The sequence below is a fragment of the Chlamydotis macqueenii genome, chromosome Z, assembly GCF_036417535.1.
Source record: "Chlamydotis macqueenii isolate bChlMac1 chromosome Z, bChlMac1.mat, whole genome shotgun sequence".
In the NCBI taxonomy this organism is placed as follows: Eukaryota; Metazoa; Chordata; class Aves; order Otidiformes; family Otididae; genus Chlamydotis; species Chlamydotis macqueenii.
In genome coordinates, this window is record NC_141593.1 from 78128210 (window position 1) to 78272388 (window position 144179).

Sequence of the window (144179 nt, forward strand, 5' to 3'; positions counted from 1 at the left end):
CATCTGTCCCCTCCGTGTCGGGTGACACCCACTCAGTATCTCCATCAACTGCCTCTGTGTCTGATTTTCTTGGGTACGAGGCTCCCTTTTGCCACTGTAAATGACATCCCTGCCAGCACTGTGGTTACCTGAGATACTTTCCTTCACCATCTTTCTGTCCATTTCTTTGTCCTTTTGCTCTGTGGCTTCTCTTGTGTCAGAAATACATTGAACTGCTGAGCTAGCTTTCCACATTTTTACAAGGTTTCAGTATTTCTACTAGCCTTTTCTCTTAAGCTGCTGCCTTTTTAAAACAAAGTAAGGCAGTCAGCAGCAGTTAACATCAGTGCTTTCCAAGATCTGGACATGAAGGTGTTAGTCTGCAATATTAAATTTCCATAGCGATACAGGCTTAGGAGAGTCTTAGTACAACTTTTGCCTTCCCAGAACCTCTTCTAGGTTGTTTAAGTTTTTTTCTGTTTGCTTGTTTGGTTGTTTTTTTTCTTTAAATATTGGAGGTACATCTTCGTATTAAATTTTGCATTAAAAATAATTAGAGTGTGGCATAGAGTTAAGGGTATTTTTTGTTTTGAGGCTGGTTTCACGACACAGCTGAGCAACTCTCTCTCCAGGCATGGGTCTACCTCAGCCCTTCATAGGAACTGCTGTCCCCAACAGAATGCTGACATTCTGGGTTGCTGGAAGGCATACTTACATATTTAGGAAAGGGAGATGGAGATAGGCAGTTCCTACAGCTCTAATATGGCATTTTGTGCAACCGAAATACAACTTCTTGCACGTTGTGGGTGCCTTAAAGTTTGTTTTATCGTGATTGCTGCTTTTCAATGAGTTTCACCAATTTAGGAGCTTAAGCGGTTGGTATCTATTCCATGTGACACCACATCAATATGAAGTTTTCATGTTGCTGCAGTATTTTTTAGTAAGCTGAAGAAACACAGATGGGAACTTCTGTTGATTAAAATAGCCTAAATTTGATGCTAATAAAAAGTAACTTACCGAGATTTTACTGATTGATAAGATTTTTGTATAAGACAGAGCAATTAATTGAAGCAACTCCTTCCATGATTAAAATATGTATGTATGTACCACATAAGCAAATAATAGTATCTACAGCATTCAATAAACATAATTTCTAAAGTACCTTTTTTAGCCACGCTTTCTAAGAATATATGATCGTGCTGCATGTATATGTGAACATGTCTGCCTCCTCCACCAGCCCCTGAACCTAATGGCCCAATGTTGACCCAGTCAACAAAGACTCAGAAGTAATTACTTTTCCACAAGTTTTAGAAAAATTAAGGTAGGGTGAAAAGACTCCCAAAAGCTTCTTCTTCTCCCCCTGCCACAAGAAAAAGGGCTCAAGTCTGCACGTGGGTATCACTCAAATAGTCCACAAGTGGTTCAGAACCAGCTACATCTTACACTTTCTGCTCCTCAGACAGAATTTAGAGAAGAAAAGAAGATGTGGTGATGATGTGGGAAGATGCAGGAGGCATAGATGCATAGAAATGCACAGCACAGATTTGTAAGAAATCGCTGCTTATGGAATACCTTGGTTGTTTTTAACTTTCTTGCCAGCACCCTCCTTTTGCTACGGCGCTGCATGGCAGCTCATCTGAGACCTCGCTTCCCTGCAGTCACAGTACTACTCTCAAATATGCCATGTTTTCTGTATCTGATAGGTAGGATTCGGTTTAATTTCTTCCTGTGATACTATCCATGACTGTAGCTTCGGTGAAGAGGTATGGTAAAGGTTTAACTAAAATAGTGTATTCTCTGGCTATGCTGATACCAAAACTGTGGGACAGAAAAAGGCAGAATATGGCCAAATCTTGGCATTCAGACAAGGAGGTCATGTCAGGCATTCACGTTGTCAGGTATTCCATTCCCTGGGAATAGGTGGATTGTCTGGTTAGGACAGTAAAGTGGTTGGAAGGGTGAGAAAGCAGAGCAGGAAGGCAAATGTAGAATTGCTAGAAAGTTTGGCACTGATGCAACTAAACCAATTTATGTCAATGCAAATTACTTTTCATTCCCACAAGAATAAATTCTCCAGAGGAAATTCGAGTTACAGAAATGTGAGTTACACTTAAGTTGTAGACTGGAACGGTATCATGTGCACTGCTGTAAATATCTTGCATGCACAAGCCCACCAGCCCCTAAATTTTTCAATTATCATCTGCTTTAACTTTAGGCATGGAGCTGTCAACATTTAAAGGCGAGACAGTTAAGGGTAGGAGGTAACCGTAGGAGGTGATCTGTCAGTTCACAATTCCCCTACTCATACACAAAAACTGAGAAGCACAAATGTTAAGAAGCACCTTTTGTCAGTGAGAAGGAACACTGTTTTCTTGAGCTAATCCGTCACTAAACAGAGATTTCTTCCCATAGGGGAAAAACAGATTTTAAATGTTGTAGCAGTAAGCTCAAAATCCTACACAGATATGCAGCAGTGAAGACCTGCTCTCACTGCCAGCTCTAATTCCATTAAAAAGATAACTTTAGCCTTGTCTAAAACCTGTCAATCTGACTATTGCTCAGGGAATTGATGACCATCATCTTACATGAGTTTAGCCAAGACCCTTTGTCTCCTGGAGAGAAAATAGTTTCTGGTTTTCTGCAGCTCCGTTGAAAATAAGACTGCAGTTTGTCTCACAAGCCTCAGAGGAAAACCTCCAGTCCATAACCTCTCGTAACAGACAGACAACGAGCATCCACCGCACGCTTTTCTGACCCGCCACTAACCACCAAATGCAGAGGTACCTTCAGCTCACAGTACTCTTCTGGTTGCAGGCTGCTTTTTTTTTTTTTTTTTTTTTTTTTTTTTCAGAAAACGAAGCCTCTCAGAAAAACAACCGGCCTATATCACGATCATCTGCTTCCTCTTCTTTCCGAAGCACTATTAAACGGTTTCTTTCTTAGTGTTATTGACAGCGGAACGTTCCATCACATCTAAATCTCTATCCTCTCCCAGGGCAGACTGGACATGCTTATTCTTTGGGTACGTCAAGGCAGCTCCTTGCTTCAGAAACTCCTTCTAACCACGTACGCTCCAACTTCTCATTGGCTAGAAGGATATTAGTATTTAGCCTTCCTGAATTCTCCATTCGCTGTGCTAGACCCTGCTCCTGTTACAAATTCCATGCATATACTGCTGTTTACCGGTAAAGTTTTCAGAACGGAGCCAAAGCTTTGTGTATTCTTATTGTACACTCTGTGATTGTACAGATAGATAGATAGATAGAGATACACTTCCCTAAATAGTTGCACCCTTGACTGTTCTACACACACACAAATAGAAAAATCAACGTGCAATTGCTGATGATGAGGAAATGGGTATCCTTGCAAATTGTGCTGTACCAATGAAGATTGCAAAGACATTCACAGGAGCCGCAAAAGCAGCAAATGACCTAACTGTATAATAGCATATCTTGGAAAATCTTAGATTAAATATAAAGTGTGTATAACTTATCATTTAAATGTCAAGTGTAATTAATATTATTTAGAACTAACTGCTGCTACAGTAACTGTCCTCATGTAGCAGATGCCGAACGTAAGACGCAACACCTTTGAACCTCCCATCTTGCAAATCGTCATGTTGGAATATTTATGTCAGACTTCTACCTCTTTTAAATCACCGTGTGATTATGTTTAAGTTACTCTGGAATGAGTTACACCACATCTTCAATCTATGGACTACTTATGTTCCTATTCCTAGTAGTTTCCTACTGTTGGACTGATTTGAAAGTCAACAACAGAAACAGAACTAGCTTAAATAAACTGCTTTCATAACAAGTAAATACTATCATAAGCAATAAATATGGTAGTAATGGAAAGAGTAATAAGTGGAGTATTTTAAAAGTATACATTTATATCAACATGTTTTAAAGTCTAGAATTTTAGGATTCAGTGCAATTATATAATAAAACACAGCATGTCACCTAGTTTTCACCATTCGATCAATACACTGTGTCTTAATTAAGTCCTTGTACCCTGTAACAAAAATAGCTAAGAATTGTTTTTAGCATATTGGATTTAAACATTGTGTTTTCTCTTTCTAATTTAGAAAGATTTCTTAACTGAAAAATGCATCCTAGGACGGAGGACATAGAGGAACTAACCTGTATGTAGAAGAACAGGACACCTGAACTATCCCAGTGTAACTCTTGAAGGAACTTGTTCCATAGGAGTACATACATAAGGAAATAGCAATCTTCATAGACAGAATGGATACTTCAGATGTGTAAATACAACCTCAGACACAGTTGCCGATTTTGCAAATATATTTTATACGCCTCACATGCAAATACTGGTTTCTCTGCTGCCAGTAAGTGTATACACACGTTTTGTTGGCAGCGTGTGTGCAGCCATTTTAAAAAACTACTGGCTTTATGCAGATGTGATGTCCATGAAATAAGATCTAGCTACATCTTAGCTAAACTCACCTGTTACGCAGAACAGTATTTTGACAGTGTTCATGAAGATATTAATTTAAAAATGTAGGTTAAAAAAAAAAAGCTGATTATTATTTTCTCGTAAAACAAGTGACATTTTAAAAGTAAAAAGGAATTATTTCCATTGTCATTATTTTATGAGCTCCACTACACAAATATTCCTTGAAAAGACGAATATATAGCTATTTGCTACCTACGTTACAGCTACATCCAGAAATACTCTATTTAAATTTTACACTTGAATTGTGCTGTTAAGCAAGGATATCAATTTCTAATGTCAATGTAGAATATGTGCCTGCTAATACATGCATCATAGTATTTTGTTGATTTTTATAGGTTATACATATAATTTCATTTACAGGAACACCTGTTAGCTATATCTGACAGAAATATACTTCATTTAAACACAAGATATTGGCAGGTGGCTTATAATGAAGACATTGCAAGTAATAACCACAAACTGAGAAAATATTTTATTGAAGCTAATGAGAATGACATATTCCTCAATAGTGTGAATAAACGGTTTGTTTAAAAGTGTCAGGGTAAACAGCACAAAAAATGGCCCGAGCTTGAAATGAAAGACAGCTCTCCATGCAACAGCTGGGATTATCCTGCATCATGGGTCTCAGAGGAAGTTCTGTAGGTATTACGAGCGTAATCACATTTTCCTGTTTGTTCATTCTTATCAGACTTTTTTCCTTTCCCTTGCTCCTGTAAAAGCACTCATGCAAACATCCAAAGGACACCAAAACAGCTGCAAAAATACGAAGATGTTTGTTAACGTGTAAATTTCTGTCCGTCAACAGTCAGAGATATGCGCATAAACCTAAGGTCATTCATTACTGAGAACAATTATGGAAGTTAGCTGTAATTAACTAAGCAGGGAAAATTATTACATGCAAAATAATTTCAAATTCAAAGAGGCAAAAATGTTGTTTGTCTTTTATAACTGAGTTTTTAATCTCTTCTTACAGAAAAAAAAAAACAACTTAATAACTAATAAATCAGCTTCCAAAAAAATGAGGAATCCTATATCATTGCCTAAAAAATAATATAACCTATATACTTATAGGCTCAGGAGAGAATCCATACATGCTTTATGTGCAGGCATAAATTATAAATATGGGTAAGTCTATACAGGTTTATCTCACATTTAAATACAAGCAATAATACAGAACCGAAATTAAAGGCCCACAGTCTTTAAGTAAGACTGACAGCATTCATGTAGCACTTGCTTCTGTGCTACTGATGTCAAAGGGTTTTTGCCATGGCCTTTCAGGGGCATAAACTTCAGCTCTCAGAAAAGAGGGAAAATGTTGATGCTGCTTAATTAACTGTCATATACCAAAAAAGACAGTCAGTCTGTCAAAGAGGATACCGATAAGGACAAAGACCCATATGAAAAAATCACATATGGAAAATCAGACACAGTTTTTCAAAGCAAATAAAATACTTAGGTGTGCTCTTTATCTTTGCCTTTTTTTTTTTTCATTTGCTATTACAGTTTGACTCTTCCAACATTTCCATTGGAAAAATAGGTCATTTGCATGGCTGGTCTATTTTCTGGGCCCCGTGTCCAGTTGTGGTCTCGCAGTTGCTGCTCTATTTTAGGCAGAACATGCATCGTGGCAGCTACAGCTGCCGTGCGGTATTATACAAAAAGCATGTTCCCACTTGCCCCATGTGCTGAGACAATATCCGGCCATCTCTGTGACTGAAACTTACCTCTTTATCATTTTTTCATCTATAACATGCTTTATAGATGGCAATTATCTAACAATAGCCTTCCTCGTGAATACCAGATATATGACCTGCAGTTTGGGTTCTGCTTCCTGATCGGCTCCATCCAGTCTCTAGCCTAGTTCTTGAATTTTCACGTTTGTCTGTAAATTAAAACGTAACACTGACAATTTCAAGTCGGTACTAACCCAGGGCTGTGTATGACCACCCTGTAGAGTACAACCCAGCTCAGGTGTGCCTGAATGTGAATGTGTTATGCCTGAAATGACAAACCTGATCTCTGAAACACACTGCTTTCTCAATATATTTGCCAGATATGAGCCAATAGGTACTGAGAAGAAACAACTACAACTAGAAAATCTAAATGAAAGAACCAGTAAAATTTTATTAGCTGTGCCTGTTTTTTAAAACATCTACTGCCAGAGGTTTATGTGAAATGCTAGGACACAAGCCTAAACTTAGCAGGTAAAATGGATCCGAAAGTCAAACCACAGTGGCTTTTCTAAAAAGCAAAATTCTGCAATGTTATAAGAAGCTGTTACAAGGGCATCACTGAATAAGCATTTTCTCGGATACATACAGAAATGAATGAAATTTCATCAGACATAAATACAGAAAAGTATTTCACCACAGGAAAATACAGTAAGTAGAACAATTTGAGTATTCTGATGAACTGCTTCATTGGTTTTGCTCTACACAATTTCATTTTTTTTCACTCTCTTATGTTATATGCACTTTCAACAGTACTGGCCTTTACAGGTACATTTGCATAGCACTTGGTTAGAATTTGTGGGGAAAAAAAAAAAAAAAATTGTCTGCTTCATTGCTGTAGAAGGTCTGAAAGACCCTCCTTTTTGAAGGTCTGAAAGAAAAAACAAAATTGGGCGCTGAGTTACCAGGCAAATGGCAGCAGCAAACAGCTTGCGACTCTCTCAGGCCAGGAGGCTATGCAATGCCTCCAAACAGAGCACAAATGAATGCCGTTACTCTGGCTTAAAATGGTTGGTTCTGAATAATTTACTTGCTGATACATTATACGACCTAAGATGAATATAGTGTGTTTCCACCAGCACATCACAAGACACCATGCTAAATTTCAGGAAGGCAAGAAATGGTCTAAAACTAGAAAGGTATCAAACTGGAAAATACATAGTATTTTGAAAATTCATTGGTAATGTGATTACAGAGTAAAATGTATACTTACATCATTTTACAAACAGAAGACATGCATTTTTAAAAAGTCAACAGTAAAACAATTACTCTTTGATTAAACTACTAAACTCTGCACAACATTTAAATGGCATGGCATAGAAATTGTATGCTTCCCAATTCTCAAGAAAACACAATGCAACAGGTTCTGAGCAAATCTCTCAGGATGTACAAATAATAAAGGTAGGAAAAATATTTCCATCAGTGTCCATGACTGGAATAACTGGGATTGATCAATCAAGTATGGTTAGACTCAGATCAGCAAGGAAAAAGCTTTGCCAGTAATTTTGAGCTTCAGTGTCCTAAAAAACAGAAGCCTTCAGGCTCAAAAGGCGTGTTGCGCTGAGTATCGAACTGTAACATCAATTTATTTCTGAAAGTAAGATTTACTGCATTAACTAAGGGCTGCTGAAAAGGGACTGAAATACTACATGTCTATTTACACCAGCAAAGCCATGAAAAATGCAAAATTAGAGAGAGAAAAAAAGACTTCTTTTCTAGATGCAGCCTGAAGTGAAGTCAGACAAGCGAAAATCTATGCCTCTATGTAATGGTGCTGTTATAAAACTGAAAAGAGAAAATGAACAATTACAGGCAACTATATAAAAGCTTTTTAAGCCATTTTGGAAGGCAGACAAAAGAAACCAAAAGAACAGTATCACTTACTAATAAAAATCGATTATTTCAAGGTAGTTTTTCACATGTATTTTTGCATCTGCCTAGGAGACATATACACACTGACTCTACGGATACAACTTCTATCAGTATGGGGATGCAGTCTTTTATTTGGGCTTAATTAATCTCTAGCTCAAACATTTGTTTGAAAGGATCTCAAACTACACAAGAACAAAATATGCAGGGACAACAGGTTATGGAGGAGTCTGGAGATTCTGAGAGATCATTTCTCATGTGACGAAAACATTATTGAAAATCAATAATAATCAGGAAGTCATTAAACAACAATAACATTTGAAAACTGTCGATCTTCAAAGACGATGGGAATGATTTTTAAAATATGACCTATCATTAATGACCTATTCAGAGATTCAATACAAACAAGATATTCAGTGCAAACAAAAGTTTCTAATTTGTACCATGAACATGGGAGAATTGACAGCACAGACCCAAAATTAAAGGTGCAGACAGTGACGATGACTGTTCAATGACTACCTCATGATAATCATTCCGGGAACACAGTCAGCTCTATTGGATAAAAATAAAATAAAATATAAACACAATGGAAGTAAAGGACTTAAGTTATAGGAAATAAAACTAACAGTATTCAAGTTCTTGCCCAGACTCCGGCCACACTTCCACCTCCCCAGCCATACACGTGGCCTCCCACGGGGTTACAACAGCTATGCAGGTAGGAAGAATTAGCACTCACTCTACAACCATTTATGACATGGCTGTGGGAGTACAAGGGGAAGGACGGCAATAGTTGGAGCAGGTTCTTCATTACAGGACGGCTGGTTTCTTATCACTCCATCCTGCGACAGAAAGATTGAAAATTCCCCTGTTGCTATTTATTTCTGAGATAGACAGGAGAACGCCTTTGGAAAAGCGGAAATAAACTGCACTCAGGTAGAGGAGAGAAGCAGCTTTTGTGCTGAAATAAGGAGTAGAAGTGAAAGTTGCAAGGTGTTTGGACCCATGATCCAGGCAACACCTTCTCTGTAAATAACTGAAATACTGGGTAACTCACTCTATGTGGCTTTTCATCCTAATAAGCATTGACGATTAACAGTTTTTAAATGTTTTAAATAACCTAATTAATCCTCCTACACGTCTGCGAAATAGCTTCTTACTTTACTGATGGAGAAAGTGCAACCTTGTTCAAGAGACTTGCCCAAGGCCACGCAAACCAGCGACAAACCCAGCCTGAAAACCCTTCACTTCATAATCACGTATTCCGCTGCCTGCAACACCGCACTGCTGTCACCATTCTTACGACACGTATTATCATGACACATACGACTGGAGCGTCAACATGGAGGGGTAAAGGCTTTTTAGAAAAGACGGGAAGGGGAGACGAGGAGGGGGTGTCGCTCTCTACGTCAGCAACCGGCTGGAGTGTGTGGAGCTCCGCCTGGGGATGGAGGAGGAGCTGACAGAGAGCTCAAGGTTAGAGGATGGGGATGGACAGGGGACGTCACAGTAGGGGTCTGTTACAGGCCGCCTGGCCAGGAGAACAGAGCAGATGAAGTGCTCTATAGCCAGATAGGAGCAGCCTCACGGTCACAGGCCCTGGTCCTCATGGGGGACTTCAGCCACCCTGACATCTGTTGGAGAGACAACACGGCAGGGCACAGGCAGTCCAGGAGGTTCCTGGAATGCGTGGATGACAACTTCCTCCTGCAGGCGATAGAGGAGCCGACAAGGAGGGGTGCCATGCTCGACCTTGTGCTCACCAACAGGGAGGGGCTGGTCGGGGATGTGAAACTAAAGGACAGCCTTGGCTGCAGCGACCACGACATGGTGGAGTTCAAGATCCACGGGGCAGCGAGGAAAATACACGGCAAGCTCTCTGCCCTAGACTTCAGGAAGGCGGACTTCGGCCTCTTCAGGGACCTGATGGGCCAAGTGCCATGGGAGGCGGCCCTGGAGGGAAGAGGGGCCCAGGAAAGTTGGTCCATATTCAAGGAGCACCTACTCCAAGCTCAGCAGAGGTGCATCCCGATGAAAAACAAGTCGGGCATAAAGGCCAGGAGGCCGGCGTGGATGAGCAAGGAGCTCCTGGACCAACTGAAAGTGAAAAAGGAAGCCTATAGAGGGTGGAAGTGGGGACAGGTAGCCTGGGAGGACTACAAAGAGGCTGCGCGAGTGGCCAGGGATAAGGTAAGGAAGGCCAAAGCCCTGGCAGAACTGAATCTGGCCAGGGATATAAAATGTAACAGGAAGAGCTTTTATAGGTACGTAGGGGACAAAAGAAAGTCCAGGGTAAATGTAGGCCCCCTCCAGAAGGGAACTGGTGTCCTGGTTACCCAGGACATGGAGAAGGCTGAGGTTCTCCATGACTTTTTTGCCTCAGTCTTCACCGACAAGAGTTCCTGTCCCACCGCCCAAGCTGTAGAAGGTGCAAGCAGGGACTGCGAGAATGAAGAACCACCCACTGCACTCGAAGAGCAGGTTCGGGATCATCTGAGGAACCTGAAGGTGCACAAGTCCGTGGGTCCTGATGAGATCCATCCGCGGGTCCTGAGGGAACTGGCGGATGAAGTTGCCAAGCCACTGGCCATCATATCTGAGAAGTCGTGGCGGTCTGGTGAGGTCCCCGATGACTGGAAGAGGGGGAACATAACCTCCATTTTTAAAAAGGGGAATAAGGAAGACCCAGGTAACTACAGGCCGGTCAGCCTCACCTCTGTGCCTGGCAAGGTCATGGAGCAGATTCTCCTGGAAACCATGCTAAGGCACACGGAGAGCAAGGAGGTGGTTGGTGACAGCCAACATGGCTTCACCAAGGGCAGATCGTGCCTGACCAATCTGGTGGCCTTCTGTGACGGGGTGACGGCATCGGTGGACAAGGGACGAGCAACTGACATCATCTACCTGGACTTGTGCAAAGCTTTTGACACTGTCCCGCACGACATCCTTCTCTCTAAACTAGAGAGACATGGGTTTGATGGACGGACCACTTGGTGGATAAGGAGTTGGCTGGATGGCCGCACTCAGAGAGTGGTGGTCAACGGCTCAATGTCCAGGTGGAGACCGGTCACGAGTGGCATCCCTCAGGGGTCCGTGCTGGGCCTGGCCCTGTCCAACATCTTTGTTGGCGATATGGACAGTGGGACAGAGTGCACCCTCAGCAAGTTCGCCAACGACACCAAGTTGTGTGGTGCCGTCGACACGCTGGAAGGGAGGGATGCCATCCAGAGGGACCTGGACAGGCTGGAGAGGTGGGCCCGTGCCAACCTCATGAAGTTCAACCAGGCCAAGTGCAAGGTCCTGCACCTGCGTCATGGCAATCCCAGGCACAAATCCAGGCTGGGCAGGGAATGGATTGAGAGCAGCCCTGAGGAGAAGGACTTGGGAGTGCTGGTGGATGAGAAGCTCAACATGAGCAGGCAATGCACCCTTGCAGCCCAGAAGGCCAACCGCATCCTGGGCTGCATCAAGAGAAGTGGGGCCAGCAGGTCGAGGGAGGTGATTCTGCCCCTCTACTCTGCCCTGGTGAGACACCACCTGGAGTACTGTGTCCAGTTCTGGAGCCCCCAGCACAAGAAGGACATGGACCAGTTGGAGAAGGTCCAGAGGAGGCCACGAAGATGATAAAAGGGCTGGAGCACCTCTCTTATGAGGACAGGCTGAGAGAGCTGGGGCTGTTCAGCCTGGAGAAGAGGAGGCTCCGGGGAGACCTGATAGCGGTCTTCCAGTACCTCAAGGGGGCCTACAAGAAAGATGGGGAAAGGCTGTTTAGTAGGGCCTGTTGCAATAGGACGAGAGGTAATGGTTTTAAAATAGAGGGGGGTAGATTTAGATTGGAAATTAGGAAAAAATTTTTTACGATGCGGGTTATAGAACACTGGAACAGGTTGCCCAGAAAGGTGGTGGAGGCCCCATCCCTGGAAACGTTCAAAGCCAGACGGGATGAGGCTCTGAGCAACCTGACCTAGTCAGGGATGTCCCTGCTCCTTGCAGGGGGGTTGGACTAGATGGCCTTTGAAGGTCCCTTCCAACCCTAACCATTCTATGATTCTATGATTCTATGATCATACTAGTCCCAGCTGTGTATGAGTGGTACGGCACAAGCATCCTATATAAAGCAGGCTCTCTGATTTAGTAACGTAGTTCTTCAAAGGCCTCAATGCCACTGTAATTCACCTGCCGCTACGCTGGAAGACACGGCTTCAGATCCCGAAGTCTCTGCAGTATGAACTAGATCTAAGAAGGACACCTGTCACTACTAATAAAATAACGTCGATTACAGCTGCATGTACTCCACACTGGTGAATTACGCGTCCACGCTGAACGGCACCGACTGGCACAGCAGGGTGGCTGCGGACAGACTGCCAGCTGGGAAGGGTGCCCGCCGTCCGTACCTCCGCCGCCAAGCAGCACCGAGCTGGCAGTACGCTCAGAGGCACAGCAGAAACGGTCGCTACGTCCTGGGCTCTGCAGACAGTTGTCTTCGAGTGCCTGGGAAGACTCAGTCTTATTTGCAAGCATGGGCATAGACTGTGTTAGTCCTCCACAGCCAGAATCCTGTGCTAGGAATTTTATTTGCCATAAATCAACAAATGAACAGGTAGTTTTAAAGGCAGCACCATTAGCAAACGTGCAATAATGTATTTTTCTGTGTCAGACTCAGTTTTAGCCTTTCTACAAATTAGTCTTTAAAGTAGGTCAGAAAAATCATAGTCTATCTATGTTCTGGCATTTCAATACTAGACCAAGGGTAAGGGATACCAGACCTAATGGCCAGCAGACAAAAGAATCATGTACATTCGCAAACTGACTCCAGGGAACATGCAAATAGACTTTTCAGAGACTCTAGCCTGACACCATCCACGCAGCAGGGATGCAGGGCTAACTACCCTACAACAACTTACACCAGGGATTTCAGAAAAAGACGTATTTGCAAACGCACAAGAAGTATCAAGAAAAATATCGGTACACTTGTTCCTTCACCCAATTATATACATGTAAATACTGCCCCATGAAGGCTTGTATAACGGCAGCCAACTTGCAAGCCTTAAGAAAAAGGAAACGCAGGGCAATACACGTTACCTGCAGCATACAGGTAACCTGCGACGGACAATTTTGCCTGCAAAGTGAACGGAAACGGTGTGTCGGGGCAGTGATGCAACAACCTGGCTGATCTTACCAGAAGCTCTCTTTCTGTGGAATCCTTGCCAAATTTAAAACTGCTCTCCCCAAAATAAATCTCCTGAAGGAGTGCCGCAGTCACATCACCCCCTCCTGCAGGAAATTCTTAGCACAGCTGTCCTTCCAGTCCCCACACACCCATACACATGCTGCTGCCCTGGAAGGCACTTAGAAAAGCCTGCCTCATAAAGGGAATCCTATAAATATTTACACTGCCTTTCTATGTTTAGGCATATCACTTGTACCACAGCAACAAGGCTGTGTTAAAATAATTTTATTTATAAACCTGTCAGGGAAAGCAAACAGCAGTAAATAGAAACCCACAGAGACAGCAGGCTACGGCATTATTTGAAATTACGTTTATAATACTGAAACGCGGCTATGCAAAATCTAAGTTGTAAGAGACTGCTGTTGAAACTGCGATTTCTTAAACAGAAAAATGGCAGGGTACGAATGTGTTACAAAGCTGCAAACCAACAGCTAGAGCCAGCTTCTCCTTTCACTGACACTGGGCACAAACCCAGCGTAATTCCACTGATCTTAGTGGTGTAACTAGAAGCAAATTTTGCCTTTAGAAGGCAAGATATGAAACTTCATTTTAGCAGATAAAAAGAGGTTGGTTGGAGAGCTGTGAAAGTGGGAGTAGTAGTTTGTTTTAGTGGCCTCAGGAAAAATTCACTTAATACTTTTGGGTAACACAAAGCTTTGAAAACCTGAATGTTTAGATGCCTTCTGAGAACTCTTGAGAGACATACAAGTGTCAACGTGCTGCTATTTGTCAGTTCTTTTAACACTGAGCAGAAAAAAAAAAAATCAAAAGATATCTATGTGTTATATTGCCTGGTAATGTTTGTCACACCACGTCTTCTCGATCGCAGAGATCCCCACGTGTGAGGTGAACCAAGCAAACCTACTTAGGTTAGCAGAATTATTAATGATGAAGACAGGATTCGGGGTGTGAGAGTAACAAGGTGAAAAAAAAAAAAAAAGAAAAGTACAATTTCAGGAAAGCATAAGAGTAAATATCTTTTCAGTAGCAATGGAGTCGCAACTCTTAGCAGATAAAAGAGTATCTTGTAGACTCCAGGATGTATTTTTGTACTCTTATTGCTCGAAAACCAAGTCTGTGTAATAACATGCAAAGGAAAGGGTCCTTTTTAAGTCGATTTCTCTGAGAAAACCAACCCCAGGGAGCTGCTTGGCCACCTCCTATGAGGACAGCCAGGCCCAAGGGCGGTGACCTCACCTCCCCACATCCCCCCGGGGTTCGAGGCCCGAGGCAGGGCCGGTCTGGGCGAATGGAGGAGCCCAGCCGCCCCCACGGCGCCGAAGGGGGCCGGACCGGTGCCTGCCACCCGGTTCCCCCTGACCCAACCCCGCCGGAACAAGGCCGGGCCCGGCCCGCACCGCATCGCCTCCCCGGGGGAAGGCCCCGCCGCCGGCACCGCCCGTCCCCTCAGCCCCCGCGCCGCCACTAACAGCTGGGGGGGGGGGGGGCCGCGCCGCCGCCCCCCCCACGGCCGGGCCCCTGCACCCACGCAGCACCTGCTGCCTCATTTCACTCTTTTTCATTCTCCTTTTTCTTTTTTTTTTTTAATTTTTTTTTGTGTGTGTGTGTGAGGGTGCTACCCCGCTCTACTCCCCCCACCCCGGAGCACACCCTGCCCACCCCCCCCCCGCCTCCACTCCCCACGTGGGGCCGCCCACCCGCGCACGCGTGTCTGTGTGTGTGAAGGCGGGAGGCGGCGGGGCGAGGCGCGCAGGCGCGGTGCGGCCCGCCCCGGCCCGGCCCGCCTAGCTCCCGCGCGTTGCCTGCCTGTCCGGCCGGCGGGGGCCGAGGCAGCGGCGGCGGGGCCCTGCGGAGCTCCCCTGCGCGCCCAGCCCCCGCCCAGCCGGGTATTGTTCCCAGCCCGTCTCCGCCGGGGAAGTTTTGCCCTCGTCCCGGGCTCCGCTCCCCGCCGGGGCGGGGCGGGGAGGAGGAGGAGGAGGAGGAGGAGGAGGGGGGAGCCGGGGCCCCTTTGTCGCCACCTCCCCGGCGTGCGGCGGCCGGCGGAGGGGGGCCGGGGCTCAACATGATGGCGGCCGAGGCCGGGGGTGAGGAGGGCGGCTCGGTTACCACAGCCGGCACGGCGGGAGCCGCCGCCTCCGCTCCCGGCGCTGAGCCGGGGCACTACCCCGCCGTGTGCCGCGGGAAGGGGCCGGGGCCGCTGGGCCCCTTCCCGGCCGGTTCCGGCGGGGGCGGCAGCCCGGGCTCCGGCCCCTCGGGCGGCCCGGCTTTGTGCTCGGTGCTGGGGCTCCTGGAGCTGGGCGTGGGGCCTGCCCCTCCGGCGGCCGGCCCGGGGCAGGGATCGGAGTCGGCCCGGGGGACTGATCCCAGCACCTCCGTTTTCCCCCCGCTGCCGCCGCCGCCACCGCCTCCCTCCTTGGCCGGGGGCTTGGGGACTGTGGACGAAGGGGACTCGCTGGACGGGCCGGAGTACGAGGAAGAGGAGGTGGCCATCCCGCTCAACGCGCCCCCCACCAACCAGTGAGTAGCCGCCGCCCCGCCACGCCCGGCCGCTCCCCCCTGGGCCCCCACAACCCCGGCCCGCCGGGCTCCGAGGAGACGGCGGGCCCCCTGCCTTTGCCCGGTGGAAAGTGTCTGTCAAACTCCCGTGGAAGTCCCGCAGAAGTTTTACCCCGTCCCGGTTCCGCTGCGGCAGGAAGGAGCGTTCGGCTCCGCTCCGCAGCCCGGCCTGGTGCGGCGGGGGGGGGGGGGGGGGGGTGCCCTCCACTCAGAGGTGGAACTCCGGTGATGACCGGGGTCAGCTCCTGGGGGGGGGGTGGGGGGGGGAAGGCGCTCTGGACGAGCCGAGTGAGGTAGTTTTTGTTTTTTTGTTTTTTTTTTTTTTTGCAAGTTTTCTTAGCTGTGCTGTAGGCTGCCAGGAAGAGTGAGCTATTCCGGTTGTGGTTTAACTACCTGTTGGTAAGAATTTTCCAGTCTCCAGAGTCTTTCTCAGAAGACTGATAAACGTTAATTTTGGGAAAAAAAAAAAAAAAAAAACCCCTAACAAAAAAATGCTGTTTGCAGCATACAACAATTGATACACCGTATCGTCATTTGGTATCGCATGGTTTTCTGCTTAAAGAAACCACCTCAAAACAAAGCGGTAATCTTTGTCTTACATGTACAATCATAGCAAAAGTAACACACACATGTTCTATCATCTTTTCGAATTCTGCTAGTCTTGAAACGTGGCTTTAAAATGAATTACAATTCTACAAAGTGTTAGCAGAGATCCTGTTCTTGTAAATAATGTCTTTGCCACTCAACCAATTTAAAATAAGGTTGTTCTTAATTAGGTTATGTTTGGAGCGAGGAGGCAGTTGAAAAAAAAAAAGAAACTGTAAAACGTACAGTTAGGTTTTAATATACTTGTCCATCTATTAGATTAATCAGGATTCTTGCAGTGCTGGTAATAGAAGGAATCCTGCACTAGAAGCAGACCAGTTCTTTGTTTATATTGTGTGAAATATAAGATCAGATAATATTAGTAGGTATTCTAAACACAACCCTTGGATTTAACTGTAGAAAGTCTGCAGGTTTACGTAAAGCACTTGCAAGGCTTATATTAGAACATAAAATCGTCCTCAAGTGGGTACCTTGCTCTCCCCAAAATGAAGTTACTTGAAAGGCTTAAATTGCTTTAATCAGTATCTGGAAATACGTTGTTCCTGAAGTTACATTGAGTATAGCTGATAATTTAGAGTTTTGGGGTACAGAGTGGCAGAAGTATTCAAGACATAGGTCAGAAAGTTAATCTGAAAACCCAACTGAATTTGGATTCTTTTTAATGTTCTCTCTTAACTCCACTGTCAGAGAGTTAACTTCTGCACTATTTCACATCCTTCCAAGATTTCAGGAGCCATTGCAGTTATAAAGAGAACATAAAATGTAACATTGTAGGATTTATTTTAAATTAATCTCTCTAACCTTGACAAGCTTCCCAGTAATCTCTTATTGTTTTAATTTCTGGACTTCTTGTGAAAGCTTGTAAACATTAAGGCCTTGTTTTGTGAAGGCAGTGTTTGAATAGTCTTAAACTTGTAGAATTCCCTAACGAGCTACAATAGGATTAAGCGGATTTGACAAAGGATAATGAGGGAAATAGAAGCACATAAAAGCAAAGTTACTTCTTCAGTATTGGGTGCCGGGCCAGAGAGATACAGAGTTCTGGTTTTCTCACTGAAAGATCAGACTGCTGCTTCTGTTAGACCCCACTAAGTTCCTCAGAGAACTGAGGAAAAAGCTAAAAAGCAGACTTTTTGCAAATATTTTTAGGAAGTAGGGTGATTGTAAATAATCACCTGTTTGATTCTAAATAATTGTTACCACATCTAGAATTCTGAGTAGATTTTGCAGTCAAAATTTTGCCTTGTAAGCCATATGCAAGCATCATGGTTAGCTTTCACTAAAGAGTGTTAGATTTCTGACAAGGAGTGCCTGCTAGGGGAGGCTGCAGAGGCCCTGGTCTTAGAGTCATAGAATCACAGAATGGTTAGGGTTGGAAGGGACCTTCAAAGGCCATCCAGTCCAACCCCCCTGCAAGGAGCAGGGACATCCCTGACTAGGTCAGGTTGCTCAGAGCCTCATCCAGCCTGGCCTTGAACGTTTCCAGGGATGGGGCCTCCACCACCTTTCTGGGCAACCTGTTCCAGTGTTCTATAACCCACATGGTAAAAATTTTTTTCCTAATTTCCAATCTAAATCTACCCCCCTCTATTTTAAAACCATTACCTCTCGTCCTATTGCAACAGGCCCTACTAAACAGCCTCTCCCCATCTTTCCTGCAGCCCCCTTTGGGCACTGGAAGGCTGCTCTCAGGTCTCCCCGGAGCCTCCTCTTCTCCAGGCTGAACAGCCCCAACCCTCTCAGCCTGTCCTCATAAGAGAGGTGCTCCAGCCCTCTGATCATCTTCGTGGCCCTCCTCTGGACCTTCTCCAACTGGTCCATGTCCTTCTTGTGTTGGGGGCTCCAGAACTGGACGCAGTCTTGTTTTGATTGACAAAACTACTTACCTTATTCAGACAAAGGGACCACTGAAGTTTTTGCAGGACCACAGCATACCTCTGTGGTTAAATGTTTTTCTCTTGAAGATTCTTTAATACAGAAACATCCAAGAAATAAAACACATTTAAAAATTGATTCAGAAGTTCATACCTCCAGATACTTAACGTTACTCTTTGTAATTTTATCCTTGGTGTGTGATTTTTCCATTTAAAAAAAAGTAAGTTGGCTGATTAAAATCATTAGAAGCCTTTTTCCTTTCATTCATCTCTTATCTGTTTCACGCGGCATCATTTTTTACCATTGTCAGTTAAGTAATTTAAATTTGGCCATATGTCGATAGTAAATTGTATCCTTTCAGTCCTGCTTTATTTTGGAAGTGCCCTTTCTTTGTAGTCATACCATCTGCTTCTACGGAGTTGAACTGCTGATTTACTACCAAAAACAAAGTTCAATATTATCTGTCATCTTATATAAGGAAAGGCCCAATGTGAGTCTTTAAAAGCAGTAAATTTATCTTGTAATTTAAACTTAGATTAAATTTCTCCAGTTGATTGTGATTACAAAACTACTGTTCCATTTGTTTAAATATGACTGCCAGCTCCACCCTTTCCCACTTCCTCCTAATTCATTCAGTTTTTATAGGAGCATGCTGGGTTGGCTTGATGGATAATTCCACGATTCTGTCAGATGTTTTTGTTCCTTTGTCATAATTGCTTACTATATATTGTGTATCCGCCAGAAAATTGAGAGTGCTCTTCCCTCCTGGCCTTGCTTTATGTGATATAAAATTATTATTTTCCTGTGTAGGAATGAAAAGGCATTATTTCTTTGATAGCAGTAACAACTCACTAGGCTTCTTTGCCTTCACATGGGCGTGCATCGCGTTTCAGGATTTACTGAATGGTTACTGACTCCAGTAAAAGTTGCTCCTACTGTTCTCAAGTTCATACTACAATCCTAGATCAAACTTTTAAGTATAAAATAAAATGAGGCTTTCTGCATAAACTTAGACACAACTTCATTGCTTTTTCATCTCCTAACTTGTTTTACAAATTAAAAAAAAAAAAGCACCAAACACAAAACAACCAAAATCTGAGTGCGTTGCCAGCTTGTAAGTGTTAGGCTGTAAAAGTCTTACAGACCAAAGTTTTTTTTTTTTAAATGTGAGTAAGTTTTTTAAATACCATATGGCTGACAGTCTCATTTTCACAGAAACTAACCAGAAGAGATGGAAGTGAAGCAGATGCAAGTACTGCACTTCCCATCAGGATGCTGTAAATATAGTTTGCTCGGGGTAGTCAGGATGTGTTTGTCTTTGCTAGCAAGCACCTAATACACTTAATTTCCTCTTCTCTTTTCCGTGTACATAAGGAAAAAGGGAATATGTCATCTCTTAGTGTGTTTTCTTTAATTTTCTAGCAGCGGGAGGAGATTGTTGGCATCTAACAGGTTCCTTTTATTCACAAACTCAAAATCCCCAAGTAAGGTTGACTTCTGTCTTCTTTGATCTGTAGTGAAACTGACTTAAGGCTTGTCTGTTCGGCGTGTGTGTGGTTTTCCATTTTTCTGGAGCACAGCAGTAGCATGTTTATATTGCAGTTTAAAGCTAGATGGGAGACGTAGGATGCTAGGGAATAAAGTGGGCAACTCTGTGTTTGTTTTCGTCATTTTTTTTCCATGCTTTCTACCCCATTTGCAAAGCTCGCTGACAGAGGTTGAAATAGTGTGAGGAAATGCCTTTGGATTTAATGAATGAATGCAATATAATTTGATTGTAAACCAGTGGCATGTGGACTAGTTCAGTTATTTATGTATTCGATTAAAAATCTCAGTTGACAAAATTATTTTAGATCCTAGTGCTGCGGAAGCAGTTCCAGTATATTCCAGCAAAACTGACATTTTCATATGGTGTTTTTTGAGCAGTGGTTATCAGTTTGAAATGGAAATCAGCTGAAATCGAAAGCTATCAACCATACAAAATGAAATAGGCTGTCAAAATACCGTCTGGTTAAAACAAATCTTAACCAAAGCAGATGTATTCTTACAGTCACTCTTGGTGCCTGTTGAGGCAACAGAGTAGTGTGAAAAAGAGTTAAAGATAGAGAGAAGAATAGAGAACTACTAAATAAGCATCGATTACCTGAAAGCAGAACACTTTTCTGCCTGAATATAGTGTGAAGTTCTACTTTCTTCCCATGAATGTTGAAGGTGGCAAGTCCAGAGTTCTGCAGCATTTGTTTATTTCACTAACTCATGAAAAAGATTTTTTATTTTTTTTTTTTCTGAATAATGGCTGGAGGCCCTTTCCCATACTGATGAATGAATCTGTTGCACTGAAAAATGATGGGAAGTAATATTGGCATGTTCAGTTAAGTACTATATAAACAAAAAATGAAATGCGATGTAACTTGGTTTGTAGTGTATAAGGTTTCTTTTCTGTTTAGCAGTAAATGTGGTTAGTGGGTAAGCTTTGTTTTTTTACATAATGAATTTCTTTATTAATTCTCGTTCTCTAGAGAAGGGAAACATGATTTTTCTAGAGTTGATGGGTTGTGTACTGATTTGGCCACTTAGAAAACAGACCTGAATATAAATCTGTTTTTACTTCTGGCTGAATATGTGGTGTTAGATGTGCTGTCTTAAATTAATGGTTAAAAGCAGCAGAGCAGAATCGTACCTGACCATATATAGGAAGTGAAGCACTAAGTAAACTGAGTGTGTTAGGTACGTATATAAATGGAAGCTTCAGATGATGAAAGCCAGAAGTAGAACAGCACTTGATACCAGAAAAAGTTCGAGGAGGGTTTTTCAGTAGTTCAGTCAATATTTCTAAGTAACATCAGATTATATAATTTTCTTTAAACAGTGAATAGGCTCTCCTGACCTGCACTTTATCTAGTTTTTATTTTGTGTCGTATATTGATTCCCAGAACTTCAGTGTGGGACTTGGGCACTTGATCTACAGACCTGCCCTACTGAGAAGCATAATATTGTTCCATATTTCTTCACCTTTTCTTGTCTTAATGTTTTGTAGCTGGGGAGCGGAACACAAATTTTACCAGTGAGGGCATGAGTCTCTTTGGTGTAGGACCTCAACTGTTGTTGCAGCCATAAATTCTTAGGACTGTGATAGTAGTCTTCCAGTGTTTCATATCTTCCTTTCTCTTTAACAGCAACAAAAAAAAAAAATCTTGGTGTTTGTATCACCAGTAGGCAGGGTAGGAGAGGGAAGAAGGCACCTTGTTTTAACATTGTCTTTCTGCTGCACAGAAATATTGCAGTGAAATGATTCTGTGTCCCTCCAGAGTATGGTCAGCACCAATAAAATCTTACCAGTGCTTGACAAGTTTTATACACTTACTCTGTTTTCTGTACTATATAAAGACTGCTGACAATCTTTAGTATTTTTTATTTTTATGTATAGTAACTGATATGTCACTCTAGAGCAGACAAAAGTTTCTGTTCTTTATGACTCCATCTTTAAATTATTTTTTAAGTAGAAGGTGATGGGGAGTAGTTAGCCTGGATTTATGAGAGGGAAATTGTGCTTGACCAACCTAACAGCCTTCTACAACAAGGTCACTGGCTCAGGGAGAAGAGAGGAGAGTTTACCTCAACTTTAGTAAGGCTTTTCACTCTGTCTCCCGCAGCCTCCTCATAGACGAGCTGTCAGTGTATGGTTAGATAAACAGACAGTGAGGTAGATTGAAAACTGGCTGAACGGCCGGGCCCAGGGGATGGTGATCAGCAGCACAAAGTCCAGGTGGAAGCAAGGCACTGGTGAGTTTCCCTAGGGTGTACCCAGGGGCCAGTGATGTTTAACATTTTGATTAATGAACTGAATGCTAGGACAGAGCGCGCCCTCAGCAAGTTCGCAGACAATGCAGAACTGAGAGGAATGGCTGAAACACCATGTGGGTGTGCTGCCATCCAGAGTGACCTGGACACGAGGCTGGAGAATGGGGCTGTGAGGGATCTCGTCAAGTTCAGCAAAAGAAATGCACTGCTCTGGCACTGAGAAGGAATAACCCCAAGCACATGCTGGGGCCTGACCAGCTGGAAAGCAGCTCTGCAGAGGAGGACACGGACATCCCGGCGGACAGAGCCAGCAATGCACCCTCATGGCAGAGAAAGCTAACAGTGTCCTGGGCTGCACTGGGAGGGGTGTTACCAGTGTTCGAGGGATGTGATCCTTCCTCTCTGCTCAGCACTGAGGCGTGTCTGAGGTGCTGCATCCAGTGCTGGGCTCTTCAGTACAAGAGAGCTGTGGACTTACTCAGGCAGGCCCAGTGCAGGACCACCAAAATGATGAAGGGACTGGATCATCTCTCAGGCTAGGAGAGGCTGAGAGAGCTGGGACTTTTCAGTGCATGTATAAATACCTGATGGGAGTGGATGAAGATGAGAGAGCCAGACTATCCTTAGTGGTGCCTGGTGACAGGGCAAGAGGGGGAGAGGCTGTTTAGTAGGGCCTGTTGCAATAGGACAAGGAGTAATGGTTTTAAAATAGTGGGGGGTAGGTTTAGATTGGAAATTAGGAAAAAATTTTTTACAATGCGAGTTACAGAACACTGGAACAGGTTGCCCAGAAAGGTGGTGGAAACCCCATCCCTGGAAACGTTCAAGGCCAGGCTGGATGAGGCTCTGAGCAACCTGATCTAGTCAGGGATGTCCCTGCTCCTTGCAGGGGGGTTGGACTAGATGACCTTTGAAGGTCCCTTCCAAACCAAACCATTCTATGATTCATTAGCCCACTGAACATGGTGCTGAGCAACCTGCTGTAGCTGTCTGTGCTTGAGCGAGGCAAGGGAGAAGGTTGAACTGGACAATCCCCAGCAGTTACTTCCAACTTAAGTGATTCTGTGCGTGTATAAACACACTGTTTAGAGTTGAGGATCAGTGTTACTGGGTGGGAATAAAGTCAGAGGCGGTAGCTAATAGGGACGACTAAAGGAATGTACAAGAAATCCTTAGGCTGGTAAACAGAATGTTTCAGTGCTTCATATCTGTGTAGGCAGATCTCAATTTCTCCTGTAAAAGCTCAAGAATTTGCCTTTTTAAAAAATAAGTCTTTCTAAGGTAGCTAACAGTACTGCTTAAATATGTAACAAATTTTCTTGGAACTTTTATCTTTTCCTTCTAAGATATGTTTTTTTTATTATTATTAATGTATACAAATTGATGTGTAGAAACCAGTGTTGCTAAATTAACTAGAAAACTCCAGTCATATTTCAGGAACAGAGTATGAAGTTTGCCAGGACACCCAATGTACTAAGTCAGTGTTCTGGTAAGTTAGGAGTCTGATTCTTGCGATGATCAGGCCCTAAAAAAAAATGTAATTTTCCTCTTTTTTGGTGTTTTTAATCTTTTCGGTATTTTCAGCTGCTTCTCAGGTCGACTTCATACCAAATAAATTATCCTTGTTAGGGCTTCCTTTTTTGTTAAACTGAAGTAGGAGTAGTTGTTCATCCTCAAGTGCTAATTGTTTTTTTTGTAAGTATACAGTTTCATCAGCATTGGAATATATAGAATTGTAGAACCATAAAACAACCAAAGTTAGGAGGGACCTTGAAAGATGTGGGAAAGGGAGCGTAACTGAGATTATCTAGCACACTGCCCAGTTGCATCTTTAAAACCTTCAGTGAGTTTTTCCTCCTTCCCTGGGGAGGTTGTTCCAGTGAATTATTGTTCTCACTGTGAAAAATTTTTAACTACTGGAATACTGTGATGAGGACCCCAAGCCCTCTCTTCCTCGGAGAGAAGAGGCCTAACTCCTTAGTCTTTCCTCATAGGGCAGATTCTCCAGCCCTTTGATCATCTCGTGGTCCTTCTTTGGATTGACTCCAGTCTGCATCTTTCTTGGATGGACACAGGACTCCGCGTGCAGCCTGACACCCGGGTAGAGCGGGATGATCCTGTCTCTTATCTCTGCTAGCAGTGCCTCTGCGGATGCAGCCCAGGATCCAATCTGCCTTCCTTGCTGCAGCAGCACGCTGCTGACTCAGGTTCATCTTGTTGTCCACCAGGACCCCCAGGTCCCTCACAGCAAGGCTGTTCCCAGTCACACAGATCCCAGTCTGGGCAGGGTTCTTTGGTTCTTTCATCCCAGGTGCAGGACCTTGCACTTGTCTTTGGTAACTTCATACCGTTCTTGCTAGCCCACTCTTCCAGGCTGCCCGAGTCTCTCTGTAAGATAACTCTCCCAGCTGACATGTCCACCTCACCACCCAGTTTGATGTCATCAACAAACTTGATGAGGGTGCTTTCAATCCCATAATCCAGATGTTGAACAGTGTGGGGCCCAGTGTCAGTCCCTGGCAGAACCCACTTGTGACAGACTGCCAGCCAGAGTACAAACCACCGATCGCTGTGCTCTGAATGCAGCCGGTGAGCCGATTTCCTATCCATCTTGCAGGCTGTCCCTCCAGTCTGTATCTTGCTAGTTTGTCCAGTTAATATTGGTGTTGATGTTAGCTGTATGTAATTACATTTGAAGAAACTGAGTATGTAACTACATGGGAATATTTAATATACTTGTGTTTTATGTTAAGGATTACTGTCATTGGCTCAGCAGGGGTGGCTATATAATTTTCTTATTAATAGCTACTTACAGGTATTTCGATAAGGGTTTCTTCTATGAACTTCTCCATGCAGAGTACACTGCCTTTTTTTCCAGAGTAGTTTCCAGAAACCATCTAGGTTTAACCAAGCTTTCATATTCAACTCAGGAATCATATGGTAATTCTCTGTAGGTTTGTATAAGAGATTTTTCTAAAATTTTGATTTTTTTTTTTTATTTGTTACAAGTCCACATCTTGCTTTCCATAAAATTATGTATATGTATGTAAAGATTCACCCATATGTAGGACATGCACGAAAGGGTGTTCTGTCTGTAACTTACTCATTAGGCTTTGTATGATTATTTTATAGATAAAGTGCATCATTTTTTTTCTGTATGTAAAATTTAAAAGTAACCATAAATTCGTCAATTCCTTTTCTATATTCTCATGTGTTAGTAGAGTAACGTTGGAGACATTACAGGATTCAACCTTGGATACTTGCTTAATCCAGAAGATTAAGGAGTTGCTTGCATGATCTTGTTCAAACCACACCGTTTCCCCAGATTTTTTTCTTGCATAGATTTGTGTGTTTTCTAAGCATCTGTGGAGAGGTTTTCCTTTTGTTCTTTCCAATCCTTGGCAATAAAAGGAATGCTAGAGAAATATTTTTATTCCTCCAGAAGCAAAATGTTACCAAGCTTTTGTACTAATCAGCTTGTTCTATATTCAGGTCTAGAAACAGATTTTTTTTTTTTCCTTCTCTTAAGTGTATGCACAGTTCTTTTATGTCGTGCTGTTGAATTTGTTATGCATGGATTGTACTTTCTAGGTTATATTCCCCCACTGTTGTTCCTAGTGCATGGGGGGAGGTATTGGACATCTTTTAATTCGGGAACTGTGCCTGTCTTTGTTTTCTATTATATAACTCTCAGGGTTTCCTCGTTATAGAAGCAGTTATCTATCCATGGGGCAATGAATCTCTCTAGAGAAGCATTCCAGCTTGCAAGAGGAGGTGAGAGTGGAGCACGAAACAAAAACGTGTGCTTGGTTAGTGGAGGGTGAAGTGTGCAGGGAGGAGGAGGAAGGCGAAGGAGCCTCTGGTACATTTAATGAAGTTAATGGCAGACAAGATGAACAACATCTTAAAAATACATTAATTATTGCCAAAGAATATCTACTGATTTGTGTAGCAGTATTAATGCTGTTTCTGTAGTAGTAAACTACTAGTTCAAACAGAAAAAGGCCTATTTTTGACCTGAGGGCACAAGTAGGAAGCACGTAAAAATGGGAGGCTTCTTGCTAAAGATTTTAATGAGTTCCAGAATTTACTTCCTAAGCTGATCCCTCAGTAAGAAAATGCAAGCTGTTTCAAGAGCTATTTTTGAGCCAGTTTAGCTGTATTTCACCTACTTATTGGTGGCTCTTGCAAAAATGAGATCAACAATCAGTCATCTTTTCAGTAAATATGTATCATGTATGCTCGGTATTATGCTGTTGTCACATCTGCCTCTCTTTTAAAGCTCATAGCAGGTTTTGTTACAGCGATTGAAACTTCTAGAGCCGTTCTTTCCCTAGTCAAGTTATTTAAATGTATTCCGTTTTGACTGTGTGCTTAGCTTGCTCTTTCATGTTTGCATAGTCTTTTTGTTAAGGTGTACTGAGGTTTTTGGTTGATCTATTTTGTTCTGGCCCAGAGTTGATGTAAACTCTGCTGGAAGTGTTTTAACGGCTTCTTTTGGAGGTGTGTGCAAGTGCCATCATTAACATGTTGGTACAGCTGGTGTACCAAGGAGTGCCTATGTCTTCCCATGTTAGCTGGCTGGTTCATAGTCTTGAAGTGCAGCATGGTTCAGTTTTCTACATGCTGTTTCTAAGGGAACAGTCAAATCAGAAAAGCGGAATTGTTCCTCATTAGGTTTACAATGCATTGTATCGCCTCTTAGAAAAATGCACAGGAATGCAAAAGGGATAAAAACCTATCCCTCCCTTTCCTAGAAGGATATGTAACACTCAGTTTCATGCATACTGGACAAAGAACACTTATTTGGCTTCAAGTTAGTTTCAGCTCTTGTTTCGTTATCTTAAAGGTGGATCCAGTGTAGTAATTGATACACATTTGCAAAGCTTTTTCTGGCAGGAAGTTCTTTGTGATGTGGAGGACTGTAAAGACTTGGCCAAAAATTGGTAACTACTGAATAGTAACTAAGAAGACAGAAGAAGGGCATGGATTTAGTAAAGTCTTGAGTCAAATTACCTTAATTTAATCTCTACAAAAAATAGCATAAAGGAAGTAATGCAGCCTTGCAAAGCTGACAGAGATGGGGGATAAAGTGTTAAAAGGTAGAGTTTGGATTAAAATTGTAAAAGTAAGGATGCATTTTAGTCTGAGAGAAACTGTAAGACTGAAAGGAAACTTGAACAGTGAATAGAAACATCAGGTCTTCAGCTGGAAGGCTTTAGGCGGGGAATGGTTGATGTTAACAGGATAAGAAGAAACAAGAATATAGGATATTTTGTGGTGGGTTTTTCCTCTCTTCATAAAACTGTGCTTGAGATTTCTGTGTGCCATTTGAAATTGAGGATTTTCCCAGTTCAAGGTAATCATCTTTGCTCTCTTTTGCTTCTGCTTCTGCTGGGAACAGAGCTCATGTAGTCTCAGGATGTGGTAACAAGAATCTGTAATGTGTGAAAGTAACTAAGGCGGTAACTGAATTGATAGGAGAGGAGCTCTGACCATGACGCCGAGAAGTTCTCCGTTCTTCTTACGGTTTTTGTTGAAGCAGCAAGGTACAGCTAAGAGCTTTGAGTGAAGTGGAGATGTCATTTGATGACTGTTTTTCCTATGCACTGTAACTTTTTTCTAGGCGGAAATAGAGAGGTCTGCAGCTGTTACCAACATCTACATTTGTACTAAGTTGCTTGAAAACACTTTTACTCCCCTTCAGCACTTTCTCCTGCATTCACTCCTCCCTAACGTGCTGAGTTCTCAAGTAAAAATTGCCACATACTGTAACAGCGGAATCCTTCAGTGGAACAACAGAGTTTCATAATATTTGCTTTTCCCACATGTTAAAAGGAAATATGTAAATAAAAGGATTTGGTTGAACAATGTGACATGCTTCCACACACAATAGCAGCTGCCTCCTTCGGGATGGTAAATTCGCTATCTGCAGCCTCTTTGTGAACAGCCTGTGCCTCGCGTGGACCTTGTGGTGTGTCCGTGCTAGGGCCAAAAGTCCTGTTAGTGCACCGTGAGCTTGCTAAAGGGGCACAGTGTAGCTGCATTCCTACTCACAGTAGTAAGTGCTGGCTGGGCCTACTGAGGCTGGTGTGACTGAGTGTCTGGTACCCAGCATCTTCAGTGGAGCGGAAGAAGATTGAGGAGCTCTTGTTAGACCTGTTACCTCAGTCTTGCAAACTGCAGTGCAGCTCATTTCATGAGGTTCATGACCTGGCTTATGGCTCTCAGCCACAGGATCTGGCTGTGGCTGCAGCGTCAGGACCGTTCTCCTGTGCAGCTGTTGCTTCTGTGTATAATATAAGCAGTTTATGATGTTGTTGTGTCTGCATTCTATTTGCTGTAATAAAGATTGGGAGGGCCACGAAGATGATAAAAGAGCTGGAGCACCTCTCTTATGAGGACAGGCTGAGAGGGTTGGGGCTGTTCAGCCTGGAGAAGAGGAGGCTCTGGGGAGACCTGAGAGCGGTCTTCCAGTACCTCAAGGGGAACTACAGGAAAGATGGGGAGAGGCTGTTTAGTAGGGCCTGTTGCAATAAGACAAGGAGTGATGGTTTTAAAATAGTGGGGGGTAGATTTAGATTGGAAATTAGGAAAAAAAATTTCACAATGCGAGTTATAGAACACTGGAACAAGTTGCTCAGAGAGGTGGTGGATGCCCCATCCCTGGAAACATTCAAGGCCAGGTTGGATGAGGCTCTGAGCAACCTGATCTGGTTGGAGATGTCCCTGCTCCTGGCAGGGGGGTTGGACTGGATGGGCTTTAAAGATCCCTTCCAACCCAAACCATTCTGTGATTCTGTGATTGTGATACATAGAGTTGGAGTTCTGAACATGCTGCTTTCGACTTAAACTGGCAGATGGGAGTATTTTCTTGCACAGCTTCTAACTGGCTTATGAAAAATGGAAGTCTATTGTTAGTATTCTTTTACAAACAAAATAAAGGATGCAATTTAGGTTAAAAGTTTACAAGTTTGTTACAGGAGTTAAACAAGTGGTCATGGGAACAACCACCAAATTGGGGTCTGTAGCTGGTAAGACATTTTATAGTTGAATCAGTCCGTAACATTCTGTTGCAAGGCTACTTGTGTTTTCTCTTTTAATGCATCTTATAATAGCTATTGTATTGTCAAGGCACTAGCTGTGATTCAGAATGTCGTTTATTTATCTTTGGTCAAAACACTGTAAAAATAGTGGATTGTCAGCATTTTAAAATTATCAAAGTTAATGGTGGAAATATGAAGTGTTCATAGGCAGGACTAGGCAAGCAAGCAGAGGTGGCTGACTAGAAATGATAAAGATCTTGTCTTTTCAGTGGTGGAGGATACACATCTAAGTGGTACCGAGTTATGTTTTTGAGTGTACACATTTGGTAAGTCACAGCCACAGGGGGTAACTTCATGTTTATGAACAGCTATGCAGCTTTTTATTTGATACCCTCCTTTCCAAACCTTGATTCCTTTCATGAAACTTGTAGTGCACTGTAGATAGGATTCCTTTTTACATCTATTCAGAATCTGTATTTGAGGTAAATCAAGAGATCTGATTAAGCACTGCTTCTGACTGGGAGCATGTTAAACTAGAAGCTGTTAAAAATGCTGATGTTGATGATCTTGACTTATAAAACTCAAAATGGTGCAGAGTCTCCAAAGAGGGAAAGGTAGTTTCTTGTGATGTATTTTTTCAGAAATACTGAAACTCAAGCTTCATTGAGATACCTGATAGAGAGTTAAAGCCACAGGATCTGGGATTTATTTTATTTCAGAGTTTATGATAGCCTGGTCCTGTCATTCAGAGTGTTCTGCACTCTTTATTCTCTGATGAAACTACAATGAGTAGGGCAGGTTCTGTAAGTTTAGTCATTTCTGTTGTACCTTCTTTGGATAGCATTGAATGTTGAAGGCATATTCCTTTATAACTGGTAATACAGCACAAGTGAGTAACGTTTTACACTAGTATAGATTTGTGCTCAGTACATTAGCCAATATTCACAGAAAACTGATCGATGGATGTATTTCAAAGTAAAAAAATCTCCAAACATTTTAACAGAAGTATTAAAAACAGGATAATACTGCTCCTTAATTGAGCACTTGATATCCTTAAATCAGATTGAGTACTGCAATTTTTTTATAAAAGTCTTTACTATTTACTACCAAACTACTTGACAATAATACAAATTTGCAGAGTGCATCTTCATATAATATTGAGAACAGGTGATAGCTGGATTAAATGTAAGGCGTGCGCTTCTAAAAATGAAGTCTTGCAACACTTTTACACTGTATATTGCTTGAATAAAGTGGTTCTGTCTAGTGATGAAACTGCTCTCTGGAAAAATGCAGTTATGTCCTGACAAGCATTTTGGGTGCTCTAATGGTATCTTAAAAGCTTATACTTCAGTGTGTATCCTGTTTTTTAAAGATGTGTTTTATCTACAGAGGCTTCCTGAGGATATCACTCAAGCTGTTTTCTGCTATCATTGCTCAATATTGGCTGCTCTTATGCCATTTGTATCTATGTATGAGCTGGTAGTTAAATTCAGTGTTTGTGCTTATTTCTGTAGCTAATGGTGTAGAGTAATTTGTGCATTACAGTAATGCATAAAAAGCTGTAAAATACAGTTAATTGCGCTTAGAATGTAACTAGAAATTTTCGGGGAAAAAAAAAACAAACATTCCTGAAATGGGGGAGCAAGTAATTTTTAACCCAGCTTCTACTTTACCTGGTAATAAATGTCTTCTCTTATGCTTGATATAAAACTGTTGAATGTGGGAGAATATATATAGCCTGTTCAGCGTTAGAGGAAGTGGTCTTTAATATGTGGCATATACCAGTGTATGTACATTGCTGTCACCAGCAAGGAGGGTGTTCTCTTTGTTCAAAGCTTCTGGTCTTAAAATTTGAGCACTCATGTTCGTGCTATCATTGTAAGAAATCCCGATCCCTTAAAGGGAAGGTGAATGTTTTGTTTGCAGGTAATCCTGTTACTTGCATCCTTTTTGTTTTCCTAGTATATTTTTTTTATTATTATTATTATTAGTAATTTGCATTCTTATTAACACTCCTACCTTCCCCATTTCAAAAGTATGCCTTTCGGTTTAGCATTGTAAGGCAAGGTGTCTCTCAATAAAGTGAAGATTTTTTTCCTGAAGTGGATGATAGTTAGGAACAAATAAAAGCTTAGTGAACCGTGTTTTTGTTTAAAATAAGCTTCATGGAATGTTGATTTCAAATAACATCCTGATCGGGAAGATTTGTTGGGTCTCCAGGGAGTTTCTTACTTCATGAAAGTCAGTCCATTCAGAATAGCAGAGCCTGGTTTTTGTGACACGTACTGGAAATAAACTCGTGCCTCCTCCATGCTGTGCACACTGACAAGCAGAATATTTCGTCCTAGGTACTTCAAAATAGAAGTTCTTGATTTTGTTTCATTTCTTAAAGAACCCTCCTGGCAGGGGTAGTGTGATCCACTTTTTTGCAGACCATCTTTAAAGAACAGGTTTCTGACTGCAAGGCTGTGTTTCTCTGGAATGGGATGAGACAGGATCTCGGTAACGTAGCTCAGCCTACAGCAGCCTCCGGTGCTTCATGTTGTACACACAAAACGGTGCTTTTTCTGGTTTAACTTGTTCCGATCAGGATGAGGAAGAGAAACAAAGGAGAGCTATAGAGCTATAGCAGCAAGCACACAGCTTTGCCAGGGTAAATGGTGTCTGTACTGGTGCTGCTTCTGCTGGTATACATGATGTTTGTCAGTTTGATCTATCTGATTTTCATTCTGATAAAAGCTCTCCAAACTTTTGCTTCCATTTCATAGGAAAAAAAAAAAAAAACATGCTTCTGGTCAGAATTTATCAACAGTCCAGCTATTTTATTTATTTATTTATTTATTTATTTATTGGAACTGTAATCTGCAATTTCTAGTATTCTTGCTTATATTAGTTCAAAAAGTCATTTAGATATCTCTTCCAAAATGCATTTTTCAGACTCTTGCAAGACACATGCGAACTGTTAGAACCGAAATACGAATGGTCTGGAGTGGTAAATGATTTGGCTGCCTGGAAGCTGATATTTTCCTGAGTGTAGAAATCAAAAGTTGAATACCATAGTTAGTTGATGGATGCAGAGCTTATAAATTATTACAGTACGTAGCTTCGGAGCACGTGATGGCTTCATGAGGGTGATGAGAACAATGCTTGGCTTTATGTGCTGCTTTGTATCTCCACTTCCTTCTGACTGATAGGATATGCATTGTGATTAGGAAAGGCTGGATGGTGGTCTGCTGAGTGCTGTCACTCCAGTTCAGTGCAAGCTTTGCTACAGCAGTGTCTGTGTCAGCTGGGAAACTGATCGTTACAATTCACTTCTCAATTTATGCTTTTGGAAAATCCAGCCTGAACTGAAGTCCATGTAGGCTTAAAATACAACAGTCTTACAAGTCAGATCAGTCACCTCTGGTTTCGTTTATTGAAAATAAGCAAATTAGGGAGGAGAGAAAAGCTGATGACATGTATAGAGTCTACACCCCTTGCGATGGTTTGTTAGGAGAACCAAATTATCTGAAAAACTGTACTTTCTTAAAAATGTTGTTTATTGGAAATAAGTAAACTGGGAGGTTGAACATGTAAAGATGTGGTAACTTTGAAACAAAGGTTTGGAGTTACATCAGTTTTGACTGAAAGCTTCTGTTAGTTTCATAGGTATATTCTGTGAGACTAAACAGAAACCTGAAGTTCTAAGGACATGCATTGTAATTTTTTTTTTTCAGGTGGTATCATGGAAAACTTGACAGAACAATTGCAGAAGAACGTCTTCGACAAGCGGGAAAACCTGGAAGTTACCTTATTCGAGAGAGTGATCGGAGACCAGGTTCATTTGTGCTTTCATTCCTTAGTAAAACAAATGTCAATCATTTTAGGTGAGAATTAAATGTTTTCTTTTAAAATAACGTAATCTGTTTATTTGCAGTTTTAGAACACAATACAGTACAAATGGAAAACTAATTATTCTATTATAACTGAATTTTTTGACTCTTTATTCTTGCATTGTACAGCTTTTTAGTTGCTTTTAATTGCTTTAGAAATATGCTGCTTGAAATTTACTTTATAGGCTAAAGAAAAAAAATTTGAAGAAACCAAGAACACTTGGATAGAGAAGCCTGTTCAAAGTGGTTGTGGATAGACTTAAAGCAACATGCAGGTTTCATTAGTGAGTCAAGGAGACTGTTTTGAGTCTGTTCCATAGTAGCCGTTGTAGCTCAGAAGAAGTATTTAAAGTGCTAGCACATGTGATTGCTTCCTTCATTTTGAGGGAAAAACCCTCAAAAAAAACAAAAACAAAAAACCATGGAGAAACAAAGAGATTATGTATTTAATAATCCAAAGGTTTACTGGAAACAGGTTTCTGTATGTGTTAGAATTAGTTGTTCTAAATCCAAATAGCTCTCTGTCTAAAGTGATAACTAGGATTATTTTACCATTACCAAACTGTGTACATTAGTAAGTTCATTTATTCTTTAGTGTATTCTGAGAAGAGCTTGAAGATTAGTCAGCAAGTGGAGTGCTGCAGCGTAATGTTCATCTTCACAAAACAGGAAAGCGAATGTTTCTTCAGCAGTAATAGAAATCTTTGTCAGTTGTCTTGATAGCAACAAACAAATTAGAAGCAAATTCTTCAACTTCAGAAAGTGGGAATTATCCAGAATACCAACATATGAGCCAATATGTGCATGGCTTGCAAATGAAGGGAGTTTTTGGTTGCATCTGCTGTGTGATGAAGTGTGGTTCACAGGTCCTGATCTCCCATTGACATGAAGTCCTAATTCTCTTAAGTGTAGACAGTATAACACACGTACTGTCTCATGCTTGCATCTTGCCAGCTGAGCTATCAATTTATCTTCTCACATGTATTGATACTCCTTTGGGAACTGGTTACTGTGCAGCAGTAGGAGAAAAGTAAACTGTGCTAATACTTGCTGTCTAGTGTTGTTTTAGAGCCCTGGGTTATTTTTAATAACTTCTTATTTTGAAGCCAGTATCAGGAAATTTCCTATTGGTTCATGCCTACCATAAAAGTGTTTCTGGCATTTCAAGTAGAAAATAATTTAGTGATTTCTGATTCCCTGAGGAAAGAGTCCTTACCATATTTTCAAACCTTGAAGTATTGTTCCTTCTGAAATCCATAAAACACAGAGCAAAATATCCAAAGGGAATTAATTTGTTAGTTAATAGTGTTCTTCAAAGATCAGGCATGTTTTCAGTTTCATTCTTTGACTGCCAAATGTAAATTTTTGTTAGTTATTTGATAGGGAAGTGTTACGCTCAAGAACATTGTCAATATCAAGAATGGCAGCCTTAAAGTAGTTTGGAGCAAATACAGGAATTGATCTCCTATGTCCCACACAGTGGAAGTGCTGTTTCCACCAAAGCTTGATGTTTGCCAATTACAGCCTACCAGGAATGGATGAAAATTCCCTTGCTGAAAAAACATCCCACATATTTTGTTTCCTAAAAGTGTTATTTTTCACATTTTTGCACATCTGTGCAACTGAAATCCCAGCATTTTAGATGAAAGTTTCTTATACTCTTGTAATGCTTTTGGTGCCTCTTTAAAGTTGCATACAGACCTATATGCTTATGCAGCATATGATTGAGTTCTAGAATATGAATCTCTCAAAACTGTATCTTTTTTCAATGAAGTGGTACTCTTTTTGGTGAGTCAGAGTGATACAAAATATCTTAAAGGAAATTACTTATCTTTTAATCTTGTCCTTCAGAATTTTCTGTGATTACAGAAGTATTTCTGTATTTGCTAGCTCAATGTTCTGACGAAAGATTTCTTTTAAGCTTGATGAAATAATACCTGAAACATTGAATTTCATTTAGAACCTATTGAATAATTTGCCAAGGAATCTTACAGAAAATATGGCAAAAGATCTAGGCTGCTTCCTAAAAAGTTAAATTGTTTTCTGACTCCTCTTGCAGTGCTGTATGCTTGAAAACTTCAGATTTCATCTCTGAAGATTCAGCTTTTTATACATTTACATCACGGTTTGGGAGAAGTAATTTAGTTCAAAGAACTGACTGAGAAGGAAGATTTTTGGGTGGGAATGTAAAAAACTTAAGAAACCCATAAATAGTGTACTCATTTGAGATGAAGGATAAGTTTCTTGGCAATTGAATGATGGAGGATTCCCCGCCGTGTGAGTTGTTCAAAAGCTTTGTGAAGAGGTCAAACATGAAGTAGAGCACTAAGAAGATTCAAATATGTTTATTCTTGGTACTGTAATTTATTTTGAAATATCCTTAGGATAATTTATCTCTGTTCTGGAAACTGGAGCGACAATTAACTTGAGCTTTTAGATTAAAAAAAAAAAAAAAAAAGCAGCGGAATTTGCTTAGCTTGATAGTTTCTTTCACAGTTTCTTACATTTTTGTAAGAATGCAAGTGAGCTTGCTGCTCAGGACACCTCTAATCTCTGTGTTGCTGGAAAAATTCAAGTCTGCTTGATGCCATCGATTTACATAATGTGATGATTTTTTGGATTGGCTGTTCAAAAATATTGAATTTGTTTCGGATTAAGTATTTTTCACTTCTGCAAATCACTCTTGAGTGTAACAGGAATGTTTTAAATACTGTTAACTCTTTTTCTTAAATAATTTCTGACTGATTTTAGAATTTCTATTGACTAGCAATGTGAACAGACATGGTACTTCCCATTTTTCATGTAAAAATGCATTAAAGAATCTATTTATTCTGTAACACAACTCTTACAGAATAAAATGAATAGTTTACCAAGAATTCTTTGTTGTGTTCAACTACTGAAACGGTTTTGTAAGGTTTTTTTTTCCCATTAGTTAGCAAATTTTTAGATTGAGTATGAGGAGATACTTTGATTATTCCAAAGTAATTTCTTAAGTTTTAATATGGATGCTAAACTAACTATAAGAAAGTGACTAATTTTTGAAACTGTTTTTTTGCGTTGTATAATAAAGTAGTTGTTTGTTGTTAAAATATTTTAATACTTTGTTAAATTTATATAAGCCTGTCAAAAAGATGTATGTCCTGCATGATAAAAGTAATAATACTGTTTTGTCTATTAGTGCGTTATTTCGGATTCCAGGATGCTCACAATTACATTTTCCTGTTTAATTTCATTTAGTTTTCAAGAAATGTACTGACTTTTTTGTGAATCAGCACTTCCTCTCGAGTCTTAAAATGCTGGTGTATCATGTGATATGTATGTGCAATTTTTGATGAAGTATTAATTATTCATAAGTATTTAATGAAATATTCATTATAAAGATTTATTTGCATGTTTATTGAAAGATTGTAATAATGTATTTTGCTGATTGTAGACATTGCTTTAAAAAATAAACATTTACCTAATTTCCTTTTTGTTTAAAAAAATACATGAATTGATCACAAAAATTTTTCTTATGTCAAGCTTCTTTCTTTTTATTAACAGGATTATTGCCATGTGTGGAGACTACTACATTGGTGGACGTCGTTTCGCTTCACTCTCAGACCTAATTGGTTATTATAGTCATGTGTCCTGTTTGCTGAAAGGGGAGAAGCTCTTATTTCCAGTAGCACCTCCAGAGGCAAGTAGTAAACTTTTTATCATAAAATTTTTGTGTCATTTACTTTCATGTTAGTAATTTTTAATCACCGTTATCGTGTAATAACAAAGCTAGATGTCAGGTGTTGCCGTTATCTCCAAATGTAGGAATAGCATTGTAAGTAAACAGAGATAAACAAGAAAATGTGCAGTTCTTGGCTGTTAAAGAGCATCATTGTAATGTAACCTCTACTGTGTTGTGACATTTTGTGTATCTAACAATGGTTTCAAAATATGCATCCTGGAAATAGCCAAGGCTTCTGAAAATGGGGCTTCTTTCACATACCCATCCTTAAAACAATGTAAGTAATTAAAATGAAACGAAACACTGCATAATGCCCCTCCCCCAAACAAAACCCAAAACCTAAATAAGATATTTCTGAATGTTAAACACCTGGAAATTAACAGTCTAAGTGGAAGAAAGTTTTAAAGTATATTGAAAAGGGGAATATAAGTGACTGTTACCAGTCCTTTGCCTCAGAATAGCATAACGCTGAGGAGAAGGATTCTACACTAGAAAGAGGGGAAAAAGTATTATCTTTGCTCTCTTCTCTTAAACTGTAGCCTGTGGAGGACAGAAGGAGAGTTCGAGCAATTCTACCTTACACCAAAGTGCCAGAAACTGATGAAATAAGGTATGTTTTAATAATAGTAACTGTTGTAAAATTCTGAAGAGTATTTATAAATACTTATTACTTAAGTAAGTGTTCATGTGAGAATACTGTCCAGTTGCATCTTAAACTTCACGTAGTTAAGTTAAAGGATGGTGACGCTCTTTTTTTTTACTGGGTATAGCTATAAGACTTTATTCTTGGTATACTTGTTTGTATTAATTGTAAGGGAAGTTATATGGTATTTACAGAAGTAAAATTACTAATGTTATAGTAACTGAATTGCAGGCCTATCTTGCATATTCTCATACTTTTCTGTTAACTGTTACTTTCTTTCTAACATTGGTATTTCAATAGTTTCTTAGAGATTGTCTGTACTTCCCACCTTTCTTGGATTTTGGTGAGATGCTATGTGGAAAGGAAACAAAACCAGTAGTCTCATATCCAATAGAAGAACATGTGCTGTTACTTAAAATTGATAACTGCTTTCTTGAGATGTCAGAATTTTTTTATTTTTTTTTCCCAGATGAAAAAGTAAGAGGATTTGAAAGAGATTTGTACTGATTTCTAATATCTCTAATGAGACAGTCTTGGTTTCATAAGTTGATTTAACACACCGGTCAAATTGAGAATTGGCTTGGTTTTGGGAGTATTACCCTAAGATATAGAGAAGGGTGTATGAGAGCTTTATATCCTCATTGGGATGGAAATTTATCCAGAGGCTCATTTTCCAGTCCTATCTGACCTCTTTAAAGAACGCTGTGAGGATGTTTGTCTTTGGGATTTTGTTTTTTCTAAGCAGATAAGAAGAAGGTGGTAAGACAGGAAAGGGACTGTCTAATTGCATATTACGAGTAAGGCTTCCTACTACGTTAAAAAGAGTTTAAAAAGAGTTAAAAAATAGATTTGAGTCCATTAAGTGCCTTATTGCACCTACCAACTTAAGAGGAAAAAGCATTTTATTACTTTACTATCATAACAAAAATTGTAGAATATTCCTTTTCTCTGGCTACAACTAACATGCAAAGTTCTGTGCTTTGCTTTTGAGATCCACGTGGCTAAAATAGTTCTGTTCGTTACATAGCTGGGACCAAAGCTCACGGTTTGTTCTAGGTTGAATTGATACACTCATGGAGAATTTATGCATTCCGGAGAATCTTGAGTTAAAGTTTTAATATCATAGTTAATAGCTAGAAAGTTTGAATTATTACAGGGTTGGTTTCAGCCTATGTTCCATGCAGTAACTTAATGTGTAGTTCTGTGTAATAGAGCTAATGGAGGATGCTCTTACTGTCTGTCACCCCTTCTTAGCATTTAGGTTCATTAGCAGCTGAATTTACTCTCTGTTTTCAATAGTGGTTTGCTGGATTGTGTTCTTTAATTCTTGCGGTTGTCCTTGTGCTTGAGTTAATGCCTTTTCTGTTGGCCTACTTCAAATTAGAGAAATGCCATAGAAATTTGCTATGCTATTTTGGACTGAAATAGTAGTTAATGTGCTTTATTGCTATTTCCTGTACTCTGATGCATCATCAAACTTGACTGAGAAGTCTTGCTGTGCTACAATGAAAGGTTTTTGTATAACCTGAGTTTGGGATAAGACTTGAAGAGTAACTTAGACTAACCTTCCAGAATTGAAACTCCCTTAGACATGACCCCACCTGGAGTACTGTGTCCAGCTCTGGAGCCCTTAGCACAGGAAAGACATAGACCAGTTGGAGCCAGTCCATAGGAGGGCCACAAAAATTATCAGAGGTCTGAAGCATCTCTCCTGTGAAAAAAAAAAAAAAAAAAGCTGAGAGAGTTGGGATTGTTCAGCCTGGAGAAGAGGAGGCTCTGGCAAGACCTCCAGTACCTAAAGGGGGCCTATAAGAAAGATGAGGACAGACTGTAAAAAGTCTGCAGGCTCTGTAGCAATAGGACAAGAGGTGATGGTTTTAAACTAAAAGAGGGTAGGTTTAGACTAGTTACAAGGAAGACATTTTTTATCATGAGCGTGGTGGAACACTGGCACAGGTTGCCCAGAGAGGTGGTGGATGCCCCACCGTCGAAACATTCAAAGCCGGGTTGGCCGGGGCTGTGAGCAACCTGATCTGGTTGGAGATGTCCCTGCTCCTTGCAGGGGGGTTGGACTGGATGGCCTTTGAAAGTCCCTTCCAACCCAAACCATTCTGTGATTCCATGTTAAGGCTTCTTATTTATGCTTTTCTGCATGGCTTCTCTGGTAACTGTTCTGTACATCCTTTGTAGTGCTTGTGTTTTACTATACAAGATCAGTTTTCGAAGAAAGGAGTATTATTTTCTTATAGACTGTTAAGTGTATCTCTGGTTATATTACTTGTGTTTAGTATTTGATCCCTCTTGATAAAAAAAAAAAACAATATTGTTGTGTTATTTTTATTTTGTATGTCCTTAGAACACTTTGAACTTTACAGAACTGGAGTATATATTAGATACTAAACGCAAATCAAAAGTACAAATACTGATAGATAGTAACCACTTCAACTGTGAGGAAAAATACACATAATGTGCTTGGGGGTATCAATTCATGCATTTTTCACAAACAAAAAAGCTTTTTCAAATATTTTACAGAAATTATACTGAAGAATCAGTTGTGTTCATTAAACTTGATATTATTATTGTATCTCTGATTTGAATCTTGCTGTAACCCTCTTCAGTTTCCTTAAAGGAGACATGTTTATTGTCCATAACGAATTGGAAGATGGCTGGATGTGGGTTACAAACCTACGAACAGACGAGCAAGGTCTTATTGTAGAAGACCTGGTCGAAGAAGTGGTAAGTAATTTTTTTATTCAAATTTCTTAAATGAATGAGATTTTTTTTGTAAAATAACACTGAAATAAACCAAAACTAGTGGCATTTAAATGCCTGATTTCTAGTTATGTATACTTTTCAAAACTTAGTAATTGAATCTGATCATTTTAAAATAGTATAATAAACCTTTAAGCCTAATTCAGTATTTAAAAAGTGCTTATTCATGTGTTGTACGAAGAGAAGTACAAATCAATGGTTCTGTAAATTTACTAGGCAGTTTCCTAGACTTGACTGTCCTGGTAAAAAATCTGCTACTCATTTAATTGTATTTATTTTTTTATCTTTGCCATTAAATGTTCACAAACTGTACAGAATGTAATTTTGCATTTTGTGGTAGATCTTTCTGTTTTCTGAAGGATGAAGTGTGGGTTAAAAATGTATTGGTAAGTTAACTATGCCTAGAAGGCTTTTGTGGGCTCAGAAAGCTAACCAGGTGACTTGCAGATAGTTCACTTACTGTTCACTTAACATGGTTTAATATACTACAGAAGAAAAAAAAGAGAAAGTGTTTTTGTTTTTTAACAAGCTCAGCATTGCTTTGGATTCAAGTATTATAAAATATTTGTAATAATATTTTCCTGCACAGTACATTTGTTTTGCTAATAGCAGTGTTACCTGCAGGTGCTTCTCACAGACCTGTGTCAGGATGTGAGTGGCTAAGTTGAAGTGGCAATACTAGACTGTTGAACTGTAGACTGATGTATCAGTGGTTAAGTTAATCTTAGGAAAGCTGAGATTTTGAAAAGTTACCACCTCTGAAGAAGGATTTGAAACATAACAGAAGCAATCCTCTGAAATAACATATTTTGGCTGAATTTACACTTAGTGAATGAAGAGGAAAACTTCTTTTCATAGAACTGCAATAAGCCCTTTAGTTCAAAAGTATCTCAGACTTCGTAATGTTTTTTTCTACAGAAGTTTATTTTTTTTAAACTGAGCTGTTCTGTTGTCATGCACTTAATATGTTAATTTTCTCATTAGGGAAGAGAAGAAGATCCACATGAAGGCAAAATGTAAGGATTTTTGTTTTGTTATTAAAAGCAATCATAAGTGTTTGTAAACTTCAGCTATGAGTTTTCCCAAGTTTTGGGAAGGTGAACCAAGTAAATTTATTTTTTCATTTCAAGACTTTTTTCTGTGGTAGCTGCTGAAGATGCACAGATAATTAACACAAAAGAGTCCTGTAATAAGTATACCTATTGCTAATGGGTTTTGCAGTGTTAAAATCTTAGATAAGTCCCTGTATGACCACTTTCAGCCAAAATATGCACAATGGAGTATTTCTTAAACATAGTGTTTGCCTTAGAGGTAACTTGTTTTCAGATCTGCACAACTCGAAATTCTGGAGAAAAAGCAAAGTACCGTTAGAAAAATGACAGTGTGATAGTTACAGTTTGTCTCTATTAGCCTCATGTAATAACATTAAAGTTGTATAAAGAAAGAAGACTGTAAGATTTGTTCTATTTGTTTAAATACTTAAAATTTTTTTAAAAAATTGAATACAGTTCAGAATCAGCGTTTTGATATGCTAAGCTGTTGATAGTTTATTTTCAAGAGTAAAGATGAGTGGCAAAAGAAAATTCCAAAAACTTTCTAGTGACTTGATTATTTTGTCACTCCTCCATTTGCTTGCCACATTTACGCCTGCTGCTGCTTCTCTGTTGCCCGGTTTGTGGTCTCCAAGAGGCTGATGGCTGAAGGAGGTGTTTCTTAACACGTTATCTTAATAGGAGAAAGAAAATCACTGGTGTATTTGTTATTTGTTTACTGTTCTGCCAGTCAATTTGGAGTAAGGATGCGTTCAAATATAGGAAGATTTATTTATTTGTTTGCAAAGTAGTTTGTAGCAGATGCTTGGAGCTTTGATTTATGCCACTCGGAGGAATCCTGGGGAGACAGTGATTCCTTTGAACATTCCAGTAGCCAAAAATTATCCTCTAAAGGCAATATAGAAAGAAAGTTAGGGTTAGAGCTCTTTTCTGATATGTCAAAAGGCCATATTTTTATCTTTTCTTTAAAGGACAGAATAAGCTATTAAGTTGGAGTGTTCAGCCTCTTCTGTATAGTCATTAAGTATCAGGCTGAGACTAGATAGTGGCTGCTGAAATTTTTTAAGACACTGCTCTGACATAGGACTCTGGGAAGGTACAAGGTGTGAGATCAAAGCTGTTTATATTCAATAGTCTAACAAAGCTAGGTTTTATTTCCATAGTTTCTGGCAAAATTCAGTTTGAGTGTTTCTGTACAGTGTTTAACCTCCTTGTTGAGCTTTGGATTTCATGATTCAAGCAAATTGCTGTACGAGACTGACTTCAAGTAATGCCTGTCAAATTATCTTCTGTTTAGACAATTCATTTTCATCTCTAAACACAGTTGGATTTGAATGTCAACTCCAAGTGTTGGATGGTTTTATTGAAATTGATTTGTTTATATATACCTATTAATGTTAGTTTTTTCATGCTGTTGGTAGAACAGAATCATTAAGTAGCATAATCATTGATTATCTCATCTATATGCATTAGGTCTTTTTAAATAAAGATCAATTCATAGGTGCCAGAGCCTTGGATGTCACCACAGCCAAAAAGAGAGCTCGTAGTCTTGCTTTCTAATTTTTTTCTTCATCTTTGTTAAGATGGTTCCATGGGAAGATCTCCAAACAAGAGGCTTACAATTTGCTGATGACAGGTACTTGTATTTCTCATTGAAATACAGTGGTAGTGACATGGCACAAAAGTGATCCTGTTTGTATCAAACTGTGGCAAAACTTCCTTCTGTGTGTGAACGTATATGAGTGTCTCAGTCTGACCCACCCCTGTGGTTGTTACCTCGGCGGAATACTACATTGGAAGAAAACTGTTGTGGCTATGAGTATTAAATATGTTCTCAAGCACAGTCAATTCAATAAATTTTGATTTAAATAATTTTTAAAATTAATACATGTGTAATAAATTATTTAGCTTATTGGTGTCTTCATCAAAATGCTGTGGAGAATATGATTTTATGTACTTAAAGGAAAATATATTAAAAACTTTTTTAGCCATTTTGTAGAGCAAAGATTTCTTTAAACAAAACCATCAAGATTTCTGATCCATATTGTTCAATAGCATGCTTTAAATATTAGAACAGAAATTGTTAATTTTTGAAAACATTGTCAGACTTTTTTTTTATGTTCTTGTAAAGAGGTGGCAAAGATGTGGCTAGGTTGCCAGCTACAGCTGAACCATTTTGCATTAATTTTGGCTGTGTAGTACTAGTTCATCTAGTTTGAGATCACTGCTGGAACCTACCTTATAGACTTTGTATTACTTCAAGTGTGCAGTTCTTGATAATGTATGTGCAAACAGATTTGATAAGGGCTCATATATAATGCGTTATTATGGTATCTTTTCAGTTGGTCAGGTGTGCAGTTTTCTTGTGAGGCCTTCAGATAATACACCTGGTGATTATTCACTTTATTTTCGGACCAGTGAAAATATTCAGCGTTTTAAAATATGTCCCACATCAAACAATCAGTTTATGATGGGAGGCAGATACTATAATAGGTAAGTTTTAATGATAAATATAAAATATGCACAATTCCTTTTTATAAAGAATTTGTATAACTTGCTTCTGATAATTATTTACTACTATGATTCTAAGACTGTAGTTTTCTTAATAGCATACTAACCATTTTACCTGGCTTTCTAAGTAGTTACTTGTAACTGAGTAAGTTCTTAGAGCTTGCAGAAGCGTAGGCATAGCTTGTTTCTTTCAAGGTATTGTCCTTCTTCCACAAATCAATTTCTTCACACTATAAATGGTGGATTGTATGGATCGTAAGTGGATCTGTAATTAAGAGAATGCTGTGTTGTCTTGGAAGCTACTATTTGTATTCTTGTCCATTTGAAAAGGGAAAAGAAAACGTCCGTTTTATCTGAGACATTGAATAGGGTTTTCAAATATTAGAAATTAGTATTTACAGGAATGGGGGGAAAATACCTTCATTGTTGGAGAAAAGTCATTAAATTGCACTGTGATAAGTGCATGATACTTGGGTCAGAGGTACAGATCACTTCATTTAGAGGGAGCAAACTTGGAATGCATTTCTTTTGCCATTGGTACCAAAAGAAAAAGAAATCATGAGATACATTTCCTCTTTTGTCAGAGAAGCTACCAGTACAACTTCTTCCTTGATAATTTTGTTTTTAGAGTTGTCATAGATGCAAAACTTGTCAGTAGTGAAAACTCACCTCCCTCTTTTTAACGGAGACTGTTGCGTGCCTCACAAAATCAGCACTTTGCCAGACTTGCTCATATAGAACCAGGGCTTTCTTCATCCCAATAGAGAATTTCTCTTACTTCCAGCTTGGCTTCTGGTACAGATCCAGCAGCTGCTGTCTCTGAAAATGTCAAGGTCTCCTAACTAAGAAGTTCAATGGACTTTTTTGTATGAGTTCAAATGGACGATGGTGTGAGGCTAAACAATTGGAACCTTACAAAGCTATGCATATCCCACACCCAGGCTGCTTCAGTGCCTTCTGTATTAATCAGTCTGGCCTCCAGACATCCTCACTCAAAACCAAGCTAGCTGCAGTGCCAGCCTTTCGTGAAGGTAAATGCTGTTTTGCCCGTTCTCTAGTCACGTAGCATATTAGGACGATGGTAGGCGAGGAGCACCCACTCTAGTTGGTGTCAGACTAACTAGCAAATTAGTGTAACTCTTATTAGTCTCAAATGGTTTTGCAGCGTTAAGTAGTACACCTTTGGAAACCTACTACATTAAGTAAGTTATTACTTTTGATTACTTTAGAATACAGTGCTGGATTCCCTTGAGGCGTGTATATTATATTTATCTGAAGAAGATCCTTTCCATGATGTTGAACAGAAAACAAGGTTGTAAAGTTGAGAAGCACTACATTATGACAAAATGCTTTTAGAATTTTTTTTTTTTTATATTTTGGTACCTAGTTTGCAGAGATCTTCCTCAGTGTTGAAAGCGAATCTGTGTAGCTTTAAAAGCCTTAATTTCTGTTGCATGTTTTGGAGAGTTACTGCTATACTCCTAGGCTCACATTCAGTCCAACTTAGCATCTGCTGCAAGTCTTTAAACTTCCTGGAAATTCAAACATCTAATGAAGTATGAAATGCAAGATAATAAGGCCGCAAAATGAAGATGGTAATTGCCCACATTCTGCAATATAAGATTTACTGCAGAGGGCAGTAAATAAGCAGCAAGAAAGAGAGGGATAACCTTGTGGGCTTTTAAATTCTTGTATTAGTTCATTTATTGGGGACACTGTAAGAAAGAAATCTTTAAATATGTGAAGGCTAATGTGGTCTTGTTGCATGGAATAATCAGAAGTGGCTGAAAAACAACAAACAGGTCATTGAATCCAGAACAGAGATACACAATGCATGAATTTATGCAAGATATGCTATTTATAAGCATTTCTTGGCGCAGAGGGTTCTTTGTGGGTTGTCAAAAAATATGATGCTTGTCTTCAAGGTGAAAATTTCAGATTTAAGAAGTGCTACTTCTTGTTTAAATGCATCTGTTCGCCAGTTTCCATTAACTGTAAGCTTTTTTTATATTAAACTGTTTCAATAAATGCTCTCAAGTTTTCCTTTGAAATCTGATACTAGTATTAGACTAATCTTTACAAAATTGTCCTTGGTAGTAGAATATTTTTAATATTCTCTTACAGTTTTTGTGATTGAAATTGAGATAAAAGGTAAAATGAAGGCAATCTGCTCTTTGTCTGTGGAGTATTGAGTAGAGTTATAGTCCCAATAAAGTATAGACCAAGATTTTCCATACAAAAGTAAGTAGCTAAAGAATAGTAATGAAACACAATGAAAGAACTTTTATTTCGCTGGTATTTTAAGTATCCACATGTGGGACTGGGACCACAATAATCTATATAAGCAACAATATGTCTGCATGTATTCCGGAAGTTACTCCAGGTGATCATAGGGAAAGAGGTCCTGGGTACGTCACGGGAATCTCATAGCGTATGCTACGTAGGAATACTTACTTTGTTCCACCAACCTGTTCCTTTTGCACATGTTCCCACTACTCTCTATGTAAAGGGCTAAAAGCTTCTGTTGGTGAGTATGACCCAACAGGCTGTGCGTGCAGTCTGTCACACAGACATCTGCTTTCACTGTTCGGTTCTCTTGTATCAGCTCTGCAGAGTAGCTAATCTGTAGTCTTCTAGCTCTCCACTTGAAGGTCCTGATATATAGTACTTATATTGCATACGTACTGCGGGAATTATGTTGACTGTGTAACAAGGGAGTAATTTCCGGTGGAATTTAGTAAAGTGTTTAACTTTTGTGGATCTTTCTGTTTATTCCATGGGAAGCAAGTTACTGCATTAGTCATCTTTCTACATTTTCGTGGAAAAATTGGCAAAGCCGTTTCTTGGTGCTTGTACCAAGTCTGGCTGAGGTGGAATTAATTTTCTTCACAGCAGCCAGCATGGTGCCATGATTCAGATTTGTGGCTAAAACAGTATTGATAACACACCACTGTTCTGGCTCTTGCTGAGCACTACTTGCACAGTGCTGAGACTTTCTTCATTTTCCAGAGACCCGAACTGACCAAAGAGATATGCTTAGCAATGAAAACCGGAGGGGATGTTTGGTCTTGCAAGGTGGATGTTGCTCAGACTGTCTAACCATCGGTCTGCTTGTGAGAGGCGATGAGTGATTGCTTTTGCATCACTGACACCCCTCTCCGCCCCCACCCTTCGCCTATTAGACTGTCTTTATCTTGACGCAATAGTTTTGTCATATTTGCTTTTCTTGTGTTCTCGCCTGTCCTGGGGGCAGGGAATGAGCAAGCACTGCAGGGTGATCAGGTGTTGACTGGCATCACTCCTCCACATGCTTTTCAGCGTCTTTTTCCTCCTCCTCCTCCTTTTCTTAGGCGTTTATTGCTGAGCATGACATCATGTGGCAGGGAATGGCTGATTCAGGCCATCTGTCCTGCTGTGTCCACTCCCAGCTCCTTGCCCACCTCTGTCCTGCAGGGATGCAGAGTGGGGAAAAAGGAAAACCTTAACACTGCAAGTATGGCTCAGCAATAGTCGGAACATTGGTGTGCTAGCAACACAGCATTTCAGTTACATATCTGAAATGCAGCACAGCATGGGCTGCTGTGAAGAAAATTAACTCCATCCCAAACCGACGTTGTACAGTCACGATTTTGGTAAGTGTGTCACAAGATCTCGGTCTGAAGATGTGCAATTACTGGTGTATGGCTTTTACTGTCAGGATGGTTGAACACCAGAACGTGTTACCCAGAAAGGTGTGGAGTCTCTGTCCTTGGAGATGCTCAGGATGTGACTGAACAAGGGCTAGAGTAACCTGCCATCATTGACCTTGCTTTGAGCTGAGGGCTTGGACTAGGTGGTCTTCAGAAGCACCTTCTGCACTCAGCCATTCTGTGAATAACTTCCATGCATTTCATAGTGTTTTATTGTAAGATGGCATTTATCAGTGTTTCAGTTCTGATTTTAGAACATGTGGTAGGAAACGGATCCGGGCCTTTTCTATGTCCTTTTCTTCTCTCTATCTGCCTTCTTTCCAAAATTCAACTTGCATAACAGGTAGCATTCAAAAAAACCTGTAAAATTAGGGATTGTTTATTTCTGGTGATTCTGTTTCAAAGGAGAAGGTAAGAAACATTGGCCCGATTGTTTGTGGAGTGAACAAGCTTTCAAGTTATCTTGAATTTCAGACAGCAAAATTTGAAAACTTAGTAGACAATTGAAAGATAATTTTGTTTCAACTGGTAGTTTAACCTGTATTGTGATGGGCTGAACAGTATGGATTTAACATTAATTCTTTGCCTTTATCATTTAACGGTGTATAGAATAGTGTTGCTTAGTTCTGCTTTCTGGATTCTTCATTATTTGAAATGTCAGCTGTTGGAATAATTCCCAGTCCACTCTTTAAGTATTAAAAAAAATAATACTGTTCATGACAGTGAGGTGCTTTTGAAGTCATCCAAGTAGCCAAGATCTGGGGAACCTAACAAGCCCTATGCTGAGAGTTTTGAAATTACTAAAGTAACTGTGATGTAGTATAGAGACCCATCTTTATTTCTGTGTATCAAACCAAGTTTAACTTTTTTTTTTAAATCCATGCTTATTTAGTACCTTCCTTGATGCACTTTGTGTAAGTAGGATTTTTGTTACTGTCAGACACTGAAGAAAGCTATGATTCATTTTCCTGTCCCCTAGATAAGTTTTGTGGTCAGTCTGATTTCATACTTGGCATTTCACGTGCTAGATAACTCCGTTCACTTGCAGATTCATATTCTGTAGTGTACTTGTCTCGAGATACTTGGTGTCTTTGTGTTTGCAGTGTTCAGTTTGTTCAGGCATTTGAGCTGCTGCAGTGGTAAGTGACCATCTGAATTGAGTCCACTTGTGCGCAGAGAGGGCTGCAGAGCCAAGCTCTGAGTTGCTTCGTCAAGACATGAGGTCCTAGTCCATATGGTACTCTAACTAGAGAAGGAGTTTTCACATAGAACTAAATTTATTCTTCAGCCCATTTTACAAAACTGGAAGAACTTAGACACTTGCTCCTTATATTGAGGAGCTCCTGCTGGCATTTTTAACCAAGGAAGGAGAGAACATTGACAGTTAAGGTATTCTTCATTTGATGAGTGAGAAAAATTATATAATGCTGTTTTACTTATTACAAGATATTGGGAGTAGCTATTCAACATGCAAAATATAATGAGTAAGTCAGTGTTTTCTCTAATGTGGTAAAGTTTAGGGGTTTTTATCCAGAAAATGGCATATGCAAATTGCATCTCAGTAGAAATTGAAATAAATTGTTTTATTTCAGTAATACTGAAAGAGAAAATCATGTTATTCTACATACCTAAAAACCTAAAATATTTGTAGGAAAATTATTTTATCAAGCGTGCACTAGTTCATAGCTTTAGAATGAGAGGGGAAAAAGTTAACAAAAATGTCTTTCTGTGGCTTATTAAAAAGTTTTTGAGCTTATTTTTACGGTATCAGATATTGAACCTGTGTTGGGCATAACTGTATGCAGTTGTAACGGGTGAGAGATTTCATTGCTGTGTGCCTTGTTGATTACCTTTGCACACACAGCTGAGTATGCATGAAGTGAGAAGACATGCTCAGTATACCTTTGTTTTCTACTTAATTATTTAGTTCCTTTTTTTAGGTTGATATGTTGGTGTTCTTTATTGCATTGTAAATTTCAGTAACTGCAAAAATAAGCAACTCAAATGCCTTGAATTGCAGCTTGTGTCTGTCACTACTTCTCTCCTGAGCCTTCCAAACACAATTGAATCTGATGATCAGAATGAATGCCTCCCTGTAGAGGAGCAGTACCAATTGAGTATTTAATTTAACAAGATAGCTCAGTGATTTCCAAGTATAATTTGTATAATATTTGCTATAAACTTTTTCTGTTTTCTAACCCTGTCCTCCTAAGAAAGAAATTGCTCTGCACTTGAGGTATCTCACATTCCCCTTCCCTAGTTACTGTAGGACTTTGAAAAATATTGCCAATGAAACAGCAATTTTCAGCCTGGTTGGGGAGCTGGTAATGCTACTTGAATGTGGAAAAAGTAGTGTCCTCATTTGGCATTTTAAGCAACTGATTAAAATATTTTCCAGAGTTTAGAATTAATACATTCTGAATACAGTTTTGTGAACTTTCTTGACTTCAGAATATTAGTAAATTCTCATTGCTACAAATGAGATTATGAAGTTTAACACCTGATTTTGTTAAAACTTGGTGGGAAAATTTTCTATGGTTGTATGGAAAAGCAAACTGTTGAACAGAGGAAAAACTAACCTGTTTAATTTTTTGAATCCTCTTTTTCTTATTGGAACAGTATTGCTGACATCATTGAGCACTATAGAAAAGAACAGATTGTTGAAGGATATTACCTTAAAGATCCTGTTCCAATGCAGGTAAGAGTTCATCCCTGAGCATTTGTAGTTGAAGACACAGACCTAAACATCATCAAATTAATTTGTGAACTGAATTACAGCACAGATACCAATGGATAAACAGCATCGTCTCCAATTTTAATGTTTTCAGCTTGTGTTTCTTTTGTTTTGTCCCCAAATGCATTCGCTTACCAAAGGTTGGCTTGTAGTCATAAGCAAATACTGGTAAGCTCTGTCTGCCCTCTGAGGTGTTCATCCTCTGCTCTGTGCCCCTAGCTGTGGTCCCTGGCACAACCATGCTGTGCCTTAGTCCAGTGTCAGGAAGAACCAGGCTGCTCTCCTGTCTACTGTGTTTGGGATTTTTCTTCTCCCAGAGGAAACCTGTATACACAGAAAAGCTTCAGGGGTGATTGCAGGGCTTGTTCTGGAGCACTTTTGCCCCATAGCAGACGTTCATCCTAAGAGACCACCAGTAATAAGCACGTCACATCATCCAGCTTTTCATGAGCTTATAGCTAGTTCTAAAGTATATGTGTATATTTTGTTACCTCTGTTCCCAAACGTTCCTGTTTCAGTGGTTAGAAATTTGCCTTTAATTTCCTCCGTAAATAGAGTTATGGTCAGTTCATACCCCTTTGTGAGATGTGTCATATTAATATGAGAACATTTCTTGTATTCTCCCTTCGTCAGCTCATGAAGCTAAGCATACCAAAGCTGATCTTGTCCCTTTGTAATGTCCTCACAGTCGCCCTGCTGCCACCAGTTTTAGTGCAAGCTCGCCTTTCTTGAATGTGGTAGACCAGAAGAGTTTGGAGTAGCACATCATGGGTAATTTCCATACTCTCTGGAAAGTACTTAACAGAAGTATCCTAGAATAGGTGTCATTTTCAGTGGTGAGTTGATCCTGGTAAGGATCCCCACCCTTACTTGTTCACTCCCCTCTCCTTTGGGATCGGGGCAAAAGCAAAAAACTCTGGCATTGAGATGAGTACACTTCAATAAGCAAAGGAAGGGATGGTGGGAGGTGATGCAAAGGTAACCACTCGCCACCTTCCACAAGCAGACTGATGCCTGGCCGGTCTTTGAGCAGTAGTCACCAAGGAAGACTATGTGCACACACACAGTTTTATTGCAGATCATGATGTTATATGGCAGGAAATATCCCTTTGTTCAGTTGGTATCAGCTGTCGTGGCTGTGTCTGCTTCCAGCACCTTGCCCACCCAAGCCACCTCGCTGAGGAAAGGGGCAGAGTGGGAGACGGAGGAGGTCTTGAGGCTGTGCAAGCACTGATCAGCAAAAGCCAAAACACTGTTACAAACACAGTTTTAGTCACAAACCCGAAACACAGTACCATAGGGGCTGCTGTGACAAAAGGTAATTCCATCCCTGCCAGACCCAGTACGTTGTCGTAGCCACATTACATAGCTGTATCGCTCAGTCCTGCTGTGAGTGACTCAGCTGTTCAAGTTTCTCATTTTCTGTTTTCTGGTGGTAAGTATCAACAGGTGCAACTTTTATGTTGTACTAGTAGACTTACACCTTGTTATTCTGATCTTTCCTACACTGCTAGTTGTCTTGTGTTGTCAGTGCTTCCCAGTTTTTGCTGCTGTAAACTTGTGGTTGGGACAAAAAGCAGATATCAGTCCTGACACTGCTCGTCCAAAGGCTTCACTAGTAATTTTTCCTCATGCTCCATCCTTCCTCTTAAATCATGGCGTAATTGTCTTAATTTTCACATTTTGCGTATTAATTAATTTAATATTATTAATAATCCTAATAATCTGTTAGTAATAGTATAAAAACCTTCTCTGCATTGACTAATTTTTCCATCATACTACTTCAGATTTTTTTAACCTATTTGGATATATTTGTGACTGACTGTTTAAAAATCTAGTGGTTAGTGGTGCAATTTATGTTCAGTTTGTGTTATCTCCCTTCCACACACTGCTATGATCTGTGTTTTTGAGGGGAAAAAAAAATTCAAAAGTCTCACATAATTTAAAGTCAGTCTGGTTGACTTCTGGTGTTGTCTAATATGAAATTTACTTTAAAATATTTGTCACTAGATCTGTTGTTTTGTGTGCTGTTCCTTGCGTAGTTATGTTATGGAGATTATCTTGAGCTCATAAACATCTGGAGATGGCTTCCATTGTAGGTTCTGTAATTCTTGTTAGTGTTACCAAAATATATTTTATCTTGCTGTTGTCATGTTGTTCAAAATCATAGTTCTTGTAGATATATGAACAGGAAGAAAAGTAGAATATTTAGTATGAGCCAGTTCATATGTCGCTTTTCATCTCAGTGCTGTACTCACTGTTTGACAGTCTTGCTTTTCATGTTTTCTTACTGCTAAAGAACTTTTGCTGATCAGCTTACTTGGTAAGGTCAAACTTGGCGTGGCTTTTGGCCCTTCTCTTTGTTATCTGCATTTCCAGATCCTACAGTTTTCTGGGTGAATTTATCCTTTTTCTGTTTCTAGTTTCTGCTTTCTTCTCCTGTCTTAAGTTCTACTCAATTAGAACATGTGAGCTCTGATGAAATTAATGAGGGACTGTACAACTTTGAGTGAGTTGGTTTTAATTGTTAACTGCACCATTCTTGTTGCTTCAGAGTTTATCTGTGATTACTCAGTCCCAAAAGTTTTGGTAGAAGACAGTTAGAAGCTAGATAAATCTTCAAAGACTTGCATAAATTTAACAGAAATCACAGTGAAAGATGCTGCTTTCTATTTAATGTGAAAAAGACACGATGTAGAACCCTTTGTAGAAGTTGGTCTTTATTGAGAACTTTTTTGTTCTATCATAATTCTGTAAATATGGAAATTAGGTTTCTAGCAAGGGTATTGTATGAAAAATTATATTGCTTTATTAAAATGCATGAGAGAACAATAGTAGTGAGTTGGTTGCATTCAGTGAGAGGATCCTGGTTGCAGCTTCATAGTGTGCAATTTTATAATGGCAATTTCTGAGCTTAAAATATGTTTTTCTTACATGTTTACCAGCACCAAGAACAAGTGCTTAATGATACAGTGGATGGAAAAGAAATCTACAATACAATTCGTCGGAAAACAAAAGATGCTTTTTATAAAAATATTGTCAAAAAAGGTTATCTTCTGAAAAAAAGTGAGTTGTGTTTACTTGTGCTAACTTTTTTCTTAAACAATGAAAATATGTATCATAGAATATCTTGAGTTGTAAGGGACCCATAAGGATCAAGTCCAACTCCGTGCTCTTCACAGGGCTATCTAAACTAAACCATATGGCTAAGAGCATTGTCCAGACCCTCCTCTGATAGGCTTGGTGCTTTGACCGCTTCCCTGGGGAACCTGTTCCAGTGGGACTGACCATCCTCTCAGTGAAGAACGTTTCCTAATGTCCAACCTGAACTTCTCCTGATGCAGCTTCATTCCATCTCCTTGTGTCCTATTGCCAGTCACCAGAGAGAGGAGATCAGCACCTCCCCCTCTGCTGCCCTTCTTGAGGAAGATGTAGACTGTGATGAGGTCACCCCTCAGTGATGAGGTCACCCCTCAGCCTTCTCCTCTCCAAGCTGAATGTGCATACTTAGTGAATTTAGCATAATAGTGGTACTAGAAAGACAAAATTGAAGCGGTGAAAAGGTTCTAGAAGGTGTGTGAAGAGTGTGAAAGGTCTCTTTCCTGAAGTAGTACACTAATACAACAACATGATACATAAAATTTCATGCAATGTGAAAATGTTGATTAGCAGTTGTTCTGAAAAAAATCCCAGCACAGCACAAAACCTAGGCATCCTTGTCAAAGGTAGCAATCAAACTTGTTAAATGGAAGTATGTTTTCATAAAAAGTGTTTGTATTTAGTATGGAACTCATTAAATCCTAGCTGATAGAGTAGACCAGAGTGAGCTAGAATAGTATAAAATATTGGAGAGCACAACTGGTTTAATTTTGTTATTCCAGGTTAGGTCGTATGTTTTAAATCTTAAATGTAAAATCCATATTCTGCCGTACAAAATACATAATGACTTTTTTAGGGTTCTAACACTGACACAGTCAACCTGACATACGAAAATACATTAAAACCTGACTGCTTGACTCATGTCAGTGTAACCCTGAAAAATTGCCATTGAGCAAGCCTTCAAATTTCTGAGGAAGCTAGTCCGTACCAAGTGTTACATTTCTACTTTTTTTTTTAAAAAAAAGCATTAATAGAAACAGAAAAACTATAAATAATAAAATATCTGCAAATGCCAGAGACCATAATGAGGACAATAAATTACAGGTAGTAAAAGTGAGAAAGGAAGTATGATCTTAAACACAGCTAAATATAAAAGAGATATTAAAAAACCCAAGCCACTCCAAGCTGTACACCCTCAGAATGGAACAGGGAAAGTACTTCTTCTATTGAGAAAGCTAATTCTGAGAGAAGGTGTAGAGGGATGTTGTAGAGTGAGGAATCAAATAAGAATGAATTGAAAACCTATAGCTGAAAGAGATAATGAGATACTTTACACGTGCAAGTGGAAGTACGAGTAGGTGTAGAGACAGGCACGTAGCTGCATATGGAACAAATTAAATAAAGTCACTCTTCCATTGAGGAGACGGAGTGTTGGGTAACTGCATGTTGGATTTGTCTTTTCAAAACAGCACTAATACTCGTTTATTGAAGCCCTTGGTGGATTTATGATGATCAACGTATAAAATCAAGGCTGAAAATTTTTTCTGAATGGTACTGTGACTTACACATTAGCTAGGTGCAAAAAGTTTCTAATCCATTGTAGTTCAGAGAATGTTTCCTCTGAAAGAAGTGGAACCAGAAAAATTCTTAGACACGATTGTGTTTGGGACGTGGTTCTGGTTTAAGTTTGCCTATAACATATCCCAGTTTCTGTTCTCTAAGATACTGTAATGCAATCTGTTAAGCACTGGTCAGAGTTTAGGAGTAACTTTCTCACATCAAGTGTCTATTTCTTAATTAAAACTGAAATAAATTGGATCCACAGTATCATTATTTGGAAACTGTGTAGATACAGAGTCTTAACAGTAGCAGGAACTCGCTGTCCAGGTAGCGCATATGCATTTGTTTAAATGTTGAAATCAGTGAAAATGTTTAAAGAACTTTTTGCAACTCTACCTGCATCTGTGAAGAGGGTCTAGTTTTAGCCACACGTTGCATAAAATGGGGTATGTATACTGATACTATAACTTAAGTGTGTTTACTTGTATATTGTTATTCAGTTTGCAGTTTGACTACAATTTACTGCCTTCTTCTGCTTTCTTCATTTACAGAATTTACACTTTCTTTTAAACAGTATAATAACATTTTGCTTGCCTTTTCTACAGGTAAAGGAAAGAGATGGAAAAACTTGTACTTTATATTAGAGGGGAATGATGCCCAGCTTATTTATTTTGAAAGTGAAAAACGAGCCACAAAACCCAAAGGACTAATAGACCTTAGCGTGTGTTCCGTCTACGGAGTACATGACAGTTTGTTTGGCAGGTAGGACACTGGCTTTTAATTCCCTATGTGGAGCCGAGGAGTTGTTGACTGCTGGTTTGAGGCACGTACAAGAGTAGCGAGTGAACAAGTAGCCCTCGCTTTCATTGTGGCTCTTGATTCATACCAAGAGTCTGTAGTTGGTGTGGATTGCAAGAGCATGTGTGGACAGGTGTAGCTGATGAACAGTAACTTGACTGCTAGCAACTGTATGTAAACAACTTCTAGTTAGAAATTTCAGAATTTAGTGTTAAAAGTTTTATTGTGAATTAAGATGTGCTGATGATTCAAGCTGCTTCGCATTGACATTTTTTAAGATTGCGTGGATTAATTGTTCCATGTTTCATATTAGAGACATTAGAGATTATGAACTGAGATTTTTTAGTCCTTTTGAACCAAGAATTGACAAGACAAGAGTTTTGTCAATTCCAGAAGAACTACATTCTTTTGATAGCTATTTGAAAGCTAACTTGGTTAGAGGGAGTCTAAGTGCTTTTCTATTTAAGAAAAAGTACTTTTGTTGGATTAGACCAACTTAGTAGTAAACTAGTTCATGTAAGTCAATATCCTTAGAAATTGTTTTTGCACAATTACTATGTTCAGAGATAATTTTCACATCAAACCTTACTTACTGTAATTCAAAATATGCCATCTGCAAAGAATGTGATTATCAGCAAAGAAGCTGAAAATCAAAAATCTTTTGGATATCATTGATAATTAACAAGAAGGAGTTTACATATTTGTTCACTGGTAGTTACAAAAAAAACATCCACTGTCCTGTATTATAATATCATATAGAAGAAATAACTACACTTACTCCTACAGGTGTTGGTTAGAAATTCTGGTTATCCCATGGATCTTAGTATTTATTAAAAATTATACATAGTCATATATAGTCAACTTCTAAGTTTTTCTGTGAAAAAAACTTAGTGGCATTTCTGCAGCTGCAAAGACTGGCACTTTTGCTTGATCTGGGTTTTTTAATCTTTTAAATAATTTTGAAAAAATGTCATTAAACTAATGGAATGAGGAGTATAGATAAACAGTACCAGAACAGTATAAAAAACTACTGAATGTTCCTTATTTAAGTTGGGAATTAAGCAGGATGCTTTGGTGTATATTGTAAGTAAGGAACGTTTTGGTGAGCAGCAACTGTCTTTTAAACAGCTTTTAAGAAGCGCTTTGCTGTGAGTTAAAAAGTAGTTGGACAATAAGTCCTACATGGGTAGGAGGAGATGCATGGTTGCCCCAGCCTAGGAAGCTGCTAGTGAGGAAGCGTAGCTGAGACAAAGTTCCTCTTGCATTTTAAGTAGCTAGTAAAGACTTGTCTCAGAAGTACAATGGAGTCTGTGGCTCTGCATGTTTCTTTGGTGACAGTTATTTAATTAGCCTCAAACCTGGCTACTTGCTGCTCTGCCTCACCCTTCCGTGGCATGGCCATAGAGTGCCGTGTCAGCATTTCTCTAGGCACTGATATGGATGGCGGAACTGAAGACTGAAGCTCTGTTGCAAATGAAGTAGGACCCTTCATGTAACACTGGTTTTGGGAGAGCTAAATTGGTTGGGAACTAATGCTGAACCTCTCCTGCTTTTAAAGTCTCTAGGAACACCAGATGGCTATTTTTTGTCTTGACTGTAAGTCAGCATACATGCCTATCAGTACAAACCATTCTTGATGTTTCTTAATATTCTGACACAAACCGGCTGTACTGAAGTGTGGTTTTCTTAAAATTACATCGTACATTGAAACCAAAATGCAGTTTTGAAGGACCTGAGAAATTTTCTAGTTGGAATTCTTCTTTCCATGTGTGGTGATGCCACATGTTTACAAACAAAAATTGATGGAATGTTCAATGCTCCTTACAGACAAACAGCAGAAATGTGTTAGTTCAGTGGAAACTTTATTTTGGCACAGATCGACAAGTGAAGGTGTCTGTTAATATTACAAAGAGTAATAAAACTGACATTTTTTGTTTTGTTTATTTTTAAGGCCAAACTGTTTTCAGATAGTAGTTCAGCACTTTAGTGAAGAGCATTACATCTTTTACTTTGCAGGCGAAACTCCAGAACAAGCACAGGTGAGAGTTTTTGTTGGTAAATATAATTTAAGAAGTAACTTTTTGACTTGTAGTGTTTAATGATACTGCTCTTCTGAAACAGGAAGCAAGTGTATCACAAAGAGTGGCTGTGTCTCTATGAGCAGATGTTATAATGGAGTGGTAGTGGATCTGTAAGGGGGAGCGGCTGGTGCTCAGAATACAGTACCTACGTTACCTGCACTTGGGGGTCTTACTTTGGACAAGTTCCTGTCAGGTGTCACGGACTGAGCTTCCATTATTTTCCATTTCACGTTTCTGGAGAACTCTTCCTTTTTTTTTTTTTTTTTTTTTTTTTTGACATAGTTCAATTCAAAACAATAATTTACTCTCCAGGACTTTTCCATGTGATAAACCAGAACATGGTGAGTGCTAGTTTTCCTTCAAAGGTGGTTTCCTGATATAAGCTAAAATGCCAATGCGTGTATGTGTTCCCAATGACCAAAGTATACTGAATAGCTGCATTTTGCAGTTACTTGTCCTGTCCATAAATTGGTCGTTTTTCATAGTCTTGGGCCTAGATGCTGCACAAAAACTAAGGTTTTCTGTTTTCAGTTGGTGTCCTTTAGTTGCTAGCTCTTCAGCAGTTACGTTTGCTGATAAGAGTTGAAGGATAGGAACCTAATTCTCTGAAATTCACTCACCAGCAGGAGAGCATATCTAAGATGAGACAGTGTCCTTTTTTATTAAGTTTACAGCTCTGAAGGTACACAGCTCTGAAATAACACCTGTTGCATCAGAAGTTAAGCTTTGCACTTGATTTTATTTGAATAGAATTAAAGCATTTGTAATAGATTACTATTTAGCAGAGCATGAAGGCTGTATAAATTTAGTATTCTTGTACTGTGGATAAAGGAAAGCACAAATTTTCCAGTTAAATTCATACAAATTTATGAAAGTCACTGAGATAATACTTGAATGATGTAGTGGCATTTGTCACAAAATTCTGTACTGTCTCTGAGAGGCAGCAGCATGCTATATAGTAAACAAGAATATGTATATTAATTTCCACATTCGTTTTTGTGACATCTGTAATGTCTGTTGTGTTCTAGAAATTAAAAGAATTAAGAATGTATGGAAGACAGAATATCCTGTCTTACTCTCTGAACATTTGGTATAATCTGCTTTTGGTTTTGATCTGCTTAGCAGACTGTTCACTGCGTTTGTACAGAATACAAGGTTTTTTTTATAATATTGCTTTGGCCCAGGAAAGTTTCTATTTTGAGAATGTTCAACTTTCTTTACTTTGTAACGTTGCATAGAAGAATAGTTTTATTTTTCTATTAAGCTTCTATTATAATGTAGTAAATAAATGTCAAAGCAGTGCCATCCTGTGGACTGCATGCTGTCTTTGTGGTTTGTACAAAACAAAGGTGAATGTAAAACGTAGCCTTGCGCGCTAGAGTGCTTACTGCGGCACACTGTGTGTTGTTGGTGTTAGACGACATGTCTGTTTCCTTGATCAAAATGGAATCCATCCATCCATCCACTCTGCTCTATGCAGTTGTGAGCAAAGAGGGGAATGTTGGAGACATGTTTCTGTGTTAATGCTGTTTTAGTTTTTGTTTGAAGTAGTATTATGACTACCGTACAGAAGTACTGGAGAGGATAATCAGAACAGTTTGGCTTGCTGGCTTGTAATTTTTCTCAGAAGCAAACAAGTTTTGCTTCATTTTACATACCACTTGTAATTTCATGTAATATTACTAGACTGGAAAATTGGTAAAGGTCACGCTGTATATCCATTAGTAATGCTTTATATTTCTAAAAGAGAAAGTGGTTCACATTTGCAAGTCCTTTATTAGGTTTTGCTCAGTAAAGATAAGGCTTTTGCTTCAATATTCAAATTTCCATACTTGGGAATTACAGAAAACTGAGGTTTTGCCAAGCAAAAGAGAACTTCTTTTTAGATATGTCTGTTCCACTGCAAGAAGCTGTGTCTGACTTTTTTATTATACTATTCTGCGTCCTTCTCTCTTAGGACTGGATGAAAGCTCTGCAGATGTTTTGCAGTTTAAGAAAAACCAGTCCAGGAACATCAAATAAACGTCTACGTCAGGTGAAGCTGATATGGGGTTGGTGGTGCATGTGGAGGAGTGTTTTGTCTCCTCATTGCAAAATGATACTGATAAATCTCAGAATTTTACTTTCAACAGTAGTAAATCCTGCATGTACTTTCCTTTTTGGAGTTAGGCAGTACCCCTGTGAAACCAACCAGGATGACCTACACTTTGTTATGATGTATACATAAAACCCTGAATGGCTTTAGGCAATCTGCACATGCTTTGCTAGTACTAATTTCTGACCACATTTGAGTAAAAGCATAAAAAGTCAGGGTTTGTATCATCTTAACTTTTAAAATTTACTGCTTTGTAAGAAGCTTTAAAAATTTGACAGACTTACATGACATGTAAACAAAATATTTTTTTAACTAATGTGACTCATTTTCAGTAACAAATACAGGCTGAGCCGTGCTTGTGGCTTAATTTTTCTTGGCCTCTTAAAAGTGCTGTGTTTGCCAGAATTTCCTCAGAGGTAGAGGACAGATAGTCATAAATGGCTAAATCTTTGGAGAATAACAGAAAATACTTCAAGAATCCCCAGTTATTTTTGAATGTTGGGAATATTGAATGTAGTTGTTTTGACAGTGGAGAAAGGAATAAAACAGAATGCACAACTGCTCTGTAGTTAACATTAAAGATGTTTGGATACTTCTGAATAAATTAATTAATTGGGTAAATTCACAGATAAAGTGGCAGGTGAAATTGGGGGCTTCAAGCTGCAAACACAAAGCAAAAAGACTGACAATCTGAAATAATTTTTTACTTCAAAAAGTGAAGAAGATTCTTATCCATATAAAGGAATAGAGGGTAGCATGTTGCATAAGGGAATTATAATCTGTTAGGAAAGCACCAAAAAAGCCATTGTGTTTGGAATCATCCATGGCTTTTATTCAAGGTGCCAGTCTCTGATTTCAGTAAAATTATCTGTGCATAGAAAAGTTAGTATTTGCAAATCCGAATGTCTCAAAGATAATTTTGTAAGAAGAAGGCAAGATTCCTTAAAAACATGGGGCTGGAGATTTGTTTTCACTGATTGAGTTATGCTTATTTTGGTACTGGTGCCTCTTAAAATATTATTCCGTTACTTCTCTTCCTCGCTCTTCTTGGTAGGAAATTTTAGTTTGTATTCAGTATTCATACAGTAACAGTAAGCCTCTGCACAAAGGAGAAAAAAAATTTCATTCACATGTTTGATATTTCTGTTGTAGCACAAAAAAATAAATTTTGTGTATTTTTATTTATTTATTTTAGGTCAGCAGTCTTATTCTGCATGTAGAAGAAGCTCATACACTTCCAGTAAAGCATTTTACTAATCCGTATTGTAACATCTACCTGAACAGTGTCCAGGTAGCAAAAACACATATCAGGGAAGGGCAGAACCCTGTGTGGTCAGAAGAATTTGTCTTTGAGTAAGTCTTAATCTTCTTGAATTACTGAGTTTCACTTGTAAATTGCATTGCACTTAAAATTCTTAATACTGTATACTGTTTTGCATGTACTTTTCAAAAATACTGTATATGTGTTTATACAGCAGAAACCTTTCAGCCAAATTCTGCATGGGCAAAATTCTCTGTAGGCACCTAAATATCTTTGTTAATACAAGTGTCTTTAATAATGAGAACTCACAATTTAAATGAGTTTAGAATAAGCTTAAATGCCAGCCAAGTGTAGTATTAATTGAGGCTTTCTGTCTTTTCTCCTAGTGATCTTTCATCTGATATTAATAGATTTGAGATAAGTCTTAGTAACAAAACAAAGAAAAGTAAAGATCCAGATATATGTAAGTATTTTTCTGTGAAAGATCCATATATTGCAGCAATGGTTGTGTGGTTTTTATTACTCTTGTCAAACATCGTCACAAGAGAATTAAGCATATTCTTATGCTCTGTGTTTTTATGCTTTGGATGTCTAGTACTGGCTTTCCATTAATGTTTTTACAGTGAGAACTTGTATGGTTTTTAGTAAAAAAAAAAAATACACAATAATCCAGTCCTGTGTATCCGACAGCTTTCCTAGGTCTGCTCTAGAGTAGCCATTGTGTTATACAATTATTGTACTTAGCAATAAAACAAGAGGAAAGAGAAGCTGTCAGTTTTAGATTATTCCATATAATGCAAAGTTCCACAGGGTTTTAAGTCTGATTGCATGGAATTCCTTCTGAGGTTTTTTTTGTTGCTTCCATTGAGAAAGTGAAAGGCAGGAAAGGTGTAGTACTTTCATTTATTTTTTCTTTTTCTTTTTCTTTTTTTTTTAATATAGCTTGGTGGTCTCTGAACAGAATTTGCCTTGTTTTCTTTCCATTTTACCCCATCTGTCTACCTTCCTTGTACCACTCTTGGCTTCAAACTGAAATTACCTCTGTATCACTTTGAATGAGAAAGGATGCATATTTTGTTCTGCCTTTTACAGAAGTTCCCAAGAATTTATTTCCCTCATGTTACGCAGACAGCTGCTTCTTCAGTTGTGATTTTGTTTCTGTTGCAGCAAATTCTATTCCAACAAGCTGGTAAGATCTATCAGCTTTCTAGAAAAGAAAGGGTTTGAAGATCTTAGGTAGAAAAAAAAGTTTTGTTTTTTTTTTAATTGGTTTCGTTCTCTTCCCCCATGGTGTGTTTTAGGTTTGTTTTTTTTGTTTGGTTTTTTTTTTTGTTTTTTTTTCTCTTGTTCAAGGTATCTTGTTTCCCACCATACTTATTCTGGAGCAACTTCAGCCCCCTGCCTCCTCTTTGCTGCCTGCAGGGCTGAATACCCTTCTCGCCCCCTTCAAATCTGTTCCAATATTTTTTTCTTTTCCAATGCATTGAGAGCTGTCTGTTCCAAAGCCTGTCAAACTATTTCTAATCTATTGCACTTGCTTTCAGTTTGCACATACTGTGTTACTGGCCTGTTACATATGCCTCAGTGCTAATGTATTGATTTTCCTTTTTTTTTTTTTGAGATTCGTAGGGAAACCTTGACCAAAGTACAAGAATTACACTCGTTTTGAATGCTCTTGCAGAATCTAACTCCATTTCAAACCTCTTATTCTTCTGATTAGAAAACTTCTGCATAGCAGCAGGAAAAAAAAAGATCAATTCCCCCTTTCAGACAAAAGCACTCTAATTGCAGTTGTGACCATGTTCTTGCACTGTTCTTTTATTCATTTGAGCTAGAAAACTCATTATCTATCTACGCCAAGGCTCTGATTAGTAAAAGAATCTTTAAAAGGCTGACTCTTGAATGGGATACTTCAGTAACTTCTTTAAAAATGTTTTGTAGTTTCCTCCTCTCTGTCCAAATTAAGGTGGTTGTGTTGGCTTTGGATGCATCCAGCCGGTGGGAGGTAATAGGTGGTTTCCTCGTCTAGGTCAGGAGCAGGATTGGCTGTTCTTGGTTGCAGTTAAGAACACTCTTACAGCATAGCTCAACAGTCCTTTCATTTTGGGATAAGAATTAGACTAAGTCAGTTTGAATGAATGCGTATCTCTGCTTACATCCCCAGCCCTCTTATATATTTGAAGTGCTGGGGGAAAAAAATGACCTAAACCAGACCTTATCTAACATACCTATGCTCTGCGTTGCCTGAATAACCCTTGAACTCAAAAGCAATAGAATTCTCCTGAACATTCTCCTTCTCAGCCACATCTGTTAAACGTGGACCACTATGAAGTGGGAGTCATGTGAAGCTGGTACTATTCATCTTCCCAGTTACTTGGGTTAAATCAGCTTTTCTGCTTGCTTTTCCCACCCTGTAATGCAGACTGGAGGCCCAAAACTCTGTTATTGGTCTCACTGCTTTGTTTCTTTCATCATAACACACGGAAGTTAAATACCAAAATGGTACAAGCACGAAGGCTATTTTTTCAGTAATGTATTTTCTGAGTTTTCAACTCTTTGACTTTGAAGTTTGCCTATTACTGGAATTATTTTAATATTTTTGCTTTTTAAAAGTATTTCAAATAGTCAGGAATTATATGAAGCAGTTTAGTAGTAATTCACATTTTTCTGTGTTTCTCTAGCTGTAAATTGCACAAGGATTTATTCAAATAAAAATATATAATATGGCTTGAAAAAAATAAAGCCATATAATGTGTTAGTAGACTTCACCTGCTGCTATTGCAAACTGAGGTGCTCAGGTGTGATTAGACAGTTGAATTAGTAAATCTCTCAGGATAGTACCACACAGTGTTGAACTGGAGCGGAAGTTCTACTTTGTTTTTGCACCATGATAATTGGTTAATTTCAAATCAGCTCACACTGAAAAAGTAACATTTCTATAATGGAGGCGGTCATCTCATGCAGGCAAGTCCACAGAGCATAGTTTTACCCCATGTCTTTCGTTTTAGGCACAGTTATTTGCGGTAGTGCCAAAGCATCATTTTTGAAACTGATGGCTGGAAAAAAAGTCTTTGGTGCACATTTGCCAGTTCAGTGGCACTGTGAAGCCTCCTGTGGCAGGCTCAGGACTTTGTTCCCTCCCTCGTGTTTTCCAGGAAATAGCACTAAACTTGTCTAGCGCAATGCACGTTCATGTAGACATGCATGGGCTTTGGGCAGGAGGGAGAAACTCAGGCTGTGGAGCCCATCAGACGCTTATTAGTGGGAGGGACAGTGTAGTGTCTGCCACCATGAGAGAACAAAAGGACGAGAGCGGCACCACCTCTGAAGAAGTAGGCGAGTACAAAAACTTCCAGTCCTGAGCAGCTCCTCGCCAGCTTGCGGGGTGGGCTGTGCTAATGTGGCAGTGACTTGTGTCTGCAAAAGGCAAGATTTGGTATGTCTGTCTATTGAGCAATTTCCTTGTTCTCCAGATTCCAAATGACTTTAATTCTGAATCAGGAATTAGAATTTGTTTAGGGTTTGGTTGTTAGTTTTTTTTTTTTTTGATGGTTCCATTTTGTTCTGGCAGGGTGAGACAAACTTGATAGTAAATTCAGGTTTGTCTCCAGTCTGAGGACTGGAACAAACCTAAGTTTGAACCACTTTTCACTTTGATTCCCGGCTTATAATTACTAATAGTCAAAATGCAATCTTGTTACTAAATATTATGCCCAAAGTTTCATTAGCAAATAAGCCAGTAAGAAACCTCAGTCTTTTTTTTTTTTTTTTTTTTTTTTTTTTTTTTTTTTTTTTTACTAGTGTTCATCTTGTAAAATACTGTTGATTCTTCTTGGATCAAAAATGTTTTCAAGAGAATTCTTAACTGTGTCTGGCGAGAAGAGATTAACTATTATTTGCTTTGATGATTTGCTGTATATTTGTTTCTCTTTGAAAATGTGCTATTTTGCAAAGTGTAAATATCCTGAATTTTTCAACTAATAACATCCTCTCACTGAAGGTAGCCTACTAATTCAATGTCAGCTGTTAAATGGGAAAAAGTCTTGTTCCTTTAAAGTTATTGAATATAAATTACAATAGCAAGTGTTCTGCAGTCCTTGTACAGATATTTCTGTTCTGACCTTTTTTTAAATCAAAGCAAAATTATATATTTATATTATAACTATGAAGTGCTGCTATAACCACGGGGAAAAATTAAATCATCAGTTTATTCACCATTCCTCTGTGCAAGATATATGTGCCTTACCTGCGCAAGCAAAAAAGGAAGAAAAACACATTGCTTAGTTGCAGGTATAGGAGTCTTGATGTTGAGGAGAAATATTATAGGAAAGTCAATTTATTATCTGGTCTAAAGATGTAGTCCCATCCACAGCGATGAAAAGTAGCTGGTGATGATGAATTGTTTTTCACACCACTTGACTTATTTGAATGCATTAGCTTGTACCAGTTTATCAGCCTCAGAGAATACAAAGTAGGCAACAGGAGTGTCCTGAAGTAAGCGTTAGAAATGTTTTTCTGTTCCAGTGTCAAATGAAATCCTGCCATGAATTGCAACACAGGGGCAATGGGAAGTCTACTGGAACTCTTGATGCGAGGCAGTGTGGTGTATGGGCTTTGCAGAAATGTGGGGGGAAAAAAAAAAAAACTTTTGTGTTTTGTTTTTAGTTTTCTTGGTTTTTTTTTTTTTTTTTTTTAAATGGGAGGAACTTAAAAGCAGATCTCATTGGGAGGCATGGAAAGAGAGGGTATTTGCTTGAAAGATCCAGACTGACAGGCTGAATGTGGAACTTAAACTGTGGACCCCTCTTTGAGCATGGTGGGTGTTTCACAAGGCACAGAGTTGCCTCTGCAAGTGCTTGGGCCCTTTCTGTGCAAAATAACTCCGCGCAGAAGCGCGTGTGCCTGCTCGAGATGAGCACGTGCTCCCACTGGTGCAGCTTGCTAGCCAGCTGCTGGGCCAGACTTCAGCTGCAGTCCAGGTCGTTGCTTGGCAGTTTTGAAGTACTGACAACCACTGAAGGGTAAATTAATAATATGGCCATTCTTGAGTTTCATCATTATGTAGGCAGCAAGATGCTTGGGAACACTTTTTACATAATGTTACAGCCTTAACCTGGGAGTTAGAATAACATAAATACATATGACAGTGTTTGGGAAAGCCATAGCAACATTATAATATTAAACAGAAGTAACAAAGTGGTCAAGGAGCACTTGATGGTGGTATCAGCCCAAGGCTGGAAAGAGGACAGTGATTTCTGAACACTTTATCTGTTTTTAGTTTCTGACTGCTACTTGGATTTGCAGGATAGCACTTTTCTTACTCACTACTTGGGTGTTACAAAGAAAACTCTCAATATCTATGTGGTATTTTTCAATCTATATGTATACATTCTTTAAAGAATGCTTTGTATTTCTTCTTCAGTTTATAGGAGTCTGTTAAACCACTGAAAGAGAATCTGTCAATATATTGATGGCAAAAAAGTCTTGATTACTCTTACACTCTTTTGCTTGAAACAAGATTATGTGCTTGAAATAAACTGGTTTTTTGTTCAGTACTGTTTTGCTGGAGATAACTTGAACAATGCTTTTTCTCCTTAAGTGTTTATGCGTTGCCAATTAAGCCGATTACAAAAAGGACATGCAACAGATGAGTGGTTTCAACTCAGTTCCCATGTACCATTAAAGGGTATTGAGCCAGGATCTTTGCGTGTTCGAGCACGGTATTCTATGGAGAAGATCATGCCAGAAGAGGAATACAGTGAGTTTAAAGAGGTATGAAGTTATAGAATCATAGAATCATAGAAGTTGTTTAACTTCCCTTGGTTTATTGTCAAAACTCATTTTGTTGGTTGTTTGAGACAGGTTATTCAGTGACACTGGTTGACATAATTAAATAATGTTTATCGTCGCATCTATGTATCACTACAGATGTATGATACCAGTTTTTCCAGAGCTGTTAGATGTTAGGAGAAGCTTCTGAATATTTTAAAATTCTGTTTTTCTTTCAGCTTTTACTCCAGAAGGAACTTCATGTAGTCTATGCCTTATCACATGTTTGTGGACAGGATAGAACACTGTTGGCTGGCATTTTATTGAAGATTTTTCTTCATGAAAAGCTTGAGTCCTTGTTGTTACGAACACTAAATGACAGGGAGATAAGCATGGAAGGTACTGCACTAAATTACACTGAAGTTTACTGGAACTCTGGGCAGGTGGGGAGGGAAGGGCTCTGATACCTTCCTTTTTTTTCTCCTCGTTTACGTACAATATCTATCAAAGCGTAAACACAGCACATTTTTCATCTGGTTTTTTTTGTCTCCTTTTGTCAGCTTTTCACTTTCCTGTCTTTTTTTTTTTTTTTTCAGATGAAGCTACTACCTTGTTTCGTGCCACCACGTTAGCAAGTACACTTATGGAGCAGTATATGAAAGCCACAGCAACAAGTTTTGTTCATCATGCACTGAAAGACTCTATATTAAAGATAATGGAGAGCAAGCAGTCCTGTGAGGTGATACCTTGAACTATGTTTTTAAATATTTCGGTTTGTTAACAGAGTTATCTACTGGTTGTTATGTTTTATGTTTTCTTTAAATATTAGTTTCACAGGCATTTATTAACCTCTCTGAACTAAAATTCATTTACATAAGAAATACAGGAACTGAATTCATTAAAGAGAGATTATTTTTTTTTCCCTTAGATTTTGGCTTTGAACGGTATTCAGAGTAGAACTTTTTGTGTTTTTTAATTACAATTTCTTTAAATTATCTATTTATTCTTTAGCAATTGTAGGCTGTTCTGTAGCAGTTACTGAATGTCCTAACCTAAGTAACTTCTAGTAAACTCAAGATATCATAGAAGTCAGTGTGAAGTTTAGTTTTAATTTAAAACTTCCTGATACTAAATTATTGTTATGGATCCTGAAACTGTATTTAAAATGACCCTTCTAACTTCTGTGTTTCGCTAAGTTAATTGTGGAAAGGATAGGAGTCCTCAGAAATTTGGATTGAGAGACACAAAAAGGTCATGCAGATGGGCAGTGGTGAATATTTGAGCTGTTAAAAGCCTAGTGCATTAGAACTTAAAACCATTGCTTCTTCACATTTCCTGACTAGCCATTGAAACAGACTTGTGAGTTCTGTAAGAGACTTGTACAGCAGCAGAATTTACTGCTTCACCCTGAATACTACTTTACCTTGAAGTAGTATTCAGGGTGTAATATTATGAAACTATGTATGTATTTCCAGTAAGAAGAAACATAATGTTTTTTATCTTTTTTGTTTTAGTTAAATCCCTCAAAGTTAGAAAAAAATGAAGATGTAAACACTAATTTGGCACATCTACTCAGTATACTTTCAGAATTGGTGGAGAAAATATTCATGGCTGCAGAGATACTGCCTCCGTAAGTTTGCGCTTTTCTGTTCAGATTTGTATTTGAAAATTCCTGGTTTGAATTACACTGCAGCTTAGGATGATGATCTTACTGGTTCACCTTCTGCTAATCAGTCATAAGACTAATGTCTGTAGGGTTGCTGTATGCACGCAGAAAAATTATAAAAAAAAAATCACACCATCAAAATTGTCTTTTTTAAAAGGAAATACTACTTCAGAAACAGGAAACAGTTACAAAACATTCAATGCACATCTGATGAATAATCACTGAATTGCCTATAGAATTGTATATGAAGGTTTTTTCTTGCCATTTATAAATTTATTTTTAATATAAATTTATACGCTGTTTATAAATTTATGAATTACTCTTAGTGAAAGTTAATATACAGCTTATGTCTAAATTATAAATGTAGAATTTCTAATAGTTCTGCATCAAGTAGGAGGTTGGTCTGAGCAGCTTTTTTGCTTCTGTAAGTTTAATGGAATAAGTAATAAGCTGTTATTTTTGCAGGACATTGAGGTATATTTATGGGTGCCTACAGAAGTCTGTTCAAAACAAGTGGCCAGCTAATACCACCATGAGAACCAGAGTTGTTAGGTAGGTTACTTGTTACTTTATTCTGCAAATAATCTTTTCAGGTGTTGTTAAAGACGTACTTCAGTGTGCTTATCTGTGTTTCTTTCAGTGACAAACGTGTAGAGTACTTACGCAGGTTACAGCAGTACTGAAGATATTTATGACGCTAAGGCGTGATATCCCAGTTAAGGATTATGAACCTGCTAGAGTCTTAATCATGTTCTTACAGCCTTGCCAAAATAAGATGATGTAGTTTAAAGGTCAGCATAGCTTTACTTAATAGTTTGAACTTCAAATTTACTTGTATTTTGTCAAGTTTTACAAACTAACTAAAATAACAATTTCCCTTTTCATGCTGGGAAAGAAAAACTTCTCTCAAAGCAATAGTTAACCTTTGTGATACCTGTAGTGACCTCATGTTCCTGTCATATGGCCCCTGGGAGGACTGTGCCTTCCCCAAGGACTCTTACATAGTGTGCACTAATTGCTGCAGAAATCTTACATGGTTTAAGATCCATGCCATTTAAAATGCAGACCCAACATGGTAAGGGATTCTCATAAAGACAACTGGACTGTTGTTAGATTTCACCGAGGTGCGGTCTGCACTGGGACATGTAGTTTTCTGTAGCCTCCTCATCGCTAGTGTTGGGCTGCTGGTTCTAATGGCTTTGAATCAACACTATGTTTATATACATTTATGTACTATAAACAGCATATTAGGTATCTTGGGCATATGGAAGGTGCATTAACCTCACTGCTGTGTGTCATTTTCAGTCAATATGGACATCACCATCACTGTGTACTTACAAACAGGGAAGGTAGTGTAAGGTCCCCTTCCCTCTAATAAGTGGTCAGGCTTTCTTATGGCTGTTGTGAAAATTGGTCTGCTGGCAGTGTCCGAGCACTCAAACCAAAATTAGAGATGATTTAGATTGCTTTAATTTGTCTATACGTCACTTTGCTGTGCAGTAATTAGCTGGAATTGAGGTTAACCTGAGGTGGATAGTTTTTACTTCTACTGTTTCTCATGCTACTGAACGCTATTCTGGGTTTCTGTTGAATGTGTTCCTAGTTCTGCAGTCAAAAAAGAGTGCTTTTTTTTCCCAGCTTCCTAGATGGCAGCAATTACTTTCAGGAGAAAAGTAGCAAATCCCATATTATCCTTCTAATATAGCGCACTGTCATCAGGATGTGGATCAGCTTAAGCTGACCTAGGGCTGTGTTGCTGCCAAAAGAGAGGTTCCTCTTCTGCCCTCCTCCTTATGTTGTCTTGGGGGAACGGGTGGTTGCAGGACAGATGCCTTGCAGTAGCAGTCAGAGAAAAACCTTTGGGAGGTCAGAGACCAGGGGCTCCTCCTTTTTTAAGCCGGCGTGGTCTGAGCATGTCTTCAGTATGACTTTACAATGAAGCTCTTCCCACATGGTTTAAACAGTTCACCTTAGTTGGGAAAACAATATGCCTGTTCTTTCAGCTTTTATCATCGCTGAAGTCATAGCATGATATTCTTAATGTTAACCTGTTCACGGAGCGCAGGCTGCTTGGTTGGTGTCTGTCTCAAAGATTCCATGCTAACTTGAATCCTTGAAGACCACACAATTTTACATCAGTTCTCTAATTTTATTGAACAAAATACAATTTTCTTCCCATTTCAGTGGCTTTGTTTTTCTACGACTGATTTGTCCTGCTATCCTGAACCCAAGGATGTTTAATATCATCTCAGGTGAGTATATGCTTCAGATTGAATTCATTCTTTGTACAGCAGTAGGCATGAAATTACTGTAGTGTCTAATGTAGAAAAATACAAAGGTTCTTTGAATGCTGTGTCCAAAGTCATGTTATCCATGTCACTTGACTGACTTCTCCATGAAGCAGCCAATAAATTATTTTTGCCCTTAAAAAAAAAAAAAAAATTGTGATTATTCCCAATGTAATTTTAAAGTTCAGAAAAAACGTACATTGCAGTATTTAATAATACAATTTTGAGGTAAAGTCTATCAATATGGAATACATTCTAGCAGTGTGAAAAATGTGTGTGATCTTCAGATGTCACTTTGCATACAACGCAGTGCCAAAGTTAATGGCTGAAATTCAATGGTATCTCTTAAATGAGCACGATCTATTGAATCACAGAATGGTTTGGGTTGGAAGGGACCTTTAAAGCCCATCCAGAGCAACCCCCCTGCAAGGAGCAGGGACATCTCCAACCAGATCAGGTTGCTCAGAGCCCCGTCCAACCTGGCCTGGAATGTTTCCAGGGATGGGGCATCCACCACCTCTCTGGGCAACCTGGGCCAGAGTTCCACCAGCTTCAGGGTAAAAAATTTCTTTCCTTATATCAAGTCTTAGAAAGTTGAAAATCAGGCTGTGGAACTTGGAATACATTTGTGCACCTAGAAAATTAATGCTTGAATAATTTCTTCAAAAGTTCTGCTTAGATAGCTGCCAGACATTGGAGAGGTCTTTAATTTGACTCATTAAGTACAGTCAATCTCAAATACAGAAACTTAAAGCTGAAGGAGATCAAGGAATGGCATTTAGAAATGGTGGGATGTTAAGACTTGAGATGGTCATCTTAATTGGCTTAAAGGCCATATATAGGAGAGTTCATGTGATTCCCATGTACATCAGTGTTCTCACCCTGTAGTCTTACCTACAATTGCTAAAAAAGCAACAGGGAACATTTCTGCTTGCAAGACCAGGACTGCAGAACTGCTGTTCTGGCCTGTAGCAGAGGGCTGGCCGGTATCAGACAGCATTCTCCCACACAGCTCGTAGGGGTGACTGGGATGGTGGCGCACGTAAGGGACCACATCTGACACACTGCTGGCTTTTGGGGCTTTCTGGTTGTGAAGCTTCAAAATGGGCATTTTTAACTTAACTTCTGTGGGAGTGTCGTAGTTCAGCCCCTGTCGGGACCAGACTACGCAGTCTCTCTCTCACTCCCCCCACCCTCCGAGAGAACAGGGAGAGAAAATATAAGGAAAAACGGCTCGAGGTTTGAGATAAGGACAGGGAGAAATCCTTAAAGTTACCGTCACGGGCAAAACAGACTCGACTTGGGGAAAACTATTCATTTATTACTACAAACAGCAGGATAATGAGACAGAGAACAAGATAACCTCCCTCCACCCCTCCCTCTTCCCAAGCTTAACATTATCTCTACCCACCCCCCCCCCACCCCCCCCCCGAGCAGCACAGGGGGGAAGAGGGAATGGGGGTCACAGTCAGTTCATCACGCGTTGTTTTACGCTGCTGTATCATCGTCGGGGGAAGAACTCCTTGCATTCCTCCCCTGCTCCAGCGTGGGGTCCCTCCCACGGGCCACAGTCCTTTGTGGAACTGCTCCGGCGTGGGTCATCTCTTCCACGGGGTGCAGTCCCTCTAGAACAGCTGTCCCAGCAGGCCCTCCACGGGCCACAGCTGCCTTCAGGCATCCACCTCCCCCAGTGTGGGGTCCTTCACGGGCTGCAGGTGGATCTCTGCCCCTCCGTGGGCCTCCATGGGCTGCAGGGGGACAACCCGCTCCACCATGGTCGTCACCACAGGCTGCAGGGGAATCTTGGCCAGGAGCCACATTACTCCTCCCACTCCTTCTGAACTGACCTTGGCGTCTGCAGCCGTTCCTCACAACAGGCTGGCAGACGCCTCTCAGGATCCTTTTTACATCTTATTCACTTCTCATCTCCTCTCCACTTCTTGCAGCCAGGCCGGGCCGAGTTGGGCCCAGTCGGCTGCCCGGCGGGAGGCCAGAGGGTGAGGCCTGCAAGGCCCACGAGGCTCACGCCTCCCCCTCTCTGCCCCCCGCTCAGCTTCTTCACATCTTCTCTTCTCCCTCTTTTTTTTCTGTTTTCCCCTTCTTAAATACGTTATTGCAGAGGCGTTATCACGGAACATTCTGCTACCAATTGGCTCGGCCTTGGCCAGCAGCAGGTCCACCCTAGGCCCGGCCGAGTCCACTGAACAAAGGGGAGCGACTTCTAGCAGTTATCTACAGAAGCTACCACCTTAGGCCCCCCCTCACTAACAAAACCACAACAGGGAGATAAAAAGGAAACGGATAAACTACTGAAAACTCTATTACTAAAAGTTAAAATATTCAGAAATGTGAGTTGCTTATTTAAAAGTTTGCATATATTATACTTCATTTTTTGTTTTCTGGTTTTTTGGTTGTCCTTTTTTCTTGGCAAAGATCACCTCAAGCTAGAGGGCATTTAGTTTGCACTAGCCATTACTCTTCCCCTTTCCTTCCCTAGCAGCTTCTTGTTTTTTACCAGTAAAATGCAGATTTGGAAACACGAGGAAATCAGAAATCTGATTCAGAGAAGGTTTTTTTTCCTTTATTCATAGACAGTTTTTAAGACAATGTAGCATGTTTTCTATCTTCTCTCTTTAAGCTGTACTAAGTGAGAAGGGCTGTGTTGAACACAGTTGTTGAACTCTCACCCAGTAATCATTTCCATATGTGCTTTGGAGAAAGCATTTGAGAAACATGGCCTGGTACACAGGGATCTTTCTTTAAGATTTTATTATCTTCAGGTAATTTGCAAGTTAGGTACCTCCTAACCTGGGTTGCATGGTGTCTGCAGATGTGAAAATTTACATATAAATTTGAGTAATCCTTTTTAAGCTTGTCTGTCAGTGGTACAGTCTTGCTTATTTACATCTGTTCCGGTATATCCAGACAGTATTCTTGACTCCTGCTAACGTAAACTTAGAGAGGCCATGTAGGGCTTTTAGAGCTGCTCAAAAAAGGGACGAGGCAGTCCTTTTGGAGCAAAGCTTCCAACGTATCTTCCTCCCGTAGCAGAGAAAAAGGTATCCTGAAGACTGGGTGTGTAGTTACGACTCAGTATCACCAGCAATCCTATCACCTCAACAACTGTGATTTAAAAAAAACCTTTGTTTCAAAAGTAATTCACTCTTTAGATCACGTCTCCTAACGTGAAGTTCCAGGTTTAAGGCTAGTAATGTTTTCCAGCATTGCTGCTTCAAAGGCGTTTATTGTACCAAGCACTAGATGCGGTGACCGACCAACATGAGCTGCACAGCTCCAGCTACACAAGAAAGATGAGAACTTTTTCAGTGGATTTTGGAGGGGCGGGGGGAAGAAAGAACAAAAGATGCAGGTGGACAATGAAGAGCATATAGCATTCTGATGTGGAATTGTAAAATTTAAGAGCTTATATACTAATCAAACGTGGCTTTCAGCCAGGCCATTTACCGTAACTGGAGGGAAAAATAATTTCCTAAGATACTACAGGATTGTAGTTCACTTGTTGAAAGAGGAAGTTTTAACTGATTAAGTGGTTAATGTAAAGTGTTAAGTGTAATGTTAAGTACAGCAAGTAACTGTCGTTTCACGGAAATACAAGCCACGGTTGCATGTAGTGTTTACTGTTTTCGTGATGCCAGTAACTGGAAAGCATATTTTGTATAACTTGTCAGTTACGTGGGTATACACAAATAAGGAAAAAGGTAAACTTGGGGTTTTTTTGAATTGTAAAGGTTAAATTTTTTTTTTTTTTTAATTCTAACAAGGAATAATCCCCCTTTCAATAGAACTGTTTCATTTTTGTGAAAAGGGTTCTTATTTCATCTAACTCTTACGAACACCACTTTATTTTGGGTACTTGCTCCATGCAACTATTACAGATGTTCATATATTTTTGTGGACATTACTAAAGCAAGGTAAACTTTCCTTCACCAAGTGACATCTTCCACATGCAGTTCTCTTATACTAAAAATGTTTTACTCCATGAAAAAATAAGAGCTTTACTTTCATGGTGACTGCTGTTAGTTTTAAATGGAATGGTCAGTAACTCTCTACTTTGTATTCCTGCCAGATTCTCCTTCCCCCACTGCTGCAAGAACGCTGACGCTGGTCGCCAAGTCTGTGCAGAATTTAGCAAATCTGGTTGAATTTGGAGCCAAGGTGAATATAATTTTACACACACAAAACAGCCTAGAAGTGTATTTTCCAGTATATGTCAATGTTCCTGCTTAATACGTGCCAAAATCTGTTGCTGTTTTCTTGCGCAAAGCCAAACACATCACCTGATTGTCCTCATCAGCAGGGAGGCCTTGCTGCAGGTTCTTCTCTCCTCTTCATTTAGAGCTTAACAGGGTATTGATCTGAACTAGAGCGGTAGCATAAAGTCTGGTCAAATTGGGAGAAGGAGCCATAATCATTTGAGAGACGGTGATCTAGAAACTGACATTAATGACTTGCTACATCCCATGAAGATTTTGAACCTGGTAGTAGGAACACCAGCAGTGGTCTCCTAAGATGCCTGATGAACAAATGACCATACCACTAGGTCTTAGAGTGTGGTGCAACCATTTATTGATGCTATGAGAACACAGATAAATCCAGCAGGCATTTGTTCCAAAGACAACAGTGGAAGTACGTGGAGCATTCTTTTTTTCCTGTTTGCAACAGAAAAGGCAGCAGTCATACTCCAGTCTTTCCTGCATTAGAGGGCAGAAGTGGGAGAGGAAAGGCAGGCAGCCGTCCCACGACAACAGAAATGTCTCATGGCGAAATGGGCACATTTTCATTTGGAATATTCATATCAGACAACTGAGAATTGCTAGAGCAGGAGTCTGAGATGGGAAAGACTCAGAAGCGTAAATATTCTGCCTGAAATAGATGATGGGAGCTCTTTTGGCATTCCCTTCGATTATTTGATGTCAGAAGAAGGGCATCTTTCAGTAATATTGGTGTGCTTCTCTACACAGCCTTGAAGTGCCTTCCACACACATGTTTTATCTATATATAGTAATTAACTTTCAGATTGAGGCGAATCAGGCCTAAATTCCCAGCTTGGTATTGATTATCCAATTCTGAAACAAATGAAGAACTCCCATCCTCTGACTCTTCCCCTTCCCCTGCTTTCACCCTGTGTTTATTTACTCCTTAGGTTGGTGTTTTGTGCGGTAGAGCACTTCAAAGCACCCCTTCTATTTGTACTCACTTTCATATTGCCAGATATAATGTGGTCAATCAAGTGTACATATTGCTCTAAAAAGCCCCACCTTTCAATAAAGTTTCTATTATTACACTGAAAGAATGCCGGCAACAACTGGTCTCAGTTCCCAGGCATGATTGAAAAATAAATCTGTTAACTTAAGCATAATGAAAGTGACTTCAGGCTGGCATTATAAAGATATTACTCTGACACACATGACGTGGAATGTAAGTGTTGATGAAAGAACAAGACAGAGGGCACGTATTCCTGGTCATACCTTTGAAAGTAGGGCATTTGTTCACTGCAGCTATCGAGAGACATTCATCTCAATGAAAATTTGTGTGAATCTTCTGAATGAAGGAAGGAAAATACCAAATTCCGGAGTCTTTTGACTGACTGCGCCACACATTAGAAATTGACTTGAGAAAATAAAATCACTCCAGATGACATACTTGTTTTGCAGTGTCTTTTGTCTGACTGCACTGTGTTCACTTCAAGTATGACAATTATCTTGGCATTGATTTGCTCTAATGAATACTTCTTAAAATTACTAGGAGCCATATATGGAAGGGGTAAATCCATTCATCAAGAGCAACAAACATCGCATGATCATGTTCTTGGATGAACTTGGGGTAAGTGATTAAAAAAAAAATCTTTACTGGGAGTTACACAGCAACAACGTAAGTGAAAATTCTTTACAGTTCTTTTTAACTAAGTCAAAAACATATCAGCTCCCACACAATTTTGAATACTTCTAAGTGATTAAATTTTGCACATTTTGAAACTGCAGACTGCTGGCCTGCCGTACAAATTAAAACCATCAAGTGTCATCTTGGACTTCATTCATTTAGTGCCTCTGTAGATGCGAGAAGCTCAAACAGATTTTAAAGCTGTGAGGATTAGAAATTTTGGCCCAAGAATACGAGTTTTTAAAAATAGGTTTTAGAACAAGAATTCTTAAATATAATTGGTCATATGGTTTTGACCAGAGATTGAATTTTTGAATTTCCTAGCATTACCAAACGTGTCACTGCATGCGTTCCAGTAGTCTGACAGTGAACTGCAGTTCCTGTATTCTGTTAAACTGTTCCTGTTTTGTGTGCGATAGCTATAATTGGAGCTAGGACCTCATGTTACGTATGTGGATGGCTTTCTGCTTGTTTAGAGGAAGGTTATGATTCTCTGCACGCAGTAGCTTTCCGGTCAGCTCAGTGGTAGTGTAGCAATACCAGGTCTCTTAGTAAGAACCCTTCTAGCAGGAGCAGAAGTTGCAGTATGCTGATAAAATGCATGCTTGCGGAGAGGAGGAAATAAATAATTCGTAGTAGAAATACGGACTGGAGACTTAGCTGTGGTATAACACAATTCTGTCAGCAGAGGTGTTACTTACCTTCCTGTGTGCCCGGGTACTCAGCATCCTAAATCTGTTCTCATCTTCTTTGTTGAAGAATGTTCCTGAGCTTCCAGACACTACAGAGCACTCTAGAACTGACCTATCTCGTGATCTGGCAGCCCTGCATGAGATATGTGTGGCACACTCTGATGAACTCCGGACACTCAGTAACGAGCGAGGTGTAATGCAGGTAAGCGACAAATCACAGGTACAGACAGTATATCTTGAGTTACTCTTTAATATCCTTAATTCTGTAGTATTTCTGGCTGGCAGTGTGACTGGTAAGCATTTTAAAATAAGTGCATTTCACCAGGAGGTTATTAGCTAGCTGTGAAGGTAAATGCTTAGTCCGTAGTCTTGCTTCTTCATGCAACAAAACCAAAGAGGTTTTTTTAGAGTTACTAGAGGAAGCCTAAGCCCACAAAATTACTGTCTTCTGACAGATTCTCTTGGTCATCAGTTTTAGGACCTTGCTTCTTTTCAGTGGAGAACTAAATTTCCTTTTGTTAGCTTTCTATTGATACCTCATGTCTGCTTCCTGATTTGTAAACAGACACGGCAAACTCTTCCAGCACACCCCAACAGCGTGTTGGTGGTGCACTTTCTTAGCCTCCCTGTTAAACCACAAAGCAGCAAAAAGATCCACGGGTAGAGAGGCAAAGTTCATAACACAGTTTTAGACTTCCCTTTTGAAGTAGTGCCTTATTGACTAGGCAGTCAGCCACTTCCTTTTTTGTTGGTTTAATGTATTTCAGCCTACCCAGCAGCAGGTCTGACAGGCTAACGCTGAAAATGGTTCTCAAGCCAGACCGTGCTGTTTCCAGTCGCTAATGGGTGGTTTTACTGACTCTCTCTACAGCATGTTCTGAAGAAGCTTTTGGCTATAACTGAACTGCTTCAACAAAAACAAAATCAGTATTCAGTGTCGAATAACATCAGGTAGCAGCCCTCTACCTGAATTCTGCATGGATCCAGCATGCCCAACATGGCGACTCACACCAGTATCACTTTCTTCTTGCTCTTGCCAAAAAATAGCACACCCTGTCACATTCCCAGTGATGTGTGAACTATGCAAAAAGAAAACAAAGTTCCTGTTGGTGAATGATTGTACCAGCAGCTTTTTAAGCTATCTGTGCAGGACGTTTGCACTTTTTTCCACTTGGAAACAGTTTTCACAACCTCTGAGCCTTGGTGTACAGTTCACCTTCCGCAAAGAAAATGCTGTGACTGTGTCTTGAACTTTGAAAAGTATTTTCAGCACCTCTGATTGCCAAAGTTTTGCTGTCTTGTTGGAGAAGAATTATCAACTGACATGAAAAGAAATGTGTTTGTTTTGACAGCTACAAATAACTGGATAACATTTCTTACTGTAATTTCTGACTGGTTACAATAACTACGACTTTTGACTGTTTCAACCACTTTAACTTGTATTTACAGTTTCCAGAATTTGATGTTATGGTAGGAACAATCTTTACTGTACACTTTTTATACCATGCTGTTTCTCTTGCTGGAATCATGTTGAAAGAGAATATGCAGAATGGGTCTTGTCAGCTTTATTTTCTGATGTGCCACTGATTCAGTCTGAATAGTTCTTCCATCAAGAACTGTGTATCCAGATAAATCATAATGCTTTTGTAAAATGTTTACAACAGGAAATAATTTGAACACAGTAAATTTATTGATCATTGTATCAGACATGCATGCATTCATTAAACCATTTTATAAAATATGTATTGTTTGGTCTTTTGTGTATTGTAAGTCTAGCATAAATATTATTTTTATAAATGAAAAATAAGTTCTTAAAATAAATCAAGCTGCAGATCAACTCTTTATGGAACCTGGCTGACTTTGGCTGCTGTGGAAATTTCTTACAGTGTCTGCACACATTATGTTCTTTGAGGTGTTCTTGCAATGTCACCTTAGCACGAGTCCTCAGAACAGCATTACCTTGTCCTTATGCCTTAATTTGCACTTATCTCTCATGGGGTGAGAAAGTAGATGTTAAAACTGTTACCCAAAAAAAAAAAAAAAAAATTGGTAAAATATGTGGTTGATTCAAAGGGTATTTCAGGATCACCATTTGTAACTTTTCTAGGCAATGATTTAATAAGGAACAAAAGCCCTGACAGAATTGCCTCTGCCCAAGGGGTGTCAAGAATAACAAGAAAAGCCTTTTTAGGTACCTCAGGGATAAAAGACCAGGGACAGTGCAGCCCCTCTCTGGACAGAAACAGAAGACCTGGTTACCTGGGATATGGAGAAGGCTTGGTCTGTCTTCATCAGAGAGGGCTGAAGTCACATCACCTAAGTCACAGATGGGAAAGTCAGGGACTGAATGAAGAACTGCCCACTGTAGCAGAAGAGCAGGTTTGGGACCATCTTAAGGAACCTGAAGGTGCACAGGTCCATGAGACCCAATGAGATGGATCTGTGGGTCCTGAGCGAACTGTTGGATGAAGTTGCGAAGCTGCTGTCCCTGTCTGAGAAGCCACGGCAGTCCGGTGAGGTTCCTGATGACTGGAAAAGGGGACACAGGCACAAGCTTTTCTTGTTATTCTTGACACCCCTTGGGCAGATGCAATTCTGTCAGGGCTTTTATTCCTTAAATAGCGGGTTCATGCCAAGGAGGACCCAGGCAACTACAGGCTGGTCAGCCTCACCTCTGTGCCTGGCAAGGTCATGGAGCAGATCCTCCTGGAAACCACATTAAGGCACGTGGAGAGCAAGGAGGTGGTTGGTGACAGCCAACATGGCTTCACCAAGGGCAGATCGTGCCTGACCAATTTGGTGGCCTTCTATGACGGGGTGACGGCATCGATGGACAAGGGACGAGCAACTGATGTCATCTACCTGGACTTGTGCAAAGCTTTTGACACTGTTCCGCACGACATCCTTCTCTCTAAACTAGAGAGACATGGGTTTGATGGACGGACCACTCGGTGGATAAGGAGTTGGCTGGATGGCCGCACCCAGAGAGTGGTGGTCAGCGGCTAGATGTCCAGGTGGAGACCGGTCACGAGTGGCGTCCCTCAGGGGTCCGTGCTGGGCCTGGCCCTGTCCAACATCTTTGTCGGCGACATGGACAGTGGGATAGAGTGCACCCTCAGCAAGTTCGCCGATGACACCAAGCTGTGTGGTGCCGTCGACACGCTGGAAGGGAGGGATGCCATCCAGAGGGACCTTGACAGGCTGGAGAGGTGGGCCCGTGCCAACCTCATGAAGTTCAACCAGGCCAAGTGCAAGGTCCTGCACCTGGGTCATGGCAATCCCAGGCACAAATACAGACTGGGCGGGGAATGGATTGAGAGCAGCCCTGAGGAGAAGGACTTGGGAGTGCTGGTGGATGAGAAGCTTAACATGAGCAGGCAATGCGCCCTTGCGGCCCAGAAGGCCAACCGCCTCCTGGGCTGCATCAAGAGGAGCATGGCCAGCAGGTCGAGGGAGGTGATTCTCCCCCTCTACTCTGCCCTGGTGAGACCCAACCTGGAGTACTGTGTCCAGTTCTGGAGCCCCCAGCACAAGAAGGACATGGACCAAGTTTCATGAGGCCACGAAGATGATAAAAGAGCTGGAGCACCTCTCCTGCGAGGACAGGCTGAGAGAGCTGGGGGTGTTCCGCCTGGAGAAGAGGAGGCTCCGGGGAGACCTTGTAGCTGCCTAAAGGGGGGTTTCAAGAAAACTGCACTAATAGAACAAGGGGTAATGATTTTAAACTGGAAGACAGTAGATTTAGATTGGACATAAGGAAGAAATTATTTACTGTGAGGGTGGTGAAGCATTGGTAGAGGTTGCCCAGAGAAGCTGCAGCTGTCCCATCCCTGCAAGCCTTCAAGGTGAGGTTGGATGGGGCTTTGAGTGAGCTGATCTAGTGGAAGGTGTCCCTGCCTGGACAGGGGCTTGGAACTGGATGATCTTTATAGTGCTTTCCAACCCAAACCACTCTATGATTCTATGATTCGTTCTAAATTGTACAGACTTTGTCTGCAGGTCTTTGCGGTACTATCAGTGCACATCTTGTAGGTTTGCAGTTGGCTCTTGCTGAGCTGCCCCTGGTCTCTCCAGCTGAGCCAACTGCTGTGGCCAAGAGCTCCCAAGTTTCATGAGCACTACAAGTAGTAGACAGGAGATGCACGTAATACAGCCCAGTGAAGACACACCTGTTTGCATGACCTTGGTACTACTGAATTCTTTTTAGATTGTCTCATAAAACCACTGCTTGACCTGTCCCTGTCAAGCCTGTGTTAAACTGCATCTCAGAGAAAAAGGTAATTAATCTTTTTTTCTGCCTTAATTACTTCTCTCTCTGTATACCATCAGGTCACGCAAGTCTCAGTCCCAGCAACAGCTACTTTTTGTCCCTGATCAGTCAACTGATGACCCTGGTGTAGAACGATATGACAAAAACAGAGTGGATAAAGTTATTCCGTAGATTTAGCTGGCTGGGGTAGACGGCATAACTGGTAAAAGCGTAAACTGGAGAACACATTTCTCTGGCTATTTACCTATTAAATACAAAATGCACTAATGAGAACAGAACTAGGAAACTTCTGAAGTTGCATTTAGGTACCTGCATTGTGGAACTGCTCATGTTCTAAAACAGTGTATGAAAAGGAAACAGACTTTGCTCTAGATTTAGAAAAATCTAACTACCTTGAAAAAAATCTTCCTCATTTGCCCCCAGGTGAGTCAGTCACAGCCACCTCATCTGAGATGACAGCTCCTGAGTAAATCACAAAGGTGATTCCATAACATAAAACACATTGCTGCATCATCTTAGTACATTTGAGAAGAGCTTCCCAAATGTTACGGGCACTGCTGTATTCTTTTTGCTGCTTCAATGAGAGGCTTGGGAAGAGGGGAGCACATCCTGCTCTAGAGCACATACGGGTCTGTTACCAGATCTGTCTCCTGTTTGCATTCAATTCCCAGATCAACGTAAGTGTAGGATTACAGGAGGGCAATAGTTAAAAGTCACATCTCAAACTGTCCCTGAATCTAAGCTCTTCTCTGAGTGACAGATTTCTTAAAGCAAACATTTCTTACTCGTGGTTGCCCTTGAATGGATGAGGGTTTAATGGAACTACAACAAATTATTTTTGCAAAGTCACGTGCTTTATTGCAAAGATAATAAAAATTCACAGAATAAATACCTCCTGACAGAGCGTAAGGAAGGTGTGGCAGACAGGCACACACTTGACACTGAAGAGTGGTTTCTGCAGTGGTGGGATTCCACCTTCCTTCACAGTTACGCTCAGTCCACAAGATCATCGTCAGTCCACTCTTCCTAATGGAAGGGAAAAAAGCCGTGCCTGAGCAACGCGTGAACTCGGTGTGTTACAGTCAGCTGGGCAGGGCAATACAGGAGTGCAGGTACATGGTACTGCACGTGCTGTCACAGTAACTCCTACGTGTGCCAGTTAGAGAGAATTTAAGTAACACAGATGATTGTAACTGCTCACATCTCAGTAACAGATTTAAATAACAATTTTAAATTCATTTTAAATATAGTGCTTGTCCCCATTACTTGACAGATGAGCATTTCTGCCAAGAAAGACACTCGACCACGTTTCTCTTGCAAACTCCATTCCACTGCCAGCCAGGACTGACAGCTGCTACCTGGTTAACTCACGAGGCCAGCTCAAACTGGAAATAAGAACTCATGCAAGGCCTGCACAGAAGTTACTTGATGAAATGCATGCTCATTAAGTTCATCTTCAGATTCTCATGATGTGCCTGACCTGAGGTCACAGCCAAGAAGTGCTGAACAACATGAAAGGATATCTCCTTTCCCTAGACTCCCCATGACCTGCGTTTCTGCTCAGCCTTGCTCCCACTGCTGAGCACAGTTACAGGAGTTTCTGTAAGTGCACCCTGATCTGTTGTGCAACTGCAATTAAGTTTTGATTCCTGGGTTGATTTAAAACATTTTTTGCCTGCCCTGCTCCCCACCCAAGCAGTATTACCCAGAGGGCTCTGTGTCTTGTGCATGGAAGAAAACAGAAATAACTCAGTAAACACATCAGAGGGAAGATTTTCTTTTCAGCTAACAGCGGCTAATCCCAGAACACAGGACTGAAAGTCTCCTGGGACTAAGCTGTACTTCCTGCTGCTGCGCAAGCATGCCATAACGCGTATCAAGAACACCAAAGAAAACCCCACATACACAAAACCACACCAAAAAAAAACCCTATGCTCTCTGTGACCAGGATTTAGTACCTACCAGAAGTATTCCATGCACAGAAGAAAGAGTAAAAAACATTTTAACTAGTGGCAACCAAGCCCTCTGACCTTAAAGCTAGTTATCCACGCCTAGTCATGGAGGCCAAATAATTTTAGCAGTGCCTTTTTACCACCTGTTTGAGGTTTAGCTCATGCCTTTTCATGACAGACAGCTACGCAGATTTCCCCAAGAGCTCACATTGCAAGCTTTTACTAGTGTCTTGTGCTTTTTTACTTTGGAAGCTGAGTCATCTGTGCTCAACCAGTACCCCGTGTGTTTCTTCTATCATTTCAAAGTGATGAGTGCTCCATACCAGTTACAGCTTTGCTATTGGTATTAACATCTGCTATGAAATCAAGAAAAAAAGTCTTACAAGTAGATTAGAACATATTGTGCCCTTCTATATTACCACCCAATTACTTACAGCTTAATATCAGCTGGCTACAGGATTAGCGAGGTCTCAAGGTCTGAGCAGTATGCACATACTATAAGCTTTCAAAAAATGAAGCACACTTTCCTTTATGTCTGGCCAGCTCAGTCGCATTCGATAATTACTCAGAAATGAAACTACAAGTACAAACCCCTGGCAGTTAATAGGCATCAGTAAAACGCAGTTAAAAGTCTAAGTTTTAAGAGCTTAAAACTGCGCAAGAGCTTTTCATGAAATGCTGCAGACCATGTGAATTCATCCAATTAGTTTATTCCTTTGCAGAAAGAATTGTGAATACAAATTACTAAGAAACTCCCAAATCAAAACTGCCTCAAACCACAGCAGCATAACTAATTTAAAGGGGGTCCTATTTTAAACCAGGGCAGGGAAGAAGCGAGTCTCCAGAGCTTAGGTAGAGCTGTTCTCTAAGGCATTTTGTGAGCAAGTGAAAAGTTATGAAAGTGATAGTTTTATGGAGTTGCTAATTGCAATACGCTGTTTCAAGACTAACTAGTGTTTAGTCCAAATGCTAAAGTTTTTACAGCATTAAACCATTATCATAAAACATGCCTGAGGTTCTACATTTTGTTAGAACACAGCTTCAGTTCTGATTTCAAATAATTTTTTAGATTCTAGCTTGACATTATAGCATCAACCAACTACATAATAGCAAGACTCCTTGAATTATTAAAAAAAAAAAAACCCCACATATCCTGCATTGTATGTTAAGATTTTGACAGATGACTCTCTTCAGCTGTTAGCAAGTTTTTCTAAATGCATACTTAGAGTGTCCTGGACTATCAGGATGTACAATGTGTTCAGTATCAAGAGAAGTCCAGTTAAAAAGGGTTCTTCACAAACCTGTTCCTCCATCAGAATGTATTCTCTACAACTTCCAGTCAATGTTACAAATGAAAGCTCTGAATGATGTTCACATTACATCTGAAGGATTACCTTCATTCTGTTTTCATTTGTTGAGTCACCCTCCTCAGTCTGATCTCCACCTTATTTATATTTGTTCTTAGAACCTGAGGTACTAGCTGCCCATCTGTAATTTATGCAAGCCTTGCTAAAATTGGCTGACGTCAAAATTTAGTCCAGCAGCTGACTTCCACTTTGTGCAAGAAGCCAAAGAAAGTAAGTGAAAACAGTTTCAGAAACACTGGCCAGCAGAAAAAAACACCACACAAAACTTCTGTGAAAAAAAAAAACTGCCTGCATATATTTCAGCATATACTCATTTAATATTTCATCCACATCCTGAGGAGCGAGTTTCCACCTGTAAAGCTAGGATTTCTGATCAAGTGCTCAGTTCCTGGCCTTGCAAAACCTTCTTTCATCACAACATTCCAAATCTCAGTGTCACATCTATTTCCGCTCACTGGCATCACGGAGTTCCACAAGCTGGAATTAGAAGTACTAAGCTTTATGTTGTCCTATGGATTGTCAGAAGACTTTCAAAGCACAGGAAACGGCCAGAAGGATGGCCTGTGGGTTCTTTCCCCTCCCCACAAAAGACAAAGATATTTAAGAACACTCCTAAATGCAGGCTAGTACAAACTCTGGCTCATTTTTTAAAAAATGTTGAAAAAAAATCTGTCTGAGCAACTCATAAAAGACTATTAACAGATGCAGAAGTTTGTCTCGGTAGCTGTGTCACTTTTGTTTTGCAGTCAGAGTGGAAAAACAAGTACTTGTACAATAGCTTTACTGACCTCATCTATTTTAGATTTCTTTGCGACATATTCGTCATCCTCATAACCTTTCCTCTTCTTCCTAAAACCCATCCAGAAAAAAAAAAGTGAAATATTTAGGTATTTTTATAAGTTAGAGTCTCCTTATTTGGCCAAAAGATTAGCTTATGGACATATTTGTCACGTACATAAACTACGAAAGCCTCAACTAGCAGTCTGCTGGAAGTTCACAGTGAGTACTAAAGTGAAAAGGGCAGGAAAGAAAAATCGGGAAGTCCTCTGCCATCCACTAAGTCTTAAGAAAACAAGAACCCTTGAGAGATTCTTGTTTCAGTCATGTGCTTTTAAAGCCCTTGATTCTCATTACATATAACATCAAGTGGCCAGACCGTAGAAGCCACCCAGGATTCCAGCTCTGCGTTACAAAATAACCAGTATTACAGCTTGCAGTGCAAATTAGCACAAAAGAGCATATTTACGTATTACTGAAAGCACTGCTTTGAGTCTTGGTTCTCAGCTTCCAGTAAGCATGTGAACAGGCATCCTTGTGTGTACATTTAGATATTGTCAATCACACATAGATCAAAGTTAATGTTTCCACAGCAATAAAAAAGGCAGAAGTTTAATACATCAAAAGAGTGAAGTATCTACTCACGGGTTTGTATTAAGTGAAAGTTCCGAGCTGTGACACTTCTCTAATTTCTGTTTTAGAGCAGCAACCTCTTCAGGCCTTGGCAGTTCATATTTCTTTATGAGATGCTTCATGCCTACAAGGGCAACAACACAGCTTTAAGCAGACTAAATAATTTGTGCTCTACCTTGTGAATTACACAAGCTTATCAATCAGTAGTACAGCTTCTGTTATTGCTTATCCCTCATACTTGAGCTTGAGCCTACTGTTTACCCTCCCTTCCCTCATAATAACAGGAGCACAATATACATTTTCAAGCAGCTTCTACTAGGGAAAAAAAACTACACCATTAAAAAAAAACAAACAAACAAACAGAAAACCACACCCAGACTGGTACACAAAGAAAAAACAGAATCTAAGAAGTTTTGAAGTCCATACCTCTAAAGTTTTGAAAGCATCATATCTAGTTTTTACAGACTCAAAAGACATTACAAGGCAATATGCAACATACTGGAGAGAGCTGAGACAGAAAGCTCACCAAGTAAAACCCTTCTATTTGTCACAGCAAGCATTAGACATTCCAAGTATTAACTCCTCCCAAACTGCTTGCTTACAAAACTTCCCATCCCACATAAACTTTAGAGAATCAAAGATTACATGTGTAAGACTTGACTTAACTATCATCTTGCATCCAAGGATTAATTCTAAATAACATAAAGACACAGCAAAAGCTGTACACAAGAATTACACAGAAACAAATTGTCCGGATCACTGATACTGGGTTTGCTCAAGGTAAACTAATAATGTAGAGTTCACAAGGTATTCACACAGGTATTTTTTGCATTCAGCATTGTACCTCAGTCTTAAAAAAAAAACCCAAAGCTTAGTGTTAAGAATGCAAATTAAACGTACAGCTACTCTGCAAGGAACAATACTTTCTCCTCTACCACTAGTTCTCTGTAAAATTAGTAATTTACAGATGCTTCAAAATTTCCTTCCAGCCATCATATGTTTACAAACAAACTTTAGCCCAAAAGTCTTTGGGCTAAAGCCATGTTCCAGCATAAAGCAAGTGAAGAATAAATGATCCCAGCATTCCCTGTAAATTGCAGCAATGGAAACCTGATAACTGGCTTTGTCATCAAGAAGAAAAAAGGAACAGCCTCTTAATTTTTATTACATTCAATTTAAATTTAATTTGTCGACCCTGGTCACTTGTATGGTGCATTCACTACTAAAGTCAGCTTAGCCACAGGACTGGATTTTTAATGCTACCACTCTCCCATTTTATATGTGTGCCTAAAGTGTTACATAACTGATTAGTTACTAGAAGTTTCATAACCCAGCCTTTTCATTTAATTAAAAAAAGGCAGTAACCATGTACTACATTCCGCATTATATATATACTTACACTAGCAAACCTAAGCATCTTTAGAAATATCTTTCTAGCTGCAAAATACAAATCCTGGCAGAGCCCTTAATGTTGATCATTTCGCATAGAAAAGGTACCCTCTGGTGGTAGAAGTAGTTCTGTGCAGGCTTTTGCCTGAAGCTGTGATTTTTAAAACACAGTGACTGACAAAAGCCATTTCATCCTGACTTACAAACTAGTTCCCAAATAGACTTCTCATTTTTGAGTTGCTAGCACTTAGTTGGCTATAGCACACATGTTCTGAGAAGCATCAGGCCCTTTGCCTTTTAATTTCATTTGTTCATATCATAGGGAAGTCTCAGTGTTTTCTCCACCTCAATCCACACGCTAGGCGACTCGTTTTACTGCCCATGTTTTCCCTACCTTACGCCAGCCCTGAGGTGAAGAAAACCACTTGTAGCACACCGTTCTGCTTAAAGCTTTTGTTGTTTGGGAAAAGCTGTTTTTCTGCCTTTACATATAGTGTTTATCGTATTTTTTCCAATATTTACTTACATTTCATGCCATCTAGTAGCTTGGCTAAGGATGTCCTGTCTTCTTTCAGCATAAGACTTTCCGATAAATAACTGCAAAGAGACATGGAAGAGCAAGTTCTTGAAGTGTCATAATTATTTGTGGCAGCTACCATTAGTTAATAAGACATGTAGTCTTATTTACTAAGTCTAATCATAAAGCTCTAGCAGATGTAAGAACGCTTTGGCTACATAAGCGCTATAATGTGGTAAAAAAATCAAATCCGTCACTTGCCACCTTCTTCTTCTGTAAGAATTTGACAAGACTATTTCCCAGCCAAAGCTCCAACACTGCAGAATTAAATATTTGCAAGTAAGCCTCGCTGAGTTAAGTCAACTTAAGATTCTACGAAGTTTCATACTAACATCATACTACTGCACAGTACGACTGCTAGAAAAGCAAACACTACAGAAGAGTAGCCTTCAGGCAGACCAACAGACAGCAAAGCTTGCAAGATGCGACTGCTTCTTTTGGCAGCTAAAAGCAAATGCTAAATGCTGTCTTGTAGAATCTCTCAGTCTCTCTGTCTTCCCTCAGAAATTAAAACTTCCTTTTAGTAAGAACATTAACACATACACACCCCACCTGGGTAAAACCCCAACGGACACAAGTAACAATCCTCGCCAAGATCCACAACCACCAAGCAGTTTTATCCCTTCCCAAGAAGCGTACTTATGCATAAATTAAGTCAGTCTGTGTTAACTTCAGATTCACTTAATAGACATAGACAGCTGTATCAGCTGCAGCTCCCAGACTGAAGCACCAGCCACCAAGATGGCAAGTACTATAAGTGAAGAGCTGCTCTGTTAGCCTCAGTGCTCTTGCAGAGCTCGAATTTAAGAGTATTACTTAACCTTGTGCTGACACCAGAACTGAACCACTGAATTTGGAGCCACCTATTTGCCAGAGCACAGCAGCACCTGTTTCTTCCTGAAGCTCTAACTTTTTCAAGACTGACGTATACTATGACACAGTGGGGGCCATAGGTTTTCAAACCTTCCATGTTCCGTCCCACATACTCACAGGTCCACAAGACCCAAGCAGCATGTTAGCTTCTCTTATGTCCAGCACCTCAAAGCTCAGGTAAAGCAATACAGGACAAGGTTACAGCAACTGTATGGTGCAGGCAGGTGACAAAGACTTGAGTTCTCCATGAATCCACAAAGATAAAGCTCACACACCTTGATTCACGTGCTATCTACAAATTATTCCCATTTGTTTTGTTAGCACTCTTTTCTGAATTTTGGCACAAGTAGCGCAGAATATAAATTCAGGCACAAAATCATCAAGTTTCAATTTACAGTAAGCACCTGAACATTCGTACATTGTTCTGAGAGGACAGTGAACCCCACAGAGGATACTCCCACACTCTCTCATTCTTTTAGGACAAGAGAGATTTCAGGTTCATTTATGGCAGGTGAAAGGAGAGCTTCTTTAAGAAGAACCGTTTGCATTTACCATCAGCTCTCGTGCCTGTAGGCATTACACTCCAAATGCAGAATGCTCATACAGAAGGCTGTGTGATCACAACACTCCAGATATAGTTACTTACAGCAACTACCTCAGTTGTTTTTCTGAAGTAAAGAGTACGTTTTGTCTTGAAAAAAAAAAAAAAAAAACTAAACCAAACAAACCATGCACTTCAGCAATGATATCAAAGTGTTTGATAATGCCTCTGCAAACACCAGCAGACAGACCACAGAAAGGGAACAAGGGACTGATTTAAAATAGCACCTTGTTGTTAGTCTGCTTCTACACAAACTGAACAGTTGCAGCAGCCAAATGCAGCACTTGGTTTCTGCATGCCTTGTACCTGTCAGCTCAGTGTAATTTCATTTGACTCTGCAACTTTAGATAAAGAAAAAAAAAAAAAGTAAGATTTTTAAGTTAAGTGATTTTTCAGGTGTTTCATACTCTCAATTTCTACTTTCTTCACTCAAATCTTCAAGGTGAGTCTGAAAATCCTATGCTGCTCCAATTAGGGAAACATCAGTTTGAATTTTTTTTTCCTTCTTCCAAAGGAATACAAAACCCAGACATCAATTAATTGCATTTATCACCTGCTTTTTGAAAATAGAAAAAAAAAATAGAACCACTTCAGCTGTGGAACATACTTAAAGAACATACCAGAGTGTTAACAATCAGTAAATACACACTGCTACTGGCTAAGAATGTCTAGAACAAAGCAATCTTATACAGGAAGCAAATAAACTGTTTCATACCTATAATGAAAAAGAAAAGACTACCTTTCCATATTAATTCCTGCTCTTGAACCACTGGATAATATAGCAGTGAGAGCTATCTGCGAGGGAGTGAAGAGCAGATACGCATCTGTCAGAGCCACACGATTGAGAAAGTCATCAGCTGCTTTCCTCAAAACTTCAGGGTTCTCCAGCATTGGATAGCGAGTCTAAAAAAAAAATAAATATTTAGGAAAGTAAGTAGCTGTTCATCATTCTCTGGTTCACAAGCTCAAAGCACTCAATTCAACAATATTTTGTAAAGCTAAAAAGTAGCAGGCCATCTTCTTATTCCAAAAATAATCAAAAGTGCTTAAAGACCACGACTAAATCGATTTCCTTTCGGATATTTGCCTATCACTTCAGAAACTAGATCTTTTAAGATCACAGGCACAGAAGGAAATAAGGTTTTGTAACACAACCCATGGCAGATTTGTATAACGTTAGTACACAGAGCATATAGCAGATAAAAAAAACACTACCTTCAAATCAATTAGAAATCCCTCAAATGGCCTGTATGGATTGTGGACGATAAGATGGAAGTTCAGCTGCTGAATAAGCAGTAGTTCATATTCCAGTATTTGTTCAAGAGCTTTTTCCTGTCCGAGAGGGCTTTCTCGAAGGTTACCAACAAACTGTGCACTGGACACATTAAATTCATCTACTTTACAGGCCAAAAACGCACATGTGAGCCTTGAGGAGGGGAAAAAAAAGTGAACAATTGACATATGCAGCATCCATCTTATTACTAAGAGCTCTCTTCAGAAAATTCAGACCTTCAAAACACCATGTTCTGAACACAGCAAACTTTTCCAAATGGACACTCAAAGTGTCTTCACTCGTATTTAGGTTCTCAGATTTAATTTCTCATTTTTGTCAAGCCTTTACAGATACAAACACTGTATCTCTAACGTTCCACTTGATAGAATAACTCAAGGTGTGTTGATAACTCACATTATTATCCGAGGATGATACTCCATCACCGAGTTATTGAGATAAAAGCGCTTGAAATACATGCAAGCTGTCCCCTACATTGAAAAAAAGGGAGGGAAAAGTAAATATAATAGTAAAAACAGACTAAGAAAAAAATAAAAGTAAATTTTTAAAATAATATCACAAAACAGAACAGGAAAGTTTGTATACTACAGACACACAGGACACACCAAGGCACTAAGATGCACACAATGCCACGTCATTAAGTATTTCAAAGTCTAACACATTTATGCCTGCAAGAGCCTTAGAAAACGGCAGTTTAATTGTCTTTCCCTTCATTTTCAGAGATATATTTACAAAGGTAATGCTCAAAAAGTGATAAAAAAACCCCCACATTTTCCAGAGGAAAATCTGATACTTAAATGAAATTTCAAAACCAAAGACTGAAAAAAAAATTATCCTGGAAGTTGAGAGTAATACCAGCTTTGAGATTTGACTTTTTAAATCAGTAAGTCTCCCAATACGTTCAACATTTATGCTTCTCTGTGTGTCCAGAACTACTGCAGTCAATGCCGAATTTCCAAGCTGATCTGAATGCTTGGAATTCAGAGCATTACTTGCCACAAAAGTACACGTTTTACAAAAAACATAGCTTGGTGTCTCTGACCCCACACACACACTCTCTACAAGGGCCGCTTCTGAGACAGCAGGTCTGGCTGCACAGTGTGTCATGGCAGCCTACTCCTACATTTCAAATGCATCTTCAGACAAGACACTCATCATCTTTGTTATTCACCACACCTGCCAGAAAAAGACAGAACTGACAGGGGGCAATATACAGGTTGTACATCTTAATGGCTAGGTGACAAAAGAAACACAAATTCACTCCCTGCTTCAGCTGTAAGTCCCTACTCTTTTCTGAAATGCATTCTTCTGCACTCAAGATAAGTTAGTTCAAATATTTATTTTTTTTTCCCCCTTTTAGGTTATCTTACTGCCAGTACAGGTGCTTGAATCAGCTCACTTTGTGGTCAGACAAGCATTGATGCTTGAGACAGCCCAACTGGACGACAGCCCAACTTTGAGACTGCCTCCTTTAGCTACAGACAGATCATTTTATTGGATTATCAATCACAATCAAGATTTGTTTCTACTCTTAAGGGAGAAAAAAAAAAAAAAAGACAACAGTTAAAAGTCATCCATGCAAGTGTAACAGCCACAAGAAATGGATGAAGTTGAGAAACAACCCTCTGTTTTTCAAACGGCTGCACTGCTCAGAAAACAAAGAGAGCTGGCAAGGGGGTTTAAACACAGAAGATAAAAGACTTCAAAAGATATCCGTGCTCTCAAGCACAAGACAAGCAAGCAGCCAGCGAAGGAACGGGAAGCACGGAGGGGGCAAAGCCCGCAGCTCCGTCCGTTCCCGCGCCGCAGCCGGTAACCAAGCGCCAGCCGCACCGAGCAGGCAGCCCCGCTTACCACCACGGATCTCGGCATGGCAGGCTTGAAGACGGCGCAGAAGTCCAGCAACCTCTTTTCGTAGTACTTGCATATCGCCAGCTCCTCGTGGGGCTCCAGAAGGACAGGGTCGGTCTGCTGGACCTTCAGGAGGAAAGGGGCGAAGCTGAGCCTGACCCACGGGCTCCACCACGGCCGCCTCCCCCTCCCAGCCCCAGCTTCTCCCCTCAGGGCAGCGCCGGCCGGGAGCAGGCCTCGCTCGCCTCGCCCCCCTCACGGGCCCCTCCTGCCCCGCACCTTCCCGCTCGCCACCGCCTTGCCGCGGAACTTGCGGTTGGCGTCGGCCCGGCACCGCGCCAGCTCCTCCTCGCCGCGGAAGGTCCAGTGCCGCCTCTGCGTGCTGCTGTGGTACATGGCGATAATGGCGGCGGGCACCTCTCCCTGCCCTCCGCGCTTTACGGCAGCCCGCTTTACGGCAGCGCGCCTTACGGCGAGCGCGGGGCTTGCCGGGAGTTGTAGTTTGGCGGGAGGTGGGGGTAAGGGGCTGGGGCCGTGGGGACAGCGGAGGGGAGGGCGGTCACGGAACAGGATGGCGGCCATGGGCCCCGGGAGGTCAGGGGGGTGGAGACGGCTGTGGCGCGGCCGACTGAAAGTAACGAGCCCTGCGGGAGGGAACGGGCAAGGCCCTGGCCCCGTCGGGGGAGAAGGGGCGGGCCGGGGTGCTTCTCCTTGGGGCTGGGACACTGCGCTTGGCTGCAGACCGCCACACAAACCAGCATTAAACTGCCACTGGATCTTTTCATGGAATAAAAAAAAAAGTAGCTTTTACAAGTAAGGGAACTGGGATCTTCTGGAGAGCACCATGGCCTCGTGCGTCCAGGGATGGTGCGGAGGTCTTAGCCCTACTTGCATCACCTTACAATAATGCATGGCTATAAAATGCAGCTTCACCTTTTTTCAAGCTTTTTAAAAATACCGTGAAGCATGTTGACATAAAAAAAGACATTCAGTGCTCAGTTTCCATCCATGTAGCTATGAAACCATGCAATTTATCAAAATCAAATAATAATACTGATACTGTTAGGACCAAAAAAAAAAAAAAAAGGCAGGGAATCCTTCGTATTCTACCAAATGAAATCAATCTTGGTGAGTTTTCAAATAAATATGTGAGATGAAATTGTCTTCTAGGAGTTCTTCTAGTCTGTAGTCCTATCTCATGTCAGGGTTCATTTCGTTATTGTTAATTATATCCCATAAGCTGATGCATGGTTTCCATTAATATCTCTGTGAAGGTGGTTTAACAACTTGTTGCAGTGTCTTGGCCCATCGCTTCACCAATTGTACAGTTCTTTCCAGTATTTTTGTGTGGTTTCCCTCTTGCCACTTCTAATTTTTTGTAATTTTTCAGCTGCTTCTGTATAGGCAGGCCAATGACATTGACATCAGGGATGTTTGTTCAGAATCATGCAAGTAGTGAGGTAACGGAGCAAACCTTGTGAAATAATGAAAGTTACCCAATTGGCTACACATTTGAAAATTTGCTTCAGAATTTTGCAGAAGAATTATCTGAAAGTGTAAATAACGTCCACCACCTAAATATTATAAACACAGCATAATTTACCTGCTTGTATCAACGCTTGCCACAGAGGTATTCCTCCTGATGCATTGTCTGAGCGGGGCTGGAGCGCTCTTTAAGGACAAAGTTTCTCCCACATCCGTTTGTTGACAGGTAGGAGTTTCCTGGAGAACGATTCTGATGAGAGGTGTCTGACGGGAGGTAAGGGGTCTGAAGCTTGCTTTGGGAGTGCGCTGTGGTTTGATGGTAGGGAAGGCTCTTCAATGTGGATACAACTTGCTGAGCAAATACGTGTTTTTGCTATACGTACTATACAGGGTAGAGCTCTCCCAGTTCGTTGCTCTTTGATGGACAGGTTTCCCCAAGGCTTTCAGAACTTGGTTGTATGGCAAGAAGAAGCACTGACATCTGTGGGAGGATGTTTAGGAAGAGAACAAATAATAATCCTCAAGTCAAAATGAGACACATTGGCATCGTGGGGATAGCATCTCTTCCACTCTTTTTTTTGGCTTCTTCCAAGTTTGCAGTTCTCTGCATCCTTGAACTCTCCTTTTGCTTCTAGTTCCTCAGAGCTTTCGCTCTTCAAACCAGCCGTGAGTTGAGTTCAGTCACGTTTTCACGTTAGGTCTTCTTGTGACTCCTTACTCCACTCATTCCCCAGGGAGGTTCAGTCTGCTGGGAATTTCTGTCTGTGATGTCCTTTTTCCTTGAAGAGAGATGGGGTGAATGGTCCTGTGACATGGGACTCTCCTGTAAAAATAACTGATAGCTTTCCAGGATCTCAGGAATGTTCTGCCCCAGCCGCATACCAGGAATAAGTGAGTAACCCGTTATTTAAATTCAGAATAAAACTTCCGTTGCCTCCAGTGTGAGCCAGCTGGATTCTTACTGTCTTCATAATGTGTTGTCACACTTAAAGCATAAGGATCTTGCAAACAGCCATTTTTCCAGTCTTCATTGCAGTGGGATTCACTTGTGGCTCTGATCTTACTGGTCCTGTTGTTACCGTAGTCCTGGCCTAAAGAGGAGGCAACACAGACGGATTTCTTCTTGGGACAACAGGGGAGGTTTTTTTTGTATACAGGAAGTGTAATCAAGGGACCTAGCCTTGCTCAGTGTAGTCCAAGGTGTTCTTCAGATTTTTGCCACTTCTAGAACAAGAAAACCTCAGTGCTGCGATGTTTTTATGATAGTCGTGGATGCTGTAAATATTATTTTTTCCTGTGTTGGGTAGTACAGGGAACCAGAATCTCTTGTAACAGCAAAAGGTGACTGAGGAGGACCGAGAGATACATCACCATGTGGATGCTCATTATGATGAGTTTTCAAAACCATGCCGTTCTCATTAGGGTGAGTTTTTAAAAGCTATTCTAAAGGTTTTCCACTTTTTTTTTTTTTTTTATCTCACTGATATCAGTGAGATTATTTTACCAAAGGAGCACTCTTCCATATTAGCAAAATGTACTGGTTGTTCAAACCAGTATAAAAATGTGTGTGTATATAGCTATAATTCACTGGCATTAAATGTGCAACACAAACTTTAAATAGAGAAAAATGAACCAGAAAAAAAACAGTTTGTAATTCCTGACCTTTGCATTATTTTAAATATCAAGGAAAACATTTTGCGTTTAATAATGTACAGCTTCAAAAGCACATTATGTGTATGGTCTCAAAGAAATCACCGGTCGTGGGAGCAAAACTTAAGTATGCTGAGGCAGAGATGTTTGTTTTTTCTTAAATTAAGGGTGTCACATTCATTCAGCAGTGAGGGCTGAATTCCTTCTGGGCAATCAGGATTGCGTGCTCCTTTTGATATCGTGCAAGACATCTGTTGAATTCAGAGGAAGATTTGCCTGAAAACCGAGAGCCAAAGCTGGCATTTTTGGAGGAGAGTGGTTATTTTTGCCACTCTTCACTAACTTGTCCTGAATCATTCATGGAGACAATTCTGTTGCCTCCATCCCTTGTTTCTTGCTTTTCTTTCTCTATTTCTCCATTCTTTTCCTTGACGTTGCCTTGATGTTCTTGATGTTTCTTTTTCATTTCTTCACAACTCCATTCTTCCCACCCTCTTCGCTCCCCATATGTCAACTCCTATTAATATAATTAAGTTATTGACGCTGATGCTGAAAAGTCCAGTCATTTCTGGACTGAAGCTACCCCAAAGTTAAGAAGAAACTGAGGATGTGGACCTCTGAGTCATTTTCTGCAGCTGTCTTCATATTCTGGAAGTGCTGTTGTGGCACATTTGCAATGATTTCTTTGGAATCAAGTGTGCTTGAAATGTACTTTAAAAGTGAGAGCATTTAGATGCTGTAGAATAAGCATCTGTCTTGAAGGTGACACAAATAGGACAAGTAGGCCACTTCCAGACTAGAAGATGTATGTTGAACACCTCTGGTTTAGGCTCTTCGAGATTTCAAACCCTTTCTTTAAGGTTTATGATCATGAAAAGCCAAGATAGTATGTGGGTCAGTAATTTTGTGATGAGTTAGCACGGGCAGATACCACTTTTGTAAATAAATCTGAGCCGCAACACGAGATCCCAGCCCGGACCTGAATTGTACTGGAATATAGTGCTTAGAGCTGAGACTTTGGTTCATCTTAACATAAAGGCAGAAGTTGTTGCCAAGGTAAAGTTTGATGCGAACTCCGCTAAATTTCAGGGATATTTGCTTCTGGAGTTCTTTCTGAGATCTTACTTCAGATTGTTATGTGATTGCACAGTGATTGGAAAGGATAAAGACACTTTGCTCTTATTAAAGATCTGACAGTTGTTTTGACCCTGTGGGTACAGCCTGCAGAGATCCATGAACTCTCTGTCCTGCCCTCAGACATGTAAATACTGAAAATTAAAGTTACTTTATATGATTACTTTACGTGCTTTTGGCCATAGCATCGTAGGAAGCCTTTACGTATATGAAAGTCTGGTGTGCTGGTCTCATCCTTCTCCCTGTGCTCCTGCCATGCTGTGATGTTGTCCATCCGAGAGCCAGCGGTAGTGGGAAGCCAGGCAGGCGAGCTGCACACAGGGATTTCGGAGGATGTTACATGGTGTTGTGGCAACAACAGCCGCGTGGAAGCAGACAAAACTGCTTTCTGCACTCGTCATGTGAGGGTTTTTTGTGTCTGCTTTAAATGCTGCAGATAACGGAGCTGGATGCTGTGCATCTGATTCTGAATCTTCAGTACCTGATGGAATTACAGCAAGCCACAGGAGCTGGAAGCATGTGAAAACTGACAAATGGTTGTTAGATTATAACATACTAATAAGAAAAGTTCTCTTTTTGCTATGAAAAAGTGGCTGATTCCACTACGTTCTCTTTTTGCTATGAAAAAGTGGCTGATTCCACTACGCTGTTGAGACAAAGTGGTTGAGAATTTGTTATCTCTTCCAGAGATCATGACAGTGACATGACCAGTAGCAATTAATATGGAGGAAAGCAATACTTTATATCTTTAAATAAATGAAATAAACTTAGGTAGAGATGAGAAATTTCTCAGTGATGACAGTGGACCCAGGAGAATCAAAACTCCTTTCCTAAATGCACGCAGTTAATACAGTTTGGCAGCCATATGGTCGTCAGGTTTAGCAGTTACTTAGACAAGATAGGGCCACAAGCTGAAATACATTTGTAAGAAATTTCTTTTTTAGAACTGTATGACATCACGAGCAATGGTAATGTCAATAAGGTAATTGCAAGGTCATTTGCTATTTCATTTGCAATTGCATTTTGTATTTGCAGTGACTATCCCCATGGACAGCCGGATCAAACAACAGTTGAGAAACTCACAAGTATTTATGAATTTATCGTCAGAACCCTACAATAACAGCGAGATCTGTTACATCTTTCTATATTACCAATAGGAACTACAGCACTAAGAAATGTGAATTGAATGGCTTATCCAAGGTCATGTAAAAATCTGTAGATGTTCCAGGAATTGACTTTAAACTCAGTCCAGTGCTTTAGTTACTAGATAACACTTGCTCCATAGTGTAAGAAAACAAAGAGAACAAAAAGAAATGGCATAGACATTTTGGTGTTTGCTAAATATAAAAAATGTTCCATCCAAGGCCAGGCTGGATGAGGCTCTGAGCAACCTGATCTGGTTGGAGATGTCCCTGCTCCTTGCAGGGGGGTTGGACTGGGTGGGCTTCAAAGGTCCCTTCCAACCCAAACCATTCCATGATTCTATGATTTTAAATAACAGGGAAATAAAGGTTTATGTTGTAGATAAGGAGCAAAACCCAATATCAGCCTCTAAAAACTAACCAATGGTAGCATTCCTTTAGACAAGCTAAGTGTAGAAACGGTCAAATGCAATTCTACCCTGATTGTCTGTATAAGTATTTTGACATATTTTTGAGGGGAGGTGTGGAAAAGCAGAAATTCTTATTCTTTATTGTTTTTGCCAGGTGGCACCAAATAAAAATTAGTCTGAGGAGAATGATTAACTGTAATAATGTAGCGACTTCATGGCATTTTTCTTGCTTACACAAATGGATCTAAAGTTTTTTAATAGGCAGTCAGTGACTGCAAAATGGGTAGCACATCAAAACTCCTGACCAAGGCAACAGGAAGCATTACAGTTTCTGAAAACAAGTTTAATCAGTTTCTGGCTGATGTATTTGTCTTGAAGTTTTAGGTGAATGACGTTCTACAGTATTTTCTTAGCAGACAGAACTAAATGAGGCTTTGCATCTCCTGACAGAGAACTTAACAGTAAACTATTATTAATAGACATGCATTTTGTAATGTATATGACAACAGTGATAAGGAGTAACCTTTTATTTCCTACTTTTTTTTTATTTTGTCTGTCAGAGCTAATTTTGAGTTGCTGCTTAAAATTAGAACCAAGCAGCTAAAAATGTGTATTGTAATGTTTCTAAGTCATTCTGTAGTAATACACATTTCAGTAGAGTAACGCTGCCATATGCGACGTGCCAAACTATGATAATTCAAGTGTGGGAAACTATAAAAGCAATGAGAGGTGGTGAGCTCTTCAGTATTGCTCTGCGCTGTGTTTAGTAGCTGTTATTAATAATTCTTAATAAAGGCCATAGTGGCACTTGGTACTGGGCACACAGAATGAAGGCAGTCCCTGTCTAGAACTCTCATCCTGAAAAGATTTGCATCACTGCATCACCAGCTATGTATAATAAGTATACATAGCTAAGAGAATTAAGTATTGAAAAATTGAATTTGGGTTCTTACTCTTCTGATTTCTTTGTGTACTTTGCATGCAGACGATAATGGGTTTTCTTTCTCAAAAAGACTTTATACAAATCTCCAATGCCCCAATTTCTGTCTTTCAAGCAGGCAACTAAGTGATCCTTATGGCTGACCTCTTAGACACCGAGAACATTTTGGGCACAGCAGGTACTGTGAAAAATTATTATGATTATGATTTTCTTGGTAATAATCTTCATTACCATGGGTGTTGGAAGGAACGAAGAATTACTGAGTGAAAAAAATGCTTTTTAAGGATTCTGACAACATTTCTGTAAAATGTCTGTGCAGCATCTCATCCCTGAAAATGTGAGAACTGCTGGATGATCAAGGAAGCAAATCATATTTTCTCATTTAACGCACGCACGTTACGGTACCAATTTCAAGAACAATTGTAGCAAAACCTTCTACTATTCAATGTATTTCTCTTTGTCCATGGTTTACAAATGAATATTTGAAATACAGATTGTTATGACCTGTGTGCAGATTTCACAAATAGAAAAATATTTTACAAATAAAAGTGTATTTTCCCCTTGAAAGCCTAGGAGACACTTTCACTGCACAGAGGTTAATACATATGTAATTTAGTATGTAATATAAAACTCTCTGCAACCTTGAACTTCCACAAGTATTTGTTGCATTTTCATGTTGTTGAACATCCTACAACTACTCTCTATTATGCACCCTACAGCTCAGCAGGCGGAAAAAAATGAAAAGCAACAGCCAGTAGATTTTGCGTTTGAATGGAGAGGGAGGTGGTGGTACTGCATGTAGACAGACGACACTCATCACTCGTGTCTTAGGAACCTCCTTCTGCAAGTTGTGATCTCTGTCTGGAAAACATTCAAGAAACAGCAATACTGGCAATACTGAGTAAGTTTAAAAAGGAAGAATAATTCAAAAATAATTTTGTTTGACGTTAAGTTTTCACACCTAAATATCCCACTTACCGTTCTTCCAAGACAGGTTCTTCTGGAAGGAAGAATTCTGTGTCTGTAAGGACATCTAAGTGTAATCCGTTGAGAGCACATGGAAGCCAAATGGGATTTCATCACTGTCACACCCCGTCTTCTGAAAAGCGGTTTTCCTAAGGATTTAAAAAGCTGTCAGCGCCCGTTGCCGTGAGGTCTCTGCTCCATGCAGGGTGCACTACCTGCAGGTACGTCTGCTGCTGGTACGTACAGATTGGTAAAGCCAAGAGGTAGTTTTGTATTCTGGAGCCCTGAGAGTGATTTCATAGCCAAGGCTGTTTAATAATTTCCATTATAACCCTGGGTTCTTTGGCCCAGCTGATTTGGCACAGGGGAGGGGGGGAGAGAAGTTCTCAAAGTAGTGGAAGGAAGGGAAACTATTTTCTAGCTGAAGTTTAGTTTTGATTATTTCAACATTGAGGGTTGGTTTTTTTTTTGTTATTTGCTGTGATTTTTTTTCAGTTGGGCTCAAAAATTATGGTTAAGATACTAAATTTCAGAGAAGATGGGAAGTAGACCGAGTATAGTGGCCAAAATTTGCAGGATACTATTCACAGAGGGCTTTTCTTTCTTCAAAATGGGATCTTTAGGAAGAAAGGGAAATCAGCAAGGGTTCTGTTGGGATCATACCTACTTTTTAAGATGACCTTTTGAAAGAGGGAAACAAACTACCCTTACCTTTTTACTCCAGATTTTTTTTTTTTTATGTGAGTCTTCTGTAGGGGGTGAGTTAGGTTTGTTTTGCTTTCCCTTGCATGAGTATACTGATTCCGGCAAGAAGCATTTTCTTGATTTCATTTTCTTTCTCCGTATTCAGCATCTATTTGACATTCTCTTTTCCAAGCCCTTTTTGTTTCTACCTGCTTGCCCTGGGAGCATGGATTTCCCCTTCAGATACTTAGCATGGGATAGCATGTAGTACCTGTTAAGACTATGGTATTTCTCATGCATTTTTTAAAAATACTTAAAGATGAATAAAATAGCTTTACAGATACATTAATCTGTCAGATTTGTCTAGTCTTCTACTGTCTACTGCTATATATACTGTATTCTGCCTAATGTGCCCTCTTTACATATTTAGTGAAAGGCCTGCAGAAAAAAGGATATAATCTGTAGAAAGAGTAGTCCTAAAAAAAAGACCTCTAACTCACAAATGCTTGTCCACACTGTTACCTGGAAGGATGACTTGAAGCTTTTGGAAGGCTTAGATGTAAACTAAATTTGCATATGTTTCTCTCAGGTATGAGGAGATCTTTATGTCTCCCCTTCCTCTATATTAATTCTGGATTTCTAGTTCCCATCAGGATTGCTTTATGACACTCTTGTTGTATGTGATCTTAAAATGGGCAAATCTTACATCATGGCAGCATCATGCTTTTGCTATTGTAAGTGAAAAACAGATGTGGTATTTTCGGGCAGCTGGAGGAATTAAACTTATTTGTCAGCTGTCTTAATTACAAAAGCAGAAATAAAACAACAAAAAAAAAATAAAGAGCCAGGACTGAAGTCATAAAACTGAGGGGTTTTTTCCTGCTTTTAATCAAATTATATCATCTTGCAAAACTTAGTGATTTTTTTCTTTTCTAATGGGAAGATACCTGTGATTTAGGGTACAGGTAATTGGTAAATTGGCATACCAATGAGTTTGTCCTTCACTGGAATTTCATAAACTGTGCGCTCCTTTTATCGTCTTGGAAAAGCACTTCAGATAGATGACCTTTAAAGGTCCCTTCCAACCCAAACTATTCTATGATTCTGTGATTCTATGATTTAGACTTAGTGCTGAACTTGGCAGTGTTAGGTTTACGGTTGGACTCGATGATCTTAGAGGTCTTTTCCAACCTAAATAATTCTACAACCTTAGGAGTATTCTCCCCAGCTTCTGCCTTTGCTGCAAAGCTTCTAGTGCATGCACAGAGTGGTGGGATAAGATTATCTCAGAGAGGGAATTGACTTTCCAATATGAACTTGCTGCAGAAATCGGAGCTGTTAGACACCTGCAGAGATTCCAGCCACTGTGTGTTATTGAAAATAATCAGAAATAGGTTAGGAGGCAGTTACATTACAAAATATGTTGGAGCCTCTTCACAGACATTCAGAAAATTTCTCTCCATGTTTTCTCATTTGATTAAAATTCTACTGTCTTCCACTCTTTTTATGGTCTTTTCAAAAGGGAAATATGAAAAAGCTAGTCTGTTTCTTACATATAGGTATTTATATCTGTAGGAGGATTTTAAAAGCTGTGCTTTGCAATGGTGTTATTATGAAATTTATATTTTACTTGTCCTGTGAGTAAAACTGTAAACCTGACACAAATCAAATGAAAGTTGTGATTGCTGTTGTCATACTATCGTTCGATATTTTTAGGTAATTGATACAACTGCTGATATAAATGTTCTGGTAATTAAGTATGCTGCAAACACTTTATTTTGGTACAATGAACTCCGTTTAGCCATGCCTCAAACCCTTTCCAGAAGCATTTCTACGATGGTACGGACTGCAGTAATTAATCCCAGAGTCCCCAGACTATACAGGTTTCCTTACAGATTTGCTGTACAGCACTGGATTTCGTCCCTGTCCCCACCTCGAGGAGGAGATCTCAGAAGCACTGACATTATCTGAGTTGTGTTCATGGCATTAGAGACTGCTTTTACGGTAGCTACTGTTTTTTATCCCCAAATTAAAACAGACTTACATGAAATGAAAGCACAGGGTTACTTTTTACATGTTGAAAGGACTCCAGTGCTAATTGGTCATCTCTCCTCAATGTAGAGTGATGTGCATGTTAATTAGCAATATTCAGGAGATACTGTAAGGAATAGCATTCTTTGATAGAGAGGTGTGATAGATGCTGTATACTTCCATCTCTGTATTCAAAATTAATTCCTGAAACATGAAACTGGAAAGGCTCATTGCCAAAGTGGGTAGTATACTGGATAAACCAGGAGGAATATATTTTAGCCATCAAAATTATGTTGAATTTATTCTGGAGGACAAAGCACATGTCCCTAAGGTGCTGTTAGGATCCTCAGGGTGAAAACAACTGTGTTCTCTACTTTTTGCTGGGCTCCTACCTTATGCCATTGCCTAAACCCTACCCTTTCAGCAGAAACAGCAATGGTGGTGGCAGCCAGAAGGGCTTGGTCATACTTGCCATGTTTGTCCTTCCTCCTCAAAGGACCGCAAGTATACTTTTCACTCCGTCCTTGCTGCTTTTGTGCCTGTTGATATGTCACGAGACTGTGGATATTTAGTTGCTGGGGGAACCTGGCTCATTTAATTGGGAAATTAAGAAGATCTGGGCCTGGCAAAACCTAGAAATTTATTTTGTAATCGTAGTTCTCCCATCTTTCTTGACCACTGCTAGAAGCAGAATTAGTCATCTCCGTAGTCACAGTTATATATGCTAATACGAGAGATCATAATGCCACTTGTTTGCTTTCAAATATAGAACAACAAATACCAGGATCACATCTGCTTTAGTTTATCTAAAACATCATTTAGTTTATCTCCCTGGAAATTACCTTAGAAATTATACAGTAACTTCTGTATCTACCATAAATTTACTCTGATATTTTAAGAGGTAAATTTTATGTCTTTTTATTGTTAATACAGCATTGGTGTTACAGCATCCAAGGATACTTGACCACTTTCCTAAAATACGATTTAAAATAGTGTTTTGTATAAACATATCAGCAAGTTTCAAGGAGGACATTTCTGAATGAAGACACAGAAATTATTTCTTCACAGTGTTTCAGTGCAGGCAGAGGCTGATATTGCGTTAATGTTGTTTAAATAACAAAATAAGCTTCGTGTACATATTGTTTGCTCAGAGTATCAAGTCCCTGAAGACTTTTATCCTTTCACTGCACAATTTCTCATTCCATGAAATCCTGGCAGTCTGATTGAAAATATAGACTTCTCCCCATAATAAACTTAAAAGGATGTTCCTTTAGTTTCTTTGAGAAACTATTGTCTTGTGATCTTGAAATTCCTAGTCCTAATCCCATTAAAGAAAACCAAGTGTTTTTAGAATTTTACAGTGAACACAGGAGAGTTGCAACGCTGCCTTTGATCTATAAGTGGCAGTATTTATTTGTTGGAGCCGGTAGAACTTGCAGCAGGAATGTCTGATGTTTGTGAAGCCCTGTGTGTCACATCACTTCATTTCCAGCTATGCTGTATGTAAATCAGCTGCAGCTTCACGCCAGCGAGAAGCACAATTTGCAGAATAATTGTTGACATTTTGCAACAATTCCATTTTTACGTTACAGCTTAGTATACATTTGAGAGAGAGGTTCTCATAAATAAAAATCCTGCAAATGTTCTGTAACCACCCTGATTTTTGGTATTTGTCTTTCTTCATGTTTAGAAATTGTAGAATATTTCATAGAATAGTTTGGGTTGGAAGGAAGCATTAAAGATCATCTAGTCCAACCCCAATGGAGATGCCTTTATGTTTATTAATCTTTATTATTCATTCAGTCAATGCCTGTGTAGCAAGTGGAGTACATTGTTGTAGTGTCATTGCAGGTGCGGTTTGACCTACCCACATCCTCCAATTTTGGCTAAGCTACAGTGTCTGGATCTAACCCTCCCAGGTCTTACAGAACGGCTTGGAATATGAGCCCAGATCTGCTCTTCAGCTGCTATCTCACCAAGTGTTTACTGACCAAAACTTTATATCAAGTTATAGTGCAAGGTTTCTGCTTAATTTGGATTATGTCCATATACAGAAGATCTCAGAGGTGGTGTTCTGGTTTTGTTAGTGAGGGGGGGCCTAAGGTGGTAGCTTCTGTAGGAAACTGCTGGAAGTCGCTCCCCTTTGTTCAGTGGACTCGGCCGGGCCTAGGGCGGACCCGCTGCTGGCCAAGGCCGAGCCAATTGGTAGCAGAATGTCCCGTGATAATGCCTCTGCGATAATGTATTTAAGTAGGGGAAAACAGGAAAAAGAGGAGGGGAAGATGTGAAGCAGCTGAGCAGGGGGCAGAGACGGGGAGGCGCGAGCCTCATGGGCCTTGCAGGCCTCACCCTCTGGCCTCCCGCCGGGCAGCTGACTGGGCCTGACTCGGTCCGGCCCAGCTGCAAGAAGTGGAGAGGAGATGAGAAGTGAATAAGATGTAAAAAGGATCCTGAGAGACATCTGCCAGCCTGTTGTGAGGAACGGCTGCAGACGCCAAGGTCAGTGAAGAAGGAGGGGGAGGAGTAATGCGGCTCCTGGCCAAGATTCCTCTGCAGCTCATGGTGAAGACCATGGTGGAGCGGGTTGTCCCCCTGCAGCCCATGGAGGTTCACGGAGGAGCAGAGATCCACCAGCAGCCTGTGGAGGACCCCACACTGGAGCAGGTGGAGGCCTGAAGGAGGCTGTGGCCTGTGGAGGAGAGACTGCACCCCTGGAAGAGATGACCCGCACCAGAGCAGTTTCACGAAGGACTGTGGCCCGTGGGAGGGACCCCACGCTGGAGCAGAGGAGGAATGTGAGGAGTTCTTCCCCTGAAGATGATATAGCGGCGTAAAACAACGCGTGATGAACTGACCGCGAGCCCCATTCCTTTTTTCCCCCCTGTGCCGCTTGGGAGGGGAGGTAGTATAGACAATGTTAAGCCTGGGAAGAGGGAGGGGTGGGGGGAGGTTATCTTGTTCCCTGTCTCATTCTCCTGCTAATTTTAGAAATAAATGAGTGTTGAGTCTGTTTTGCCCATGACGGTAACTTTAAGGATTTCTCCCTGTCCTTATCTCAAACCTCGAGCTGTTTTCCTTATATGATCTCCCCCTGTTCTCTCGGAGGGTGGGGGGAGCAAGAGAGAGACTGCGTAGTCTGGTCCCGATCGGGGCTGAACTACGACAGGTGGCAATCCTTTTCACTTCAAGAGTTGGGTCATCAAGAGTTTTAGGTGCAACTACCAAGTGCTTTCCCGTTGTCTAGCACTTGTATTTTTTTCAGCATTTTGCTTTGCCACATTATCTGGGCACCTGAAAGAGCAGCATTAGAGACTCCACAGTTATTCTGCACTGAAGGCATATCTCTGAGTGGTCCAAATAAAATCTCCAAGACTGGAACTTCTGCAAATATTTTTAAAATGAGAGTGTGAAATTCTGCATATATTGTGCCCAGATAACTGTAGATCACATCACTCCCTAGTGAGTGTGAAAGTCATTTTATTGGAGAATCATTGTTCTCCATACAGGCCCCCAGAGTCTGCCTTGTACTAATAACCATCCCATTGGAAAACTGTCTCTGAAAAATATTGACTGTAACTGCATTCACCATAAACTGAAAGAGGACTATTGCACAGTACGTATTAAAGTATTTCTGTACTAAATGTCATTAATTTAAATGTCTCTGCTTTGTAGTCAACTATTACAGCCTTCCAGAGCTGTATGTTGGATACCAATGAGACCTTTCTGAAAGAACAGAACTCTTTCTAATTCGACACGTCCTAGTACTTTTCAGCTGTGACATTCAGAGCTAGGAAGGGTGTTAGGTTTGAAGACTGAGAGCTGCCCTTCTTGAACCATGATGAGTATGCTAAATTTGCTGCTCAAGAGATAACATACAAGAAACACAACCATTAACTAAATTGCCTGAGTAAGAAAAAAAACCACACTGAAAGACTCTAGGATATCAGCCTGGAATTTAAAACTCTTAATGGTTACACTAATATTTTTTCTTAAAAAAACAAAATCCATGTACACTCTAGTCAAAACAAAACCTTTACTGTGTTTCTTTTCCTTCGTTCTGCCTCAGCAGAGGATTAAATATCTGTTTCTTCCTAAAACTGCATAGCATGGTTTGATTTCCTTGCTTAATAGTATCTCTCTATCCTTTCACAGTCACAATACTATCAGAAAGGTATATATGTTAGTCTTTCTGATAATACACATTTATCTGATATAAATTTAATATCTGTGTGTGTGTGTGTGTATCTATGAGGGAAATACGAGGTGAAGTCCATAGCCGACCATCCCATTTCATGGTATCAGAGATGTGGAGTACTATATCACTGAAATATAGTAAGACGCCTGTATCAAACTGTTGATACTTGAGATTGCCAGACTTGTTTGGTACAACACGTTCATCAAAAGCACAAAGTCTTTTCAGAGAGATCTGAATGCAGAAAGTTCGTCTCTAGAAGATGAGATCTTATCCTGCTTATCATTGGGTTAATAGCATAAACTAATTACAGCACGCTATTCTCAGACTTCATGGCATTGAACATTTCTCACTACAGCCCTGAGAGATGAGAACCGATGTAGTAATATTGGTCCTCAGCTCCTTGCCCAATGGATTTTTGACATTCATGGCGATGTTGCTCCGATACAACAACCAAAACCCTTGCCTATGTGGTTCACTATGGGTGTTCTCAGATGATCTGTGTACTACACATGTAGGAAGATGGTGATGGAGAGGTGTTTGATCCGCAAGTACATGTAGGAAAAGTAAGGTACAGACCAGTGTTCCGGAGGGAGATGTTTGGTTTTGAGTCAGTTACTCACCGAGTGTTGCTTGTCTGTGTGGGATTATGGGTCCAGCTACCTCCCACAGTATTTTCTACACCCTAAAACCAGCTCAACAATGGAGTTTCTGAGATGTTTTCATGTTATAATCCTGGTGCTAATTGCTCAAAAATCAGCACTCTGTGAAAGTGGAAAAGTGTCTTTCAAACCCCTTCTTTCCTATCAACCACCTTGACCCTAATTCTTCTGTGTTTCTGCCTCTGGTTTGTGTGGGATACCTCAGGATTTACTCAAAATACTCATATTTTTAAAGGATCTTGGATTATTTGAGGTGTAAATTGTAAATCTGCAGTTTTCCAAAAGGTATTTGTTTTGTGATAATGCATTACTGGAAAATTGCAATACAGCATGGGAAAACAATTTGCTGCTCACACTAGATGTGTAATTGCACAGCCATTGTCCCTCAGTAAGTTATGCTCCCGGCTTAGGTCAGGCAGCAGTTTTATTTAAAGAACGAAAAGTAGAATGATTTCATGTAACGTAACATTTGTGTAATATATTATGTGTTGTATTCATTAATGTTGTATAGCATATAATATATAGCATATATGCACGATATGTATTTTTTAAAGGATAGAACACAAAATTTAAACACACTAGAGGGAAGTTACTAAATTTTGCCTGCAAATGTATGAATCCAAGAACAATCAATGTGTTTGTGCTATGCGTGCTACTCAGCTGCAGAGGGCTGCAGCGTTGACCGTGAGGTCGAAAGCTCTTTTACGTAAATGCTCCTCCTTCTCCTCCGCCTCTTCCCCTTGTCACTCTGAATGCTGAATGAAATTAGGGTTTTAATCCTTGCCTGTGTTTGTTTAATGAATGTGATTTTCTCTAAACCTCTTCCTTTCAGAAGATCGTATGTGTGCTTTGAAAATAGCTACTGTTAAATGGGTGGAAAGAGGAGCCTTGACCTAGAAATGTTCTGGTTTTGTTGGAAAGAGTGAGCTTAAGATTTTTTTTTTTCTATTTTTGTAAGTTTTCAGGTGACTGTTCCTGCAATATGTCTCCTATAGGTTTAAATGTATAAGTTCCATAAAGGTAGCACTACCAAATCTCAGTCATTCAATGCCTTTCTGAATGACTGAAAGGCTCACATACTTTGTTTTGTGTTTATATACTTGCTGCAGTATAAAGGCTGAAAAATACATCTGTCCTAGAAGCCAGAAAGGATATTTGTTTTCCATACAGGACATAGCACATGATTGCACTCATTTTTGACTAGGAAGTATAGAAGTGTGTGTGTGTGTATATATATCTATACACACACATTCTGCTAAGGTACGATTTAAGCAAGCTATTTTAAATATCACTGGTTTACCTCTTATTCTGCTTTAGTATACACTTCCGTAATTTACATGAACATACATAGTCTGTGCATAATACATAAGGCTTATTTTAAATGCCGGGCTTCCAGCTCCCACTGTGCAGCAATGTATACAACCATGTGATTGGCTCTGCTCTGTTTTCGTTATTGGCAATTTCCAGGAACACAAAAGAGGCTGGAAAGGCTGACAGGAACGGACAATATTTATTTTGCAAGAAATATTTGTAGTCTTTTCAAGGCAATTGTATTGCGAAATTTTGCCTGCAATTGTCCTTCCTTGATTTTTTTTTTTTTTTCCTCTGGGAAGAATGCATTGAAAGGTCTGTGATTGCTCTTTTGTAGATTCTGTCAGGTCTGTTATTTTTTTTTAAAGATACTGCTGGATTTTTTCCCTATTTGCATAAACGTGAGCACAAGCTATAAATAAGTAAAGAACCCTCAGACTCTTTAAGGTTTCTCAATTAAAGTAACAGGGCAATGCTAAGGAACCCTTGAAGAAGTTGGAATATCTCAACATATCGAAGTTAAAATATAGAGTCTTCAGTTTATATTATTTTAGGGTTTTTTTTCCAAGAGAAGGAAACAGCTTCTAAAATGTAGATTAATCTTTTTCATCTGGGTTACAGCGTACAGGTTATCCTTACCTTAAGCAGTCACGTGCATTGTTAATAGCGGACAAAGAAACAGTGTTAACTAACCAAGATGCACAAAGGTTTTACTTATATTTTAGCAATATCTTAGTCATGTAATTATGTTTGTGCAGAAAAAAAATCAATTTTTTTTCTCTTCCTCTCCCACAAAGAACTGTAATTTATTTCAAAAGTTGAGGGTCCTGATGCTGATGATGGTTATGGTTTCACCATTAATTTTCCAAGTTCATCAGGCACGTTGATGAAATTAAATACTATTTTTCCTGAAATAAAATGAAAGTCAGTGTGCCAGCTTGACTGTGCGCCTGTAGTCATCTTTCAGTTTCATCCAGATACACAAAGAAAGGGGTCTTTTATAAATTTTTGTATCTGTGAATGACTCGAAAAAAAACTTTTATACTTTCTTTCAGTGTTATGGGGAAGTATCTGGCAAACAGTTTCAGAAGGTGTTTAGCTGGCACTGGAGATGATTAGGTCATGTACAACTTCTCACAGTTAGCTTTGATTAATATTTTTAATAGCTGAAGATACTGTCATTTCGCCATCTGCTGCTTATGTTAATCGTTCTCTAAATGAATTGGTTTTAGCCACTGATAGCACGTCGCATTTAAGCAAGCAAAACACAGTGCTGAAATGTCTTTTTTTTATCTTTTTAACAATGACAGCTGAACTTTAGCAACCAGTTAAGTCCATGACAGCTTGTTTCTTGATAGGTTACCTGAGCAAAATTTTACTTTTCTTACTCCTGACCTGACCAAGACAAATTTTTTCTGTATGATGTGCTCCTGTATTTTGCAATTTTGAAAACCAATTCCAAAATGCTGCTAATGAGCACTTCTTAGAAATATTTAAAAGGAAGCTCTTCTTTCTATTTCTCTGCAAAATCCTTGTGCAGGGGTTTGGTTTGATTCTGTGTTACCATCAGTTCTGCCATAAACACATATGCAAATGTCTGTAAAAAAATGTTTACCCAGCTGCTAAAATATGAAGCACCTTTCATGTTGCTAAATACCACAGAAGAGTTTTTTTTTCCAGAGACATGCAAATGTCTGGGCAGAAATCCCAAGCCAGTGAAGCTGCCAGATTGCTTGGTTTGTTACAGACCAAAAATTCAGATAACTTTCTCTTACGTTCACAAACTCAGGCCCTCTTTTCAGTGATCCATGCACTAAATCAGCTTTTGATGAGGTTTTTTTTTGTGATTAAACTTGGTGGAAAGACAAAAAGTTAAGTTGTGGGATTTAGGAGGTTTGGGAGGGTTTTTTTTTTTTTTTTGCTTGGTTTTTCTATTTTTCTTTTCTTTTTTCCTGGCTGAGGAGCAAGGGAAGACAATTCCTGTATATTTAATAATTCTAAAGAAAAAAAGGAGAAAGAAGAAAACCTGTTTTGGTTCACTTGGCTCTGATCTTCCCACAACTACTGTAAATTTAATACAGTGGAATCCTAATGAAGATGCCCTGGCAGATGGTCCTTTGTCTCCATTAAGAAGAATACTTGATTAACTGAAGACGTTACTTGAATAATAATTTTTTGGGGAAGATAAAGTGCCTGTCAAATGGCTGAGAGGCTCTCAAGACAGTTCCTTGGTGGGTGCAAGTCAGAAAGGGCTCTGCTGGAGCCAGCAGAAGTGTCTTACCCTGCAGCCATGCTTCCCAAAGTTGGAAAACAGCGTGTCCGAGTACAGACACAACTCCGATCCTAAAAAGAATTTGGGCACTTGGATCCTGTTTACACCATGAACGGCAAGTGATTGGCCAAATCACATGCCAAATCAAGGCTATCAAGTGTGGCCAAACCAGATCATCCAGGGTGACTGGGAGATACCTGCCGCTGTAACTGGTGAGCTGAAACAAACCCCTGAGATGCAGGAATGAATGCTGGATTTACCGTGCACTGAGGAAGACTAGGCGGTGGATGAAAATGCTCATCAAGAAGTCAGAAAGAGGAATTAGTGAAGTATGGAGACAGCAAAAACTCACAGTTGCCACTGTGTCGTTAGGTCGTTCCCCTGATGTAGAGAGCAGTTGTCTTTGTTTTGCAGTGATTGCTGAGAATAAGGATTTAACTTAAACTTATTCCTTTGTCATAAAAAGTGTGTGATACAGTAGCAGTAAACAGTCTTAGCAAGACAATTTTCCTGTAAAAACACATTTTCTTGTCTGATGTTCAGCAACTGCAGTGTGCAAAACACTTTCTAGCCCTAACAACTTAAGAATTGCTCAGCATCCTACAAAAAAGTTCACTCCCATCAGAAGTGGGTGATAACATCACATCTGCCTTTTGTATACCCGGTGCTGATCTGTTGTGACTCAGCTGTGTCCTGTCAAGGTATAACCATGAAACAAAAGAAAAAAAAAAGAAACATCTCATTTTGATGTTGAGTACCTGAAACTTTTTTTTTTTCTACGATTAGAAGGATTCTGATTCTTGTGGTCCTTTCCTTTCTGAGCAGACTATTCAGTGGGTGTCATTTCAGCAGCTGTGCAATTGTTTCCATTGTTGGCGCATCGCGCTGGTGTTAAAGTGCTTTTGCACCATTAACATTAGTGTGGGGGCTGCTGGATCTGGAGCAGACCTGGGTGCTGAACAGCTGTGTTGTGTCGTGTTGGGGTGCAGGACAGTGGACCAGGGTGGAAGCAGTCCCTGTGCAGAAGAATAAGATGCATCCAAGCTTCCAGAAGTCCCAGTCTCACTCAGTAGAACTCTGTTATCAATAACATGGAAGGAAAGTTAAATCACAAAAGCCTTGATGTTAGTATGAGCAAAGTTTTTAAACTGTTGTTGTTGTATGCCTTGCCTGTTTCACAAAGGGAAATGGATGAAATCAGTGTGCTGCTTGTTCAGCTATAAGCAGTGACACAGTGATCACGTGAAAAACACTCTGCTTCAGAGAAATCAAAGAAGACACATCCTTTGGTCAGTCCCAGTCACACGGGGAGGACTCCATGACTCGCTGTGAGCACGAGAAAGGTTACCTGACCCAGCTGGAGAGCGCTAGCTTCTTCCTTCTGCTATGAGAAAAATGTTTTGCCACTTAGGTCAGCATCACGATGTAAATCTTAATGAAAGATTCTGAGATGTCTGAGCAAATTGAGCTGTTTGGCCACCCAGATGCTCTTTAATCTATCTCCCTGCCCTTTTCTCCTTGTATTTTTTATTTTTGAGGTAGGTGGTAAGGGAAAAACACAGATTAGTTACAGAGCAGTAGCTACAGCCACCTTAGTTTTTTCCTCTCTTAGTGCTTGGGCAGAATTGGCATCTTTGTTATTATTATCTTTATCAGACTCCTTTCCTTACTGGAAGTGAAGCAAAACCTTAATATTTTGAAAATTTTTCAAATCAATTAAAATTGTAGTCTTCCGAGGCTGAGTCCTTAAGTCCCGATGCAACCCTTAGCCAGTCAAAACTCTCACTGCAGGCATTTGCCTGCTTAGGAGATTTTTCTGATATGCAAGGATGGTATCACAGGAATTTTCAACATTGAGTCTGCTATCTGTTCTCCTGTGCTATAAGAAAAGATATGTTTCTTTCCTATTGGGGGAAAAAAAAAAAGGAAAAAAAGCCCCACCTTTTAATATTACTGTATACTGTAATAGCCATCAAACTTTTGTAGCTGTTTTTCAAAGTGCTGTGAGACAGATTTTTAGCTGCGATGAATCCCCTTGGTGAAGCTGACTTTAATGGAACTGTAGGGCGTTTTTGCTGATTTTATGCTCTTATGTCTATTGAGGAGCTACAGAAATTTCCTGCTGATTCACTGCTACATTCATCTGGAGAGATTTGACCTCCTAGAACTTCCTCCACTTTTAGGACCTCTTTGCTCTCCTTGTCTTGCTGACCAAAACCTAAACGGATGAGGAGTTAAATCTGCATCCTAGAGAGGCTGTCCTTACAGGTTTATCCATTCAACATCCAGTTCCCACATTTATTCAATTAACCCCCAGTTGCCTCAGCTTTCTGAGTTTCCAACTTTGTGTCTTCCTCTTCTTTCTCAGAAGATTCTCATTTTATAACATCTTTGTTAGTTGTCAAGGAGACTTCAGTGGAAAAAGCTGGCATTCCTGGGGATATTTCCTTGGATGCATCTCTGTGAATAAACTATGCTTTGTAAATCCTTTCAGAACCCTCGTGTAAGGGCCAGTATTTCTTGGTTGGTTCATCATTGCCATGTGTATACGTAATGATGGATGATGCATTTTCAGTGAAATATCAGTGATTTCCTGACACTTGCTATTGCTGCTTTAGAAAGAAGTTGTGGACGGATTGTTAAATCCCAAAAACCTTTTTTTTTGGGCTGTGAGATGACACATTATCTTGAGAAGTTTATTGGGAAAGTAGCTAAAAACCACTGTAATCCTAGGAGAAGATCAATTACCCTGAGAAAACACTGACAAGGATGGAGGTGAAGGTACAAGAAAGTCCCTCAAAAGCATCAAATTTAACAGAGCAATCCCAGAATCCGTACATCCAAGAAAGTATAATTTGGATTTTCATTATTTCTCTCTTTCAACTCTTCTTTTTGGGGGGCTAACATTTAGATCTTAAACGTAAATCCATTTGTGTCATTCAAGAAACAGAGAACCAACAGAAGACTGAGCTCCCTTCCAGCACCTACAACATGCAAGTGTAAGTTGATTTATTTGGAGAACTACTTATTTCGTTTAAGATGTTCAAATCTTGAATGACACCTGTGCATCAGAGCTCCATCTATCATCATAATAGCTGTATGGTCAAATAAATACAGGGTTTTCATTGTCCTTGTAGACAAGCCGGAGGGGTGACTGTGCGTGAAGACTGCCTGCACTCTGTTGCACTTTTTGAAGTGCTTGTGTAGGTCTGGTTTTACATCCTGCTGAAATGGGCTTGTGACAGCCTTTGGGATACGTAACAGGAGAAAGCTTGTCTGTTTTACCTCTTGGCATAGATGGGATGGGTTTGTCCCAGCCACATCCATGGACTTCGTCTGTCCATGTGCCAATGTGAGGAGGTGACAAGCACTTCCCTTGATGGAGCCTGACCTTGCTGGTATTAATTTGAAAATTATGCAATGCAGCAAAACAAAGCTAAAAATGTAGCCAGTCCTAGTTCAGTTATGCTAATTTAAGTTAAAAAAAAAAAGATGGAGGCATGGTAACCAAGGCACAGTGCAGTGATATCCAGGAGAATACTGATCCACAGTTCCTCGGATCTTATGTTCCAGCTGCGTTGGCTGAAGCCCACCTTGGCCCATTTTTGTGACTGCTGTGATCTGAACCAGCCAGATTAAGTTAGCTCTCTATGTGCTGGCTCTGTTTTGCTGCATAAACACGTTCTTGATCTGAATATGATTTCTCATAAAGAGATGATGACAAGGGAGTTCCTTTTGGTTTTAAAATTAATTCATCTACAAAAGACCATTTCCTTACAAATGTGCACATTTTCCCTATTTGCCTGGGAGCCATGGCTGAGAAACTTTGAGTAATCTGCACCATTCCCATGCTTGCTGTTGTTTTGACACATCTGATGCAATTATTCACATTCCGTCTCAGCATAGCTTGTCGCACACCGACACAAAGCTGTGTGTATGTCCTTTATGTCCTCCTTTTAAGGCCCTGCCTACTGTGACCAGTGCTGCTTCTATTCATATGATAAACAGAAAGCTGCAGACACTTCACGTTATTATTTAGCCTATTAGTTTTCAGGTGGTGCCCTTGTTGGCAAGGACTACTGTGGGGAAAAGGAGCCTCCTTACACAAAAGCAATTGCAGATTTATTTTTTTTTTTATTTTTGAAAAAAAGACATCAACTAATCTGCAGAAAAGATAAAGAGAGTTTGAAATAAAGTTTTACAGTCACTCTGGGCCACTGGAAATCTCTGCAGATAAATCAGATAAATCAGTGTCTCCAGCCAGATATTCATGAAGCATAGGGTCAGAGAATCATGGTATAGTTTGGGTTGGAAGGGACCTTCAAATCCCATCCAGTCCAACCCCACTGCAAGGAGCAGGGACATCTCCAACCAGATCAGGTTGCTCAGAGCCCCGGCCAACCTGGCCTTGGATGTTTCCAGGGATGGGGCGTCCACCACCTCTCTGGGCAACCTGTTCCAGTGCTCCACCACCCTCACTGTAAAAAAGTTTTTCCTTGTATCAAGTCTACGTAGGAGGTTTGTCACTTGCTGTGTTCCTGCAGGTCATGTCCGATGTTACACCAGAGCTTTGGATTATAAACAAACTACATCCGATCCTCCTGCAAGGCAGAGGCTCTCGTCACGGGCGCCACGGTGATCCTGCCTTCTCAGGTGGAAAAGTAGCACAACTTGGGAAGAACCTCTTCAAAACATCAGGTTCATTTGCTTAATGACTCACTAATTTGTTTGCTATTTGCATATTCTTAAGAAGCTACTGATTTGTTCAGGCTTCCTCTTTTCCTCAGTAGAAGTGGAATTCATTGATTGTGAAGGCCTTTAATAGCATCATCCAAGCAGAAAGCTGAAAGATTATGTGTTAAATCAGGTCTCTGTATTGGCCTGTACTGTGCTGTCCAATACTTTTATCCTATTTCCCCACTCTTTGTGCAGGAATGGGAAGAGAAATGTGTTTTCTTTACATATTATCTTTTTGTGGCAGATGTCCTGGACATCCAAGATGCTCTTGGTGTTCACAGTGCAAGACCAAGGAGCTACCCCTTCTCTGAAACCTCTACTTGTACAGCCAAATACTTTAAACTTTCTTTTATTCACAGCCATTACTTCCCCTTAAATCTCAACAGCCTGCCTTTAAATTTAGCCCAAGTTTTTGAAGGTAAAGGTGTTTTCCTGCTTTCCCCTACTATTAATGCCTTTTACTTGCTTGTTTTTCCATGTCCTCTCTTCCACTCCATTTCCACGTAAATTAAATGGAAGAGGACTTGGGATGAAAAAGTATGTGTTTTTCCTGACACTCCCTTTCTTCATAGACTACCAAGACCCAGAGCTGGCAGCTCCTTGCCCTTTACTTAAAAAAAAAAATGAGGCTGGAAATGCAGCCATGAAGAGTTTTTGCATGGCATGTAAAATGTCGTCGAAAAAAGAACAGTGCTTTCCAGGCACATTCCCAGGTGAGGAGTTCTCTCGTGTGTGTTGGGCCATTAGCTGGGAGCTCCACCTGCGTCACCAATACTTGTGCCGTACTGGCTGCCAACCTTCCCATTCTAAAAGACATTTCCATCTTGTTACTGATCCTTGCCTTTTACAAAAATGCAGTGGGTAAGAGATGGGCAGGATTTCAAGAAGGTAGCCACTGAATTCTTCAGAAGCTAGAATAAAATTGATTTATCTGAACTAGTCTTCACTCAAAAGCATTTTTTTTGGGCATAGCAATGCAGATAAAGCTATCCTAATAGAAAGTAAACCTTATTAGCTAAACCAACAAAAGCTTATGAGCTTAAGCCAACAAAAGAACTTGTTTTCATCTTTCAGTCATTCCCTGACTGAAAGACTAAAATCTGTCATTTATGACCGTTAGGATGGTAGGGGTTTTGCTGGTCACCTGGGAATCTGTAGAATCACCAGCCTGTTTGTTGGAACACTGAAATCGGGCTGGCTTGGAGGAGGTTCAAACCAGCCAAGTGTGCAGCTGTCTTCTGCAAGGCAGTGAGCGTGCCTGGCTGCTGCTGAGCAAGGACTGAAGAGGGATAGTACTTCATGGGCTTCAGTCTTGTGTTAAGGGGAATTTGACACTATTGGTATCATGATGAACATCAAGTTAGTGAGTGGACATCAAGAAAGAAGTGTGGACATCAAGAAAGAAGTGTGGACATCAAGTATGGACATCAAGAAAGAAGAGATACTTGAGGAACTGGCAGCCCAGTACTTTTCCTCTGAGCATCTTGTGTAATCGCTATCAGCTGTGCAAAGTGTGCGGTGGAGGAAAGCTCTGGCAGTCTGCTCAGTCATCGCTTTACACCACACAGGAAGTGATCAGGCAAGGTGTAAAGTTGTGGAGAAGGAAGGGTTGCTTAATTACAATAAAAACACAACATATTCATAGAATCATAGAACGGTTTGGGTTGGAAGGGACCTTCAAAGCCCATCCAGTCCATGTGTGGACATGCAGTTGGACATCCAGTCCAACCCCCCTCCAAGGAGCAGGGACATCTCCAACCAGATCAGGTTGCTCAGAGCTTCATCCAGCCTGGCCTTGAATGTTTCCAGGGATGGGGCATCCACCGCCTCTCTGGGCAACCTGTTCCGGTGTTCTGCAACTCTCAGTGTAAAAAATTCCATCTCCAACTTCACGTAATGAGCGTTAAAGGACTATTAGAGGTTTTCTAGGCTCCAGAGTTTCTGATTAACATTATGGGAATAAACCCACCAGCCCAGGAGCTAAGCTACATTTCACTATGCGTATTAAAATCTTGTTTCAGTCCTTGTTATTGTACTTTAGCTAGCCTGCAGGGTTTATCTACTTCAGATCTGGTTGCTGTTGTCCTATCATTGTGAGCTCCCATGCTGTTAACAGTCCGGAGGAGCCAGTGTTGGCAAATTTTCCAAAAGATGCAATGGTTTACTATTAGCAGACTTGTTAAATAGGTTACCTGTTGGAGGACAGAAAAGGATAAGCCTTTCAAAGCAATTCTTTAAGAAAATGAACATATTTATTGTGTTTCTTTCGTGCATCAAGGTCATCTTTGGAATTTTTCCTTTCCTTTGGCAACGGCCATATATTGTGTCTGAAAGTTGGGTTAGGGTCACTGTGCCACATAAGAAACATCAATTCAAGAGTGTAAAATCATATGGCAGGTCTGCAAAAGCCAAGTTTGTCTCCAAAAATTGCTTTGGGTTGAAAATAATCTGCATGTCAAAATGGAAGAAAATTGTAAATGCTTGAATGGAGATAGTGGAGAACTCAGACCCAAATCTGCAAAGGTACAGGTTTGCAGAACCATGCTGATGTTTTAGCTAATAAGCTTTATTTCACAGTTGGGACAGGGTGGCTGTGTGCATCCAGCTGGTTTCTGTGACTCATTTGACAGATGATAATGTATGAAGTCACCAAAACTCATGTTTTATCCTGCATTTCAAGTGTTAATTTTGCACGTAAGTGTAGTTGTACACATACTGTCGGCCCAACTCTTAGGAAAATGATAATTGCACTACCTGTCTGTTGGTTTTCACTGAATAATTCTTAAACTTTTAGCCAGTTTTGACATCCATCCAGAAGGCTCAGAGATACTTATTTTTTTGTGAATGCTATAAAGAATTGGCAGCTAATCACAGAAAGGGATCTGTATTGAGCCAAGACGTGAAGAACTTGGCCATCCTCTTCTAGCTGGCAGCATCCAGCCAACTGAGGGCAGCGTGGCAAATGCAAGCCCAAATTAGTGCTCCCTGGTGAGGCAAAAGCAGTTATTATTCAGGTCCTTGTCCTTTCTAAGAGGCAACAGCCAGCTGGTCAATCAGCATGCAGGAGCTGGCTGATCCGTCAGCACACGCATGATCATGGCATATGCTGTCAGGCATGGAAAATAGGGGATAGGAGAGGGAGGTGGATAAGCAGCAGGAAAAAATGAGGGGGCACAAGGCACATGTCCTTAGGAAAATGGTCCTTAGTTCATTTACTACACAGTGAGCAACTTTTTTTCCTCCACCATCACCAGGCGTCCAGCCTGCAGAGACTGGCCAGTGCTTCTGCTTTCGGCAGCTGGTTATCTATAACATGATCAGCTAGATATTACAGGCAAAAATCAAACACAGAAAGGGTGGGGATTTTTGGTAGGATTTGGGGTTGTCAGGCTGAAAGAAATGTAAAAAAAAAAAAAGCCAATGATTACTCTGGAAGACCAAATAAGTTTGTTAGAAAATGGCTAAATCTACACTTGGAAATTCATTATTGGTTTTAATCTGACTTAGCCAGGCTTATAAGTCTAATGACGTCGGTGACCTTTAAAAAAAGGTCAGGCTTGTTTGCCAGGTAGATTTTCTGCATTTGAAACATGTGTAATTATCATAAAAATTGTAAAGGGTGTAGATCTTCCTCAAATTCAGTGGAATATTGTTCTTTTCTTCTTTGTCTTCAACATTAACATCTGAGGCCACTATATCCTATGATTTTATTAATCTGCTTTGCTTTACTACTTTGCAAAATATTCAGTAAAGTTGTATTTTTAGAATTATTCTTTTTATGAGATGATTAACAAACATCTTTGGATGTCTCATTTCCCTTCTGTAAGAACAGAACACATGGATCTAAACTTAGACCTCGGATCCATCAGCATTCACATTTCAGCAAGGTGCTTGAGACCGCTGCTTTATTGATGTTTATGGATTTGCTTTGGACAGAAACAACAAAAAAAAAAGGGGATCTGATATCCCTAGTATTGTCTTTTAAAAGAGAACAAGGAAAGATGTGCTCCACTGCCTATTTCAGCTGAATTATTCCCTGCTTCTCAGAGAAATGCAGTTAAAAGGGGTCATATCTATAGCCCCAGTACGGGGCAGATATCTTACTGGGACAATGCTGAGCAGCAATCCTTTCAAGCATTTTTTGTCAGGGTAGCTGGCTGCTCTCAGAGACGTGGACTGTGGTATGTAACCCATGAAAGGCAGCATGAGAGGAAGGGTAGAGGGTGGTTCTGCTCTTTCTTTGGGAGTAATTAGAGTTTGGGTACAGGGGCTGGCTTTTCTAAGACCTTACAATGGTTGGGCGTTATAGCGGTCTTCCAGTACCTCAAGGGGGCCTACAGGAAAGATGAGAAACTTCAGCAGGGCCTGTGGTGACAGGACAAGGGGTAATGGTTTCAAAATAGAGGGAGGTAGATTTAGATTGGATATTAGGAAAAAAAATTTTACACTGAGGGTTGTAGAGCATTGGAACAGGTTGCCCAGAGAGGTGGTGGATGTCCCATCCCTGGAAATGTTCAAGGCCAGGTTGGCCGGGGCTCTGAGCAACCTGATCTGGTTGGAGATGTCCCTGCTCCTTGCAGGGGGGTTGGACTGGATGACCTTTGAAGGTCCCTTTCAACACTAACTGTTCTATTATTCTATGATTTGTAGGACATGGTATAGCAGATCCCATAGTGGAGAGGAGGCATTTGGGGACTCATGGTCAAGGGAGGAAGGAACTATGTGTGGTGAGAAATTTCTGTTGGCTTATCTCCATTCATCCACAAAACCAAAGGCTGAAAGGGATTACCAACAGTCTATGCTTTTTCCAAGGACACGAGCAACTCACCTATACTAATTGTGATATAAGCTCCTCTTAACCATTCATAGAAGTCTCTGGAGATGGAGAATCCATAACATTTCCAAGTAATTTGTTTCAGTGTTTCATCACCCTTACAGTTTGAGAGTTTTTTCTAATGGTGAATTGTTGGATACCTGGAGTACCAGGGGCACTTAGTGAACAATCCAGACCGAATGGAATTGTTATGTTTGTGAGCAGCAGGCCTCAAGGACATCACTGAAGCCGCTTGTGAGAAAGTACTGAAGCCGCCTGTGAGAAAGTAATGAAGCTTCCTGTGAGAAAGTAAACGAAGCAACCTTGAGAAGAAGGAAAACAGCTGGCATATGTGACTGGGGGCTGAACATGAAGCAGGGTGCAGGTGGAGAGAGCCGTGCGCGTGAACATAGAGACTTAACGAATCATATTTTAGCTAGGAGCGCGTGCATGATATAGTTAACCAATTAGTAGAGAGCTTGCTCATGATACGGAATTAGAAGGGCTATATTAACCGGGATGTATCAACAATAAATCGGCATTTGCTTGATCATATTGGTCGTCAGCAGTGTCCGTTACTTCCGCGTCAACAGTGAATCATCCTTGCTCAGACATGGAAATACTCTTCTCAGACTTTCTTTAGCACCTCTTGCATATTTGAAGGCTCTTATCATGTTCCTCCTTTTCTCAGGATGAGGCCTCACACATGGTTGAGGATGATCTAGCCTGCTCTCATGTTGAAAGAGTTTTCTCCAGCTTTCTGCCACCAAAAGCCACATTTCCCTATCATCTCTCAAAGCTGGGATTTGGGTCATGTTTTAACCAAAAACTAAGACAAAGGAATAAAACAAAGCTATGTTTTGTAGGCTGAAGATCCACACAACTGTCAGTGCCATAACTGAGGGGACAGAGCACTAGGCTGACTCAGGAGCAAGGGCAATTTTTGGCAGTAGTGGTGAATTTGTTTCCACTTAAACTGATCATGGAATCACTTCTGTACTAAACAAACCAGCTTTTTCCGTGTTTTCCTCTTGCAGTTTGGCATTACTTTTTCTGCTTTGCATTAATTTCCTCAGTTAGGTCTATATTTTCCTTTGGAAGCAGTGTGTAAAATCAAAAATCATGTGCATGCAAGGCCACACCAGTACTGGCAAAAGACCTTTAAGTTTATTAATTGGCTATGATATAGGCCATACTCCTGTTTATACATCACCCTATTGCTTTTGCCTTTATTGCCAGTGCTATTGCTGGCTCATCTGGCAGCGTACAGTGGCTACATCTTAAGGCTGCATAAAGGGTATTGAGGTAAGCTTACCTGTGAAGATTTACTAGGAAGGTCTGTAGCTGAAGGCATGTGCCTGCTACTGGTGGAAGTTATTTCAGGGGAAAAATAAAAAAAAAAAAAAGGAATAAATAAGAGAAGATGGAGAGAGAGAAAACTCCTTGGTGGCCAGTCAGGAAGAGAAGCATCGGAGGTCTCCAGGTAAGCATCAGACCTTGGGTGTCCTCTCTGGTGCTGCAGGTGGTTCCTCCCCAGCTGTACTTTCTTTTCCCAGAGTAACAATACTGTTTTCATTAAGTCCCGCTCAGACTCCGTGTTGGTTGTTTTCCTGCTTGTGATGCCGTTAGCACTGACTGGAGCATGTGTTGATGATGGGTGGGTGCTGTGCGTTGGTTGACTGATGAGCTTTGTCCCTGTACATTACTGGGTCCCCTAGCATAAAGCTACAGCCAAAGGTTGGCAAAAGGGGCAAGGAAGGTATGATTGTCACGTTGGGGACCATTGCTTCTCATGAGACCCTGCTGTACCAACACTGTCCATGCGAAGGCTGAGGCACCTTCAAGCACTGTGCAGATCCCAGGTCCTTCACCTGGTCTGTTCTCCTTTGGTGCGTCCTTTGCCTGGCTACTTCCTCCCAAGGACAGTGACTTGCATCTGCATATGTTGAAGAACATCCTATGCTTTCCTGCCATGTGTCCAATTTGTTAAGGTCATTTTGAATTCTAATCCCATCTCCAATCAACTGGCAGCCCCTCTTGGTTAGCCATTGCCTGAAGATTTATTAGGCATACCTTGTACTATGTCAACCAGGTCCTTAACGAAAATTAAAAATCAAATGCTACCAGACCCTGGGCAGCATCTTACAGGTCTCACTGGTTTCATCTTCCCAGTTTGACAGAAGTACATTGATAGCTATTTGAGGAGTACAATTCTTCAGCCATCTGTACCTGCCTTAGGTGTACCTGTGCTGCCCATGCCTACTTGCTTACAAGAAATTTAATGTGAATAGTTATTGTGCCAGTTATACAATAAGAGGGAAAGAATTTCATAGTCAAATTGAGAAAGCACAAGGTGGGAAAAAAAACTTAAATCCCTTATCTTGTATGAAAATATTTTCTTAGCACTGCTTTCTGAGAAACAGATTTGTTAATTAAAAAGGTGTTAAGATGCACATTGAACACAATTGAATCTCTTGCACTGTGGCTTGATTACCTCATAACTGGAGCGGGCAAAGACCACACACCTGATTAGGGATGGTAGTTCAAGCAGCGCATCATAACTCATTATGCTCCTGCAACTCATTTTTGGCCCTTTGTGTGCCTCCACTCAGTCATGAATTTTACACACAGCTCTAAGTGCATCGCAGGCAGTGGAGCTGGATTTTTCTCAGATTTGAGCTGGATTTTATCCATGTTATTCCACTTGTTGTGTAGGAACTAATCCTGTTTTACATCAGTCAAGTTGGTTAGATATTTAGGTGCTCAGCCTGTAATAATGGCAGGGAGCGACAGAACTTCTCTGACGTCAGCTGTGATGTCCATGCTATATGATGACAGGGTGAATATAAACAAAAAATGTAGAAGAGAATGCATTCAGGCCCTTTCCAGTTATGTCGCTCATAACATTTTGCAGAATGGGTGATTGTTAGTGTAACTGAGACATTAAAGAGCACAGATCTGGGGATTTTTGCCCAGCTGTCTCACAGGAACGTGCTTGACTGTGGTCTCTCCCTCCAAGAAAGTCAAGTGAGCTCCATCCGTTCTTCCAAAACATGTGTTCAGCCACGGGCATGGGCATGGTTACGGACAAGGATGTGGGCATGGACATGGCCATACAACACCGAAATAAACTTTTTTTTAAAGCTATTTGAGAGTAAAGTTTAAATATAAAATTATCACCCACCAGTACTGTGAAAATATTCCAAGGGTGATGTGAAAAAGAAATATATTTTTTAAAAGTAAGAATTTCTATGAAATACTTTTAACATTTTTCCCTGCTTCTCAACAGCTATGCTTCAAAAGGGCAAGGGAGAGAGATTTAGAGTTTTTAGAGTTATCAAACATGTTTTTAATTGAATAGCTCCTGTTATTTTTAACAACTCAGTCATCCTTATTCGAGAAGAGTTTCAAAGCATGAAATACAAATTTGTATTTACTTTATTCTTAGGGAAAAAGAATTGAGATCTGACAACATAAATCATCTGCAAACGCATCCTGATGAAACTGAAGGCTGTTTGCAATTCTATCTGAATCTTTCTCACTTATGGGTGATTTTTCAGGGATTCAGAGCAATTATTTTTGTCAAATATGGAGAGATTTTTATATATATATATATATTGTGGTAGCATTTTCTTAGAGAATATTTGAATCATACTCATTCCCAGTGATGTTTTGTCTAGTAAAACCAGGGAGCTTACTATTTGAAGACACAATATCCAAGTTCAGTCCATGTTAAAATATGAGCAAGCTGTAGTTCAAAGGAAAATTGTCCTTGCTATTAGAATAATTCTAAAGATAATAAAGAAAATAAGCCACACTTTTTAATTTAGCCTGTGGACCATTCCCAAATAGTCCAAATTGGAAGCTTGCATTTAATTTCCATCCCATTAGAGCGGTCTGCTGCTTTAAAAACAAGTTGTTGGAAGAACAGTTGTAACGACATAAACCAGAGCAAGAACATTACCAATTCACCCATTCTTGGTTTTTGAGTAGATGTCATCTCCCTTAAGTCAGTAACACTGTTGCTTTCCGGGGAAAAAAAGAAAAAAAAAACTTACGCGGACTTTGTGGTGGAATTGATATAAATGTTTTATTTCATTACATCTTGGGTGAGGATTTTGCTTTGAAAGCTGTGTCTCTTGGATAATTTATGTTACCCTCCATACAGAAGTGTTTGCATGTCCATACTTACAGTGCCTTTATACTTGTACTATGATACATGTATTTTTACACACACACACACACACACACGTAGATGCATATGAACTATAGTCCAGTTTCTGGAGTTAAAAGGACACAGCTGGAAGCCTCTCCAGAATCAGAGTCCCTGATTGCACTGTAAGCATCCCTATCATTTTGAATCACCTCTGAAAGATCTTGGGGATGCTCCATAACCTTTCTGTAGTCCTCCCTGTTGCCAAAACCTCCTGCAGGGTCTAACTTTAACACAGAGAGGAGTCCTATAGAGAGCATAACTATGAAATAAAAGCAAAAAGCTGCAACAATGAAAAGGCTCCTAAGACTATTTGCCATCACAATATTCTTTGAAAAATTTTTCAGTGCTTTTTAAATGTCAGATTCAAACATGCACCCTAATACACCGGGAAAACTGCAGCTAAAGATGCCTCTTCCCTAATCAATACCTCAAATTAGACCCTTTCAAGCTTTTTCTCTTCTAGAAAATTAGGTCAGGCTAGGACATGTGCTGGGGAAATGGTGTCAGTTATCTGCAAGTCTGACTTTAGTAAGATTTTCCCTCTGGAGTTTACCCAAGACTTGCAGCAATATTAAGTGACAGTCTGTGTCCATGTGAATGACAAAATTATTTTAGCATCCTCTTAGTAATTGTAACTCTCATGTCCTAACCTGATCTAATTTTCTCACGAAGGAGGGGACTTTGGCTTCAGATTGTTATGTGAAATAATATTAAGTGTGCTATCAGATTATTTTAATTTGCATTCTAGCAGAAAATTTTAGTTTTTATTTCAGCAACATATTTCAGGAATATCAGACAGTGTTCAACTGGGACAGTGTAATGACTAATCTGTGGAAAAAAAAAAAGACATTGATAGTGTAAAACTTGGAGGATCCTCAATTTGTCTGCTGTGTTGGAATGTTGGAAAAGTCAATATTCAAAGTTATTTGAGAAACAAAAGTTTGCATTATAAACTGAACCTGCAAACAATGTTTTCAGCTAGTTTTTAGATAATTTATATAATTCCAGGATCTAATTGTTCCTGGAAGTAAGTACAATTATTTGCTGTACACAAATTAATTGTACTGTGATAGCAGTGGTCAGAAGCTGAAAGCAAAAAAAAAGAGTTCAATTGAAAGTAAGGGAAAAATATTTATCACTGATTAATCAATGAAATGTCTTCTCTAGGGATGAGATGGATTCTCCATCATTGGAAATAATGGATATATGACTGTTTATCTGTCTAAAATTTATGGTATTTTTCTGCTAGAAATTACAGGTCAATTTAGAAATTAATGTTTGAGTTTGTGTGATCTATGATACAGGGGAGGTCAGATTTGATGATCGCAGTAGATCTGTCAAGACTTAAAATGTACGCATCTATTAACATTGATTTTTAGGTGTAATATAGAATGAAGCTACTTAGGCCTTGTTCTCTTTGAAATGATGGACTTTTAAAGGAAGCTGATAGCACAAAATAGGTAACACTTTAGCAACGCCAAGTCACTTTTGAAAGCAATAGTGTTTTACTGGTCTTTCTGTTGAGTTAGCTATATAACACAGTGAAAAAAAAATGCCTTTCTCCTTGTTCCTTTTCTAAAATAACTAAACTCTAAGTGCTTTTAATTCCTTGAGCTTAAAAAGTATAACTGAATAGAAAAAGCATAACTGAATAGAAAATTTTTTCAAGTCCATTTTTTTTCCTTTTCCAAACACACGTATTCAGGAGTGTGTATGCATTTTAAATTAATTTGGTTTACTCTGAGTTATATTTGATTGCATAGATTAGCGAACCTTTATTACAAAGTCAAATATTTTCCTGTTTCTTGCCACTGAAATATTGTTGCTTTTTGAACTGGGCAGTAAGTTTATTAGAGGACCAATATAAAACCATAAATCAGTAGTCAGACTTTTATTTTTACAGACTTCATGTATTCAGAGGACAACACATTTTAAAGTCTTTTGAAACGTCGGGCCGTGTATGTAACAATGAAAGCTGAGCTGTTGGGTACTGAGCTCTTCGGAAAATCTGACGCTCTTTTAGGAGATTAAATTGGAAGTGAGTCTTTTTGAAACCTTCGACTCAGTTGTGCTGTGTTGAGTTCTTTTTAAAAATAGAGATCTGCGCATGCATCTTTGAGAGGGATGTGTTACAAAGGATCTCTGCACTAGACTGTGAATCATATGAAATTTGTACGGAGAGCTTTCTTGTTAGGGAAAATTGTTAATAAAAACTGCACACTGAGGTGTAGTAAGAGTAGGATGACTTAGGATGGCAGAAAGCCCACATCTTCTTTTCCTTTCCTTTGAGAATCTGCACTGACATGACATTTCTCTTTCCTTTAATACCAGAAGATAGGTTAGGAGTATTCTCCCTGTTTCAGGTCAGTGATTGACGTGAAATTTGTGTTTTGAAAAAAACACCTGTCTGCTGCAGATCACTTTTACCAAACTGAGGAGAAGTTTTGAAGAATGGGAATGTTTACTAAGTTTGATCTGGCTGAATTGGTTTGGAAATGCCCCAAAGGTTGAAAAAGAACAGTGCAAATTTTGCCATTGAAAAATTCCAGTTCCTAAGAAATCTTTGTCAGTACTGTATGTCAGTATGTCCCAACTCAGGCTGACAAGTTGTAACCTGACAAAGTGATGGGAACCAGCTTCTTGCAGCCTAAAGATGTTAGGTATGCCACAACGGACACAGCATTGCATTTCAGGTGGTTTTATTTTGGGGGGGGGGGGGGTTATATATCTTTATTATTACCACTGTTGATTTCTTGATTGCACTCTGGAATCTAATAGTGTCAGTTTCAAGCACAATTTGTTTTGTGCTGACATGTCAGCCCTATTTTAATGGGTCTAAACCTGTACAACTGTTCAGGTGCAAAAGAGCTTAGGGGGACCTTTTAAATAAGGAGAATTCCTTGATAGGCTGTCATTTATAGAGGGATTTGCACAGACAGGTATTTCTATTTAAATTTTTTAAAGATTGCAATGCAAGCATTGTGAAATATGGCTAGAGTAGCAGATACTTTTCTCTCCCATCAACATGAATAGATGCTTGTTGGCCACTCTAATAGGGGATGAATCAATGGGTGCAAATTGTTAAATTACATCTGTGGCATTTTTTTCCTGTAGCCACATTTTACTAACTTCTTTGGATACTGCACAGCTGCATCTTGGAGTGAATTCATCATGATGTCATTATCAACCAGCTTTACTCTAATTATACGTAATGATATCTATTGAGCACAAGTGATTATGACAGTTTCTATGGAAAAGATCCTCTTAGTTCATTTAAAGAAAGCAGTAAAAAAATAAGAAATGTCTCTAATTTCCTATTGACATTGGTAGTATGCAGAGTGGTCAACGTGTTCAGAGGTGTGTACTCCAGGCAACATTTTCAAAATTACTCATCTCAAAATGGCTAGACAAAACCATTGCTGAAGGAATTCCGTATTGGTGAATTGGAAAAAGTAGACTTTAAAGAGCTGGGAGGTTTGCAACTGAAGACCCCTGAGTGCCTAACCATGTCTGAAGATCGGGGTGTCAGTCCACCTGAGAGTAGGTCTGAAGCTGGTGTTGCGCTGCAGGAACCATCTGAGCTCACGCTCTGGAAAGGAGTAAGATTTCACATAGATCTGGTGAAACATCATCTGGTTTCACAGCAGATTCAAAGACTGGCAGGTTTATTGAAGGAGGGGATGCCACAAGCCCTGCTTTAGCACCCTCTGTCAAGCACCTGCTCTTCAGGCAAGAAACATGGATGCATTATCTCATTTTAGCCTGGAGGTATTGCTGAAGTATAGGAGAGCCTGGAAACTTGCGGTGCTGCAACCTCCTGTTCATGTTTAATTCTCTGTAGAAAATACTGAACAGAAGGCAATCTGAAAACAACACTGGATAAGTGCAGTTCCATGTATCATTGCACAAGTATTCCATCTTAAAACTGTGTGCTGAAAAAAAAAGTGCTTTTCGTCATACTCATAGAATCATAGAATGGTCTGGGTTGGAAGGGACCTTTAAAGCTCACCTAGTCCAACCCCCTGTGAGAAGCAGGGACATCTCCAACCAGATCAAGTTGCTCAGAGCTCCGTCCAACCTGTCCTGGAATGTTTCCAGGGATGGGGTATCCACTGCCTTTCTGGGCAACATATGGCAGTGCCTCACCACCCTCACAGTAAAGAATGTCTTCCTTATATCTAATCTAGATCTACCCTCTTCCAGTTTAAAACTGTTACTCCTTTTCCTATCACTACATGCCCTTGTCAAAAGTCCCTCTCCAGTTTTCTTGTAGGCCCCCTCTAAGTACTGGAAGACCAGGTGTCCCCGGAGCCTCCTCTTCTCCAGGCTGAACAGCCCCAACTCTCTCAGCCTGTCCTCACAGGAGAGGTGCTCCAGCCCTCTGATCATCTCTGTGGCCTCCTTTGGACCCTCTCCAACACGTCCACGTCCTTCTTATGTTGGGGGCTCCAGAGCTGGACGCAGTACTCCAGGTGGGGTCTCACCAGGGCAGAGTAGAGGGGCAGAATCCCCTCCCTCGACCTGCTGGCCATGCTCCTCCTGATGCAGCCCAGGATGCGGTTGGCCTTCTGGGCCGCAAGGGCGCATTGCCTGCTCATGTTAAGCTTCTCATCCACCAGCACTCCCAAGTCCTTCTCCTCAGGGCTGCTCTCGATCCATTCTCCACCCAGCCTGTATTTGTGCCTGGGATTGCCATGACCCAGGTGCAGGACCTTGCACTTGGCCTGGTTGAACTTCATGAGGTTGGCACGGGACCACCTCTCCAGCCTGTCAAGGTCCCTCTGGATGGCATCCCTCCCTTCCAGTAGATGACAGGCAATCAGTCCTAAACTCCCAGCTCTTCCATGCAGCAACTCTAGCCCTGGTACAAATAGCAGAAACAAACAAGGCTATTTATGAAAACTTTCCAGTCGTCTTACCACTCACGTCCGGTGTCAGACCGCTTTTAACACTGTGTACATTTCACATGTGCAAACTTGCCTTCTGTTCTTGTTTTGAAAAAAAAAAAATTAAGACCATCAATCCATGTTTCTTCTGGTTTATTTGTAATAAACAGATAAAAATAATAGATAAATATTTTTAAAAATATTTTCTAGATTTTATTTTTGTTCTTTTATCAACTTGCATTAGTATAACTGTTTATTTATAGGAAGTCACACTTGATTTACGTTCTTGTGTGTAAGAAATTAAAATCAAGCATTTGTATCACTAATTAGAGTACATTTGTGTAGTGGGAGAAAAATTACTTTTGCCCACAGGATAAATTTAGACAGCTATTAGATGACTGTCACTGCACATCATTATTAACAGTATAATTGTAGCAGTAATTTAATACGCATCTCATTTATTCTCTCCCTGCTTTCTGTGCCGTTTCATCTCTGTGAACAGGCAATGCTTTGTGCTCCTACTTGCTGCTTTTTCTGCTGCTGTATTTGTCTTGCACTTGCTCGGCTACACTTTAATTTCATTAATTTGTCTGTTTTTCCTTGCATTTCATTGAAGGGTACCAAATGTCGCAAGAAACTTTTTAATATATCCACCCATGCTCCCTTACATTACTTCAATGCGTATTATCTGCTCCATCAGGGACAAACCCTGAAACACAAACCCAAACCATAGAGGCTGAGACCCTTAAAAACAATATTTTGGAGGAATTCGATACATTTCTCAGATTACTTGGAAAAAAACTTCACAGTTGTGTGGTTTTAGCTGCTTTGGTGGGGCAGCAAGTGGCATGGAGAGCCTGGTCTGTGCTGTGCCATAGCAAAATACAGCCCTGCAGTCCCAGCTGCCCCATCAGTTTGGCAGGGTTAAAATACTTAGTGGAAATATTTTTATTTTTTTTACAGTACTTGCTAGCAAAATGATACCAGAGTACTGCCAGCTCTTTAAAAGCAGCCCCGTAGAAGTGCTCCATTAGACTATTTGTAGATCAGTTGCCCGAGAACGGCACTGTCACGCGTCAAGCACCTGCAAAGTGGACCGAGGTGAATTGCAGTTTTGCCTGCAAAGGCTTTTCTTTCAGTGGGGAACATCTAAAGAGCAGATGGATTCTGAGAAAGGAAACCTGCACTGATGTGACAGCTTGCTGAGGCTGGTAATAGATATGGTTTGGAGGCAGACCTGCGTGGAAAAGATTTTGGGGAAAAATTACTATGTGGATGTACACTGATACAGTTTATTTATAGAAATGTTTAGCTTTAAACTAAAAAAAAAAAAACAAACCTTGAAATGAAACACTATCTAGGAACTTGATTACTGAAAATGTTTTATGCCACAGACAGTTAAGTGCAAGCAGCTGAAGTATGTAGGATAATGTCCTGGTTCTGGCTAGGATGGAGTTAATTTTCACGTGAGCTGGGAGGCGAATTGGAGCTGGTGGCCCCTGTGGCTGGGGGACACAGCTGGGATAGCTTACCCAAATTAACCGAAGTACGAGTCCATACCCTCTGACTTCATGCTCCCTATATAAAGTGGGGAGATCCCTACTATTTGGAAGGGGGTTGGGTGTTGGAATCTACTGTGAGCTTATTGTGCTGTAAATTATGTGTCTAAGTATTTTCTGGTTTTGTTCATTTTCCATCTCTGTTTTCTTTTCCTCTCTTGTTCTATGAAACTGTTTTTATCTCAGCCCATGAGTTTTGCCTTCTTTTCATTACAGATTCTCCTTCCTTGTCCTGATGAGGGGGGAGTGAGTGACTGTCTGGTATTTTAGCTGCTGAGTGGGGCTAAACCATGACAGATTATCATAATAACATTAGCAGCACTGGTTTATATTCTACCTTTCATCATTATAGAAGAATACTGTCCTTGGGGGGGATACATGTGAATAGGCCTATTTATTACCTTTTAAAATGTGTTGAAATAGTTCAAGGTAGTTATCCTTGCAATTTTATTTACCCTTCTTCTATGCTTTTTTTTTGTTTACTAGACTTTTCAACTGTATATAGTAAAATACATCAGAGGAAGAAGAGACAGAAGGATTAATACTGCCTCTGATGCAAGAGAGGTCTGGCTAGAACACAGAACAAATAACTGCTTGGCAGTAATTATTTGGCTTTTCAATGTGTAAAAAATGGTAAAATAGAAGATGCAGGTGTTAAATGCTGCCACTGAGCTTGTCAAACTCAGAGCCAGACTGTCAAATGTGTTTCGGTGCAGATGTGAGTGGCTGCGGGGTTTTCGGAAGCACTTGAACAAGCTGGTAAAGTACCACCCGGTACCACCAGCAATCAAAGCTGAGCTGCATGCATGTGTGCTGAGTGGCTATAGTATCAGATGTTTAGTCTTAAACAGTAAAAAAGGAACCTTCAGATCTTACCCTAACATCCCTGAACCAAACAGATGTAGCATATGTACTTCCGGGAGTGCATCCATCTCCTTTTTTGAGACAAGGTTACTATCTGCTGTAGATGCACAGGAAGAAGACCTCAACTAACAAGCAGAAAGTGAACCTGCCCTGCTTCTGGTCTCCTCCGCTGTCTCCTGCTCTGGAAATTCCAGATGCCTTCAAATGGCTCAGTTGCATCTCTTTTCTTAAAGGATGAACAAATTATGGAACCCTTTTTTTTTTTTTTTTTTTTTTTTTTTTTTTTTTTTTTTTTTTACTTTTAATTAAAAAAATGAAAATTACTTACACCCTGGGAATCCTCAGCTGTTTTGAAAAGGCACCATACAAGGGCTCTCCTTCCTCCCACCCACCTCATCGCTGAAAAGGGGAACATAAATCCTGCTGGGAGCTCCTTGCAAGTGTACTAGTATGGAAGAAAATGCAAAATAATTTGTTTGATACACAGGGAAGTGGCTTTGTGAACAGAGAGTGAGATCTAACTTCCTAAGTCTGTACAGGGCTTTGGAAGTGGGAAGCAAAATTAATGTTTGAAAAGGTGAGCTAAATCAGGAGGCTGTAAAAGAATGACGTGGTCAAAAGCCTAGAGCAGATGATGAGGTTTGCAGCAATGTTTTACTGTCGCCATAAATCTGGGGATGCTGAGCAATGTGACCCATGTGAAATGGGAACAGGAAGCTAGTTCTGCTGTGAAGGGCTTGAAAGCCTTCCAAAAAGTCAAGGTGTTTGAAACAGGTTATTGAGTTTCTGCTCTCACCCCGGCCACAACACAGAAGGAATATAAAGATGTAGAGGTGGCTTGTTCTCTGATCTGAATCAGAACCAAGTGATGAAAGAACGTTTTCAGAATTTAAGTCCCTAATCACCGGCCAGCTAACAGAAATGAAAAAAAAAATAGTAGAAAACTGTTTCACAAATATCTGTTTGACTTTGAAAATCAGCTTTGATTTGGTTCAGTTCTGTATTCTTTTCATCTTCTCATAACATTTGAACACTCAAGCTTGACTAGTGAGGATATGCGGGAAGAGCAGAGTGAGCTCAGATATTTAGTTCTCTAATTTACATTTTACTTTTGGCCATTCTAAATTCAAAGCTTGCTCATAGCATGGGAGCTGCATTGTATTGTTCAGTGTTTTGTTTGGTTCATACAATAAAATTGAGCAAATTTCTGAAGCTACCAGAAAGTAACAAAATCAGTGCTGGTGCTGTCTAGTGTTATAATGTGGAAGACAAGGAGCAGAAAAGACCCATCACTTGGGGCATGTAAAAAGAGCTTGACTGATATATTGCTTAGCTAGTGCAATAATGCTTGAAGTTCAAGGCCAGGTTGGATGGGGCTTTGAGGGACCTGGTCTGGTGGAAGGTGTCCCTGCCCATGGTAGGGGGGTTGGACTGGATGGTCTTTAAGGTCCCTTCCAACCCAAACCATTCTGTGATTCTATATGATTCTTTGCATGCACAACATCCTCCTTAGGCTTCACGTTATACAAAAAGGTACGAAGACCTTGCAGACTGAAGAGTTGCACAACACAAATTATTTCATAGGGATTTTGGAAAACGTGGGTAATGTTAGTAGTATGGAAATGTAGAGTGAGGACTTTGTGAGGAATGGCATGTGAAGGTAACAGAGCAAAAGGTCCTGTTCAGGTGAAAGTAACGAGCTAGTGCAAGGTCAGAAATTACGGCAAGTGGTGAAGTTATTAAAATTTGTGGAAAGATAAAGGGTGAGGAGATGCAGGTTTGCCAGCTGGCACAATAAAATCCAGAGGTTTGTTTCCAGCACTGTCATTCATCTCAGCAGTTTCTTGCTGGCTACAATCCCTGTTCCCTCTGTGGAAGGAGAAAGAGTTGATGGGCCCGATTCTGAAGTCATAGTCTCCTGAGGTGACTATGGGGGTATCCACAGAATGACCATGCATAGGAAAATGTTGTCCTTCCCTGCTCGGGTGGTGTCCCTGACTTGCACTGACTTTCAGTACACTCTTTTCAGGCAGAGATTTTTTTTTTCAGTTGCGCTTTGCTCAGCACAAAGCCTACATCTGTCATTGTGACCATTGCTGCTACCATAGTGCAACTAAAAACAAGAACAGTCTAAAATCAAGAGTAATTTAAGGTTTGATGACTGGACAGAAATGCCTGCAGCTGGGTGCTCTTGGCTTTGCTGGGCTGCTGCTGAACTGTGCTAAGGAGATTGGCCCAAACACTCGGGATGTCCTGGTCTCCATGAGGTCCTCCCTGCCATGACTCCATTTCAGCAGCCCAAGGTAGTGAATTTATTTCAGTTTATTCCCATGCTGCTTGTGCTTGGAGGTCTCATCTGCCCATGCTTCCAGCCTCCACGCTGATCTTAAGGTTTGCCAGCACCGTGGTGATCTGTGCCTTTATCACCTTAGATGTGGAGTCAGCTTAGACAGAGATAAGTGTGGGGCTTTTGAGGTTGGGAGTGTGTACCTGTATGTATATATATATATATATATATATACAGCAAATATACTGTTTGGTGATAGGAACATTACAAATATTGCATCACCTTTTAAAATATTTGACTTTTTGGCAGGATGAGCAATAGTAAAGAGTCAGTGGTCTTAAGAGGGAAGCCGTTCTTCAGAAAGAACCCAAAAGACAAGTATAAAATCTCTTCTTCCGTATCAGGAAACATCTTAGTGTTTGCTCCTTTGAGGATATCTACTCCCAGGAGACGGGTCATTAATTTTAACTGGATCACGCAGGGTGATGAGCACCTGCAGTTGCCGCTGAATAGACAGGGAGGTTGTGTGGACCCAAAAAAATGAGCCCAGATATCCAGCCGCACAGAAATTATGGTTTACCTCCCTCAGACAGCCTGAATCATAGACTCAAATCCTAAAAAAAAATCAAAGATGATCTGTTTTTGATGTGCTTGAACTGCTGTTGTTCCCCTTGAGGTACTCTGTCCCTCTATGTAGTCAGCGAAAGGAGGAAAATTAACTACACGACCATTTTGTAGCTTTGGCAGAATTAGCAGAAACTCCTGCCAGAGCTCTGGTGTCCCTTGTGCCTTGCCATCCCCTTTGACCATGCCACTTCTCCTTTGAACCTTTTGAGTTTCTCACAGTTTAATGCAGGGAAGTAAAATGAGGGTCTTTATTTTTGCTCTTTCTTGAATTATTTTAATGAAGCCACTTTTCCTATCTCACGAACTCTGCGGTGTCCACACGAGCTACCCCTGATGTGAGCTATTTTGTTAATCGTGTAGGTAATAGCATGGTGAAAATGTCACAGCGAGCATAATTCCACCTTTGCGTTTCGCTCTCGCTTCTGTGCAACTTTAAAAGCTGGAAATCAGAGGGAAAATGCATAGATGGGATAAAAGAATAAATGGGATTAGTCATATGGGGACAGGGCTGAAGTGAAGGGTTCAGACCCAGCCTGAAACAGCAACACTGCTGACCCCAGGCTTTCCAGCATCCAAGACCCAAAATCACAGGAGAGGATGGAAAATATAAATACATATTTTTACTTGTCTTCTGGTTTTGAAGTCTTTATGCAGGAGCTCTGTGTTTGCACTCACTTCATTTCCGCGAGCTTCCCTCCAGCATCAGGAAGGAGGGAAACTTGACTTTTCATTAGAAAAAAAATGGATCTGGAAATTCACGCGCAATCTCCTGGTACCAGCCACTGGCTCTTCAAAGAAATCTCCAAATAGCAGGAGATTTCTGATAAACTTGTAAGAGTTACAGCTGCTGCTTCAAGACCTGCAAGATTTGTCAAGAAGTGAGGACTGCAGGCTGTTTCCCTTTAACCTTTACAGCTCATTTAATCTGATCAGCTTCCAGAAACTCTCATAATTAAAAAAAACCCACGCTCATTTTACTCTCTGTCCCTAGAAAAACTAATTAAAGACCCTCTGAACAGAAAAGGAGAGAAATTCTTCCATCTTCTTCTTTATTGTGGTAGCCTGGCACATCAGCTCTGTGGCATTTAGACTATTTTATGAGACTTCCTTCTCCCCTGCAAATGATCCCCACCTCTGCAGAGATTTCTAATATTTTTCTCTCATCAGTGATGAGAAAGAAAAGTTGGAATGCCAAACTTCCTCAAAATTGTTTTAACACTCAAAAAAAAAAAAGCTGTAAAAAAATAGTAATATAAAATATAAAACTTTTACTTAATATAGAAATAAGCTTTTATTGAAGTGTTTTGCTTCAGATGGTTGTTGCTACTTCAACTTTTGTATTTGTAAGTGCTGTATTGTGATTTATGCTATAATGTAAACGTCACATAAAGTTGAAAATTAATGCATGGCCTTATAGGAACAACACGTTCCAGTAATCTTTCAGTGAAGTTTTGACAAGTGCAGTATTCTTTGGAAAATTTTTACTATTAATATTCAATCATCACAGCAGTTTACTGCACTTCTCAGTCAAAAGGATTTTTTTTATAATATAGTATAGGAAAAGTAGTAAAAATACCCCTTTCCCAAGCACTGCTCAAAAATTTAAAGGTATTTTTTGCTAGATTTCTACAGTAGCAAAGTCTGATTATAAGAACCAGAAGGTGTTCATGCTTTGCCTATGAATCTTTTTGTGGGTATCTTGCATGTCAGGTTTATGCAAAGTCTAGAAATGACCACCTATCATGCTCTAGTGTTTGTTGCTGCTTTACTGAACAGTCCTACAATTCACAAAACGTGTTTTCACTTACATTTGGGGCAATTGGGAAGTTATTTGGACCTTTTCACTTATAAACTGAAGTAGGATGCTATCTGATTTTCAGTTTTTGCAACTCAGTGTAAGTTATTTTGGTATGGATTTTGAGTTATTCTGAAGTACTAGGTTCTGTGCCCCTACAGAGACTTTCTAGCTTTTACTATGAAAGTCAGAATAGTTAGCTCTCACTTGTATTAGCAATTTTATTTTTAATGCAACCTTAGAATTCCGAAAGTTGTTACGCAGATTTTTAGTGAAACCATGGAGTTTCAGGAATTTAAATATAAATGATAATTAGAGTACTTATGTGTCTGGAGCGTGAATGAGGTCTGTTCTGCACATATAGAGGTCCTGCACGGACACAGGGAATGGAATTCCTCATAGGAGAAAGACCAGATTTTACAAAAACATACCCTATGGTCTTTCTTTTCTCTTGAAGGCTCTTTTGCATGTTTTATATTCTCTTCTGGATCCTCCTTTCTTAATCTTTCCTATAGAGGATAGGAACCCAACAATATTCAAATGCACTTTGCAAACTCCCAGTGTTCAAATAGTTCCCAAATTAGACATTATAATGAATTCAGTTCTTCAACTAATAAAGCTGTTATTTTTACCTGCTGAACTCTGACACATGCTTATTATGTTTAGCTTAATTTTTGATGGGTGCAAAGCACCCAACACACCTACAGGTGATGTTGAAATCTTTAGTGTTCGCAGACTACAAAAATCTTTACAGGGCTCTGATCTTTGTTCACCTCTCAGATATTTCTTTTCCATTTTATGGTCGTGAAAGTTGCACTTTTCTGTTCTTTTCACTGAAGGAATGAAAGCGATGTGTTTATTGAACTTGTTCTATAACATTGTTAGCTATGATGACAGCACACCAGTTTGATGCCTTAGCAGCCATCCAATTGGTCTGTGATTTTTATTAGCAATAATAATTTCAAACACTGGTCCAGAATAGTCTATTTAAGCAACATACAGCCAAACTGCTCTTGTTGCACACTGTGGAGAGCAGAGAACACCTCTGCCTACAATCACCACCTTCAGTCTCTCAAGATGTTACTTCTTCTTCGGCCTTTTGACACACAAAAATTGCATTTATGCTTTACCTTCATTGTACCGTCACCAAAGGCATGTTAATTGGTAAACATTAGACAGTCAATTTCTATTTTCTAAGATTTTCTTAAAGGTATAATTGCTAGACTTTGAATATGTTGCATTAGGACTGGTATCTATAGAGTTGCATTTGTATTAAAATAGCGAGGTGTGATGCATTATCAAAATAACAGTTGGCTGTACTTCTTCTGGCCAATGTGCTGGCCTCTCTGAAGGTTTTCTTGAGGGACCAAAAGCTGCCTGCTTACATCATCCAGGGCATCCAGGGACCAATTTACACCAGCACCGTTTGTGGACTCCTCTGTAGCCCGTTCATGGTGTATACAGTATCTGAGATTTGTTGGCTGTGAGTTTCATCTGCTGTCATGTCACCAATTAAAAACTTTTTTCTTGTTTTCATTAATCTGTCTGTGGTACAACTGTTCTCAGGTCACCTCCCTTGGCAAAATGGGAAACATATCCTCATTGTAAAAATTGTCCTTAAGAACAACTCAATAAAGAAAAAAAAAAAAAAAAAGAATATTATAAGTGTGCTGGTTTCTGAATGCTTTTTCTGAATGACTCCATGCTTCAGGGAACATCCTTTTCTGAAAAATTATTCTGAACAGATGTATAATTTTGTTCTATTATATGCTTTGCATAAGATAAACGTGATATTGGTCATCTTGCTTCAGCTGTAGAAGAACTTTCTTTGAGAATCGAAACAAAAGGAGTATCTGAAATGCTGACCATACTTTGGTATAATTTCTGATACCACATATCTTAGTTTTGTTGTCATATGTTGACTGTCCATCAAAACGTCAACCCTTCCATGCTGTGTGTATGGTGCGTAGGACAGTATTGGATTGTATTTCCAAAGAAAATGGAGACCCAGCATTCTCAGATGGATTTTTCTCACGCTACAAAGAAAAAAAAAGGCTTATTAACTGTGTTAGCAAGCTGTGTAATAGATCTTGGATAGGAACTGTTGTCTCTTCTAAGGAAAAGAGAAGCATTACACGTGCTCTGTGAAACCACAGTTACTCTATTAGGAAGTACATTGGTTTTGGTAGTATGTACAGATGACAGTGCTCATATATCTGGAAAGTTCAAGTTTTCCAATTTGTGAACTCATCAATATTTTATCCCCTGCCTTCCTTAGCTGATTCGTAAAAAAAAAAAAAAAGAGAAAATGGAAAGGCAGGAGGAAAAAAGATGCCTGCGTCTTTTGTCCCAGTGGCATATAGCCCCTGCTCAAGTTTATTCTTTGTGCTTGATTTTGAGTTCATAAGCTGAAGTTTTCAGAAAGAGCAGCAGACATAAAGCTTTTTGACCTCTTGAGATTTTTGTTTCTGCTAAAAGTCATGTAGGTAATTCATGAGTTCAGACTGAAACACCTCGGAGAGTCTTTACCCATGATTAATTCTGTCATAAAGTAAAACAGGAGAGAGAAGCATTCTTTTCTGCTCTGAGAATGAGTATCCCAATAAAAGCAGTCCTTTCCTCTGAATTTTCCCTTAACCAAAGGAACAATACAAATCCTTGGAAGCTCTCCACCAGTTGCCTAGGCCCTCCCTGACTAGGCCATTCATCCATACCAGCCTCAGGATATAGAATACTTTCGATTCAAAGAAGAAAATTTTTAAAAAGGCAAACACTAGAATTCTTTAATTTTTTTATTCCTACTACTGAGTGTCATATGTATCACATTCACAAAAGAAGTTATATAAAACGTATATCAATTATTAACACTCATTGCCAGCCTTACACCTTTCATATACAGAATCTCACAATTACTTTTATTTTTCAGTTCCTATGCAAAATTATATCTTCCACAGGGGACCTCAGCTCCAACCTAGGCAGACAGTTTCCGGACCTTGCAGAACTTTGTTCACAGCACATAATCTGCACCTTCACGTTACAGAAAGATATTTCAGTACTAGAATCAGATAATCTATTTTTCTCTCTCTTTTTTTTTTCCCCAGAACAGATTACCTATGACACCTTGGTTTTTACGTTCTTTGAAAGCGAGATTTTTATTCTCGTATTAGATTGTGTGTCCATTCAAAGGGCCACCTGCAGGTGTAGTGATCACAAAAAAAATTCCTCTTAGACCAGATACTTTTCAAAGCAGCCGTTAGCAGACCTCCTGGAGCAGTAGTATATCATGAAATCGGAATCCAGAGGTGATTTTTGAAAGCAGGGCCTTCAGTCTTTTCTCTTTCTAGTCTGGATTTTGGTTCCAGTCCTGGCTCCAAACGTCCTTACTGCTCCTCTCACCTGCGGAAGGAGATGTATGTCCATCGTTATCGCATGCTTTGATTTCCCGTACCCTAGGTGACAGCAGAGTATTTTGAAAAGAGAGCAGCCTTTCATGTATGGACATGCAATGTTTGTTTATTTTTGGTTTGTTTTTTTTTTTAAATTGCACAGGATCTTCCTACCTGCTGTGCTTAATTTTAAAATCCCATTAGATCTTAAAAATAAATGTTTGCTCTTTCATTTCTCCTCCGTTTTGTACCAGTTTTCATTAAAAAAAAATCTCTGCCTGCAGCACAAATTCCCCCTTATCCTCATCTTAACCGGTTTGCTCTGCAAATTTATTTTTGTCTCATCCAATATAATGGCACAAACACTCTAAAACATGTTTCCACCCTCACACACACCCCCACCCCCTCTACGCTTCTAAGTCTTTGCTACGGTTTGGAGGTAATGCTTTTCTTTTTTTAATCTCAAAAGTCAATATTTTCTGCTAGCAAGAAAAGTTCACTTACTTTTTGTGGTATGGATGAATTTTCCAGGCATTTCTGTGACAGTTCACAGTATAATGACTTTATTTAAAAAAAGACTTGGAATATTTTGTGTGATTTTTGAGCGGCCACGTCTCAGTCTTCTCTGTTAACTCTTCAACAGTATGTGACAAAAAGTTATGGTTTCTCTTTGTTCCTCGGTCTTATTTCCTGTGATGCTGAGTCTATGTTTACATCCCATGGGATCAAACTTTCCTGATGCAATGTGTCTGAGCAGTTATATTGGCACGGGTATACGCCAGCCTTGTCTCACTAATAGCTGGTGATGGAATGAATTATGATCCCAGGAGGAGGAGGATTTCAAATGGGCTTTGGTGTTGGTGGGAAGAGAAGGGAAGTTACTAACTAGGAGTAAATATCTGGGGTTTGAGGCAGCGGCTGAGAGATATGAGAAGGATAAAGAGAAAAGGAAATAGGAAAATGAGGAAAGAGGTTTGCAGGAAATATTACCAAAGGAAGGAAAAATGATGAGAGATGAGCTTATGCAGGGAGCTGAATCCCACGCTGCTTTGACAAGGAGCAGAAAACCTGTTGTTATGGAGACATCTTCAACACCATCTTTTCCAAAATGTGAGGTGGAATCCTTGGGAGCTTGGTGAGTCTGAAAAGCTTTGAGTAACACATTGCATGGTGCAAGCCGCTGTTTTTATTGCTTTGGAGATCCAGGAGATACACACCATTCAGGTGAGCGTATGAAGTGTTTTCTTCTGCATGTCTTTCTGCCATTCAGCTTTGAAAATGATGTTGATGCACATGGGGTAAAACAGATGCACATGGTCTCTGTAGGAAAGGTCAAGCCAGGACAGCTGTCCCTTCTTTATCTAAGTTATGGTGAAACAGTGGTGGGATAGTAATTTCCATGAGTTGGCTTCTGGAAAGTCACTGAATCTCCAACATTGTCTCTAGTCCAGAGCTTAGAAAGTGAAGTTCCCTTGCTGCTCCCCTTATGGCATTTGCTGTGGAAAAAAAAATAAATAAATGGAGGAAAGGAAAATGGAAAACATTATTACTATGCATTTTCCACTTTGCCATTCCATGCTTTACAATTGCCTAATTGTTCGTCATCTTCACAATAGAAATGCCTTTTATTTTTTTCCAGGCACTTAGAAATGACTTAAGTGTCATTTAGTCAATTGACAGAACAAAGGAGTCAATTTATGGATCAGATTTTCTCTGTTTCTTTATTCTTTAAAATAATTTACTTTATTGGTTGAGTGTGCTTGAAAGGTGAAGGATTGACAGGACTACAGCACAGAAATATCACTTCACAGAATCAGGTCATACACATACCTCTTTGCTAAAGCAAGAGTTGAAAAGATAGGACTTAGCCAGCTTCCACTTACATTTAAATCTAAATTTTTTTTTTTAAAAAAAAAAAAGAAAGAAGAAAAAAAAAAACTACTAGCTCTCTAGCACATTCTGACTCATATTGTGGCAAGCGTTAGAAAGAAATACATGTAAGTACGTGAGAGTAAGACAGAAGACCGCTGGAAAAGCCACCACCAGCTCAACATTCTTCACCCACAATGGATCCCACCCCACTGAATCCAGTGGGAAACTTCCTGCTGGCAGCCAGGAGTGATGTTAACTGTGGTCTTTGTGAGGTAAATAAAGTTGATTAAGGCTCCTCACAATTTCTTCATATTCTGCTCTCTTTCCTGCTTCCTAAATATGCCTGCTTGTTTGCACGCTCATGTACCTTATGAATGAGATGTTGGTGTGCCAAATCATTGCATCAGCATTCACATGCACATCTCGCTCAGTCAGTGGCTGAATATTTATGATGTCGCAGCTGGTGCTGTGTCCAGCCTGGGAAAACATTTCTCCTCTGAAGACATTATTTTTTTTTAGACTTACTTCTTTTAGGAAGAAATGGAAAAACTTAGAAACACTTGAGTCCTATTAGATCTTCATAAGCTTTCCAAAAACCTTCATGAAATAATTTGAAATTCCCCTACTCTCAGTAGTGTATGCCAGTTTTGACAATAGAAAAGTCCTTGTGTTCCACAATTTTTATTTTTTTTTCTGTGGGCGATGCAGTGGAGATCAGCATGTGTTTGTTTTTCCCATTATTCTTTTTTTAAATACACAGTTATATTCACCAGCTGATTAGTCTCTTGCTGAATATTTTTTACTCAACTGCCCCTGAGGCCCCTATTCCAGGCATAAGCCTCCTTTAGAAGCCTGCTCTTCTGTTGGCCTTCTGCCCTCCATCCCTGCCTTCTGCCCTTTCAACCAATTGCCCTTGTCCCCATATACGTTTATTTTTCTTCCTTCAAGTTGAGGCACCAGCCTCTCCTAAATGCATGAGCACTCTGCATTTTCTGTTTGACCACTTGGCTATTTGTCGTACCAGCGATGCTGTAGGTTACGTAGGCTTTCCAAGGATCTTTAAGCACAATTATCCTTCACATAAATCAGGACGAATTATTAAATATACAAAAGCACATTTCTACTTCTCCAGAATTTTTTGACCTTTTGGAAAGTTCATCATTCAGGGTGGAGCTTTTCCCCCAGGCTGTGTAGCACCTCACTTTTCCTTTGCCTATAATGGTTAGCTTTCTTGCCTTTAGAGGTCTTCAGCCAGGCAGGAACTCATTTCCGTCTAAGCAGGTCACCCTCGTTCCTTTGCCCACTCTGAGCAGCCTGTTCCTGCCTGTTGGAGTCCTCTGCTTT

At 40.1% G+C, this 144179-nt stretch overlaps 2 protein-coding genes across 4 annotated transcripts; one reads left to right on the forward strand and one right to left on the reverse strand.

Annotated features, from left to right (window-relative positions):
- The first annotated feature begins 15080 nt into the window (after positions 1–15080).
- Positions 15081–78821, forward strand: RASA1 (RAS p21 protein activator 1). 2 transcript variants are annotated; one of them, XM_086771486.1, is made up of 25 exons: positions 15081–15759; positions 32846–32995; positions 36545–36680; positions 37262–37332; positions 39984–40101; positions 41122–41153; positions 42773–42825; positions 43532–43682; positions 50009–50087; positions 53069–53189; positions 55388–55544; positions 57532–57619; positions 59619–59696; positions 60952–61109; positions 61404–61480; positions 66617–66789; positions 67026–67185; positions 67383–67525; positions 68301–68416; positions 68918–69004; positions 70637–70704; positions 74828–74916; positions 76507–76584; positions 77401–77535; positions 78205–78821. In XM_086771486.1, the coding sequence occupies exons 1-25, from the start codon at positions 15305–15307 to the stop codon at positions 78286–78288; spliced, it is 3057 nt and encodes a 1018-aa protein (XP_086627612.1). In that variant the 5' UTR covers positions 15081–15304; the 3' UTR covers positions 78289–78821. The 2 variants fall into 2 exon arrangements, with proteins under 2 accessions (XP_086627612.1, XP_086627613.1); XM_086771487.1 differs by lacking the exon at positions 15081–15759 and having other exon boundaries at positions 32900–32946.
- A 3573-nt stretch (positions 78822–82394) lies between these two features.
- On the reverse strand, positions 82395–93332 carry CCNH (cyclin H). Of its 2 annotated transcripts, none has more exons than XM_086771489.1 (9): positions 93194–93332; positions 92918–93040; positions 91460–91533; positions 90988–91198; positions 90512–90675; positions 88248–88318; positions 86345–86456; positions 85711–85771; positions 82395–82629 (listed from the first exon to the last, which is right to left on the reverse strand). In XM_086771489.1, exons 1-9 carry the CDS (start codon positions 93308–93310, stop codon positions 82597–82599), a joined length of 966 nt encoding a protein of 321 aa, XP_086627615.1. In that variant the 5' UTR covers positions 93311–93332; the 3' UTR covers positions 82395–82596. The 2 variants fall into 2 exon arrangements, with proteins under 2 accessions (XP_086627615.1, XP_086627614.1); XM_086771488.1 differs by lacking the exon at positions 82395–82629 and adding an exon at positions 85213–85399.
- Between the last annotated feature and the right edge of the window lie 50847 nt (positions 93333–144179).

Coding starts and splice junctions, on each gene's coding strand:
- CCNH (XM_086771488.1), bottom strand. CDS start 93,310: ATGTACCACAGCAGCACGCAGAGGCGGCACTGGACCTTCCGCGGCGAG. Junction 91,534..92,917: donor CCATGCCGAGATCCGTGGTG/GTAAGCGGGGCT, acceptor TTTTCAATGTAG/GGGACAGCTTGCATGTATTT. Junction 85,400..85,710: donor AGAAATCTAAAATAGATGAG/GTCAGTAAAGCT, acceptor TTCTAATTCCAG/CTTGTGGAACTCCGTGATGC.
- RASA1 (XM_086771486.1), top strand. CDS start 15,305: ATGATGGCGGCCGAGGCCGGGGGTGAGGAGGGCGGCTCGGTTACCACA. Junction 43,683..50,008: donor GGAGGCAGATACTATAATAG/GTAAGTTTTAAT, acceptor TTATTGGAACAG/TATTGCTGACATCATTGAGC. Junction 59,697..60,951: donor CAAATAAACGTCTACGTCAG/GTGAAGCTGATA, acceptor TATTTATTTTAG/GTCAGCAGTCTTATTCTGCA.